Genomic DNA, 116,958 nt, shown 5'->3' with positions numbered 1-116,958 from the left:
ACAAAACACCCCTCTATACTCGACCACACTTAGTACAGTCCGGTTCCCCCTTCTATAAATCTGCTTGGAATCTTCCACTTCCTGTTTGTCAAAGTGGCCTTCTACCTGGACAGGTTTTGTTGGAGCTCATGCAACAAACATTTTGGGTAACTGCACTTTAATATGGATGGATGACACTGAATTAGAGTCTGTTTTAATGAGACTGAGTTAAGATGTGTAGCTCTGTCATTAAATAGGAAATTATTTCTCAAAATTCACAGAGAAAAGTCTGAAATGTTTGCTAGGTTAGCGTCCCACATGTTCTTTGGCTCAGCTAAAGCTAACTCTCTCCAACTTGGATCTCTTGAGTTGCTTGTTAAAATATCTTGCTAGAGGTGCTGAAGCTCAGAAAGTCTGAGATGTTTGTTCAAAATAAGCTCATTCTCAAGTCTTCTCTGAACCGTCCTCTTTTGTTTGAACTTTCCTTAAACTTAGGAGTTAATGACAGAGCAGCACATCCAGACTCAGTCTCATTTATGTAGAGATTAAACTTCAGTGTCATTCATTGATGTTAAAGTGCAGTTTTTCAAATATTTGTTGCACATGCTCCCAACCAAACCAGTCCAGGTGGAAGACGATGTGAAGAGAAAGCTCCAGAGGATGAATATCACACATTTACATTGGAAATTAATGTCCTTTGATTAGACATTGTCATGCAAAAGTTGGATTTCCCTTTAATGATGTTCAAATCTTTGTTGAGTGTTTTGTTGATGTTGGTTTCTAAATGTTTTTTGACACTCGGCCCCAAAGATTAAAACCTTCTGCAGCTCACAAGCTGCAACAATTCACACATTATCAACTATCTTTCTGACTAAACTAAGATAAAAAGTGAAAAACTGTCTGATTCCTGCATCATGAATGGAAATCTTTTTGGTTTTTATGACAGTAAACTGAATATATTTGGGCTTGACATTTTATAAACCAAAACAAGAAATGAATTACTGGAGAAAATGACATATTAATGGACAAAGAAAATGTGTTTTCTAACATATATGGCTGAATTACTCCAACATTACAAGATACATACAGTTTTAATTCAATTTTATTTATATAACGCCAATTACAGGTCAAATTGTCTCAAGACTTTATTTTTATATTTTTTTTGTCATATTTAAAATATGAAAAAGTAAGAAATTTAAACCTCTTGACTAATCCAATTTATTATTTGGTTTTTAAGGGACTAATTGACAATTCAAAATTTCTCCACTAAAACTAATAAACATGAGGTCAAATAGAAGGAACAGTTTTAAATACTGCAGTCCCACGACGACAAGAATAAAGTTTGTCAACAAAAACAAAATCTGCAGGTGGATTCCATTAAAATCCTAATCATAATATGGTGTGATACTAAAGGTTTGTGGTGCTAAAAATGTCAAAGTAAAGATATCAAGTTGAACATCTGGATGGAGGTTGATAAAAGTTGACCTTCCTTCATTTCTCTGGAGCGACTCCATGGATTTTATGGATGGTGGTTAAAGACCTGCTCTTCTAGTGGTCTTCCTTCTAGTCGCTGTAAAAAGTCAGTCCATCCTGGCCGACTTCAACACCTTTTCATGACAACTTGTTCTGCCTCCAACCTGGTGGAAACTCCAGAAACTCGGGAAAACCCGTGGAGACTCGAAGAACTCGTGGAGACTCGAAGAACTCGTGGGGCGGGGGAAGGTGTGGTGGGCGGTGGGGGGAGGTGGGGGAGTAGAGGGGGGAGGCCGCCACCCACCTCCCCGCCTACTCCCCGCCCTGACTCCACCTTGACTCCGCCTTGGCTCCACCCATGTAGTCACTTCAGAAACTACGATGTCAAAGGGACGACGAAATTATTTCATTTTATCTGATCTGTAGCTCAGTGAGTTAAGGATTTGCCTATGGAGCTGCAGGTCGCTGGTTCAAGACCAGACCCTTCTTAAATTTTCTCAAAATTCTGACAAAGACAAACAAAGAAAAGTGCCAGTGGCGGGTCTTGAACCTGCGACCCTCCACTTGGTAGTCTGTCTTCTTTTCCCCTGAGCTATTCGCTCAGATACTAATTCTTCTTTTTTTTGCGCATTTATCATCTATTTTTTGTTGTTTTCAAGTTTTTTTTTTAACTTTCTCTTATCTCGACCGTTTTTCTCAGGAGGTTGGACTTCAGCCTTTGTGCCGGAGGGTTGAACCCTCAGTTCCAAGACTTTCCAAAGCCTCCACACCTCCGAAGTCCTCAGGACCTGAGCTTTCACACAGTCTGAGGGCTGAAATTTTCTAAGTCCCACAGTAGTTCTCTGTTAGTTTGAACCTTCAGACACTCTGAGGACTGATATCTTCTAAGTTCCTGAGTAGTTCTCTGTTAGTTTGAACCTTTCCACAGTCTAAGGACTGAAATTTTCAAACTTTTTGAGTAGTTCTCTGTTAGTTTGAACTTTCAGACAGTCTGAGGACTGAAATCTTAGAAGTTCTTGAGTAGTTCTCTGTTAGTTTGAACCTTCAGACAGTCTGAGGACTGAAGTTTTAAAAGTTTTTCAGTACTTCTCTGTTAGTTTGAACTTTCTGGTTAACAGAAGCCTTAAAACTTGTGACCATGAGTCTTGATTTCACATTTAGGTCATCCATCTGAGTTCTTCTCAGACCTTCACCTGTGGGTTTTTTAGAAATCCTCAACAAACTTTGATTCTCTTCACTGAACAGTAAAGTTTGTGGAGATCAGAAGGTAACATTAGTTTGATCCATGCCTTCAACTACTAGTAGACTTTATCTGGAAAGCAGTTTTCTGAAATGAGTTCTTAGTAAATCTGTCCACAATCAAACCAAGAACATAGAAAGAGGAAATGTTTGAAGAAACAACTTGATGTTTTCGTTTGACCAGGAAACGCTTGAAGACCTTTATCTGTTTTTGCTCTTTTTGATCATTTTATTGTCTCTTCTGTTTAATTTGATCTTCTAAAGTCTAACTGGTGTCTTTTCAAATGTTTTGTCTTTAGTTTGATTCTTCTTCGATGTTTAGTTTTGCTCTTTTCTCACCTTTTATTCTTTTCTAATGTCTGATTTGATTTTGAAATGTTTTGTCTTTTTAATGTTTAATTGTTTTTTCAAATGTTTTATTGGTTTGTTTGAATTTTTTTTTCTTTCCCAATATTTAATTTTTCGATTAGATCTTGAAGGTTTTTCTTTTTAACAGTTTTACCACCTTTTAATGTTTAATTGTCTTTTTAAATGCTTCTTTGTGTTTTCTGTTTAATTCCTATTTGAAGTATTTTAATGTATTTTTTGACTGTTTAATTATTGAAAATATTTTATCAGTAATTTTTAATATTTGTATTTGAAAAATTTTGTTTAATTTCATAATTACATGTATTGTATCTTGTTTAATTATCTAATTCAATATTTTGTCTGTTTAATAGAATTTAATTGTATTTAATGTTTAACTATATTAAACAGACAAAATACTGAATTAGATAATTAAACAAGATTCAATACATGTAATTATGAAATTAAACAAAATTAAATTTTTTTTCTTTCCCAATATTTAATTTTTCGATTAAATCTTGAAGGTTTTTCTTTTTAAATGTTTTTTCACCTTTTAATGTTTAATTTTCTTTTTAAATGCTTCGTTGTGTTTTCTGTTTAATTCCTATTTGAAGTTTTATTGTCTTTAAGATGTAATTTTCTAATTAAGCATTTAATTCTGTAATTAAATGTTTTGTATTTTTAAAGGTTTAGTAATCAAATTAAATGTTTTGTATTTTTTATATGTTTAATATTCTTCTTGTTTAATTGTATTTTTGAATATTTAATTATCGAAAATATTTTATCTGTAATTTGTAGTATTTGTATTTTGTGACATGTACCTTGTTATCTAATTCAATATTTTGTCTGTTTAATAGAGTTAAACATTAAATACAATTACATTTTATTAAACAGACAAAAATACAAAACATTTAATTACAGAATTAAATGTTTAATTAGAAAATTACATCTTAAAGACAATAAAACTTCAAATAGGAATTAAACAGAAAACACAATTTATGACATAATGTATTAATTTTTTTCCCCCTTGATTTAATTAATTTTTGTCATGTAGTTTATTTCTTTATTCTTCTTTTTCTGTCAAGATTTTAACCCCAACCTTAAAAATGAAATAAACCCTTAAATCACAATGAAAATACTTCTGTTGTCACAATCATGAGCTAGTCAATTATTCAGTTTATCCATTCAACTTTATTTGTTTAGCACCTTTCACACAGATGACAAAACTAAACAAGCAAAGAGAAAAACTATGCTAAAACTATGATTAAAACTCAAAAACATATTTTCAAAAAATGATTTAACATGGTAATAAAGTATGTTGTGTCCAGGGGATGGAGGGAGTTTATTGAAGTCTTCTTGGGCTCACATGTTAAATCATTTAAAATATAAACTTGATATTCAGTCTAAAGAAACTGGAAACTACAGAGCGACAGAAGAAGCAACAATATCTCCTGTTTTCTGCTTTAATGAGTCGACTCTTCTTGTGCTTTCAGACCAAAGAACTACAGACTCTTCACAACCTGCTCAAACTCTTGGTACAGGACCTCACCACACGGGTCAGGAAGGTTTCCATCTCATTTCTACTCTGAAGCTTACCTTCTGCTGCTCAAACTGCTGACAAATGTTTCTGCTGCTCTAAAGTCTGGTCTCCAGAACTTCCTAAAAACTCTCAAAGTCTCTTCTGCTGCAGGTTGCTTTGTAGAACTGTTCCAGAAAACCTCACTAAACCACATGGAGGGGCCTCAAGATAGTCGTCCAAATGAAACCATACAAAAACCAAACTAGCACAACCCAAACGCTAAAGTCTCCTGCAGCCTACCAGAGAACCTCTGAGAACAGAGAATCAGGACAGGAACTCTTACCTTCTGGACAACCAACGTTGCTTCACAAACATACAGAATGTGTCTGATCAAAAACCTCTGAAGACTCACTACAGCCAAGATAAAGACACAACTCAGCTGCACCAAATCCACTAATCACTGCAAACATTAGCACCGTGTGCTAACTGTGGCTAAAGAGCTACATTTACCAAGACAACTATCCAGTACAAAGCCCTAAAACACACCAAGAAACACATTAAAGACGATTTTACTGCTGGAAGCTGCAAGCCAACGCCTACAGAACAAACTGAAGCAACGGAGTCAAACCCAGTTCAGTGGTGAAGCAGAGGAAATGTTTGTCTGCAGCTAAATAAAGCAGGAAGACACTGAGCTGCTCAGGTGTTCCTGATAACACCAATCAGCCACCTGGACAGCCAATAGGAACACAGCTTACTGGAAGTCCAGAGGGCTGGGTTAGTGAAGGAAATTTAGTTTAAAGTTGAGGCAGAAAGTTAACAAAGAAAGTTGAAAACCACCTTCTGATACCTGAAATCTCTGAGTTTTCACACAAAGAACACCTGAACATGTCAAACTGGCTTCATAGTAGAACCATCATTGTAAAAACGTCATAGTATGGTGTGTTGCTCAAAAAACATTAGGACCCGGCTGTCAGGGGACAAACATGTAAGAAACATGAGAACAGAGAGAATCCAACCAGTAGGTCACAGTTTATCATCCCCCAGTCATCTCCTGAAGTCCATATGGTGAGAGACATCAGTATCTGGTTGTTAATTTACCAGAGGATGCTTATAATCATGCTGATGTGGTCTGTACTCTACAGTATTTTAGTGACTCAATAAATGCCTAAGTTGTTTTTTTTTAAAATGCTTTTTAGTTTCTAATAAACATTTAATAGCCTATATGTAATCAATAAATGGTCTTTGCCTATCTTAAGAAAAATTCACTCAGAACTCTATGTTAACAGCACTGTTCCCTCTAAGCTGCGCGCGTGCGAAATTGCGCGCTGCTGACACGGTCTCCGCACACACAAAATCTGCGCTGCGCACACAAAAAAAATCCAACCTAAATTGTAAATAAAATAAACACGTAACAATTCATTCTGTGCTATTTTTCAATGTGAGTCAGTGAGTGACCGGTGACTGGCTGCTGCAGCCAATGATGCGATTCACATACGTATTTACCATAGACTGTATATAATGGTATTTACGCAGCTAATCAACGTCAGGCGTCCTTATGTGCAGCCACTGTTGTTCTCATAGATATGAATGAGTAGATAGGACACGCCCCTTTGAGCTGCGTGCTACAGCGAGCAAAGTTTCAGTGCATTCCGTTGATGTCGACAGCGTGAAAACGGAAACAAGTATGCCGGCTCACTGTGCTGCATACAATTACACACTACGTCGTACGATTGAGACAAGGAAACTTGGAATGACTTTTCATAGGTAAGAATAGTTTTTGGCTCTTTTTTCATTATGAAATCTTGTTGAGAGCTTCCAGTCTATGAGAGCTAACTAGTTAGCCACTAGCAAAACACTAAGGCGAGCTAGCAGCTTGACAACCAAATACCAGACAATTAATAGTAGCTGTCGTATAGTTGTACAAGCAGTAGTAGTAATACTAAAAGTACAAGCAGCAGTAGTAGTATAAACAGCTGTTAGAGTCGTAAAAGTAGTATCAGCATTTGTAATAGTATTACAAGTTGTAGTAGCAGTGCCAGCATCAGCAGCAGCAGTTCATGTACTATCACTACTACAAGTAGTAGTCACATTGCTATTACTACCACCAATACTACCAATAGTAGTTATAAAGCCTAACTCATGTATATCCAGATTACCGTCTATGTTCTTCCTCCAAACCCATTTTATGATTGGGATTACAGGCAGTTCTTTAGGACTGCTCTCAAATAATTGAAATGTTACTAAACAAGGTTATACTTATCAAATTAAATAGCTCTGGTCTCCAGTATACTGGCGAATTCGGTTATTTGTACTTAATTTATTAGCATGATTTCTTTTTAATATGTTGTGTACAGACTTAATTACTTCTCTGTCTACTTTTCTTACTCCATGTCGGTTTCCCAGAGACTATGGGTTGAGGAGGAATTGGAAGTTTGTCGGCTTAGACCTGGTGTCATTCCATCAGTGTTAAACTTCCCGGCTCATCTTGGAAGAGTACGTGCCAGAAAGACCACAACCAAGCAGCCTTGAGATCTTAGGCAGCATCTCCTTCAGGTGGGTGTCGACGGTGTTCACGGTCAGGTCTGTAGAGCGGGGAGGCCGCCACCCACCTCCCCGCCTACTCTCTACCCTGACTCCACCCAGACTCCGCCTTGGCTCCACCCATGTGGTCACTTTATTAACTGTGATGCCAAAGGGACGACGAAATTACTTCTTTTCATCTGCTCTGTAGCTCAGTGAGTTAAGGATTTGTCTGTAGAGCTGCAGGTTGCTGGTTCAAGACGAGACCCTTCTTAAATTTTATCAAAATCCTGACAAAGACAAAGAAAGAAAAAGGCCAGTGATGGGTCTTGAACCTGCAACCTTCCACTTGGTAGTCTTTCTTCTTATCCCCTGAGCCATGCACTCAGATACTAATTTTTCTTTTTTTTTTTTGCGCATTTATCATCTATTTTTTTGCCATTTTCAAGTTTTTTTTAACTTGAGTCTCGACTCGACCGTTTTTCTCAGGAGGTTGGACTTCAGCCTTTGTGCTGGAGGGTTGAACCCTGAGTTCCAAGACTTTCAAAGCCTCCACACCTCCCGAGTCCTCAGGACCTGAGCTTTCACACAGTCTGAGGGCTGAAATTTTCTAAGTCCCACAGTAGTTCTCTGTTAGATTTAACTTTGAGACAGTCCAAGGACTGATATCTTCTAAGTTCCTGAGTACTTCTCTGTTAGTTTGAACCTTCAGACAGTCTGAGGACTGAAATCTTAAAAGTTTCTCAGTACTTCTCTGTTAGTTTGAACTTTCTGATTATCAGAAGCCTTAAAACTTGCGACCATGAGTCTTGATTTCACATTAAGACCATCCATCTGGGTTCTTCTCAGACCTTCACCTGTGGGTTTTTTAGAAATCCTCAACAAACTTTGATTCTCTTCACTGAACAGTAAAGTTTGTGGAGATCAGAAGGTAACATTAGTTTGATAAATACCTTCAACTACTAGTAGACTTTATCTGGAAAGCAGTTTTCTGAAATGACTTCTTAATAAATCTATCCACAATCAAACCAAGAACATAGAAAGAGGAAATGTTTGAAGAAACAACTTGATGTTTTCGTTTGAGACTAGAAAACGCTTGAAGACCTTGATCTGTTTTTGCTCTTTTTGATCGTTTTATTGTCTCTTCTGTTTAATTTGATCTTCTAAAGTCTAACTGATGTCTTTTGAAATGTTTCGTCTTTCGTTTGATTCTTCTTAAACGTTTAGTTTTGCTCTTTTCTCACCTTTTATTCTTTTCTAATGTCTGATTTGATTTCCAAATGTTTTGTCTTTTTAATGTTTAATTGTTTTTTCAAATGTTTTATCGGTTTGTTTGAGTTTCTTTTTCTTTCCCAATATTTAATGTTTCGATTAAATCTTGAAGGTTTTTCTTTTTAAATGTTTTACCACCTTTTAATGTTTAATTTTCTTTTTAAATGCTTCATTGTATTTTCTGTGTAATTCCTATTTGAAGTTTTATTGTCTTTAAGATCTAATTTTCTAATTAAACATTTAATTTTTTAATTAAATGTTTTGTCTTGGCCTTTTTCAGATTTTTATTGAATAGGTGTAGTGAAAGACAGACAGGAAACAGGGGAAAAGACAGGCAGCAAAGGGCTGCGAGGGGGAATCGAACCCTGGCCGCTGCATCAGGGACCAGCCCCTATACATGAATCACCCGCTTAACCCGTTGAGCTATACGGGCACCCATGTTTTGTGTTTTGAAAGGTTTAACGATCTAATTAAATGTTTTGCATTTTTTGAACTGTTTAACCTTCTTCTTGTTGAATTGTATTTTTTAAATGTTTAATTGTGGAAAATATTTTAGCTGTAATTTTGAATATTTGTATTTTAAAAATACTGTTTAATTTCATAACAGCATGTATTGTATCTTGTGGAATTATCTCATTCCATATTTTGTCTGTTTAATAGAATGTAATGTAATTTAATGTTTAACTCTATTAAACAGACAAAATATGGAATGAGATAATTCCACAAGATACAATACATGCTGTTATGAAATTAAACAGTATTTTTAAAATACAAATATTCAAAATTACAGCTAAAATATTTTCCACAATTAAACATTTAAAAAATACAATTCAACAAGAAGAAGGTTAAACAGTTCAAAAAATGCAAAACATTTAATTAGATCGTTAAACCTTTCAAAACACAAAACATTTAATTAAAAAATTAAATGTTTAATTAGAAAATTACATCTTAAAGACAATAAAACTTCAAATAGGAATTAAAGAGAAAATACAATGAAGCATTTAAAAAGAAAACTAAACATTAAAAGGTGGTATATGTATATATAATTTAATTATATTTAATGTTTAACTCCATTAAACAGACAAAATATTGAATAAGATAATTCAATAAGATACAATACATGTCATTATGAAATTAAAATTTTTAAAATACAAATATTCAAAATTACAGCTAAAATATTTTCCACAATTAAACATTTAAAACATACAATTCAACAAGAAGAACGTTAAACATTTTTTAAAAAATGCAAAACATTTAATTAGATTATTAAACCTTTAAAGACAAAACATTTAAATTTAAAAATTAAATGTTTAATTAGAAAATTAAATATTAAATTTCTTAAATCTTTTTAATAATAAAACTTTTTAAAAGTTTGATTGTATTAATTTTTTTCCTTTGATTTTAATTGCTTTTTGTTATGTAGTTTATTTCTTTAATCTCATTTTTTCTGTTAAGATTTTAACCTCAGCCTTAAAAATGAAACAAACCCTTAAATCACAACAAAAACACTTCTGTTGTCACAATCATGAGTTAGTCAGTTATTCAGTTTATCAATTCAACTTTATTTGTTTAGCACCTTTTACACAGACGACAAAACTAAACAAGCAAAGAGAAAAAACTGCTAAAACTATGATTAAAACTCAAAAACATTTAAAAAAAAAAAAAAAAAAAAAAAAAAAGATTTAACATGGTAATAAAATATGTTGTGTCCAGGGGATGGAAGGAGTTTATTGAAGTCTTCTTGGGCTCACATGGGAAATCATTCAAAATATAAACTTGATAGTCAGTCTGCAGAAACAGCAGAGTGACAGAAGAAGCAACAATAACTTCTGTTTTCTCCTTTAATGAGTCGACTCTTCTTGTGCTTTTAGACCAAAGAACTACAGACTCTTCACAACCTGCTCAAACTCTTGGTACAGGATCTCACCACACGGGTCAAGAAGGTTTCCGTCTCATTTCTACTCTGAAGCTCACCTTCTGCTGCTCAAACTGCTGCCAAATGTTTCTGCTGCTCTAAAGTCTGGTCTCCAGAACTTCCTAAAAACTCTCAAAGTCTCTTCTGCTGCAGGTTGCTTTGTAGAACTGTTCCAGAAAACCTCACTAAACCACATGGAGGGGCCTCAAGATAGTTGTCCAAATGAAACTGTACAAAAACCAAACTAGCACAACCCAAACGCTAAAGTCTCCTGCAGCCTACCAGAGAACCTCTGAGAACAGAGAATCAGGACAGGAACTCTTACCTTCTGGACAACCAACGTTGCTTCACAAACATACAGAATGTGTCTGACCAAAAACCTCTGAAGACTCACTACAGCCAAGATAAAGACACAACTCAGCTGCAACAAACCCACTAATCACTGCACACATTAGCACCATGTGCTAACTGTGGCTAAAGAACCTCATTTACCAAGACAACTCTCCTGTACAAAGAACTAAAACACACCAAGAAACACATTAAAGACGATTTTACTGCTGGAAGCTGCAAGCCAAGGCCTAAAGAACAAACTGAAGCAACGGAGTCAAACCCAGTTCAGTGGTGAAGCAGAGGAAATGTTTGTCTGCAGCTAAATAAAGCAGGAAGACACTGAGCTGCTCAGGTGTTCCTGATAACACCAAGCAGCCACCTGGACAGCCAATAGGAACACAGCTTACTGGAAGTCCAGAGGGCGGGGTTAGTCAAGGAAATTTAGTTTAAAGTTGAAGCAGAAAGTTAACAAAGAAAGTTGAAAACCACCTTCTGATACCTGAAATCTCTGAGTTTTCACACAAAGAACACCTGAACATGTCAAACTGGTTCCATAGTAGAACCATCATTGTAAAAACGTCATAGTATGGTGTGTTGCTCAAAAAACATTAGGACCTGGCTGTCACGGAACAAACATGTAAGAAACATGAGAACAGAGAGAACCCAACCAGTAGGTCACAGTTTATCATCCCCCAGTCATCTCCTGAAGTCCATATGGTGAGAGACATCAGTATCTGGTTGTTAATTTACCAGAGGATGCTTATAATCATGCTGATGTGGTCTGTACTCTACAGTATTTTAGTGACTCAATAAATGCCTAAGTTGTTTTTTTTTTAAATGCTTTTTAGTTTTTAATAAACATTTAAGAGCCTATATGTAATCAATAAATGGCCTTTGCCTATCTTAAGAAAAATTCACTCAAAACTCTGATATGTTAACAGTACTAAATAAATCAATAAATACATGCATACACACAAAAATAAGTTCATACATTAACTGTGTTAAGATAAGATTTAGATTTTTTAAAAAGTTGTTTATGTTTTTGCAGAATCCAGTGTTGCTCACTGGTTGGTCATTACATTTTGTTAGTTTGATTTCACTGTTTAAAATGATGCCACCTCTTTTCAGACAGAACCTGTGATAATAAAACAATACAAAATTTTTAGTTCTGTGTTAATAAAGCACTTAAAGCTTTAAGTATGGCTAAATACTTTTTTCAAAATTAAATATATCACTCCTTAGGTGGTAGTGGCCCCAAGTTCAGTAAAGTTGGAAAGATATTCACAGATTCGGACTTCCAGCATCAATAACTCATTAGATATAGGTTGTCAAAACATAAACGGTGCCTCTTTCCCATTGTTGCAAGGCAGACAATGTGCTACAAGCCCAGTTTTATCAAAAGTAGCTGTCTTTCAAGCTACAGGAATAACATTGGTGTCTATGGAGTGAACAGGGTCCGTCTGCAATTTGCAAAACCACTGCAAAAGTAAAGAGAGACAAATATTCAATAACTTCACTCTTATACATTGTAGTGTCACTAAAATCACTGCAGCCTTCAACTGGCTCCTGTTGACAAAGTGTTTTAACAGAAATGTAAATGCTGTAATTTGATTCTTTTAATGAACCATGTAACTTGAATGGATGTGATGCTGGTGTGACCACAGTGCACACATCTGATGTTGCTCACAGTGGTCCAAGGGACGCTCAGGGAGTTTGTGTGTTTGCTCAGACTCATGGAAAATTAGAGGGAACATTGGTGGTGGCAGCATCATGATGTGAGAATGCTTCTTGGCAGCAGACTCTGGAAGGTTTGTAAAGGTAGAGGGTAGAATAAATGCAGTAAAGTATAAGGAAATCCTTGATAATAACCTGATGCAGTCTGCAAGAGAGCTTCAACTTGAGAGAAGATTTACTTTCCAACAAAATAATGACCAGAAGCACACAGCCAAGGCTACAGAGAACAGACAGCGGTTTTTGGATGGCCAAGTCAGAACCCAGACCTCAATCTAACTGAGAATATTGTGGCTGAACTTAAAAGGGCTGTTCACTCATGGTCACTATATAGTGTGACAGAGCCTGAGCACTTAAACAACAAAGATTGGGTAAAATTGTAGTGTCCAGATGTGAAAGACAGATTGAGATCATCCACAGAAGCTCAATGTTGTAACTACAGTCAAAGATGCAGGGTGCAATCATCTGTTGTACATTTTACAGTTTTCATTTAATTGACATTACTTTGTAGATATCTGCGAAACTGTATTCACTTTGACATGAACAAGTCTTTTTTTGTCAACTCTTGTCAAAAAAGGAAAATTAAATTGACCATGATTCAATGTTGAAAAACGATAAAAGGGGAACATTTCCAAGAGGGGTATACATTTTATAGGCACCATATTGTCCTATATATGAGTCTGATTTCTATTTTTGAATAGTAGGCAATCATACGGTATTAATTATCCCAAAGAGGAACCATGACAGAGGATTACATAAAGATAAGTACTGAGATACTGCATCAGAAAGAAACACAGCACTTTGTACCAACAGCATCAAACAGCGTCAGTCTTGTCTAAAAGATGAGTGTATAATGGAGGATATGAGGACAAGATGACCATCAGCCATGAGGTCAGAGGTCAGAAGTTAACACATTGATCAGTTTCACAGCAACCAAATCTAATGGTAAATGTGTCACCAGGTTTCTAAGTGTGACAGTTCGGATCATCTGGTCTTGTTCATGGACTGGAGGCTCCTCATGTTTGTCATGTGTTGCTCATGCTCTTCATGGTGGGCTCCCCTCATTACACCACTTTCTTCATGTTTGTGCCCCTCTGTGTACGTGACAGCGGCGCCGATATCACAAGCCGCTGCGAGAATGCTGGCAGTGAGATAACCAGTATGTGTGAATCTGGTCTGAACCAGTAAGGAGGGCAAGAACATGCACACAGATGCATCCACACACTGCCCACCAGGACGAGGAGTGTGTCTTTGTTTGCTGGTGTCACATGTCAGCTCCTCCCAGCTCGGCCTCCTATAAAACACCGGTGGTTGCAGCGGCTCAGTGGGGTTTGCTTACTTCCACCCGAGGGGACTTCACCGTCAGCCCGGGCAAGACCGCCACGCCGGTGCCACACCGCCTCCATCACCACTGGTGTCTGCAAACTGCCCTGAGCAACAAGCAAGCATGGCTCCTTTTGAGAAATCCATGGAGATGATGCCCTTCAAGCAGAGGAAGTGCCTTGGTAAGACAACTCAACTGTTACATCAACTTGTATTGTAAAACTGACCTCACAGTGCATTTTAAAGAGTAAAATGTGTATGAAATTGTGTGTTCCACTTCTCTGTAGCAACAAGAAAAGATGAAGTGTGCAGTATTCGCTCAAAATTCCCCAACAAGTTGCCTGTGAGTGGGTTTAAATTTTGCTATTTTGCCAATGTAATGGTTTTTTATTGTGTGTTGTTTCACTGCTAGTTGATGTGTTTTTGTGTTCAGGTGATTGTTGAACGTTACATCCGTGAGAAGACCCTCCCCCTGCTGGACAAAACTAAGTTTCTGGTTCCCTTTGAGCTCACTTTGGGTCAGTTCCTCTGCCTGCTCAGGTGAATGATCTGCGCTTCACTGCACAGTTGCATCTGAATCTCACCTCATGGCTCATTCTAACTGCTCAAGCAGCTTGTTTTTATCCTCAGTCCAAACCTCCCCTCTCTTCACTTTCTCCCCCGAGCTGTCAAACTGTGCATTGTTCCCTCGAATTCTCCACGCCTCTGCCTCCCTCACATTCCCTCCTGCTTTGTCCTCTACATCTCTGCTCATTTTCAGCCTCAATCCTCCTCACCCACTGTCTTTCCTTTAGGAATAAGATCGCTCTGGACTCCACCCAGGCTCTGTTCCTCCTGGTGGCAGAGAAGAGCATGTCCTGCATGTCCTCCAGCATGGGCGAGGTATATTCCCAACACAGAGATACAGACGGCTTCCTCTACATCACCTACGCCTCGCAGGAGATGTTCGGAGCACCTCATCTGGCAGCGAGGCCGCCCTGCTGAGCCTGACACAGATATATGAACTGACCAACAGTGGAGACACCACATGACCAAGCTGGAGAAAAAGGACCAACTGAGCCAAACTGACGCTGTTGTTTTATTCCAGTTTTGTAGCCCCACAACTGCACATCTGCCTACCTCATCAAACTTCTCTGGACTTATAAACAAATAAAATCAGCTGGTTGGCTCTTCGGCAGGCCAAAACTGCACTGGGGTGGACAAGGCTCATCCTTTGAAGACTTTGGTTTGGACTGATTCTATGATTGGCTTATATAATGATGAGACATTAGGAGAAAGAGTTCTACTCAATACAGAAAGTATTGTTTGAAGTTAAACAGTGTAGAAGTAGCAACACACTGAGTGTAGTGATTGTACTGTTCCAAAAACAAGAAAATATTAAAATCACAATATCAGTATTGTCCCTTCTGTTAGGCTGTAAGCAAAAACTGTTTTCATGTTGCTGTAATGGTAGTACAGCCTGTCTAGTGGAGCTTCACATCCTTCTCCACCCAACAACAACAGGGTAAATATCTTAGCTGGCTATCAGATTCCTTCTTAGCACTTATCTCCCCTTTATCCTCTCCTTTTTTTAAAATTGCTCCTTCGTCCTCCCTCGAGAATGTGAAACTGTCCCACAGATTCATCATTACAGGAATTTCTGAGTCGCTCTTGGATGTCATTTATTGCTGCTCTGATGTGTTCTGTATCAAACTTATCACAGAATAAATTCTCGCTCTTTGAATCCATTGGTTTTGTGTGATATTTACTTGTGTCTCCTGAAGCATTAAATTACACAGGTGAAGATATAATGCAGTTTGAACTGGTGGTGCTTCAAAATATCAGCTTTTTGGGTAATTGGGTGCATTTTTGGTTAGAGATTTGGATGCTTTGAGTAGAACGAGTCACCACAAATGATGCTGAGGTAAAATACAAAACAGACATAATTTCATGTCCTTTCAGGGCTTCATGGGGTGTTTACTGATCTATACTAACCCCAGCTGCAGCAGTGGGTGTGTTACACTTGAAATCCCATAATTTCGCTGCGTACTGACACACACAAGTGCCTCATTCCTCACCTGCCTTTGAGAAGTGGCACTCCCCCACATGAGTGAGTTATATAAACCCGACCCAGTCCACTCCCCACAGGGGTCAGTGTGTCAGAGGGCCGGAGGGCTTATTTTTAGACATGGACGGGACAAATACTGAGAGATGAGGGGAAAGAATGAGTCGGGGGTGTGACAGGAATACAAATTCAAAACAAAGAATGAGATAAACAGTAAAAAAAAAAACTGCCCTCTGGAAACAGTGGGAGAAAAGGAAGGAAGAGGGGAAGAAGAGATGAGGGGAAAATGGTGACGTCTTCACAGAGGAAGACAGGAAAAAGGAAACAATGTAAAGGAGAGATATACAGTGGTGGAGGGAGGCAGCTATCCAAACACACAGTGTACAGAAGCGCAGGGATGTGGAGTCACACTGCCTCCCACTTCACACCACTGTGGACATTCCAGCAGCTTTCTGGCAATACATTATCATAGCTGAACAGGAGGAACCTCAGAGCTGCTGCCAGCTGTAAATGATTCTTTGGACCACAGAGAACTCAGCCTTTTTTAGTTGTTGTTGTTGTTGTGTGTGTGTTTGTTTTTTTAATCTTATTACCACGTTTTACACAAGCTTTCATTCCATTTTCACAGAATTGAAAGTTCTTCTCTGAATTTTAACCACTGCTGCATTTTTAAATACATGAAGTCTTCAGATTTTTATTTTTAGAAGTAGCAAAGAAAAAAAACGCAGAAATCAGTATCTGAAATGATGTAGAATACGATGTTTGGGAGCTTTTACTCCTTCTGTTGAATTATATTGTGAATATAGAACATGTTGTCTACAATATTAACTCATATTCCCACAGGACAAAATGTTCATTTTAACTTCATTAATTCATGAACTTTGTATTTGTTAGTCAGGGCGTTTCATACACTTAACATTATCTTCTAAAAAACAGCATATGAACAGAAGTACAGAGGCTACACCAGAGGATGCAAACCACTCATGAACAAGAAGAATAGGAAGGCCAGGCTGGAATTTGCCAAAAAGTACACAGATGAGCCTCAAAAATTCTGGTACAAAGTTTTATGGACTGATGAGACAAAGACGAACCTTTACCAAACAGATGGAAAGGCTAAAGTTTGGAGAAAGAAAAGATCTGCTCATGATCCCAAACATACAAGCGGATCTGTAAAACACAGTGGAGGTAAGGTCATGGTTTGAGCTTGCATGGCTTCTTCTGGGACGGGCTCACTAATCTTCATTGATGATGTAACATATGATGGCAGCAGCAAAATGAACTCAGGAGTCTACTAAAAACATGTTGACTGCCAATTTAAAGAAAGATGCAATCAAACTGATTGGGAGATCCAAGATAATGACCCACAACGCACTGCCAAAACAGCGAAGGAGTTCATCAGGGGCAAGAAGTGGAAGGTTTTAGACTGGCCAAGTCAATCTACAGAGTTCATCCTTATAGAGCTGCATTTAACCTGCTAAAGAGGAGACTGAAGGGAGTAACCCCCAAAAACAAACAACAACTGAAAGAGGCTGCAGTGAAAGCCTAGAAAAGCATCACAAAAGAAGAAAGCAAAAGTTTGGTGATGTCAGTGAGTCACAGGCTTGATGCATTTATTGCAATTAAATATTAAGTCTTATTCACTTTAATCTATTTTAAGTCTCTCTGTTCCAATACTTTTGCTCACCTAAAAAACAACTGGTGTTCCGTTACAAACAATGCTATCTTCTAAGTTGTGTATTAGATCCAGATGTAAATACCTGGAAGTAAAAGCTGAAATGTTGATCTCTTCTCTCATATTCATGGTTTCATGTCAAACCCAAATGTTTTCAGTCTACAGCAAAAATAATGGATTTGACCTCACTGTTCCAATACTTTTGGATGGGAGTGTATTTCAAATGTATAAAATGTGCATAAAATCTCAGGAACCTCTTCTCTCGGGCTTGGATGTAAGAAGATGCTGAACAGTCAGAAGAGTCAGCACTTAGAAACTAATATTTATGGCAGTTTTATCAGTTATACATTACCTTTCTAATAATCAGTCTTTTTTTTCTCTTAAAATTTTCTAAATATTAGGTCTATCTTATACATTTTTGTAAAATCTGTGATTGCGTATTAGGCCCTATGGCTCACCACTATGTTAACTTCTTTACTGGTTTATAACATTTGTTTTTTTCCTAAGTTTTTTTTCCTGAAAATATTTCAATTACATTGTTATAAAGATAAATTAAAATGACTAATATGAGGCCCAGTAAATGTCAAACACTCAAGAGAAGTAACAACAGAAAAAAGTGGAGAGTCAAAGTTACACTGATGTTATTTACTGATGAAAAGAAAATCTAGAATGATCACCATGTGTGTTTCTGTCAGTGAGTGAAGTTGTAGTTTCCATAGATGTCTGTCCAGATTCACATAATACACTATGCAGACTTTGAAGGTATTTGATAGATGAGCCAAGATTGGAATCATCATTTTAATATCTAATCAATCTGAAATATGTTGACGATTGCCCTCTGCTGTTCCTGAGTTACGGTGCTGAATAACAACCAGAAAAGTGTTTTTGCAGAACATTAAGAAGTCGTAGTGAAGCTGACCTTTGACCTTTTTGGTTTAAAATATCAACACCTTCATCATTTCATCACATCAGGCATTTGTGTGAAATTCTGTTTCATGAATTCTGGATTTACAGCCAAAAACCTGTTTTGTGAGGTCATAGCGGCCTTGACCTTTGACCACCAAATTCTAATCAGTTTATTGCCAAATTTGAGGACAGTTTCTCAAGGAGTTCCTGAGATATCGTGCTCACACAAATGGGATGGCTGGACAGACAAACTGAAAACGTAAAGCCACAGCTTGCACAGAAGCATAAAATGAAGGAAAAGTCCAAATCAAATACAAGTAATCTGTGCAGCTCTTTCTCGTCGATGCACAACGCTAACAGCGAGCAGTAGTGCTGTGCTGATGCTGCAGCAGAGGACAGCTGAAAAAGTCCACAGTCCGTCTAAACACCTGTAATAACTTATAAAGACACAAGAGAGCGCCTCTGGACTTGATCACAAACCAAATGCCATGTGTATCTCATGCTGCCTGGTAATCTAGTGAGTCAGTGTGCAGACTTTCAATGAGCCTCCGTGCAGGCTGAGTGTGCGGATGAGACAGAAATGCATGACTGTGAGTGTGGCGTGAAAATGAAACGCAACATTGTGCGTTTAGGAGGTAAGCTGGTGCTCTCAGCTCTGATTCAGAGGTCACATATATTCCACACAATCAGCTGATGCTTCCAAGTTAAAGCTGATAAATCTGTAGAAATGTTAGCGTACATGACCAGACACGAAGCGTAACCGTGTGAGGTTGTTTACATTATTCTTGGCCTCGCTCCAACCACCTGGCTGCTTTTCCCATTACAAACGCAGTTCACACAGGGAAACACCTGGGGCATACAGGCTGCTGAGGGTGATTTACATTTCAGTTTCTTATATCTGCACCCTATTTTAATCATGCAAAACAGAACACAGATTCAGACCTGCTCAGGTTATATAATAATGCAGGTTCATAAGGTGAATATAAACATCTATATTCAGACTCTCGAGCGAGCTTCCGTCCTTCTGTTTATGATTTGTTCGTCTCCAAGAGTCAGGACTGACATTTTTTGCAAATTGTCTCCATGTGTCCTCTAAAGAATGTCACAACTGTCCGCCTTCACCACTGTTTTAAATTTGCCCTCAAAAATATGCAGTCAGTGGCGACTTATGTCACGAGTAAATTACCTTATATGTCCTCCAGAGACTCGTGGTTTGACTCGTTGCGTCCTACAGAGGGCAGTGGACGACACTAAAACTATTCAAAAGGGTGGATTTCACAGAAATGGTTGACCTCTAAGTGACTCAGTCCTTGACATTACCCTCGGTGACAAATGACTACAAATCAAAACCACAAAACTAATATTCCGTTCAGGTTTATTTTGCAAATATTCATTAAGTCCCCCTCCTCCTGCATTTTAATAAGTGGCACTTTCCACAAGACATTCTTCTGACAACCTCAAACCACTGCTATGTGTCACACAGATTAAATACAGACCCACATGACCACGAATCGGCTGGTACAGTATTCCTTTTTATTTATCTGGCAAAATAATAAAAAGGGAAGCATTTGGAAAGAGTCAAAGTTAACAGTCAGGAAATACAAAAATATAGATAAAGCAATTCTAACAGCTGTTTTGATTAATTTCCTCCTCTCTCCAAATGGGAAAAAACTATACTTCTTTGGATCAACATATAATAATATGGACTGTGTATTTATAAGACATCTTTAACACAGGATGCAGAAATCCATGTTCAGCCCCATCATGCAACCTCCAGCTACCCATCAGTTCATAATCCAGTAATGTCCTTTCATCAGTTTGCAAATCAACCTCCCTCCCCTCATTTTTTTTTTCACATAGACACCTGAATATTATCCCCTAATGCACAAAGATGGACCTGCCCTCCCTCCCTCCCTCCCTCCCCCCCCAGAAACCCTCCAGTCTCTCTCTGGTGTAAAAGATCACAGCAATACCTCCTCTTGGTGTGTCAGGAAGTGTGGGGACTCGCAGCTTAGTGGAGGGTGATGCTATTCAGGCCTGCGGCTGGAGAGTCTTAAACACGCTGCAGCGTGTTGATGTCGCTGATCTCCAGGCTGCTTCCCACCCTCCTCTCTGGACCTCTAGGCCTCCATCACCGTCCCACGCTTGGATGGGGGCACCAGGTGTTCAGGCAGCGACGGCGGCAGCTCATGGCCCTCCAGCTTCACCTTGATCAGGTGGTTGGCCAGGGCGAACTCCTCGTCATCCAGGAGGCCGTCTTTATCCACGTCTGCCAGCTTCCAGATCTTTCCCAGGACTGTGTTGGGCAGCTTGGACTTCAGCATCTCCTTCTTGGCCGCAGCGCCGGACACTTTGCCGTTGATTGGGGAGAGGGTGTAGAAGATCTCGTCGTAAGTGGGCTTGTCGCGACCCACCACCCACTCTAGCTCATCGATGCCTTCACTGGCACCCTCGCCGTAGCCGTGGCCAAAGGGACCAGTCATGGTTCCTTCAAAGGCTCCACCCTTGACGGACTGGCTGGGCATGGCAGCCTCCTCCTGGCGCACCATGGTCATGAGACGGGCGATGTCGTTGGCCAGCATGTCCTCCACCGCCTCCAGCAGTTTGGGCTTCAGCGTTGCAAACTTGGAGAAGTCCTGACCATTCAGCAGCTCCTAAAGAGGGGGGTTGGGAGAAAACAGGAATTGGCGATAGAAATAGATCAGTCTTCAATGGCTACCAATGGGAGTAGCATACAAGAAGCAGGATTTCCTGACAAACCAGGAAAAATAAATCTCATCCCCGTCCTGCCCCATCCTGGAGGGCAAGAGCAGGAAAGAAGGTCAAAGATGTAAAGAGTAAAGGTGGGAAGGTCGTTCTACTCTGAAGGGTTTGTTTCTGACATTTTATGTAACACCCAAAAATAGAGCTGTTATTTGATCAAATCTGTATCTCAGGGTACATCTCAGTCTGTCATGGGGGTGGTGACATTTCTCTCTGCATTAATCTGTTAAAATCTCACCTGCATCTTGGCAAGTTTGGGGAAGTCTCCAGGTGAGATCTGGTGCTCCTTCTCTATCTTGAGGTAGATCTCTCCCAGGTTGGCTATCAGCTCCTTCTTCTTGGAGTCCTTTCCAAACACGCTCGGCATCTCCTTTTTCAGAGAGCTGATAATGTAGGCGTGCACCTGGACGCCATGAAAGGAAGAGGACAGACATTTTCAGAGATTATTGATCTTTTCACTGGGTATCTTAGGTAATTAAAAAAAAAGAAAAATATGGCATAATCAGTCATAGATCCTGGAATTTTTAAGTAGGTCATTTTAAAATGTGCTAACTAGTTAATGAAGAGAAACAGACAAATCATATGAGGCACAAATTACCATTAAAAGCATCAGTTGAATGTTGTAAACACTTTTCTGGAGAGGATTTTAAAAGTTGAGAGACATATTTCTAGACCAATTGCAGAAATAATAAATAATAAATAATCCCCCTCTGTTATTTATTTTTTCCATCATGTTACAAAGTTACTGGTTTCAAAATTGCTAGAATCTTCAGACATACCTACTTCTGCTTGTGGTTAATTTAGAAATAAAAAACCAAACAAGTTGCATTAAACGGGACTTTTTTGTATAACTCTCCCCTTGTTGGCGGAGGAGAGGAGGTAGTGGTAAGAGAATGCGAAATAACAAAAGTGAAAATAGGTCAATGAGGACAAAAAAAAAAAAATTTCTTTATATTTTTAAGTATGATATTGGCAGTGTGTGGGTCAGTCCACCACTTTTGAGATATTCATGGTCCTCTGAGGGTGAATCCTGCTGATTTTGGTCAATTCATGACTTTTCCTGCAACGCCACTACGAGGCTGACGTGTGGCTTTGAGTGACGAAAACTATGTAAGGATTCTGATGAAAATTGGCTTAGGCATTCATTTTCATTGACTTTTCATTAAATACCATCATCAGGTCAGAAATTAGTTCATCACTTACTCTGTTTTTCATAAAACACCTATAAACCGTAAACAGCTCATTAACATTGTCACTGAGAGCATGTTAGCATGTCGGTGTATTTAGCTCAAAGCTCTGTTGTTGCTCACAGAGCAGCTAGCATGGCCGTGGCCTCCTACTCTTGTTAATGCCAACCTTAGCAAGGCGTGCTCGTTTGATGAGGTCGTTAAGTTTGCGTAGAGCTGCATTGCGTGGCAACGACTGGATGTCCAAAAACAGATCCTGCTCCTCTGCTTCAAACAGCTTCCTGTTGTCTGGGACCAACAGGGGCTGAGCCCAGAATGATCCGATGTACACACGCACCACCTGGAATAAAGTTTGCACAGGTTAATCTCCATTCATCTTCATTTCCTTCAGGTTACACTTTACTGCCCACACCCACATAAAGGAAATTCTTTCACAGGTCACATTCATGACACTGCAATCTGGCTTTTGTATAAACAGCCACAAAACATTTATATACTCCAAAAATAGGATGTGTGATGAACACAGCACTGTGAGGTTGTGAATGAAGCTAAAATAAAATAAAATGTGCGTTCTGTGCTTCATGTTCTGTTTAAGGGCGACACATTCCAAGCGAGTCAAAGTCAATTAATAATTATCTACATGATCCAAAGGTTTCTGTTGGATCAGTTTATGAATATGGCTCTTGATCAAACATTAACTACAGTCAGGGAAAAATCATAAGACAGGCTATGTCATGTGATACCAGGTAGGACATGGGATTTGACATAGACGGTATCGTAACCATTTCACTTTCATTACATTCACACATTAAGGAATATTTTCCTTTTGTCTTTCAGTAAAGTGACTACCTGAGAACACTACTTTACCATGACTACTTGTCCAGACTGACTTAAACTGAGCTTAACTGGCTATGACCTCTCCTGATCACCCAACAACTGATTACTACCAGCTTACGAAGACAAGTTCCTGCAGTTAGTGTGTTAAAGAACACACAAGCTTGAATGTATTTACACAGACAGCATTTCTGATCTTCATCCCAGATTAATCCAAACATTATCAATTTAAAAGACATTTCACACATATAAGACACAAAATCAGGAATGGTTTCCTTGTAGTGAATTTATCATGTAACTACCATAACCTTGGTCTCACTACTGTTATAGTCTGGTTTTGACTACACTCTGTATTATTTACATTCCTCTGCAAGGTTTTTTTTTTCACCTCGGGAGTGCCGATGATTTTTCCCAAAGACCACATCAGCGCTCCGTAGACTCTCATCAGCTGCTGCGTGCTGATCTGGTCCGCCTTATTCAGCACAACGCGCATTTTGTCCTCGTGGTTCTTGAGGGCGCGGATCACCTCGGAGAACTCGTCCGAGATATCCAGCTTGTGGGCGTCAAACAGGAGGATGATGCGATCCACGCGCTCGGCAAACCACTCGAGCACCGCGGCAAAGTCGTATCCTGGAGAGAGAGCATGAGAGCAGATTGACTGTTGAAAAATCTGCAAACATTCTTATCTGCAGAGATTATTAGCTTTGTATATAGCTGATTTGATGGGCATTTTCACCACTCTGAATAGACTGACTATCATGAGATAGGAATAATATTGATTTTTTAAAAAGTATTTAGGCTGTAAGCAACTGTCTGACATTAGCTTCCCTACAGGATGCTGCATTACTGCGATAAGCTCTTAGTGTGAAGTGTCTTTTTGTTACATACATAAACTCCTACTATGATGAAATGAGAAACAACACTGACACTTAAATGAAGTATTCAGAGGTTTTAAGTACCGAGGAAGACGCATACTGAGGCAGTCTGCTAGCATGTGTGCCAACTGTATACTACTATCTTCACACTCTTGTTAGTATGAAACCATATTTCACAGCTTACACTTGTACTGTGTTACAAATATAAAGCTTTCAAGTGTGGTGAAATATAAAGTGTAGCCTGACATAGCACTCAATGGCTCTAATTAGACAATAAATTGTGTGTTAAAGGAATTGTAATTGTGGGTTCTACATTCATATTCTGAGTCATGTTGATCTAGTAATGTTTAAATAAGGGCTTTCAAGAGGCACGGCTTTATCCCCTGGTTACCGATTAACTAGCTTTACTGTCACAACAGAGACAGGTGGTGTATAAAGGTGAAGACTAAACTCTGTCCCTCTGCACAGCCCGACTTGCCAATCTACAGACTCAGGAATGAATGACCTCTAGCAGGAACAGAAGCTGCAATGTCCCTTAAAAAAAAGATAAATATAAATTAGGCAAGAGGACAATGGCAAAGACATAAAGTGATAAAATGCTATGTACTGTCAGTAGCAAGGATAATGTTAAACATTGAGTAGCTTAACAAAGGTGTACAGTAAACACATTTTAACTACTGACCACAGATGCTTACTGTACTATTCGCCTCCTTTGAAAATGTAGGAAACAAGGGGCTCACTGAGATTACATAAAAACATGCCTTTCTGAGTTTCATTGCCTTGAGGAGGGAGCAGGGAATTCAGAGTTGTGGTTTTGATTAGTGTCTGTGTGTCATCTGATCAGAAAAGAATGCAGTCACTCCAAAAGCTCATCTCGGCTGCTGCACAATCAACGCCAGATCTGCTGCACATGCATTCCAACATGGCTGGCTTTTGTCTGTGGCCAAACACATGCATACAAAAGAGGGACACAAACAGAGATATAATCGATGGAGAGAATTACACAGTGATACAGAAAGATGAAGAGGGAGGCCTAGAGAAAAGTGAAAAATAAAACGGAGAGGAAGAGAAAAACAGGGGGTGAGTAAAAGTGAAAGTAAGGGGGGGAAAAACACAACTGTCAATTGAAATGAACAGAGGGGATGGACACAGGAACACGCCCTCAGCAGAAAGGAGCATATGACGTGAAAAGGGGAATATTTTAAGTCAGAGATCCCAGTGGGAACCAGCTGAAGACATTTGTTCATTCTCTCTTAAGTCTGTTTTTACCACACGTGTCACGGAATCAGAGAGAGACAGCTGGCCGAGCCCAGACTTACTTATAGCACATAGCATCAACAACTGCTATGTGTGGACCATATGGGCAGACATGCAGGGATGACACATTTGGACAGGCCTTCAAATTATGTGTCAGTCATAGAGAGAGAGCAGAGCAGAGCAGTGGAAAGACCAGGAGACTTGATTACATTCAAATCTTTTGGATAATTGAGGGACAATTTTGGCAGTTTGCTTTCTTTCTGGGAGAAGAAATGAATCTACGGTCAGAAGCTAGTTAGCTTAGCTTAGCACAAGACATATATTCTTATTAATCATTCAGTCAGGAAAAGGTTAACAAAGTAGGAACAAAAAAAAAAAAAAACATTGATGTGGCTTTTTCAGTCTAACAAACAGCCCAAAGTTTAAGCATAATTACTTCACTTTTTTATAGAAAGAAAAGCGAGAGTCTGGAACAATCAGTTTGATATTAGAGTGTTATCAATCTTACTTCCTAACTGTCAGCAAGAAAAAAAAAGTGTATTTCCCAAAATGTGAAAGTAATTCTCAGAACAAGGTCACAGGGTTATTACATGTTGTGGCCGTAAGTTTCACAATTTTCAGCTCAGCTTCTGAGAAATGTGTTTTTATTCTGTCCACTACATTTTGCTGAATGGCTTCAGCATGGCAATATTCACAGTCAAGTCATCAGGAGTGACTATGGGAAAGACATCAAGTAGTTCTGCAAAATTAGTTTTATTCTAGCTTTCATCACTTCAGTTGACTAAGGAACAAACCCTAAGCCACATATGCTGACCTAAACAAAAATGAATACATGTTCAGAGTGTTATGCAACGAATAAGCTCAGTATCTATGAATGGACTTGACAGTTTCTCAATGTTTTCTGAAAACTTATGCAGTTATGAAGTTATGTCAACCCTACCATGTTGCTCTACATTAAAACTACAAAAAAAAAAAGGTTTGGTGATATCTGAGAGGTCACACACAGCCCTTGTTAACTGAGTAACATTGAGGGGAAGTCTGAAATAATACCACAACTTCCTGCAACCCGGTACAAAGTTAATATCTGCCATTATTCTCAGCGCAGACACACACGATGCCCGTCACACCTGAGCTGCACCATCCAATCAGTTGTGTTTATATATGAGACAGTCCGTACAGTATGTCTGTGGAGTACAGTATTGTAGTGATGTTTATACAGAAACACAGTGGGGGATAATGTGTGTGAGCGAATGCAGGTGTGTGTGTGCGCGCTTCAGAAAGGGAAAAAGTGTCTTTGAGAGTAAGAATGTGTAAGTATGTATGTATAGAAACAAAACTGTCTGAGGAGTGAGGCGTCAGATTTTTGTCTGCTCTCTCTCTTTAGACAGGGTCACCTCAGCATGTCCCGGTGTCTTCATTCATTCCTTCATTTACACTCGTATGTTTACAGTCGCTTGTTTGGCCTTTTCAGCTTCTTTGACATCAATCTGTCTTTCCTTCTCTCCTAGCACTACTTATTAGGCTCTGAAGCTATAGATTAGTTTTTCCCTTGGTTTATATTTAAAAAAAACACAACAAAAAATAATACATAAATAATGAATATTTAAACGAATAATTACCAAATTAGTTGCAGATGAATGTTATACTTCATAATGTTTCATATTTCCTGTCTTCCTGTGTCTCATGGGACTAAATAATAAAGAACAGGCTGGAGGATTGTGTAGCAGCGCTGCGCAATACAGGCAGTGGTGGTGGTGATGGGGGGGTAGTCTTGGGAAACTCTGCTATGTTTGCCTTTTTACTCCATTTCCCTTCCCTGGAGTACACAAAAACTCCACTGCGTGTATGTGTACTTCCGCTTAAAACAGGCTCAAATCAGGTAGAAAAAGCAGAAGCTCTGTTCTGCTGCACTGTTATCTTTTGCCTATGTTCTGTAGGATCATCAAAAGTTTGAAGAAATCTGTGTATGTGGCAATTTTGAAGTGACCCTGTAGGTCACAGTATCGTGGAAGCAAATGGATAAAAATATGAATTGATTCATTTCCGCAAAGCACGGGCAAATGACTAAGGTATAAAGTGATAAATAATACAGTGTAAGACATGTGGAAAGGGTATGCATAATTTTGAAAATGTAATAAAGCAAGTTCAAAAATTGCAATAGTGGGGTCAAATTTTCAGGTGTTAGTAGGATTTCAACTTCTTAAACACAAAACCAGCTAAAGGGTGATATTAAAACAGAAAGAAAAAGATACAAGGATGTGAAAAAAACACAGGTACAGAGACAGGAAATGAACATCAAAGCGCTGCATGCCCTCTCCTTCCAACTGTCAAGTTGTGAAAGGCCTCCTTCAGATTTACATGAACAGTTTGGTTGGCTTTGACCTGAGGGTATAAAGGGTTTAAATACAGGTTTGACAGCATTCGAAGCAAAACTGCTACAGTTGACTTTGTGGAGCACTTGCCAAACATAAATAAAAGTGACAGACTTAAGAAGAGCAAGGCCTGTATGTAGGTTGTTTAAGCAAGTTTCGTTTTTAATATCTGAACTTGTGACTTCCTGTGGGTTTATTCTGCATGTGTGTTTCTGGATAATGTATTTCTTGGTTTTTGAGTAGAGGGTGTGGCGTTAAACACTGCTAATGCTAGTGATGTGTGGGTGTATGTACGTGAAGCAAACCTCTGCTTATCCTCTGCTTCTCCCCTGACAGAATTCCAGGAGTATCGATGATACTGATGCTCTCCAGGACGGGGTTAGGCATCTGAGCACACATGAACCTGCAGAGAGAATACAGAGATGAGAGACAAGAACACAGAGGTGAGAAAAAGAAAGTAAAAGAGAGAGCGCAAGGAGAAAGAGTGAGAGTATTGAGAGCATGACACATAGGGGTAGCAAGAGAGAGGAAGAAAGCACAGAAAACCAGTCTGGTGAGAGTGTTTATACATAAGCTTGGCATTAAACAGACACTATTCTGGAGCTTGATACCAACAACCTCCTCACTCTCAGGCAGTAACATTAGTGGAATATCTTTGCTAGAAGAGACACACAACTAAAACATAACTTAGCAGTGAGTGGAAAGGAATATTGGGGTTAAGGTGGCACATACCTTTTTGAAAAACTGTTCTTATTAAATTACTCAATAAAAATAAGTACATTTTTTTTCGGATGCTTGGTCTTTATGTTCACACTACGGCTGCTACTAGCAGTTATTTTCATGACTGATTATTCTGGGCCTTGAGTGTCATCTTTAAAATGTCAGAATGTTGTGAAAAACACACATATGATGAACAAAAAAGGCAAATCATCATATTCAAAAACTGGAACCAGTTAGGGGTATCAACTGTTTATCAAACTAGTCAATTAATCTTTTTGTTCATCCACTAAATGATAAGTTGCAGACTGGCTGAAACTTTGATTGTAGTTTGGATGTTTTTCTTTACAACAGTGAAACTACATAATAATATAGTCAGATTTTCCAAACAGTGCAGAAGCTTTGCTTGTAGGAGGTCAGCATTGATGTAAGAATGTTTAATAAGGGAAACACAGGGACAATACATAAGCTATAAATTGTAGGCCTGAGTCATTCCCACTGCTTCATAATTCACTACACAATGGACTCATTAAAGCTGTTGCACTGAGGTTTAAACTTTAAAGGAAAGTGTCGCTCCCCAACAGAAACCAAGCCAAGACACCCACACACACAGACAGGCAGGCATACGCACTATAAAGCATGAAAGAAGATGACTGGTTTTGCATAAACCCACAGTGTCCCACTCAGGACAAAGGAGGGGATTGTTGAGACACCCCATAGCTCAGAGTACTACTTCTCACTCTGCTGCCCTTGCAGTCAAACTGAACCGATACTCCCAACATGAGCTCAGAGGCACCCGGTCATAAGACTGGGAAAACCGTGCTTTTACATTCCTGCTGCAACCACACTCAGTGCAGACACACATATGCACACCAAAAAACCCTAACAGAGGTCCTATACCACACACAGGGGAGGAAAAGGAAAAATCTACAAAGACCAAGTCAAAGAAATATGAGAAAATGGCTTCATGCATGGAGAGCCTATGCACGATATTACATTACAATAACAATGACTGTCAAAGATAACAAACATGCAGCTTTTTCCCTCCCTTTCATAGCTCATGGTGTATGTTATCACGCTGGAATTTTGGCTCAGGTTTTCCATTTAAGTATCTATCCCAACATTTTTTCCACCCAGAGCTTGTAGGAAAAAAATCTCAGATGAACTCGAGCTGGAATTCTTAGAAACAGAGGAACCTTCCAGGCGTGGGGGCCCCAGATTACATCCTGAAAAAGTGGAAAACTCATCTGTGAGGATGGGTTGGCTTGAATATTCCATATCAGACCTGCCCTGGCTCCAGCTCCTGACAGAAGGTCTTCCTCTCCTGCCCCACCTTCTGACCTATGACCTTCCCTCACATCGTAACTTCAACTTCCCGTAGAGAGGAGGAAACAGGGTGGCTGTCGCTAGCACTGAACATCTGAACAGGGAGGTTAAAACTGTGTCAGTTTTCCACATTTGCTTCCTGTAAAATCCTGCCTTGTGTGGGTGAATAAATGATCTACTGTATCTGTATCTTCATGTATATTTGTTACGCTCTTTATAAAGCTGTACATGTGTCATCCCCTATCTCAGTAAAGTGCAGAGTCAGTGTCCTGGAATAACAGGACTTGAGCAGGACAGGACGGAGCAGGACAGTGTGGGCTGGGGTGGGCCAGTGCGGAACTTAAACTTTGCTGACGCTGGTTTTACTGACTAATGGCTTACAGAGAGCACAGAAATACATAGGGGCCCTCTGACTGCAGTGGCCTTTAAAATAAAAGGGAACAAGAGCTGAAAAATATGCACGCTTATCTGGAGCTTGAAAAGAAGCATTAATTTACTTTTGTGGAAATATTTGGCACAAAATTACTGCACAGGCAACGAGAGGCTGCCAGAAACCAACATGCTACAGAATGGAAATATTAAAAAAAATCTGCAAAAACTGGCAAGCTAGTAGAGTACACTGTCCACTACCTCTTGGAACTGCCAAAACCAAAAGCAAGCCGTGGATGTAAGAATCGCATGACTGATTTGTGTTTACTCTCTTCATAAATAACTGCTTACACTCAGGGTAAGTCCCATCTGAGCCTGGTAGTTAAAGTCTAATCTGCAGGTTAAATGACTATGGTTAAGAGCTACAGAGAGGAGCTGCCATCACAGACTCCTCAAATCAGTTAATTAACAGTCTGAAACTTAATATCTCACATCTACTTTTATGAGTAAAAACACACTGAACCAACCAGCTGAAGGCCAGTTCAAATACTTCTGGCCTCCAGAGAGGAAAATGGAAAATTGGCTTAGCTTGAACCAAAAACAGCCCAGTTCTAAATCTAAATCTGATTCCTGACAGAGAATTTTATCAATTGTAGTCCTGTCCTCTATGGCTATGTGCCATGTGACCTGTTCAAGCAGGTCATGCACCTGTTATTGTCATACTCACATATCCTGTTATGCATGATCATGTGCACTCTAAGCCGACGTATGACCACTGAACCCTGCATATGCCTCCGAGGCAGAGATTCAGACTGAATTCAAAGAGAACCACAAGCCCCATGATACTACAGGATTGTGTCCAACAGCTTGACAAATGATGCTGCGATGGACAATGGCCTTTGTTTATACACAATCTTATCTGGTTTCCCCTTAAGTCTGTAATAAACTTCAAGAAGTGAATCTTGGCGTGTGAAGTCTAGCGCCCCCCTAGAAGAGTTATCTGGAAAGCATTACTTCATTTTTCAGAGTCTGAATGATGGCACTTGGCAGAAGACTGCACTCATGCAAGACAAGGTCCTTTATAATAGAAGGAAGGGATGTCAGTGGATAATGGGAAATAGGTCTAACTGGGGAAGCGTCAGCTCAAGTGTTTGTATTACTACAGCATATGGCAACACAACCCACTTGATAATCTGAAGCTAATAACAGATTAAGCATGCGACTGTCTACAAGTTAGTCATTTGTTAGTGCTTTATTTGACCATCTGTTTAGCTGGTGATTCCTGCACAGGATGACACCACAGTGCAACCCGGCATATAAGGGGACATTTCCCATCCTCTATAGGAAATGACAACATCAACAATAAGATGATTAACATCCGATGTCATCACAAATCCACACACAAAAGGCTGGATTTGGATGTTCTAGGTTTCACCAAGCACTGTCATACCGGCTCTGACTCATAGCACCTTGCACTCTGAGCTGGACTGGGAGGAGCTCCATTCATATTCATGAAACACTTTGAGACTTTCCACTGTCCTTGGCTCTCTTTTTCTTTTTGTAAAAATACACCAAGCCAACCAAGTTGTTTTTCTCTACCATTTGTGTAGGTCACTTTCACTTTTGCTTTTATATTGCCATATTCTAAAATTGCCACATTTTTTCCACTTTTGTGTTGCATTAACTAGTGAAAGCCCCACCTGTCAATTACTTCTGAGTCATAAGAGCTTCTGCCTTGTTGCGTCAGACCTGCACATCAGTCTGAATAGCAGACATAAGTGTAATTCATTATACTTTGGGAAGTGCTCTGGAAATTTCCTAAGAACATCTGTTGTATCTAGATGATCAATCACATGGCTCAAACTCCAGCAAGCTAAAATGTCTAAACACCTTCAGCGAAACACCTGCTGACTCAACAACACTCACTCTGGTGTCACGAAAATGTTACAATACTACAAGAAGATAGATACCAAAACCTTTAACCCTTTGTGATAAGGTTTCATAAAGTACTGAATAAGGGAGTTGGCTCGTCGGTATGTATTGATGAGGTAACAGTTATATGGCCGAGGGATATGGAACTCATGGCACCGACATCCGAGGACAAAACAAGGTCAGCATGTTGCCTGGCAACGCTGCTTACAACTATTTCAATGTTCAAGGGGCCACAGTTTGACATTGGGACAAAATGATCTGTCAAGAGTGACTCTGCCAGGTGCTTTACAGACCTGAGGAGGGGTATGATGGTACATTAACTGGAAAGATTTGATGCAGAGTGAAAGGGAACGGACTTCTTGTTAAAGGGAGAAGATGCTGGAAAGCACCTTTCTGTCCTTTGCTTTGCTATACACAGGCTGGATCTGCCACCTGGCTATTGACACCAAACACCCGCATTCTCTCAGGATGATGAAAGAGGGAAAAGTCTCACACACACTAGGCTCTGCTGGAAAGATTGTGCAACAGCATACTATGAATCTACCTTGAAAAAGTTTGGTACGTGTGAGGACTTGTAGAGAGGGCATTTAAATCCCAGGTGATATGCTGTTATGACACGTTTCAACACACACAGCTGTATTAGCTAATGACAGTTCAAGACAAGCATGACACTGACAGGACATGTAGTCATTTCATTCACAAATTATTAACCAACTCTGGGCTCTAAGTACACATATTCTACAATCCTACTGTACCGCATTTTTCACATTGCTCACTCTAAGCTCTTTAGTAAGGTCTGGGGAATTTAGCTTCGGCTTTACCTGTTGAGAAAAGCGTTCCCGAAGGCGTTGAGTTTGCGGAAGGGCTTCTTGGGGTCGACAACCAGGGCATTACCCGGTATTTGCCCCTCCTGATCACCGTGCATCACCGCGATGAAAGAGTCTGTGGTCGGCTCGGGGCCAATCCGCATACCGGGGAAGTCCTGCTCCATGAGGTGGCGGATGAAAGTGGTCTTTCCGGTGGAGTACTGACCCACCAGGAGGACCATGGGCTTGTTGTCGAAGTCGGCATCTTCGAGTGCAGGGGAGTGGAAGTCGTGGAATCGATACGTGTCCTCCAGCGGGAACAGTTTGGTCCGGTAGAGCCGCCGCAGCCCCTCCGACACGTTCTGGAACAGCTCGGGGTCCTTCCGTGAGGTTTTCTTGAACATGGTGACTGATTTTTGCCCTTAGTTGACACAGCTGTGTCAGTCTCTCCTTGAATAATTATCTGGTTTACTGGTGTGGATCTCACACACCGCCGAGAGAGTAGCTGCCTGCTGGAATGAAGCAACGACTGGGCGAGGTCTTAGAAGTTTTTGTCTCCACCCTCCCCTCCGCTAGCTAACCAGTAGCCGCGCACTACGAGTCATTCAGGGAGGACTCCCTCTTCAGCGGACCCCGGCTAATGTAGGGCAGCCAGCCACACTCCACCACGAAGGCAGAGCTCTGAGCAGATATATATTGTACAATACTAAAGGACTGTAGCTGAAAAACCCAACAACCACAAACAGTCTGTGATCTTAGCGTCTTAACGGTCGGCAGTCACTCAGCAGCCGGCTGTCACTTCTTCTTCTTCTTCTTATTTGGCAAACAAGGAAGTGCTGCGTCACCGCCACCTACTGGTTGGAGTGCGGATCAGCCTGTCTGATAATTACAACATCGGTCTAAAGAAATGAAACAAAAGCACATTAATTTGTCTAAGAAACTGAATGAATATTTTCTAACGCTCACTTATTCAGTATTTTTTTGTAGAATATCTATAAAATCAATGTTTTTTTCAAAAAATATTTCTTAGGTGCCTTCATTCTGCCTCATATTTCTACCAAAAAGGTCACATATTTCACATTAAAGACCTCAGCATTAAAGACCTTAGCCCCGTGCCATAAAGCAGCTGAACCAGTGCAATAAATCCCAGTGCAATAACTCTTGAACCTGTACATTTACCATGGACAGTGCAGTTTTTGGTGGGTTTGTGCAATATTTATTTCTATATTATTTATCTATTTGTTTTCATACATAAACAATAGATATTTTCCATAGTATATTTTTTATTTATATATTTTATCTTTATCTGTTGTTATCATTTTATCCCACGAAGGAGTTGCACTCAAAATTTTGTTGTACAATAAAGGCATTTGATTGATTTGATTGAGTTGTGTTTTCGTGGTTCTTGTATACTTTGAAGTGTAAACTAACAGCTGTTAGGATATGAAAACGTTCCAGTCTGCCATTCCTCAAGTCCTCCCCACATCTAGTTGGCCTCCCAGCTTTACAAGCGAGTAAGAATTTGACCCCAGTGTTACCTCACACCTAACCAACAAATACTTCAAACTTTGTATAATATTGCCCCCTCACTACCTGGTACTTCCACGTTCAAAAAGAGCAGCTGACACGCGGTTCACCGTGTTTATTTACTTTCTAGAGCTGCTCCTCTGACATCTCAGTCACGACCAAGACACATGAAATGTTCTGCTGTTGGCTGCAAAAGTGAACACAAGAGGCTTAATGCACTCCCAGCATATGAGAAACTGTAGACCCAGAAGATTATTTATTTTGATGGTAATGTCACCACAGCAATCATATCCTTAATGTTAATGCTAATGTGGCTAAGCTGACCATTACCTTGCAAACAGGTTAAAGCTACGGTGACACTGTGAAGCTTAGGGATGTTCAGAGATGGTGGAAATTTTAATTAAATTTTAATTTACATCCGTTTACTTCTCCTCTGCTCTAGTTGCTCATGTGTAGTATATTCTAATACTGCCAAATGCCAAATAAATTGATTCTCAATTACATATTTTTCTGCTTTTGTGGTCAGATAACAGAACAAGTATGAAATAGTGACTGAAACTCAGCCCATTAACTCTACACGTTAACCAACAATTGCTTTAGAGACATTTCCAAGGTGCTGCTCTGCACCACTAAACTATTGATTTTAAAACCACAGAGTTGTCTGTCAAACCCACCAAACCCATGAAACGACATCTGTAGATTTTGCACGCAAAATGATTGCTCAGAGAGAAAGTCAGTCACAGACAATGTGTTCTTTCTGAACAGGGCGTGGACAGCAGCAGGTCAATGGTTTTCTGACGTACAGACTTTAAAACAACCTGTTTAGAACAGAGCTAAAAACTAGCCATTATACAGCCATGATGAAATGAACCATCTCAGTATTTTGAGCTAAACAACAACAACAAAAAAAAAAAAAAAAACCTGAAAGACACCAACCTGGCGACATGTGAGATGTCATTAATGGGCTGAAAAGGGTCACAATGTGAGGCCTTAAAATTAAACAATTCATTAATTAATATTTTCTTGATTTGCAAATACCAAAAGCATACATTTATTTGTGGTTTCCTTTCTATTTTACTCAAGGACATTGTGCTATTTATCACATTTTTAACATTTTGAGTGTCTGTTTTGAACCTGTTCTTTTGTTTCGTGGCCTCCAACAGAATAATACACACAAATCAGCTCATTGTTATAGTACCACAAACATTTTGTATGTATGTATCACATATTTTTATGGTGCCATTATGCCACAATGAAAATGTGGTGTCTCAAATTGGTTACATCTGCTTTCATATATACACTCAGAAACATAAAGGTGCTAAAAACTAAAAATAGAGCAAGAAAAAAAAACAGAAGCATTTTCAGCTTCACAAAGAACCTTTCAGCACAAAGAACCCCCAAAGGCACCATAAATGATGCAACAAATAAGCTTAGCAAAAAACAGATAATTTAAGGAGCCACTTTTCAGATGGTTCTTGGTGGACCCAGTTGCTTCTACTTTAAACAGTAGGACTTGATCACCCTTTTTAAAAAAAATTTTCCCCAAAAGGTCAAAAGGAAAGACTTTTGCAGCATTTCTGGGTCCCATACATTATAATACATTTGATATTTTGGGTTCTGTAACATTGGTCAGACAGAACAACATGTCACAAGACGCCAGGATGGGATTCTAGAAATATCACAGGCAATTTTTGACGTTACATACACCAAAAGATCAATTGATAACTGAAAGAATGAATAGTATGTAATGAGCCATCCACTAAATGAAAAGGTTTTTGAGTTGGCGATAGAGCTTTGGAGAAGCAGAAAGCAACTTAAGAGCAATTAAAGAACCAATATTTTATTGAGAGAAGCCACTGGGAAGATCCAATCTCTCTTGTTCGCAAAAATTACCAAAATGAATCCCCCTTGGTGACCTGCCATCCTGTCTGTGTGTGCTGGTTGGTGGAGGAGCATGGAGTTTTCATACTGGGTCATCATTAGGTCATAACAAACATTGTATGAGCCCATATATACTCAAGTGAAAGCAAGCATGCAGTGATTCATTTGTTCGTCATGACCCTAACCTTAACTTTCAATAATATTTACCATTAACAAAAAGGCTAGTTTCAAATTCTCCATGGTTTTGCTTTTCATTTCAAATGGCTCTATCACATTGCAGACAAATGTAGTCACAATAATATATTTATTTTTAGTTTTGGTTTTGCTTTTAATTCAGTTCACCATGTGTCATCTCTAGGCACTTTACATAGTAAGATAAACCCCTTACAAAATCATAGAGGGAAACCTAACAATCTTTTGCATTGTTAATACAGTGTATTTCTAAGACTGAGTTATTTATCTCAGTTTTCAGATTGTGATTAAATTTAAACTTTTAGGCCTCAAAAGATGTTGTGATGTTAGTACTTGCTTGTAAATCAATGTGAGTTGGGTACTTTTGGAGGCATGCACTTGGATGAAATAATAACTCACTGTTTCATTAATGTCAAGGGAAATTCCCAGTCACTTCTTAGCATTTACTGGAAATGCTGCTTTTGCATTCGCATATAGTTTTCATTTCAGTAAGAGTAGAAGTAAGATGTCCTTCAGCTTTATCTGTGGTTTATCTGTACAAACAGTGCGACAAAGAAGCAGACAGACAAATAAACTGGATTTAATAGGTCAGCCTTATTTTTTATTTATTTATTATTCTCATAAACCTGCACAGAAACAAGCAAGAGTATGAAACCGAATGAAAAAAACAACAAATAGAAAGTGTCACTGCACACAAGCTACACAGAGTCCCAGCGGTGTTTCGATGACAAGAGGTGTCCCTCCACAGATAACAGCAGCTCCACTGGAAGCCAGAGTCTTTCCATATGGAGATGCTGTTACAGCTGGTGAGACCCACAGAAACAACACAGCTGACAGCAAGGTCATGAGAGTTTCACCACAGAGCTCATAATACAGTTTTCTGCTGACATCTGCTATTAAATGAAACAAAACTAACGAGTTCAAGTCTGTTTTCTGGTTTAATTACATGCAGATGATAATCTAAACTTACCTTCCCCTGGTCTTCCCTTGTTTGTCAGATGGGGTTTCAACTGTAAACTTACTGTGACAGTCTGCTGCTTATACATACTGTTGAACAATCAGACTGCATCTTGTACTATCACAAGTGACAAAGCACCAGTGTGATAAAAGTTTTCAATCATATGAAATACTGCTGCCCTCTTTTGGCCAGTTGGTGCTGACTACGTGAATCTGAGTCATTTTATTGCATGTTTTATATTTCAGCCCTCATGTGTTAACACCACCCACACTGAATAGAGGGTTAGTAAAATATCAACATCGTGTCTCCTAATCTTGGTTTTTACTGCTTGTAAGATTGCATTTTACCCTTATGACACCAATAAAAAATCAGGGTCATTCAGTCAGTGAATCAGAAGTCAAAGAGTGAGCGTCTTCCCAGCAAATCCCCATTTTACTGTCAAGTCTATTAAAATTAATCTTTTACACCTTGGTGGTGATATGGCTTTGAAGCATGCATCATTTCCTTGTGCACAACTCATGTCCATAGTTTCCAGAATCTCTCTTAACGTATCCGGACTGAGCTTTGACCCTTCACCCTGTCTTTCTGTAAAAAAACAGAGCCATAAAGCAATTTAAGAGAAGGTTAAAGAGAGCTTCACCCCTATTGTCTCCTTCGACTTTGCCCACCCTGCTATAGATGCTTTTTATTTTACCTGATAATTGCACTGTGAAGGGTTATTGGCATCTTCTGAAAATCTACACATGAATCTCAACAGTGAAACTTAGAACAAATGTGATGAAAAGCAGTTGATCTGGTTGGCACTGCAATAAGAAATCAAGAACCACATTCTAAACAAGATTATTACAGTGCAGGATTAGTAAACAATAACTGCAGGAATCTTTACACTCTTTTAACAAAAGGTAGGCTAATGTCAGCATCTGAATCTACAGAAAATGATTTTAAAAAATGTTGTAGTGTGTGGACAGATACAACATTTTCAAGGATTTTAGTAAGAAAAGTGAAACATTTATCTGAACCCCGTTAACAGCTGTGCATATTAAGCACATCATCCAACAGCCTGTTACAGAGATAATCATATTTGCTGCCTGGCAACCAGTAATTCCATCAGGAAGCATGTGGATATTTTTTCAGTTTTCATTCGGTTTATACATGAACTGCCAGTTTTGCCTCCCTTTTAAAAAATGACGTTGCAAATTTGCTTAAAGAACGTGAATGCACTTCCACTGACTAGTTTGTCAAGTTGCCTGCAGAGTGGGTGCACTGTTAATATTTAATCAATACAAAAATACAAAACACATTGTAGGATTATCTTGTGAAACCGTCCTATAGTCTACAAATGAATACATACTATGGGATTGATTGCTTAAGAAAATATCCTTGATTGCTAATCAGTTCATTAGCCTCACTGAAAAGCATTTAAAAAAGTTAATACTCACCACACAAATTCTGCAAGTGAAGCTCATTTCAGTCAGTAATTCTAAGAGAAAAATCAGAAAAGAGGAAAACAGCCAACAACATCAAATGAAAGTGTGACGAAAAGTGAGCCGAACAAATAAAAGGTGAAAAGGAGAGTCAGGGGAGATTTTAAAAGAGGAGACAAGAGTGAGCAGAGAGATTCTGAGGTCTGTCCCTGACTCCTGAATGAGGGCTGCTTAAGACTGTGTGGGGGAGAGAAAAATTAATCATTACACTTACTGTAAATATGTAACAGACCCAACCTGCACATAAAAGTCAGCAGATTGCATTCTGTTTGATCACCACGGACACTTGAGGATGGCATAAAATCATACAAGCAGGAGAACAGCTGATAAGAAACATCATCTGACCTTTAAGCGCTTCAGATCCGCCACCTCAGTCTTAAGCCTGATCATTTAGTGGGTCGGTGCATCATCTGCTTCCAAACTGTAAAGATACATACAGCATTAGGAAGGAGTAATTCAGTGGAGAAAACACTAAAAGATGACGTTAAAGCAATACGTCTGTGTGGACAATGGAATTTAAAAATGTTAATTTACTGCTTGTTCTGGATACCTCTAAAAACAGCATCCAGAAGTAATTTAGTGCACTTTAACTCTCAATACAAGATGGTCTATTAGGATTTCTCTATGATTTGTAGATGAGAGACATTTAGCGTATGTACCTAAGAAAAATAAGTCAGAGAAGAATAAGTCAAACAACATTTCTTTTTTTTTGCTCCAAAGTAAACAGAAAACCTGCTCAGCTAGTTTTACGTTGGTTTTTCATTTACATGTTATTTCTACAAGAGGTCTAAATTTGCATGTTACTTTGACTATAGTTCTAAACAAAAAGTGTTGCATCTGAGCAGCAGCTTACCTACAACATTCATTGCTGTACAACATGTGGGTACAGATGTCGTACTTGCCTCGTCATGATTGTCGTGTGTCTGCTATCTATATTATTTTGACAGACTTGTTCAAAATTATAAATTTCTTCCAAAAACCACAGACAAAGACCAAAGACAGCATTGCTTTCAAATTGTCCAATTCTCAACCACTCCTTCCTCACCGCCTGTTAGTGAGCCCAAGTATTTCTTTACATTTAAAACTGTAGATCTAAAGTTTGTCGAAAAAGAAACTGAAAGTATGTCCAAGTCTTATCTGATAATTTACCCTGGTATGTGTAGGATACATAAACTGTAGCAGATTAAATCGGATTTCATTGAAAACACCTCAAATGGAGGCTGTGAATGCACTCAATCAATCAACACTTTACACAACATGCACATTGTACAGTTCTAAACTAGTTGAACAGTTAGTGGTGCTTTAGGCTTCTCAACATTTTATACATTACTTAGAGACCCATTCTTTGTATGATTATACATTTTTGTAGATTCAGCCAATCAACAAGTCATAAAACAATCATACAATGAGGTCAGTTTTTTGCTGGACTTTCACTTTGATAGGCCTGCAATCTTTACGTAAGGACTGTCTCCTACATTTAAAACATTTCAGCAGAGTAAATACAAGAAACTATTGGTAATAATTGTCACTTTCCATTATTATAGTAATGATATAAGTCAGTTTGCATTCATTATACACACATTATATAATACCTGTTGGTGGTTTGCTAAAATAATTGCAGTTTGTGCCACATTTCATGAGCAGATAAGGTCTGGAGAAACCTGCTAGATCTGGAGCTTGTGGATGTTGTGCTACCAGAGAAGAGATGGGACTATGAAAGCTTACAATTGCCATATAACTAGGTGGAAATTGTAGCTATATGAATGTGACCGTGATGGTACACGGTCAGAAGAAAAAAGGATGTGTATCTGTTCTACCCGTAGACTGTATACATATTTATATACAGTCTATGGTTCTACCTAAGGAGTTGTTGAGTTGGTGAAATACGGATTCGCTTTTTTCGCTTTGCTCTGTTTGACCTGTGCGGGTACCCGTACTTTTGAAGCGGTGTTGACTGATATGTGAGTAGCTAACTAACGCAATCCTCATGAGTATATTAGCTGATATTATGTGTTTCGAAAATAAAATAGCACTTCTGGGTGCCTTTACGTGTAACATACAAACACACGTTATTAGCTAAAGCGACAGAGAGCTTAATATAGATCCGTGTTGTCTTTAAATCTTGCTAGTTAGCGAGGCTTCCCAGCTAGCTTTCGAAATGTGAACGTTAGCCACATTAATGCTAATTTTAGCTCAGCATAATTTCGGCTCTGATATTAGACAAGTAGCAAGCGGAAATAAACAACTAGTTTGTTAAGCTGCTAGTCGAGGAAGAGTTACTGTTTATTCACTAGGTGTTATATTCAGACTGCCGTGGTCGTTTAGCTGCTTTTAACAGGACTGAGATACAGAAAGTCATGAGGTGTTGTATTGACTTCAGATTTAAAGTTGCAAAAGTTGAATTAGAAGAGAACCTGGTTATTTATTGTGACTTACATTCTACTAGCAGCAAATGAACAAGTGTCCATGGTATGTTTGAGGTAAATGTGGTGAATTTCTGATTGACATACCGGTGTTGTTTCAGGTGAAAATGGCAGAGCTGACCACTCTAGAGAGCCTGCTGGAGATGGGCTTTGAGAGAAACAGAGCGTGAGTGACACTAAATCCAAAAAATTTATCCTGGTTAAAATCCACTGAGCACATATCTAAATGCAGCATGCAGATGGCCTTGTTTTCTGACTTAAACAAACATTTAAAATATCAAAATGGTTAAACGTAGCCAGTTGTGCGCAAACAGTTTTTGAGCTGTTCATCTGGTGACAAATTCTGGACCATTCAGTAAATCCTCACCCACAGGTGTCAGGTGAGGCTTTTAAGGACTATGATCAGATAATGTGACCAGCACACAGACATCCCATTGACCAGTTACTGGCTTTATTCAAATGACCTGATGCCACAGATGTGAACAGGTTGTTGACATGCTGGATGCTGACGTGTCAGTTGAGGCTGTAGAGAGAGACGTCAATGCCCAAAACTCAAAACAAAAAAGAAATTGTCTGGATGTTTGTGTCTGAGAACATTATCCTGTCATCCAAAATGTCTGCCGACTCCACTGAGTCTTTCAGGAAGAGTCAGGAAACATTTTACAAGCCAGCAACAATTGTTTAGCTCTGTGCATCACAGGTGTGTTATTCATTACCGACTTGTGATTTCTGGTCTTTGACTCCACCCTCAATCTGCCAATTATTATTCACAGTGTAGTGCCTACTTGTTTTTTGTCATGATGCCCATTCTGTTGTAAAGATATCATGTATTGGAACAACAAATACTTATTTATCAATGTTACAAAGAATAGACAGAATTAGATAAAACATTGGATGCTGCGTTTAGTTTTTTGTTCAGTATACTTCCTGGGTTGAGGAAGTGAAAATTGTTTAACATTAGAGCAAACCTGTGCTTTTTCCAGTGAGAAGGCAGTGGCCAACACAGGGAACCAGGGAATAGAACAAGCAATGGACTGGTGAGTCTGATACGCACAGAATAACAGCATACTAGTGTTAAAGTGCACACATCAACACCATCCTGTGTCATTACAACGACATATTTCTGATTCTGGTAATCAGACAAATAGACTGTCAGCTCTGATCTTTCCTGTGTGATGTGCTTTTCTCAGGTTAATGGAACATGAGAATGACCCAGACATCGATGAGCCCTATGTGCCGCCTGTGGGGAACGTCCTGGGAGGAGAAGCACACAGCCAGCCCAGCACAGAACAGCCGACACTAGCAGACACCGCTGAAGGTCAGGGCTTTAAGGGGGACACACAAATCCATGACCATGTGGTAGTAGCATCACTGTAAATGTCACATAGAGATGTGCAGTGTGATGATAACACACCCTGAGACCATATGAATTTGTCAGATGTTAAGTATTTTGCTAGAAGATTTCTACTGTCAAAGTTCTGTCTCGTATGTCTTGAGTGCATGTTAGAAGATTGTGAACAATGCAGTTATTTGTATGGCATTCGAAATATTTAGAAATACAGAGTTAAAGAAAAGCAAACATTTCCATCTGGTTATCCACCAAGAGTTTCTTGATTGATTTTCTTCCGTAAAGTACCAACATCAGGATATATGTTTATATTGTAAAAAAAAATTGCATTCAAAGTTAAAGAAACATTTGCCCATCAGTACACCTGTTCTATGGCGTGTGTTTTCCATCCATCTATAAATAATATGTTTAAAATAGATATTTAGCCAGGAAAAGTCGTATTGAGATTAAGACTTTATTTTACAAGAGTACTGTGGCCAAGACAAGCAGAAACACAATTTGCCATCATAGTTAGTGATCATACAGTGGCAGTGTAAGTCAGTCATAACTTAGCCCTTGAAGATTCAGGCAATTTTAATTTGTGAACAGATAACCAGCTTAAATTCTGTAGCTTTCTGTACTTTTTGACAGATATAGACCCACAGATATGATAGAAAAACACCAAGATGTAAAGTCTACATTGCCTGTTTGTTTATACTGATCAGATGTGATATTAGTTTGTTTTGTTGCTCTATCCCTTTGTGTATTTTTGCTTTCTTTTCTCATTATCAATACTTCTACCAAAGAGGTTTAATTTGTTTGTTTATCTGTTTGGATTTGCGGTGGAGGTTTAGTGTGTTTCCGCAGAGGTTTTAAGGTTTGTGGTGTTAGGTTTGTAAGTGAGATAAGCCTCTTTTGTTAGTATGTGACTTTTACTATGATTTGCATTTGAAAGTATGTCTTTTCACTAAATACTTGCTTTCCATCTTCCCTGTTTCTTTTATCTTTTTTTTCCCCTCTTTCGCTTTCTCATGTGTATTTGTTTTGGCTGCAGGGGCAGCAGATGGAGAAATTAACTACATTGAGACTGAAGATGGTCTAAAGCGGCCAATGACAGAAGAGGAGAAACGTGAGCAGGTCAAAAGGTGAGAGTGCAGCCAAAGTAGCTTTTACTGATTGTACTGGATTATGATGTTAGCTCTCTAAAAATAAAGCCAGAGGCAGTTAGTTTGTTGAGGAATTAAAATTATGTGGAGATACTCTGCTTTAGAAATACTGAACCGGTCAAAAGTAAGTAAGCTGATGCTAGTGTCTGTTTTTCAGGCTAGAGGAGCTGATGCGGGTGAAGCAGGCGGAGAGAAGAGAGCGAGAGCGAGCAGAGGAGGTGGAGAAGGAGAAGCAGCGGAGGAGGCAGGGCCAAGAGCTGCAGCAGATCCGCCAAAAACTGCAGGATGATGACATGAAAAAACTTGCAGACCAACGCAGAAGAGAGAAGATGGAGGACAAACTAGCTAGGTAAGGTTTGAGTCATGAGTACATGAACCAGTTTATCATGTGTGAGCTGTAATAAGGTCATTAAGTATCTAAACTATCCAAAAATGTTTCTCCGTCGGTCCCTAAACATTTTGCCTCTACTTCATTGTGGAATTTAATTGGAGGACAGCTTCTTTTTGTATTATTACTGAATATTTGTGATGAATTGCTGACAGAAATTAGATTTGTAAACAGCATGTCAGAGACCCAGAATAAGGGCTCCGTTTCATGAGATTCACAACATGTAAGCTGCAATTTGCAAGATGAGATCATCTTCTCTCATGTTCATTTTGACACTTTTATCAAAAGAAAAATGCTTGCAACTCATGTATGGGCATGACAGAGAACTGCAAAACCTACAATTTTGTTTGTAAGTTCAAGCAAATTGCTTCTGTGAAACAGGCCTAGCAAAACACAGGGGGTTTCGCATACAACTTAAATTGAACCTACTCGATTGAGTGGCAACATCTTCAATATAGATAGAAATGTAAAGTCAAAATAATACAATAATTATTATAGAATATGTCATGCATTATTTTTTTAAAATCTACCTTGAAATTTCATACCTAATTCCAGAGGGAGTAGGTGATCTGATTAGATATAGGTGCCTTGCTGCTTACATTTGTTTAATAATTACTTTTGCATTCTTGATGACTAACTACCACTGCTGTCAGCATTTTTGCAGTTTTGTCTTTTTTGGACATAAACCCTTTGTTAATGTCATTGTGTTGCTCATATTCCTGTCAGGCAAAGGGTCAAAGAGAAGATAGCAAGAGACAGAGAGGAGAGAGCGCAAAAGGTAAACCAAGTTCAGTATTCCATTTTTCAGTCAATCCCTTCTGTCTGAACCAGTGACAACTTGAATTATGTTGTTTTTTGTCCTGTTTAGTTTGGAGGTGGTGGACCCCCGAGCACAGCTGCATCGTCTCAGCCGAACCCGCCCAGCCCATCATCACCCACCAGTCAGGGTCCGCCACCCACGAAGAAGGAGTATGATGAGTCCAGGATACAGGTGCGCTCCCAAGTCATACTTGTTTAGCATTTTTTTTGTCTTCTGTCCAACATGTTATCAATGAATAATTAAGATCTCATGATGAAGTCTGGGTCTTTTAAAACCAGGAAAGGGCTTATTTCCCACTACTAGTTTTGATTTATTTCAGAGTGACGCAAATTAACAAACAACAGTGACTTTACTCATCAATTGCCCCTTTTTTATTTTTTGTTTTTACTGCTCCCTGACTTCGACTCTTCACAGGTTCGCCTGCTGGACGGCTCAACCATCACGACAGTCTTCAAGGCCCAGGAGCCGCTGGCGGCAGTGCGTGTCTATGTGCAGGTGAACGGCAACACGCCTGAGGGTCAGGACTTCACGCTGCTGTCACCCTACCCCCGTCACGTCTACACTGAACTGGACATGGAGAAGCCCCTCAAAGAGCTGGGTGAGCTGGGAACAGGATTGAAGAGAGAGTACATGCTGCTTTTTATAACAAGATTAGGATCCAAAAAGCTTGTAGGAATCATCACACAGCATGAAAATGACTGAAGATGTACATATTTATTAAGAGAAAACGCATCAGCTGACATTATTCAGGTTAAATTTTCAGACACAGGTCACATTTCAAGTATAAATGAATCACATTTAATCAGATCTGAGAGTTAAATAACACCCAGACTGTTTCTGACCTTTTTCCCAACTTTCGTCTCTCTCTGTTCAGGTTTGGTGCCTTCAGCTGTGCTGGTTGTTACCAAAAAGTAAGAACAGGAGGATCTGCTCTGTGAGCCTACCTCACCACTTCCACAACATCAACACCTGAGACACCAGAAATAGACTGACCCACAGACAGAGCGGCCATCTTTTAGTATCACTCAACAAGCCAGCTAACTGAACTAAAGCAGAGACATAGCGCAAGGTTGCATTCAGACAAAGTATTAATGCTCTGAAAATTAAGATATGAGGAGGATAGCTCATTTTTTTGAAAGAATGACTGAGTGCAGCCTCTTGCCTTCTGTGCTGATTCCACTGGCTGTAGGTTGGTGTGTGAACTGAGCTCAACACTGACTGTTACTGATCAAAGTGAAGATAGCTGGTTTCTGACTGATACTGTTTCAAGGTACACTACTCATGGTCTCAACACCACATTTATTAAAAGAAGAAAAAATACACAGAACAAAATCGTTAAGTTTTAATCCAGTCCTTTTAAACGAGTACGACACAAGACCTGCTTGAGTGGTTCTGAAAGGGCCTTAAATTTAATCCCCACGATCTTTCTGATTTTATGACATTCTACTTTGCCAGTTTTTTTATAAGTTAAAATATATTGACAGTTATGTCTTCATAATCACCAAAAATGTACTTACAATAAAGCTGACTTGGAAAATGGATATTGTGGGTTGAATTTTCTAAAAGTGACTTTCAGTGACATTTCTTTAGATAAGTCAGAATGAAGTTTTTAGGGGTGACTACACATGACTTTATTTGATGCCATTTCTGTCCATTTGATTAGTAAAATTATCTGTTATGCTTGAGTAAGTGAAATCCCGATTACCAAAACTGGTGGCTTTAGTTGACACAGGTTGAAACTTGTGTTAAGGACAAAAAAATTCCTCCATGCAGGAAAAATCTTGCGCTGTCAGAGCTGATCCAAAATACACAATCATGCTGTCAGCAATAAATAACCACAACAGTAAATCTAAAAGTTAGTTACCGCATGCATACAAGTAGTTAGAGATGCTTGACGATCTATTTTTGCTGATATCTGATATGCAGACAGTTTCCAACTCATTTTGCCAAAACTGATAGTTGCTCATTTCCACCTAACTGCAGAGAACATCTCTTTCATCTCTTGGTGTTAACATACTACACCTACTCTTACCGTGTTGGCCCACCCATTTGAGATGCAGACTAAAATCCAAGCATTCCAAATGTCTAGTTTTCAATAAGAGAACTACATCAACTTACATGTAAAACATTTGTTTTTTATTCTTAAGTATCATTTCAAACAAAACTGTAAATGTTTAACCTGACAGTCCTGATCTACCTGTCTATGTTCATTTTGGAGCGACACTAAAATTTTATCGTAAAGCCTTTATCAGCAGGTACCAATGATGATGCCTCCACCATAGTGTATCCCTACAGATAACTGGTGCACACCTCAGAAGGTTTTGATATTTTTCAGAATGACAGCTCTTTATAGAGATGTTGCTCCACTGTAGAAAGGTCAGACCTCATTAGGCCTTCCCTAAGTTGTGTGACATAATTAACTCAGGATACACTCCTTTAACTTAACATCTGTAAACAAAACAAAAATGTATCAAAGTTTTCTGTTAGAGTTTGTGTTCTTAACTCCAAGATTTTAAATACTTTCATTTACTGCAAATGAATATCTACTCCAAATGTCTCACTAATAATCATTATCAGCCTTAAAAACCCACAAAACACCCCTCTATACTTGACCACACTTAGTACAGTCCAGTTCCCCCTTCTATAAATCTGCTTGGAATCGTCCACTTCCTGTTTGTCAAAGTGGCCTTCTACCTGGACAGGTTTTGTTGGAGCTCATGCAACAAACATTTTGGGTAACTGCAATTTAATATGGATAGATGACACTGAATTAGAGTCTGTTTTAATGAGACTGAGTTAAGATGTGTAGCTCTGTCATTAAATAGTAAATTATTTCTCAGAATTCACAGAGAAAAGTCTGAAATGTTTGCTAGGTTAGCGTCCCACATGTTCTTTGGCTCAGCTAAAGCTAACTCTCTCCAACTTCTGGATCTCTTGAGTTGCTTGTTGTTAAAATATCTTGCTAGAGGTGCTGAAGCTCAGAAAGTCTGAGATGTTTGTTCAAAATAAGCTCATTCTCAAGTCTTATCTGAACTCTTTTGTTTGAACTTTCCCTAAACTTAGGAGTTAATGACAGAGCAGCACATTCAGACTCAGTCTCATTTATGTAGAGATTAAACTTCAGTGTCATTCATTGATGTTAAAGTGCAGTTTTTCAAATGTTTGTTGCACATGCTCCCGACCAAACCAGTCCAGGTGGAAGACGATGTGAAGAAAAAGCTCCAGAGGATGAATATCACACATTTACCTTGGAAATAAATGTCCTTTAATTAGACATTGTCATGCAAAAGTTGGATTTCCCTTTAATGATGTTCAAATCTTTGTTGAGTGTTTTGTTGATGTTGGTTTCTAAATGTTTTTTGACACTCGGCCCCAAAGATTAAAACCTTCTACGGCTCACAAGCTGCAACAATTCACACATTATTAACTATCTTTCTGACTAAACTAAGATAAAAAGTGAAAAACTGTCTGATTCCTGCATCATGAATGTAAATCTTTTTGGTTTTTATGACAGTAAACTGAATATATTTGGGTTTGACATTTTATAAACCAAAACAAGAAATGAATTACTGGAGAAAACAATCAACAGATTAATGGAAAAAGAAAATGTGTTTTCCAACATATATGGCTGAATTACTCCAACATTACAAGATACATGCAGTTTTAATTTAATTTTGTTTATATAACTCCAATTACAGGTCAAATTGTCTCAAGACGCTTTATTTTTATATTTTTTGTCATATTTAAAATATGACAAAGTAAGAAATTTAAACCTCTTGACTAATCCAATTTATTACTTGGTTTTTAAGAGACTAAAATAACTTTCTCCACTAACACTAATAAACATGAGGTCAAATAGAAGGAACAGTTTTAAATACTGCAGTCCCACGACGACAAGAATAAAGTTTGTCAACAAAAAGTAAATCTGCTGGTGGATTCCATTAAAGTCCTAATAAATGATAATAAAGTGTGATACTAAAGGTTTGTGGTGCTAAAAATGTTAAAGATATCAAGTTGAACATCTGGATGGAGGTTGATAAAAGTTGACCTTTCATTTCTCTGGAGCGACTCCATGGATTTTATGGATGGTGTTTAAAGACCTGCTCTTCTAGTGGTCTTCCTTCTAGTTGCTGTAAAAATTCAGTCCATCCTGGCCGACTTCAACACCTCTTCATGACAACTTGTTCTGCCTCCGACCTCGTGGAAACTCCAGAAACTCGGGAAAACCCGTGGAGACTCGAAGAACTCGTCGGGCGGGGGAAGGTGTGGTGGGTGGTGGGGAGAGGTGGGGGAGTAGAGGGGGGAGGCCGCCACCCACCTCCCCGCCTACTCTCCGCCCTGACTCCACCCTGACTCCACCTTGGCTCCACCCATGTGGTCACTTTATTAACTACGATGCCAAAGGGACGACGAATTTATGTCTTTTCATCTGATCTGTAGCTCAGTGAGTTAAGCATTTGCCTGTGGAGCTGCAGGTCGCTGGTTCAAGACCAGACACTTCTTAAATTTTATCAAAATTCTGACAAAGACAAACAAAGAAAAGTGCCAGTGGCGGGTCTTGAACCTGCGACCTTCCACTTGGTAGTCCGTCTTCTTTTCCCCTGAGCTATTCGCTCAGATGCTAATTTTTCTTTTTTTTGCGCATTTATCATCTATTTTTTGTCATTTTCGAGTTTTTTCTTAACTTGAGTCTCGACTCGACCGTTTTTCTCAGGAGGTTGGACTTCAGCCTTTGTGCTGGAGGGTGGAACCCTCAGTTCCAAGACTTTCCAAAGGCTCCACACCTCCCGAGTCCTCAGGACCTGAGCTTTCACACAGTCTGAGGGCTGAAATTTTCGAAGTCCCACAGTAGATCTCTGTTAGATTGCACTTTCAGACAGTCCAAGGACTGATATCTTCTAAGTTCCTGAGTACTTCTCTGTTAGTTTGAACCTTTCCACAGTCTGAGGACTGAAATTTTCTAAGTCCCACAGTAGTTCTCTGTTAGTTTGAACCTTCAGACACTCTGAGGACTGATATCTTCTAAGTTCCTGAGTAGTTCTCTGTTAGTTTGAACCTTCAGACAGTCTGAGGACTGAAATCTTAGAAGTTCTTGAGTAGTTCTCTGTTAGTTTGAACCTTCAGACAGTCTGAGGACTGAAATTTTAAAAGTTTCTCAGTACTTCTCTGTTAGTTTGAACTTTATGGTTAACAGAAGCCTTAAAACTTGTTACCATGAGTCTTGATTTCACATTTAGGTCATCCATCTGAGTTCTTCTCAGACCTTCACCTGTGGGTTTTTTAGAAATCCTGAACAAACTTTGATTCTCTTCACTGAACAGTAAAGTTTGTGGAGATCAGAAGGTAACATTAGTTTGATAAATGCCTTCAACTACTAGTAGACTTTATCTGGAAAGCAGTTTTCTGAAATGAGTTCTTAGTAAATCTGTCCACAATCAAACCAAGAACATGGAAAGAGGAAATGTTTGAAGAAACAACTTGATGTTTTCGTTTCAGACTAAAAAACACTAAGACCTTCATCTGTTTTTGCTCTTTTTGATCGTTTTATTGTCTCTTCTGTTTAATTTGATCTTCTAAAGTTTAACTGGTGTCTTTTAAAATGTTTTGTCTTTAGTTTGATTCTTCTTAAACGTTTAGTTTTGCTCTTTTCTCACCTTTCATTCTTTTCTAATGTCTGATTTGATTTCCAAATGTTTTGTCTTTTTAATATTTAATTGTTTTTTCAAATGTTTTATCGGCTTGTTTGAGTTTTTTTTCCTTTCACAATATTTAATGTTTCGATTAAATCTTAAGATTTTTCTTTTTAAATGTTTTACCACCTTTTAATGTTTAATTTTCTTTTTAAATGCTTCGTTGTATTTTCAGTTTAATTCCTATTTGAAGTTTTATTGTCTTTAAGATGTAATTTTCTAATTAAACATTTAATTTTTTAATTAAATGTTTTGTCTTTTGAAAGGTTTAATAATCTAATTAAATGTTTTGCATTTTTTAAAATGTTTAATATTCTTCTTGTTTAATTGTAATTTTTAAATGTTTAATTATCGAAAATATTTTATCTGTAATTTTGAATATTTGTATTTTAAAAATTTTGTTTAATTTCATAGTGACATGTATTGTATCTTGTTGAATTATCTAATTCAATATTTTGTCTGTTTAATAGAGTTAAACATTAAATACAATTAAATGATATTAAACAGACAAAATATTGAAGGAGATAATTCAATAAGATACAATACATGTCACTATGAAATTAAACAAAATTTTTAAAATACAAATATTCAAAATTACAGATAAAATATCCTCGATAAACATTTAAAAAAAATACAATTAAACAAGAAGTATATTAAACATTTAAAAAAAATGCAAAACATTTAATTAGATTATTAAACCTTTCAAAGGACAAAACATTTAATTAAAAAATTAAATGTTTAATTAGAAAATTACATCTTAAATTTCTTAAATCTTTTTAATAATAAAACTTTTTAAAAGTTTTATTGTATTAAATTTTTTCCCTTTAATTGCTTTTTGCTATGTAGTTTATTTCTTTAATCTTCTTTTTCTGTCAAGATTTTAACCCCAATCTTAAAAATGAAATAAACCTTTAAATCACAATGAAAATACTTCTGTTGTCACAATCATGAGTTAGTCAATTATTCAGTTTATCAATTCAACTTTATTTGTTCAGCACCTTTTACACAGATAACAAAACTAAACCAGCAAAGAGAAAAAAAACTATGCTAAAACTATGATTAAAACTCAAAAACATATTTTTTTTAAAAAAGATTTAACATGGTAATAAAATATGTTGTGTCCAGGGGATGGAGGAAGTTTATTGAAGTCTTCTTGGGCTCACATGGTAAATCATTTAAAACATAAACTTGATAGTCAGTCTAAGGAAACTGCAGACCAACAGAAGAAGCAACAATATCTCCTGTTTTCTCCTTTAATGAGTCGATTCTTCTTGTGCTTTTAGACCAAAGAACTACAGACTCTTCACAACCTGCTCAAACTCTTGGTACAGGACCTCACCACACGGGTCAAGAAGGTTTCTGTCTCATTTCTACTCTGAAGCTCACCTTCTCCTGCTCAAACTGCTGATAAATGTTTCTGCTGCTCTAAAGTCTGGTCTCCAGAACTTCCTAAAAACTCTCACAGTCTCTTCTGCTGCAGGTTGCTTTGTAGAACTGTTCCAGAAAACCTCACTAAACCACATGGAGGGGCCTCAAGATAGTCGTCCAAATGAAACCATACAAAAACCAAACTAGTACAAACCAAACGCTAAAGTCTCCTGCAGCCTACCAGAGAACCTCTGAGAACAGAGAATCAGGACAGGAACTCCTACCTTCTGGACAACCAACGTTGGTTCTCAAACAAGAATACAGAATGTGTCTGACCAAAAACCTCTAAAGACTCACTACAGCCAAGATAAAGACACTACTCAGCTGCACCAAATCCACTAATCACTGCACACATTAGTACCATGTGCTAACTGTGGCTAAAGAACCACATTTACCAAGACAACTATCCAGTACAAAGCCCTAAAACACACCAAGAAACACATTAAAGACGATTTTACTGCTGGAAGCTGCAAGCCAACGCCTAAAGGACAAACTGAAGCAACGGAGTCAAACCCAGTTCAGTGGTGAAGCAGAGGAAATGTTTGTTTGCAGCCAAATAAAGCAGGAAGACACTGAGCTGCTCAGGTGTTCCTGATAACACCAAGCAGCCACCTGGACAGCCAATAGGAACACAGCTTACTGGAAGTCCAGAGGGCTGGGTTAGTCAAGGAAATTTAGTTTAAAGTTGAAGCAGAAAGTTAACAAAGAAAGTTGAAAACCACCTTCTGATCCCTGAAATCTCTGAGTTTTCACACAAAGAACACCTGAACATGTCAAACTGGTTTCATAGTAGAACCATCATTGTAAAAACGTCATAGTATGGTGTGTTGCTCAAAAAACATTAGGACCCAGCTGTCAGGGGACAAACATGTAAGAAACATGAGAACAGAGAGAACCCAACCAGTAGGTCACAGTTTATCATCCCCCAGTCATCTCCTGAAGTCCATATGGTGAGAGACATCAGTGTCTGGTTGTTAATTTACCAGAGGATGCTTATAATCATGCTGATGTGGTCTGTACTCTACAGTATTTTAGTGACTCAATAAATGCCTAAGTTGTTTTTTTTAAAATGCTTTTTAGTTTTTAATAAACATTTAAGAGCCTATATGTAATCAATAAATGGCCTTTGCCTATCTTAAGAAAAATTCACTCAGAACTCTGATATGTTAACAGTATTAAATAAATCAATAAATACATGCATACACACAAAAATAAGTTAATACATTAACTGTGTTAAGATAAGATTTAGATTTTAAAAAAAGTTACTTATGTTTTTGCAGAATCCAGTATTGCTCACTGGTTGGTCATTACATTTTATTAGTTTGATTTCACTGTTTAAAATGATGCCACCTCTTTTCAGACAGAACCTGTGATAATAAAACAATACAAAATTTTTAGTTCTGTGTTAATAAAGCACTTAAAGCTTTAAGTATGGCTAAATACTTTTTTCAAAATTAAATATATCACTCCTTAGGTGGTAGTGGCCCCAAGTTCAGTAAAGTTGGAAAGATATTCACAGATTTGGACTTCCAGCATCAATAACTCATTAGATATAGGTTGTCAAAACATAAACGGTGCCTCTTTCCCATTGTTGCAAGGCAGACAATGTGCTACAAGCCCAGTTTTATCAAAAGTAGCTGTCTTTCAAGCTACAGGAATAACATTGGTGTCTATGGAGTGAACAGGGTCCGTCTGCAATTTGCAAAACCACTGCAACAGTAAAGAGAGACAAATATTCAATAACTTCACTCTTATACATTGTAGTGTCACTAAAATCACTGCAGCCTTCAACTGGCTCCTGTTGACAAAGTGTTTTAACAGAAATGTAAATGCTGTAATTTGATTCTTTTAATGAACCATGTAACTTGAATGGATGTGATGCTGGTGTGACCACAGTGCACACGTCTGATGTTGCTCACAGTGGTCCAAGGGACGCTCAGGGAGTTTGTGTGTTTGCTCAGACTCATGAAAAATTACAGGGAACACTGGTTGTGGGAAACACTGATCAACTAATCCAGAATATGATCATCTACACAATGCCTGTTAGACAAGTATAACTAATACCAAATTTGCCATTTTAGTTTAGATTATACTAATTCGAATGATTATAAGTACTGCTGAAGCTTCTGAGAATAGATTTGCAGATATGGGGTCATAAACCAAAGCGTTGGACAAATTTTAATTCTGACCTGATGATGGCGCTACACACAAAGTTCAAAGAATCACCAGCGTGGTAATAGTTCATCCTGTGACAGTCATCAATGTGTGCAAAGGTCAACACAATCCATCCAGTAGGTGAAAAGTCAGAGGATCACTAATTCACTGTAGGATTTATCTTCTAGTGACATCTGTACCAAAGTTCAGGTCCAATATCTCAGCCTGAGGCAACAACACTGCTGTCCCAGAGCCACGCTGCTTGCTTGGGTTAATGTTTAAAAAAAAAAATCAAAGAAAATGCGAGTGCTTGCCCTGCTTGTTTGTGCCTGTCAAGCTAACACTTTATTTTCTCTTGTGTTGTATTCCTCCCGACCTGACAAGTACAGGAAGTCCCAGACGAGAGCAGGACACAATCCTCCTCCTCCAAACAGATTTTCACAATGAGTGAGTTTAACAGTCGATTTTTTTTTTTTACCTTCATGGAAACACAAGCAAACAAACACACGAGACAAAACAGCTCAGTTGTGACACACTATAAAACACCTTTATGTACATTAGAAAAAACAACATAGCCTACTCTGTGGAATGGTACAAAATGTCATTCATACATCATCTGTCAAGTTGGATACACTGGATGACTTTAAAACACGAGCAAAGGGGTTCGGCTTGCCAACAAATATAAAAATAGTTCTGATTAAAATGCAGAGACACTGTACTGAAAATGGGCGTCACTGTTTTCGTCGTCTCTCCGCCTGCTGAATCAACAATGAAATGACGCGACGTGTTCAATGAGCTCCGCTCCTCGTTTTCACAAATCCATGACACTGAGAGACCTCGAGGACGGACGGAGGGGAGAGAGGGATGCTGGGATATGTTTGAGCAGGTGGACCCGCAGGAGTGGGTGGTTCAGTTTGTTGTTCAGCTGGGTCACATGGATTCCTGTGGTCTCCTGGTGCCACAGCTGCTCTCTTTAGCTGGGTGGATAGTAGCCCTGGTTGTAGTTCCAGGTGTTCTGGTAGCCGTAGCTGCCGTACTGTGGTTGCTGGAACAGAATCAGAACATTACCATATGAACCCACCTTGACCCCACAGTGCTAACAGAAAACCCTTCAGGTAGACAGGCTATGGTTTATCTGCATCTAATTCAAGGCATATTGGTGCATTTGCAGATAAAAACAACCATCTTGTAGTTTTAAAATGATGTCGTCTGTGGTGAAATCTCAATCCCACCTGGTACCAGTTGCTGTATGCTCCGTAGCCGGCCTGTGCGCTCATGTCGGTGCCCATCATGTTTGGAGGAGGCGTGGTGATGGGGACGTGTGGCATAGTGGGAGGTGCAGACACAGCGACAGCAGAACCGTCTTCACTTTTGCTCAGTTTTTCTGGATCGTCTGGTTCGTCCCTTTGAAGACAGATTGTCAAGTAATCTTAGTTTTAAATCTTATTTACACGGCACAATAATCCTATATAATACTGTTTGACTTTAAAAGACATCAGCAATAAGGTAGGTGGGATGAAAATGAATAAAATTACAATTGAATGGCGGCAAGTTGAGAAAAGATCATTTGTCTTTACACTGAGGTGAGTTTTAATTAACTAGTTTTTTTATTCAAGGGCAAAATCTCCTAATATTTCTTTGATTACGCCTTAACTGTACTTTAAATCTTTTGTTTCTGCACAAAATGGTTGTTTAATAAACTGTTTGGTTACAGAACTAACTCATTGATCCAGCACATCATGTGTAGGTCTCCCTGACCTGTTACGACATGGATTCAATGACGCCTCTGAAGAGAGTTGCCCAGATCCTTACATTCACCCATTTTTCTTGATTCCAACTTCAAAAACTGGTGCGTAATAGATCTCAACCCTCACCAGGTATCATTTTAACTGTCAGAGGTTTTTTAAATATTGTGTCTAATCAGCGTACAATATGTTGACGCTCAATTGAGTTTTTAAATCACACATAGGAGTCACAATTGTGTTCTTAAAAATTAGCGAACATTTAAAATACAGTGGCGTGAATTCTTGGTTTTGAAAAAAGAACATGCTCTAAAGTGTTAAACTGAAACTAGGTACTACATTGGGACTCCTTTGACTTCATGACGTTCGAACCATGTGTTATTCTACTAAATAGTGCAGGTGTAAATCCAAGAGAAATGTTTCTTTGATCCATTTAACTTTAGCTATCTAGTTCCTCTGTCTCTCTCACCCGTTCTCTGCTCCTCTCTTGGTTCCTCCCAGCTCGTTCAGCAGCTTCTGGTGCTCCTCATATACCGACAGCACACTGCAGAGGACAAACGCACACAAACAGTGAAGATTAACAGATGATGAATGGTTTGCTGTGCACCATCAGGGTTTAAAACTTGATTTAAAATATTTAGGACTGATGCAGACCTCTGGATAGAGTTGCTGTAGTCTTCTACAAACTGCAGGCCTCTTTGTGAGAACATGATCTTGGTGTGTGGGGCGAGTGGAGCTGCCAGGGCTCGCGTCACACACTCCTGCACCGCCTCCGCTGACGTCCAGGGTTCCCCCGACACCTCCAGCTCCAACAGGTTCATGTGCAGTTTATCGTTATCCTGAGGGAAGGATGGGTAAAGTTAACACCTATAGTTACTGTGTGTCTACAATGTATGAAACCCATCATTTATGGCCAATCAAAGTCTACCTGTGACACTATCACTAAATCACTGTTACAAAGATCTTTTTAGGATGAATGGTTAAAAGAAGATTGATTGAAATCCTTTGATGGTGTTATTGGCTGAGGTCTTTACAGGTGTTACTGCGGATCTTGTGAATTATCTCACCGGACTAATTTCCAGCGCGTCCTGTAAAACCCTGCGGGCTCTGCTGGGGTTTCTGCCCAGTTTCAGCAGCAAACGAGCCAACTTGATGGAGTAGAAAGCGTGTAACGTGGGCTTCTCTTTGGATTCTGCCACCGCCTCCCTCAGCAAGGCCTCTGATTGGTCCAGCTGGCCCGCTCGTCTCTCTAAAGCGGCTCTGCGGAGACGGACAACCGCCAAGCCTGGCAGAGTTTTCTCCAGGGCTTCCAACACTCGCCGAGCCTCAGTTAAGTCACCTGATGGAGAATATGGAGAAGTTCTTATGAATGGAATACAGGCAACACAGGCATCTAATAGTTTGCTTTAAGTAGAATAAAAAGTATCACTTTCACAGCTTTTGGTGATACAAAATAATGGAAATTGCTATTATGACAGCTCCTTTATTTTTCAGTTTTACTTTGACTGACAGGGCTGCACAGTGGCTTGGTGGTTAGCATTTTCGCCTTGCAGCTAGAAGATGCCTGGTTCGCGTCCCCGTCTTCCTGGGGCTTTTCTGCATGGAGTTTGCATGTTCTCTGTGCATGCGTGGGTTTTCTCTGGGTTCTCTGGCTTCCTCCCACAATTCAAAAACATGCTCAGGTTATGTGGTGGTTCTAAATTGTCCTTAGGTGTGAATTCGAGTGAGGAATGAGGATTAAGCGGTGTCTGGATAATGGATGGATGGACTCTGACTGACCGTAAAGATCTTTTTGGGGCGATGTTTGTCAAGTGATGTTAGTCCTGACTGTGATCTTGAACAATTTCATTTTATGTTGTTAACACTGTTTATATTTCAAAGAATAATATGAATGGTGTGTGTTGATGTTTTGTCGTACCGTGCCTCTCTTCGAAGGTGGCCCATTGCATGTGGATGTTGGGTTTGTAAGCCAGGTGGACCTCACAGGCTCGTTTATAAACAGCCCGAGCCTCGTCCACACTCTGCGGCTCCAGATACTGAATGTACTGAACAAAACACACACGCACACAACAAGCAAACGTTACACAGGGAAGGGAAGCACATAAGCTACACATGTATTAATGCTACCATCTAAGATCCCTTTTTCTTACCCTGATCCAGAACTCCTCATACAGCGCACAGGCAATTAGGCAGCGCTCAAAGAGAATGCGAACTCGGTGGTCGTCCTGGGCAACCGCAGGATCTTCTGATGCCTCCTGAGGCTGGGTCGTGACCTCTGACCCCTCTGTGGCTGCTTGGTTTGGATCTAATAGGAGACAGTGATGTCAAAGCTTCAGATTCTTTCACAAATTCATGAAACCACAGAGACTGTTCAACACAGGCGGCAGACCTTGGCTGGGGTCTTTGGTGTCTGCGTTCAGCTGAGCGATCTCCCAGTCCAGGTAGGAGTGCCAGGACCGGAGCTGGAGGCGGTCAAGTGGCTTCACATGGAAGTATGGCCGCTTGATCTGCAAAGAGAGAACAAAAGAGGAAATCAGATGTGACTGAATAGAGTGCATTGTATATATAATTTTATACAGCCATGAAGAATCCTATATTTTGTATTTATAAAGCAGACCTACTTTATTCACCTTTGTTTGAACTATGGCTCCACGCTCAACAGTGCATGTGACCATATCATTTTTAAAAAGCAATGCAATGAGTAAGTTATAGTTCGATTTTCATATCATTGTTACTATCTTTTTTCACTGATCTGGCAAGCCTTGCTGTATATGATGTTTAGAATCACCAGAGAGGGTGTTGAAAAATTTGAAGAACAGTTGCAATGGACACACTTTATGGATTGGTTTGGATACAAATCCCAGACTATGGTTTCCAACAAAAGAAAGGCTGAGAAGATTATATCGTTTCCATTTTTACATTTAAATCTTTCAAATTAACACGAGGATTCGCATTTAAAAACAATTAGGTTTGGCATTAATGTCTTTCTGAAACAAGTCACAATATGCACCATCATCATCATCCATCTGGCTTGTCGCCTTCAGCTCATTAGGCTCATAATTTATTCATTTTATGAACCACTGTTCCCTCCATTCATTCTTCAAACCCTCAAACACATTTGTGCTCTGAAATTTCACGTTTTAAACACTGCTAGAAAGAATATAAACATAAACATAAACATAAAAAGATATTTGCAGGAAAAGATACGGACAAATATGAAAACATTTGAATGTGAAAATAAAAACAAAATTTTGAGAATTCTGGTTTTGGTTTTTAAAAAAAGGATTTTTAGAAATCCACTTAATTTTGTCTGTTGCACAGATAACTGAAAATATGAGACACTGAATGCTGAGATCAAATGTATGTTCTTTATTTATTCTCTGATGTCACAGTTTCAAATTTAGACTGTGTCCAATTTAGTCAAAGCTCTTGTATAGATGCTTGTCTATAGATGACATTTAGCATTTGAGTTTGGATTCTTCTACCAATTAGAAGACAGATTTTTGCATATGAAAGTGTTGTTCCTTCTTAAAGAAAGTAGTTTTTCTACTAGAACCTCCACTCAGGTATTATGTATGTTGACAATTTCAAGTACACAACCTCTAATTCAGAACAACAAGCTGAATTATCAAAAAAATAGAAAGTGAAAGAATAAGAAAGGGAGGAAAAGCAGTGGATGGTAGAAGAAGAAAAACAGCGTTAACTTACAGCGTCTTCAAAGTGCCATCTCTTGCGAACTTCTCCCTCGTTGTCCTGGTAAACTTTGTCCCTGCGAACCAGCACTTGTTCCCTAATCTTCTGCATCAATTCCTCCTGAACACAGAGAGTCCAAATTATTGTTAAAAAATCATCTATTTGAGCCCCTGTTTACTATGCTTTACAAGTATTTTTATAAATGTTGTGAAACCTCCTCCTAGTGTGAGGCGTGTGGGTGTTACTCACACTGTCTGTACCCTCGGGTGTGGCAGGTTCTTCCTCCCCTGGCGGCCTCTCCTCCTCCTCCTCCTGGGCCTGTTCGGCTCGTTCGGCCTTCTGATTCTGACGGCACATCGTCCTCAGCTCCTCGTACTCCTCTGAAGAAAGCACCTCTTTAGGCTCGTGGCCGTTTAGGTGTTCCTTAAACCTGAGAGAGGACGGAACAAGAAGAAACAGATTGATAAAGAGAAGAAGTGTTCAAATAAGAGGTGAATTAAAAAAAAAATAATCACAAAACAATTGATTAAATGTTCCTCTAGAAAGTCTACACACCTGATTGTATTGTCACGAAAGCACACTAGATATTAGATAATGCCTTTCATGTTTCACATTTTTGGGAGAATAACAGACTGAAACAACTGAAAATACTAAATGGTTCACAAAATTCGAAGATAATATTGCTTATTTAAAAAGTAAAACTTCTACTGACAAAAACAGATTTGCATCAATGTTTTTACGACATTTCAGCTGGGTGGTGGTCTTACTTGTCGTAGTGGGTGTTGTAAAGCTGAGTGGGGACTTTGAGGACTCTGTCCAGGACGGCTGCTGCGTTCTTCATGTTGCCCTGCTCCTTCTCCCACTCAACATACAGATCCCAAAGCCGATCAGAGTGAAAGTCCAGACCTGCTGCCGCAATTGCATCCTCAAACACACTGAGGGTTGAGATTGGAAAACAATTAAGACAAGAAACCAGAATTATATTGCTCTGGACTAAATCTTGTTTGAACTTTTTCAGATCGAAAAAGGGTCAAACAATAGAGTCGTGACACTAAATTTACTGATGGTTGAGATAAAATATGAATTAAAAACAAAATATTGGAGTTAATAGTGTAGTCTGTCAGCTAACAACTTCAGCAAAGTAATCCTACTAAAAGTAATCTTGTTAATACTTAGAAGGAAATAGGTTAAAGCTAAATAATTTACTAACAGCACAACAAAACAACTCTGGTTCATGATCAGCAGCTTTTTTGAATTCTCTCCCTCTTTGATGTGGAACTAAAGTTGTTGTCAGAGCAAAAGAACATAATTTATTGTAAATCTAAACAGTGCAGCAGAAAACACAAATTTTGGATGCATAAGGACTCAAAATCTGTGTGAAATCAGGAAAATGATCTGCTTAAATGTGTGTGTGCGGATGTTGGCTTACCTGCGAATCCGCTTTGGCGACTCGGGCAGGTTCATGTCCAGCGTTCCCAACAGCAGATTGATGTAGTGAATCCACAGATCTACACTCAGAGGGATTGACTGAAGACCCTGAATACACACCTAACACAACACAATCATTATGCTATTAAAAAAACTGTGAAAAACACTCCCCTCATAGAAAACCATTCATGTAAATGTGAGGAAGAAGAAGAAAGTCAGAACTGTAAACTCTCTCTTGCTATACCTCCTCTGCTTTGTCGTTGAATCCTGCCCGGCGCTCCAGATCTGCAAATTTCTTCCAGTAGCCATAGCAAAGCGGATAGCGAATGAGGAAGGCCTCTAGCGATCTGCGAGAAGCTGTGACGTGACTCTGAATAAATGAGATAAATATAGTTCAAATGTTGTATGAGGGTACCAAACAATGTTTGTGGCCTCATGGGGACGCTAGAAGCCAATATTTTTAAGTTTTAGATCTAAATGTGTCTTTGCTGAGGAACAATATGACGTTACACTACATTTTCTTTCTCTGTCTAGTCAAAACAACAAACCTCTTGTTCGCAGTATTGCAGCAGATCGGTCCAGCTGGTGAAGTCTTGAGGATTGTCATGAGCAGCTTTCCACAGACGCTCAAAGTCTGCAGGTAGTTCCCCCTCCTCGTCCTCTGCAGCTGGAGGAACGGAGAAGGAAGCAGGGTCGGGGCCTACAGGAACCTCAGGGGCCACAGCAGCGCTGCCGTTCTCCTCCGACATCTCTGACATCTCAGTCGGAGGTGGTGGTGGAACCTCAGAGGCATCCATGGCTGAAAGAGAAGATGAAATATAAAATTTACATTAATAGAAATGACTGTCATTACTGGCTGCTTTTAATGCTGAACATTATAGAGAAACCAAAGCAATTCTTCCGTATCAAATGAACCCTGATTTGGAATTTGACTCACCAGCAATGCTCCTTAACTCACAAGTGATCCATGAAATTGAAATGCATCTTGCACTACCGGAGTGAAGTACTTTGGGTTGACTGAACAGAAGCAACAAATGTATTTACACAACTGCTTAATGTGTCTATTATTTAAAGTTTGTTTGTTGTTGTTTAATTTAGAAAATGTCAGAATACAGTGAGTGAGAACATCAGGAAGTGCCGAAAGCCAGTGTGTGAATTTTTCAGTTATCTCGCCACAAAAAATAAAAATAAAAAAGGCTTAGATTTTTGTATAAAATAAAACAGGGAAGCGAAATATCTCATATTAGAAGCTAAAAACACTTAATGTTCGGCAGGTTTGCTTAATAACATCTTCAGTTTGTATACTTTAGCTCATGAAACTCCTTTGTTGTTAGTACAGATTAATTTTCTGTCAAACGACGAAGTAAAGCAGTCATTTTAGCACTTCTTCTACTGGCTGACAAACACAGACTGCAAGAGAATGTCACAGCCTATGATTTCTAAATACACAGCCACTGAACTGACTTAGAAAATGGAAAGTAAATGTAGAGGAAATTACGGACATGGAGAAATTAGCCTATGAAGTTAGAAAAGAAGAGTATAAAAATGCTGGTTACATGTTTAAGATATGAGACAATAAACTAAATTCGGGAAATTAGCAACACTCAAATAATTTACAGAGGGGTAGAGGTAGATTTTAAGAGAGCAAACAGACATAGAAACATACCCAGTGTGAACCTTTCAGAGGAGATTTAACCAACACCTTTTTCAAAAATGTATACATGTTAGTGTAGGTGTATCCATATGCATGATTAAGGTTTTTCCATCTTTTTTTAAACTTTCATTCTTAATTTTTTTTTACAAACAGTAATGTTGATAGAAAAAACAACAGCAATTACCTGTAATCCTAATGGATTTTTGTGACAAAGAAGTCCTGACACAATAGAGGTTTTTCAAAATGACTTTAAATGTTTAAGAGCAGAGCATTTACCTGAAGTAACTGAGCCTGCTGTTGTCATTTTGTTTTTTCTCACTATATTTTGAAACATGTTTAACCCCAACAATAACACATTTTATAATTCATTTAGTACAGTTATTGTGCATTGTTCGTGAGGTGTGGTGGCAAAGGAAATCGTGAGGTTCGCTGTCATTTTTTGCCATCTTACTTAGCACAATATAAAAACAAGTAAAATATCTATGCACTTCTGATGTAGCACTAGGTATACAATACCTTAGGGATATATTTAAAGGAGGAGAAAGAAAAAAGTGCACTGAACCTTGAAATAGATGTAACATGGATGCTATGGATGTTATGGATGCTCTGTGGACAGTTTCATCGAAAATGCCTTCTGACATTAAAAAAAAACAGTGCCAACTATCATACATTTTTGCAAGTTTACTATAATGCACGGTGCATGAATGAATAAATAAACAGCTGAATGCAATGACGAGGAACTGGTTGTCCAAAATCTGAAACTTCAAGATGACACCCAGCTGTCAAACCGGGACACACACCAATTACTGCCTGCGGCTGGTGTTTAAACCATCACTAAAATACCCAACAAACAATCAAACACTTTGCATTAAGGATTTTACTCTTAAAAAAATAAACACCTGCCTACAGAGGTTTGTTTCATTCATTAAGAGCTCAGTGGACTGAGTTTAGACGTGCAGTCTGCAGCACCTCTGGGCTCTTGTGAGCATTATTCTACTAATTTGTGACTGAAAGTGAGCAGCAACGACCAACCACTTTGTAAAACACTGTAAAATAAGTTAGTTAAAGTTAGTTAACAGGATATTGCGCCGTTTCGTGCTGTGTGTAGTTGAAATCACGTTAGCTTAGCTTAGCTTGTCATGCTTGCTTACAATGGGTCCGTTTGGAGGATTTATTTTTAAAACACTTGCAGGTAACACCGAAACTCAGCAAAATCTGTAAAACGACACCCAACTACGAGCTGCAGGTTCATGGACGTGAATCAAACTACCTGGAGAATCTTCGAGCTCCCCGTTGCCGCTCATCTCCTCACATCCCTCCGCCGCCATGATGGAAACGTCTGGCTGACGTCATCCAGGCGCGACAAGACACCGAAAATAGAACAACATAAAATACTCGCACTGTGAACTTCATTTTATCATCATTTGGACAAGAACACAGCCCTCTTTTCTATGGAGGACTAAAAGTGCCAAAATTAAATAAATAAATACATCATTAAATAATTAATTAAATATGTCATTAATTAATTAAAATTGGAATTAAATATTTCATTAATTAATTAAAATTGGAATTAAATATTTCATTAATTAATTAAAATTGGAATTAAATATGTCATTAATTAATTAAAATTGGAATTAAATACTTAAATGTGTTATTAAATAAATATATCATTAAATAATTAAATATGTCATTAATTAGTTAAAATTGGAATTAAATATGTCATTAATTAATTAAAATTGGAATTAAATACATAAATGTGTTATTAAATATGTCATTAATTTATTAAAATAACAATTATTTTAAGTAAAAAACATATTTCATTATTTCACGATTTAATTAATTATTTCATGGTCCTTGTGTTGCAGTGGATCATGAATTAATTTTATCTGTCAACCTCGCCCGTCAAAGTCGGTGGGCGGATCCTAACACCTGATTGGTTACCCTGCACATCAAGTCAAGGCAAATCGATTCCAGATAATGGATTGACGCAGAGCTTGTGAACACATTCCGATACACTGGGTGGCGCTATTCACCTCTACGTTGGTTTGGATACTCAATAAAACAAAACTTTATTAGCAACCGCTAAAGACTCGGTCCTCTTTCCCAAATGTTGATACATGTGGTGCAAGACAAATTTTCCTTTAGCGTTTCCTTTAGCATCTACTCGGCGCGCCACGGCTCGTCTCGGTTTAGTTGTTTTTCCATTACATTGAGAACCACCTCATCGTGGGTGGAGTCGTCATAGCACGGCGGTCCGAAAGTCCCTTACCGTCATTTCTGTGCGACACAAACGCAATGCAACAATGTACATGGAGGCGATAGTACACCTGCTGCTCGGTCTGTGGCTTTCTGTCAGATTCAGAGTAATAGAAGAGTCGGAGAAAGCTGAGAGCGACGAGTCGAAACACTGAGGAGACACACAGGAGAGTTTGGGAGGCGATGCAGCAGTATCAAGCCGAAGACAAGAGGATATGAACTAGACGACATATGAGGGTAAGCTAATGCTAGTTCGCTAGCTATCGTGTATCAGTCCTGTGAACGACCCTGTAATGGCTGCAGTTTGTCGCTATTAGGTATTAAAATATGTATGCTGTGTATGTGTTTCAGATGCTCTCTGATGAGACTTCATGGGATTTACCTGAAGCAGCAGCACATGAGCCTGCAGTAGCACAAGGTGTAGAGGAGGAGGGCAGAGATGTACAGGATGCACTGATGCACTACGTGTCATGCAGAAGTTAGACATTCTTCTTGTTATACTTCTGTTTTTCGGTCCCCGGACCGCTATTGTTTTCTTTAATGCAATTCTGACAATAAACTTTTGTAGATGTGTCTATACTATTGTTTGTTTGTGAAGGTTAGCAAGATTAAATAAAAAATTAAACGCCAAAACATTAAAACAGCTGTTTTAAGAAAATTCCAGTTTGATAAATCAGTATTGCTTTGGTGTAATTCAGTCACCAGAATTATGAACCATAAAGGAATTTGTGTTAAAACATGTTAAATCCCATTAAACACAAATACATTATTAGGGAATATAGAATTGTTTGGTTCAGACTGTTGACTCTTTTTCTACCAGTGTCTTAACAGACAAAATGAGAAGTTATGATGCAGTCACATAAGTCACAAAATAGTTTATTAGTCAGCAGCAAAATCAAAACTATTTACAATGTGCAAAGTACAAACTGTGGTGGGCCTCTCCTACAGTGGAGGACTAAAAGTAAAACTATATACAACTACAGGTGCTGGTCATATAATTAGAATATCATGAAAAAAGTTGTTCATTATTTCAGTAATTCCATTCAAAAAGTGAAACTTGTATATTATACTCATTCATTACACAGACTGATATATTTCAAATGTTTATTTCTCTTAACTTTGATGATTATACCTGAATACTAACAAAAATCTCAAATTTGGTATCTCTGAAAATTAGAATATTGTAGAAAGGTTCAATATTGAAGACACCTCTAATCAGCTAATTAACTCAAAACACCTGCAAAGGCCTTTATATGGTCTCTCAGCCTAGTTCTGTAGGCTACACAATCATGGGGAAGACTGCTGACCTGACAGTTGTCCAAAAGACGAGCTTTTTCATGATATTCTAATTATATGACCAGCACTTGTAAATCTCAAGTCTATGGGAGGTGGACTCGCTCACACTCGCCGGCTGCCCACTGCCTACCCAGCTACCCCAGCACACCCAGGAATGACTGGTTGAAGGCAGTATTCTGGGCCATCTCCTCCCGCTGCAAGGCCGCTTCATTCTCTCTTGCCTCGCTGAGGAGCAACCAGATGTTCTCATCATGCTGGGCATGACTCCACTCCTCCTCAGCCTGCATCTCCACAAGTACGCTAGGAAGGTCCAGTTTTCTGTGGCCCTCTTTCCTCTTGCCTAGACCAAAGACAGAAAAGTGATCAGAGTCAGCTTTAATGGCCAAGTAAGTACACAATATACACGGAATTTGGTTTCGGCTGTTGGTGTCATCCTAGGAATATGGAAGAGAATAATAAAAAATAAACAATAGAAAGAGGAACAGGGAGGAAAAAGAAATAGTAAAATAGAACACAATATAAACAGAAATGTACAGCTAGACTGGAATGTATGAACACATTAGCAAAATGGTAATTGCTATAAACACAGTAGTGGTGATTTTTGTGTACAGGGCTCTGTAGTCCAAATGTCCAGGGTGAGTGGGGTCTCTGATGATGTTTTCTGCAGTCCGTACTATGGGCTGTAGTCTGTTTCTGTCCTGCTGTGTGGTTGATCCAGAGGTGCACAGGACAGATTGTATGACTGCAGTGTAGAACTGGATCAACAGCTCATGTGGCAGGCCATGTCTCCTCAGCTGTTGTAGGAAATACATCCTCTGCTGAGCCTTTTTCAGGAGGTCCTGAGAGATTGTAGTCCCCAGGAGCTGGAAGGACTCCACAGCTATGATGTGATGTGTTTAGCCACCCGTCCATCCATTTTCAATCATGATCATGTCTTTGATACTTTAATAAACTTCTGGCACTCTTTGCTTTAACCAAAGCACAAGCAGTAACTCCTCCACCACAAACAAAAACGACGTGGTGTGAACTTCATTTCATCCTGTGCACATTTTGGAGTTGCTAAGAAGAGCTGTGTTTTCTCATTTTTATGTATATTTTCATTCAGTTTCACAGCTACCTAGTGACTATAAGAAGAATGGTTGCAATACTACACCGCACCAGAACGTAAATTAATTAGAGTGACTTACTTGTTAAATCAATAGAAAATAAATGCAGCTGCATGTGTTCTGTTTATGTGTCACTGCAGCTACATGTAGCTTTCATCAGGCGTTCCTGAGCTGGCATGCTGCACAGTTTGCATTTACACCTGCCTGAATTCTTGGTCGTTGGTCTCACTGTTCTGATCATGCTTGCAGGCATTTACACCTGTAGTAATAATAATACGAAAATCAACCATGCTCTCTGTTTACCGTGTCTTAACGGTGATAAGACGTTGCTGTGACGTGCTGGTGTCGGTGTCCGAGCTGGTGCTGGAGAGGAGACAGGGCAGCCGGGGGCTCCGCGACGGAGGTGGAGTAGGCTTCGCATGTGGAAAGGGATTCTTGAACAGAAATAAACACTCACTCTAAGTACAAGAAAAACACGGCATGCTGACTGAAGTATTAGCTTCTGAGAGCTAAACGTTAGAAACAGCAGCACGAAATACAAGCAGAGCACGGAGTTAGCGCCGATGGCTAACTAGCTATCTTATTGTCTGCTACAGGAGACAACGACGTTACTTTCTAAAAATACTTGTTTGCTTAAAAGAAGCTTGCCACCAATGGAATAAATGATGTATAAGTTTCTTGAAGTCACAAAACACTCACCGTCCTCGAACGTCTCCAACAATGCAGCGGCTGAGTCTCCCTCCTGTTGCTGGCGGTGCGGTGCCAGTAAATAGCTTCCATGAAACCTCTTCCAACACCTCCTGGTTGACCCACGCCGGCCGTTGTGGTCCTGGGTGGACCGATGGTCACTTTTGAGCTTTTTCAGCTTCTCCCTACACTGCTTCTGTCCTCTTTATATACAGTCTACTGTATATGTGAGCGGCCATCCGCTCAGAGACCTCCTGATAAACTTTCTCCGTCCAGCTCTCTCTGTATTCTTTGGTCCACCACCAAAGACAAAGTCTCGACCTCTTCATTCACCCACGGTACAGGTCTGGCTGTCACATTAAAATTATGAAGAACAGAGAGTTTCGTGAAGAGCAATGCACACCGTCGCTGTTTACAGTCATTTTTTAATGCAGGATTTTGTTTTCGTGCTGAAGTTGCTCTGTGTCGTCACTCCCTGTCCAATCAGTGGCCTGCACTATGTAAACGCCACATTATCGGCTCATCTCAGCTCGCTGGGAACCTCAGCCGAGAAGGTGCTGAAAATTAGTCCGTATGGAAACGCTCGCTAACAAAGATGAGACGAGCCGTACCGTGCCGAGTAGATGCTTGTGGAATCGCGGCTAAACAAAGACGAGCGGAGCCGTGCCGCGCCGAGTAGGTCCTAAAGGAAAAGCGCTCGACACTCCGAGCATCGCTGCAATTTGACAGGCTGGTAATCCACAAAGAACGTGATGTTCCAGAACTTCCCTCGGTATGCCAAACGCCCTGGTCCCTGTGTGTGCTCCTGTTGCACCCTGGTACCAGAAAACCGGCGGAGTACTTCCTCTAAATTTGCAGTCACTCTACGGTCAACATCTTGGTCGGAAAGTGCGGAAATAACTTCAACAACTTCAATAAATTCCTCTGCTTTACACGCTACATGCTCGCGGTCAGCAGGTCCTGCTTCCACATACTCTGCAAGGTCTAAAAGATCTCTCACCAACTCTCTAGAAAGTTCACAGCGACTCTCCCTCTACACTGCCTCCATGTTTAGAAAGACTTCTACTTCCGGTTTCAAGGCAGACAAAAGCAGTGGATTAGACTAGATTCACGTTAGTCCCGCCCATGGACTTTGACGGGCGAGGTTGACAGATAAAATTAATTCATGATCCACTGCAACACAAGGACCATGAAATAATTAATTAAATCGTGAAATAATGAAATATGTTTTTTACTTAAAATAATTGTTATTTTAATAAATTAATGACATATTTAATAACACATTTATGTATTTAATTCCAATTTTAATTAATTAATGACATATTTAATTCCAATTTTAACTAATTAATGACATATTTAATTATTTAATGATATATTTATTTAATAACACATTTAAGTATTTAATTCCAATTTTAATTAATTAATGAAATATTTAATTCCAATTTTAATTAATTAATGAAATATTTAATTCCAATTTTAATTAATTAATGACATATTTAATTAATTATTTAATGATGTATTTATTTATTTAATTTTGGCACTTTTAGTCCTCCATACTTTTCTGCGCAGTAGTAATCTTTTAATTAATTTGGGACATATTTGCTTATATTTAAAGGCTGACTGACGCCCAGACTTTCTTCTTAACTTTACAATCCTGTTGGTTTATATTTATATATATATATATATATATATATATATATATATATATATATATATATATATATATATATATATATATATATATATATATATATATATATATATATATATATATATATATATATACACTACCTTTAACAGTTAAATACCAGTTAAATGTGAGCTGGAAGCAAAGTTTGCATGTTCATGTCCTGGCTGACTGACTTGTACACGAAATATAGGGTGACCATAATTTGATTGCTGAAAACCAGGACACTCGGCCCGGCAATGACATACTCGAAGTTTACTCAAAGATGCCTTATAATTTCAATACATTTAAAGTACGCCTTCTCTGTATGGATAGAAAATTGTTATATTACCAAATACTATCTATAACCAAAGACACAAATTCATATAGGTTTCTCAGAGGTTACTCAACATGTTTTATTATGACAAGTTTCAAAAATAACGACTGAAATAATGATGCAGAGTGCACCAATTAGGTAAAGTTGGCAAGATATTCACAGATTCGGACTTCCGGCATCAATAACTCATGAGATATACATTGTAAAAACATAAACAATGCCTCTTTCAAATCATTGTAAGCTAGACAATGTGCTACAAGGCCAGTTTTATCAAAAGTCGCTGTCTTTCAAGCTACAGAAATAACATTGATGTCTATGAGCAGCCGGCTGTGCGACGAGTGAACAGGGACCGTCTGCAAATAGCAAAACCGCTGCAACAGCGAAGAGACGCACTACACAAATATTCAATAACCTAACTTTTATACACTGTAGTGTCACCAAATTTACTGCAGCCATCAATCGTCTCCTGCTGGTCATACTACAACTCTTGGTTTGACACTAAATGCAAAATCTGAATTTTAAGGAATTTTTATTATTTTATTATTATTTTATTAGTAATAAAATTAAATAACTTAACTTTACTCTTATGTACTGTAGTGTCACCAAAACCATTGGAGCCTTCAGTTGTCTCCTGCTGGTCATACTACAACTCTTGGTTTGACACTAAATAAAAAAATCTGAATTTTAAGGAATTTTTTATTAGTTTATTATTATTTTATTAGTCATAAAATTCAAAAACTTCACTCTTATGTACTGTAGTGTCATCAAATTCACTGGAGCCATGAGTTGGCTCCTGATTGTCATACTACAATGCTTGGTTTGGTATTAAATAAAAAATCTGAATTTTAAGGAATTTTTTTCTTATTTTATTAGTATTTTATTAGTAATAAAATTCAACAACTTCCCTCTTATGTACTGCAGAAAGATTACACTCCAACTATCAGTTGGCTCCTGTTGATCATACTACAACTCTTGGTTTGATATTTAACTATTTTTCATGATTTTAAGGATTTTTTTATTTGTAATGAAATTGCTGTTATATATCTCAAATATTTTTTGTTGTAACAGATAAAAGTGCTCATCCATTTTTTTTGGTAGATTGTGGAACATTAATAACCAAAAGTAACTGAATTTTAGTTTATTTGGGTTATTTATTGCCATGTGAAGTTGTGCACACTATTTAGTGTGCATGCTTGTGTGTGAAGTTTAAGGATTATGAGTAAATTAGCTTTGATGACTCTTCTCTTGATGTATGTGGGGCTATATTTTTAGATCCACAGTGCACCTGTTTGTCCAAATATATGATACTGAATAGTAATGGAACTTGGAATCCTCACCAAAGAGAGGATCAGATACCACCAATATACCAAACTAAACTGTTTAGACTGTCTCTTCAAGTACTGATGATTGGGAAGAAAGACAGTAAGATGCCTTCTTACAAGGCTGCAGCGTTAACTGATTCATTTAAACAATAATGTTAAACAGCTAATAATATTTTCCAAGTTAAGGACTGTACGGACAATACTTGGAAGAAAAAACCTGAAGGTATGATCAGTAGGACCCTTTTGATGGTTGGATAAAGTTTATTTTTTTCTGCAGTGTTTAAGAGTAAAGTGATTGAATTTTATTTACTACAAAAATTCCTTAAAATTCAGATTTTTTATTTAATATCAAACCAAGAGTTGTAATATGACAATCAGGAGCCAACTGATAGTTAGACAGAGTGTAATCTTTCTGCAGTACATAAGAGGGAAGTTATTGAATATTATTACTAATAAAATAATAAGAAAATAAGAAAAAAATTCCTTAAAATTCTGATTTTTTATTTAATATCAAACCAAGCATTGCAGTATGACAATCAGGAGCCAACTGATGGCTCCAGTGAATTTGATGACACTACAGTACATAAGAGTGAAGTTATTGAATTTTATGACTAATAAAATAATAATAAACTAATAAAAAATTCCTTAAAATTCAGATTTTGTATTTAGTATCAAACCAAGAGTTGTAGTATGACCAGCAGGAGACAACTGAAGGCTCCAATGATTTTGGTGACACTACAGTACACAAGAGTGAAGTTATTAAATTTTATGACTAATAAAATAATAATCAGATAATAAAAATTCCTTAAAATTCTGATTTTGCATTTAGTGTCAAACCAAGAGTTGTAGTATGACCAGCAGGAGACGATTGATGGCTGCAGTAAATTTGGTGACGCTACAGTGTATAAAAGTTAAGTTATTGAATATTTGTGTAGTGCCTCTCTTCGCTGTTGCAGCGGTTTTGCTATTTGCAGACGGTCCCTGTTCACTCGTCGCACAGCCGGCTGCTCATAGACATCAATGTTATTTCTGTAGCTTGAAAGACAGCGAGTTTTGATAAAACTGGCCTTGTAGCACATTGTCTAGCTTACAACGATTTGAAAGAGGCATTGTTTATGTTTTTACAATGTATATCTCATGAGTTATTGGTGCCGGAAGTCCGAATCTGTGAATATCTTGCCAACTTTACCTAACTGAGTGCACCGTAGTGCCTGTTCTGATCAATTTAGTGACCCAGTGAAAAATCAGGACATTTTCATCACTTTATAAAAAACAACCAGGACAGGACGTGAAAACAGGACGTTTGATCACCCTACAAAATACCGTCCAACAGCATTGTGAACCTTAACAGTAGGAACTACTGGCTATGTAAATGTATTTTTAATAACTTGTAGGCTATTTTTTATGCATAACTGCAAGTGACATCTGTAATTATTTGCAAACGTGGGACTTGCAGGGTTAAAGCTACAAATCTGCAATGATAAAATGTCATTAAGTTAAAGGCTTGCTGTTAGAGGACAAATGTGTATGCTTCCTAATAGCAGATTAGTGTGTATTTACAGCATGTTGTTTTGCAAGACGTTAAATAAAAACACACATATTTTTGCTTTGATTTCCTTAATATGCTGCATATAACAGTTTAACCAGCTGCTTTAAAGCGATACTCTACCAGTAATATGAAGCTGACCCAAACAGATATGAATGCAACACCATTCTGCAAAAAAATAAAGTCTCAGATTAAGATCCATCTTGACTCAATCAAAACCAGGTATTTCTTTCACAATTGGTCAATTTTATTTTCACTTGGTCTCATCTTTTAAAGTACATCTGAAAATGGTGATTGACAGCTGAAGTCCGATCCTTCACTTCCATTTCCACCAGTTCAAGCCATCACCAACAAAAATTCAGCAACATGTACATTTATGATCATAAAAACAATCATGACAAACTCACAGAACAAAACCCCTAAAAAAGTCAGATGATTAGACTAGTCAGGACATAAGTCTCCAAAAAAATCATTTGAGTGTCAGTGTACATTTAGGACAGATGTTTGTACAGGTTCAAAAGCCTTCTAAGGATATTTGGAAGGAAAACACCTCAAGGATTAGAGATGACCTGTTCATTAAGATGCAAACGACACAGTGGAAATCCTAGATTGTCCTGATACCTAGTAACACATGAAAATCTAAACAACTTTTAAGTTCTTACTCTTCCTCAAGTGCATTAAAAATAGTCTAGTAAACAAAGATGGAAAAATAACTTGATAAAACAAAAAGCACGTCAACAGGATGATCCACAAACTGTCAGTGGTTCAATCCCCTGAAGTGATTCCCATTGCCAAGTTTGTTCAAAACAACAGCTGAAAATCCCCTCTCTGTGCAGCAGTTGAACGACCTGATCACTTCCAATGCGAAGACATGATTATGAATCATTTCAATGCACACAAACTCATTACTGAGGAATTCAGGGAAAGACTGAATAAGAATGAACCGCCCAGGATTGGTAAGATCGAAAGGTTTCTTTACTTTTTGTGGAGTCAAGAAAATTGGGAAGCACTGGGTAAAAAAGTTAGTGCAGAACCAGAGAAGATTGATGGTGAACCCTCCCTAGATATGAAATGTGGCACGACTGAAGGAGGCCAAGCTATGAGTCGATTTAAGTGCTTATAAGAGGGATGGAATGAATTTTTGTGGAGTATCAAGTCAGAAAACAGAAAGAGGGGATCAGCAGCAGGTGGAGTTTTGAATGTGAACCTTCATTTTAAATGACTAACAACCCGCCACAGTGATCTTTCTTCTGAAGCTGACCGGATGGAAAACCAAGTGTGTGTGTGAGTGTGTGTGTGTGTGTGTGTGTGTGTATGAAAACTATGTGTAATTATTGTGTTGTGTGTTTTCGTTATTCTCCATTTTAGCCATCATGGTGTCCTGCTTTAGTTAGTCTCAGGAATTAGCGCCTTGTGTTTGTTCCCTCCTCTCCCCCTCCCCTCCCCTCCCGTTCCGTCATTTCCCCCTCCTGCCCCCTCCTCTCCTGTCTCCGTGGTTACTGAAGCATCACAGTCCAGTCTGCCCCTGCGTTCATGCCGGGCTTGCGCAGCGTCAAAACAGACATGGAGGCATCAAAATCGAATTCTAGTTGGCTGTCTTGTCCATCTGCACAAGGAATACAGGAAAAAAGGTCAGTGAATCTCATCCCAGGAAAAGGTTTGTAGCTTCAGAGGCTCCATAATCATGCATAGCTTAACACAATATCTTTTAAAATGGGATGCTTGCTTATTAAAAAACATAAAAGCAACATTTGAATGGCTGAGAGTTTGAAAACAACCAACTTTAGAAACAGCTTGCAAGTAAATACAATTCTCTGTGGTTCAATACTAGGATAAAGACATATTTCTTGGCCGATATTTGACTTGTTCAAGCAAGAAATGCACAGGTGGAATTAATAACACTGAGGTATTGTGTATGCCCACTCACTGACATGATGAATTTGGACATAATGAAATCATCACTTGCACCTGAATTTTCCTTGCTTTGATGAGGAAAAAAAAAAATCTACCTCCTTAAAGTTTACTCTCCAAATGTGTATTTTCTTCAGAATAATCAGTGGCGCTCCAGTTTATACCTGTATGTCCTGTGTATATCTAAAGTGCAATTCTCTACCATAAAGAAGAACATAAAAACTAACAAAAGGAGGCACATAGACGTATTAGCATCTTTCATTTAAACAAAACATACATAACTGTGTTTGAATAAATTTCACTTTATATTACTGACAATTTTCTCCTACTGTACGTGTATGAAGTGTTTTTACCATGAAATTCTTAAAACGTATTGCTATAAAACTTCTTAAAGTATGTAGTTTGTCAGCATATAGTATGCAAACTCTGATGACTACTTCACATGTAAGGAATGTAAAACACTCACCGGCAGTCTGAAGGGTAACCTTGCTGGGTTTACTGGCTCCCAGTATGACAACGCGTTCAATCCAGGAGCGAGTAGTAAACTGGGCATCAGGAGCGAGGTTACTGTGGACCACACAGAGACAGGGATTAAGTGTTTAACCATGAAAAAAAGTTATAGCAGTCAAAACTCAGTACTTTATCTGTTGCCGTTTTTCTCTGCTTCACTTTAAACGTCTTCAGTTGTTATTTGAGAGCCTAACTGAGGCTTCATTTTGGCACAAAGAGGTGCAGGAAATAATATGAGTCACTCACACAGAAGAGAGGATGTTCTTGGCGAATGACAGTCTCCTGTGGATGAATTCCTTCTTTTCGTAGTTAAAAGTGTGGCCGTCATCTATGTAGAGCTCCCCCTCTGCAGTTCTCTGTCAGACAAAAGGTCCAGACTTGAGCTATGAAAATCCCACTTGCCATTTAACATGCCAGAGCAGCAGTTGATCACAGATATATCATTCAACTGCCAGCAGAGAATGAACAGCTCAGTTACCTGGAGGTTAAGAGCCACATATAGAGTGTAGGGGTCGTGCTCCATGCAGGTGGAGGACCTGCGAACTCGAACCTTCCTGGGAATGATGGATCCACCGCGCTGGAATACAGGAATCTGAATACACAAGGCTCCATATTAAAAAAAAAATAAATGAAATGGTGACAAAGAATGTGGAGAGGTCTGAAATTGTGATCCAGCAAGAGAGAAAATTAACAGCATGTTTGTCTATACATCATTAGCCTCATAATGTCTACATTTTTGTGTGAGTCTTACAGAGCTCATGGTGACAGGGATGTACAGGTTCTGAGCCCCATTGTGCTTCTGGAAGGTGTGGATGTCAAACCAGACCTGAGAACACACAAACAGGTTAAGACAAGACTACCCGAAGACACTGAAAACAAACTTAGCATGAGATAAAGCCTTTCTCTTACCGTGTCTTTACCAGGCAGGTAGGCAGTGACTCCCCTGGCTCCCTCCTCAGTAACTGGGTGCACCAGTAAGTCTCGCCCTGCAGCAGAGTTAAAGAACATCAGGGGAACTGATAATTTCAGAACATGTCTGCCTTTCCGGAACAACTGAATTAAAGGTCTCATTTTAGTCTGTCCTCATGTACTTTGATGCAACGGCAAACAGATTAGAGCCACAGCATTCAGCATTTATCTGATCAACAACTGTCACCATCAGACACTGATCTTTTTAAATGCAATCGCTCATATTTTTGGCCACCTGGTGGCAGCAAAAGTAAGCTGTGTACAAATCAGTAACATATCCCACCCTCTATGTTGGAACAGTAAATATGTCAGTACATGGTTAGTACAATAGCCTGCCTGTCACCAACAGTCACCAGTTTGTCACCATTTCTGTCTGCTAACTGAGGTAAGGAGGTAATGTACAGTGGGTTTTAAGAGCCTCAAGCCACCTGCTGGGGCCAAAAATGAGGCCATGGAAGAGGTGAAAGTCAACCAAAACAGTAAGGTTATGGGGCAGGCAGCGAAAAAAATGACCTGACACTGAGTGTAAAGCTCTGTAAGGCCAAGCGGAGCTACATATTTGGCTGATTCACTACTAATGGTAACATTTCTAACTAAAATCATGAGGAGATCTTTTCACTTTTTAGGTGTTGTCTCACCAATCAAGAACTCGTCATCCACGGCAAAAGTAGCAGGATCCTGAGGATACTCCACCCACAGCGGTCTGCAAAAGAGATGCACATTTCACCACATTATCAAAATCTGCAGTGAACTCAAACTAGCAATACACTGTGTTTTTGTGCACTTGGATGTGATTAATAATTGGACAATAAAAATGTATTTCTCTAATAATACACACATCACAACTTGTTAGCAGATGCTTAATTAAGTCTACAATTTTTGTAACTAGATTGTAGTGAGCCAATCCTGTAGATAGGGATGGATTGGGATCAGGATTTTTGAAGTTATCAGTATTAGCTCTCCCTTAAGTATAAACACTGTCAAAATTTGGACACTCAAGTTGTACCAGGACACATTATTTTAAAGCGTAGTAGCTCTGGCTAAGAACATTAAGCATCACAGAAGTCACGGTCATGGTGCCCATTGCTAGCTAAACGCCTACAATACTCTGTGCGTGCAAACATGGAATTGCTTGAATCCACTACAGTGTTAAACAATAAGAAGTTCCACCTGGTGGCGCCACCAGATACTACGGCATGTGGAGCAGAGCTCTAAATGCATTGTGGAGATATTCAGTTGCATGTACAATAGACTGATTTTAATAACTCCAAGGTACTTACAGTGAGCAGTATCTAGGAAAGTGTTATCACACTGGTATCGGCAGACACAAAATATTAAATGACTCAAAGTGAATTGGGGGCAAAACAAATGTGACATCGGGACATCCCTATTTGTAATTGGTTGTGTTGTGGTACGATAAAATATAAGATAAAAAAACGCCTCCTGCCCCATCCTCACCTCATGATGGGCTCTCCAGTGCGGTGTGCGTGGTAGAACTGCTGGTACCAGTAGGGCAGGAGTGTGTAGCGCTGACGCACAGCTTCACGGATCAGTGCAGTGTTTTCTGGACCAAACAGCCAGGGCTCACGGCGAGGCGTGTCCAGGTGGGCGTGGGCCCTAAAGAATGGCTGGTAAGCCCCCGTCTGGTACCAACGCACCAGCAGCTCAGTGCTTGGAGACTTGAAAAAGCCACCAACGTCAGCTATGAGAGAGAAGGAGGAGAAATGATGTGAAGCCTGTGCTGCTTACAGCCTTTTATAGCCTCTGCACCTCTTGAGGAAACAACACAGCCTGAAACAACAAACCTCTTCAGATTATTCTATTTTTGGAGCTTATGGGTGAAACTGGAACTTTTGTTTTAAAAAAAAGCTGATAAAACTGCAATTACATAAAACACCTGAAGTGCTCATGAACATAAGTGCAATACTCTGAACAGTACGTGAGAAAACATGACTGATAAATTTAACTGCAGCTAATTTAATCATGAAATCTGAACTCACCATGGCAACCTCATGCACATTTCCATGACAACATTACAAAACACCACAGGCAGGAAGATGCTGGTCCAAGTCAAATTATTTTCAGATGACTGATTTCAAAAAAATGTAGATTTTTTGCAAAGGCATTGCAGTATCACAGTCCTGCTTTACTGCCAGATTGAAGTCACATGTAACTTTGTGGCAGCAGATTTTTAGGTTGGTGGCTAATTCACCTTTTAAAGGGCAGCAGAATGTTTTCAAATAAAGACCTGTTATACAACCTGCTGGCACATCCCAGACATGCAGACTGTTGATAACAGTTTACAGATATTTAACTAACTGCCTCTGTTCCACTTGCCTTCCACAGGGTTTTGTTTTTGGGGGTTTATTTGTTCAAATTTTCTGTAAATAACCAAAATTGGGAACTAGCAGATACCAGTATATAAAATAATGATGTTCAATTTGAAAAGATATGATCATGTGGAAATATGGTTTATAAATTGTTCAAATGTTTGTTTTGCTAAATTTGAAGCAAACAAATAGGTGATTTCCACAGTGTTAACAGCATCTGAATTAAATCACCATAAAAGCACTTCAGAATTACAAAACAGCAATTAACAAAACAACGGATTTAAAAACAACCACAAAACATTTTGTAATTCTTTGAATATTAAACAAACTGGTAATTTTCTGCTGACCAGACAGAGTAACTAACTAAAGAGGTACTACTCACCGCCACAGAAAGAGATTCCAACCAGGCCCAGACTCAGACACATGGGGATAGAGATCTTCAGATGGTCCCACTCAGCAGCATTATCTCCTGTCCACACAGCACCTGCAAACACAAAAACATACTTTACCACTCAAGACCCTGTACTACAAAATATTTTAACACAATGCTCAATTCCTTACCTATAGTGCAATGTACTCCAAATAGTAAGCTTTAGTGAAATGTCATTATTGTACTAGTGATGAGCAAATTCTTAACATAAAGTTCGACAAGAAATTGACAATGCTTGGCTTGAAACAGGACAGGACCCTCAACATACAGTATTTCATGCTCTGCAGTCTTGGACAAACAATTATATGAAGCACTTTCACAGTTCAGACTGGACAAAGAAAGTGCAGCTTTGTCTGGCCTCTGAAAGTAAAATCAACTGTAAGCTCTTAAGTAATCATTTATCTATTTTATGCTATCTGAATCATCTATTTATGATAAATTACTTACATGATTATGCATTTTCAGAGCAACAAAATTAAAAATGTATTAGAGTTACAGGTTGCCTGCTGCTTACAGTAACGTGAGACGTATCTGCTGTACAACAAGAGTCACAGAAAGAGATCTCAGGTCTTGTCAGGTTTGGAGTTTCTGTCTGAAGAGGCTTCTTAAAAATTGTGTTCCCAAGTTTTGTCATCTTCTGTATTGCTATGATGGACTGTTATTCTCCATATTGTATACAATATGCCATTAACAACTGCCAAGCAATGTGTTTGTATTCTTATTTAAAGGAGATAGAAGTCATGGCAGTATTTCCATGACAGGAAAACACCAAATGCAAACAGCAAAAGTCATTCAGTGTGTGATGCCATGTCTACATTAGTAGATTTGTGCTCACCGTAGCGCTGTGAGCCAGCAAAGAAAGCCCTGGTCAGGACAAACGGTCGCTCAATGCCCCCAGACCTCTGGATCAAACCCTCCGCTGTGGCCATTTGCTACAGATCATAAAGAGAAAAACACTTTAAAAAGTCATCTATTAAGGGGATTCTACAAAGTAACATATTTTGGTTGATACATTCATTATTTTAACTCTATCACAATAACATTTTGTCAGTTAGTTGTGGTCAAACGATGTGCACTCACCACATAGAAACCATACAGGTTGTGTACGTCACGGTGCTCCCAGGCTCCGTGCACTGTGTCCTTGTGCATGGTGACCTCTGGCCCATTAAAGACCGACGGCTCATTCATGTCGTTCCATGTGTACATGTTCTCCATGGATCCCTGAAAAAATATACAGGCTGGATTTAACCTTAAAGATAAGTCTGACTATAGTTTTTAAAGAGGATCGGGCACAGGAAAGCTGCAGAGCTGACACGCTAAATCTTCAGTATTTCACTTGCATATGGAGATACAAGTAAGTGACCATTTCCTTGAGACTCACCTCATACTGATCGTAGGCGAACATGCTGGCCCACCAGGCCCTCATGTCTGCACGGAAGAAGTCTGGATAGCTGGCACTGCCTAATATTCACCATCCAGCCCAAAGAGGAGGAGGAACGACAGAAGGAGATTGAGATATATTGTTTCTCAGTTATGGTCAAGTTCACAAAGCACATTTTTAAATGCATTTGGTATACATTTTCTGGTCTCTGATGTACAGTTGTCAGTCTCTTACCAGGCCAGCACCAGCCCTCGTAGTCTCCCCCATCTTTATTCTTGATATAGAAACCCTTGGAGCGGATTTCATTATGGATCTTGTAGTTGCTATCTACTTTAATATGAGGGTCCACAATGGCCACCAGCTTTATTAAGAAAAGCAATTAAAGAAGGCAGTTAGTATTAATTTACTAAGACTTTACAGAAAGTGAGATGTGAAACAGCAGAGGAGACACTGGAGAACTTCTGGCAAGATACCACAGAAGCTGAGGAAGCTAACACTGTATGCTGGAACAGTAATTTATGGATTATTTTTCATTGGTACCTTGCGCTTCTTGTCCATGAGACCCTGCAGCATCTCCTTTGGTGTTGCAAACTTGTGAGGATCCCAGGTGAAGTAGCGCTTCCCATCTGTGTGCTCGATATCAAGCCAGATGAAGTCGTAGGGGATGTCGTGCTCATCGAAGCCTGCATCCACTGACTGCACGTCTTCCTGGTCATTGTAGTTCCAGCGGCACTGGTGGTAGCCCAGGGAGGCCAAGGGAGGGAAGGACTGGGTGCCTGATGGACAATACAAGCAGGTCAGTCAAAAGCTGATCGTTTAACTGGTATGAGGCTTTGGATTAATACTAAACCTGACAAAAATAATTCAAGGTCAGGATAGGCTGATGTGGCCTCTAGCTTTGGTAATTCCAAGATGAACTGACAGAGATTTTCCCCAGGCTTAACAGCTCCTGAGTTGAACAACCACAGATCCTATATTAATTAAATTCATAATTACCTTCAAACTCAACGTGAATGAGAAAAATTTTCAAGAAGTTAGGAATTCTCTTTTCATTAAAAGTCATTAAAAATCTCAGTCTGCAGATCAACATAAGTCAGTAACGATCTCTTAAGCACATGAAAGCACCTTCATAAAAAATATGATTTCAGAGCGTGGGCTGCTGTTTAGCCTCAAAGTCATTTAGTAAAATCTGCTTTTGGCAGGCTAGAAGAGTTTGTTGTGGCTCTCCTCCATTTTAACCACACACTTAAAGATCTAAATGTAACCAGTCACAAAATAGACCAAAGCATTTCTGTTTTAAAACTTATACTGCAATTTATGACATCAACCTTTTCTATTCAGAACAGATTAGAAGGAGGTAAGTGGTACTTATGCATCCAACCTAAAGTACGAGAAATTTCAGCGAGTAAGACAGCCAAAGAGGCTCACAGCACTACTCTCTGACTCCTGAGAAAACCTGGAAAATAGGGTTAATCTAAGCGGCCATTCGTCTGCTTCCTACCTGTAAGAGAGGCATACTGAGAGAAGACGTCTTTGGGAGTTGGTCCCAGCATCAGGAAGACATCGATGATGCCGCTCTCAGAGATCCAACGCACATCTGTCTGTGGTGTCTCACTGGAGCCCTGAACATAATCCAGCATTTTCCCAAACACAGTCTGGAGAGAGACACAATAAAAAGGGGTGATTTTGTGCAGCAGATGCTCACCATGGCCCAACAACTAAGACTGGAATTAAATACCTGCAGTCAAAAACCAGGTAAAGAGTCCTGGCTGCTTTGGTGGGACAGAAACAACGTACCTTCCCAGCTGTGTTGGAGCTTATGTCTACCCAGGTTTCTGCAGCATTGAGCCAGAAGATACCTGTGGTCCGCTGTGTGTTGTGGGCCAACATAACTGGGACAGCCCCATACAAGGCCATTGGGTTATATAACTCATACTGGAAGACATCCAGGTTATAGAGCCGATACGGATCTCCATTCCTGGAACACACAAGCACACACATGCAGAACAGGAAAGTTCAGGCCCCATGTGAATTCAGATCCATTTTATGTGTTAAGTGTGACCTGTGGTTGGACTCACTCTGTTGTTTTGAGTCTTAGGGTGTCTGCGTGTTCTGGGATACCATAGACATGCTCCACTCCCGGCAATGAAAAGTCTAAACTAATAGCAGATGGACCTAAGGGGCAAAAACATCCACTGATCAGTTAAAGGGACACAGTATCACCAGTGCACATAAAAACTGGCTAAAATGATCTATAACTAAATATATATAAGCAGGACGTACCATTAGGTTTGCTGTCTGAGTGCGATTTAAACGTTTCCTCCCACATCCCGTCTTCTACTTTCTCTTCCTCTTCCTTGGTTGTCTGACAAGCAAACAGGGAACACAGTCATGTCAAGTAACATACAATAAAAGATCCCGGCTAAGTGTACAAAAGGTGTGTTTCAATACAGACCAAGTATAAAAGTAAGTGTATTTTGTTGTGTAGTACCTCGGCCTGGTTTGCCGGATCAGCCTCCTCTTTCTTCTCAGCCTCTGGGTCTGCCTGACTTCTCAGTGGCACAAACAATGGACAGAGGGGGTGAGGAGGGGATATAGCAAAAAGAAAGATATGTCACTTTGGCAAGCTCATGCTATCATGTGATGAGTGGCAATATATGGGGGGATAATTAAACTATGAACAAAGGAAAAAGGACATACAAACGGGGAGGTTGGTGATCGCTCCCTTGACTCCACACTGACAACTAACCGATGATCTACTGGGTCTTGAATGACTAATGACAAAAGGGACTGAGCAACTCCCTGCCTTGCGGCTATTTCAAGCTAGGCATTATGGGACAGGAGCTCTAGAGGCTGCAGTATGTAGGAACTACAAGGCTCCTTAAAGAACCAAGTTGTACCCAGTGGATCCAACAGATACCAAGGTGCAATCCAGGCCATGGTGTAGCACCAAAAAACCCTTCACATATGCCTTGAACTGCAGTAAAATTGTGGCTGTAGCGCACATGCAGAAGGCAGTGGTGACCAAGTGGCGCTGTACCTTACACAGACAAAATGCAAAACTACAAGTATAACCACAAAGAGAGATGTTGCTGCTGGGTTTGGGAGCTGCCTGAAACCTAAACTGGAGGGAGACAAAATACATTTGTGTATAGGCAAAAGTACAGCGCTCATATTTGCATCTGAAACCAGTGCTAACCAGCATTATTTTTCAACTCCTGCAGTTGGCACTCACCATAAACTAAGCATTTGTTTTTTCATTCAACAGAACTGGTCAAGAAATCCAGTCAATCATGCAGTTGCAGTGTTAGCTCAGTTTATCAGACGAGCTGCTGCTATGACAACTCAGTGCATGATTTAGTCAATCAGGTGCTGATCTGACAAAACATTAGTGGACAGTGAAAATCATTGCTACAGCTACCCTATAGGAAAATCCTCCAGTGTTTTCTGACGATCACAGTTATGTTTTCATTTGTTTAATAAAAATTTTACAAAAGGAAAAATCAATCTATCAAAGAATATTCAGAGCTGGACCGACCCCCTTAGTGCTAGATTGACTCAAACACCACCATGCACACACTCATCCACACCCTCGCTCTCTCAGTCACATTTATTTGAGGGCAAATACAGTACTTGGTGTGATGGGACTCCCTACGTTTTATTTCACTATTGGCAGCATTAGCACAAGGAACAGAATACACACTTACAAATCTTAAGGGTCTTTACCTAGAGAATACCCTCTTGATATTATCCCACACGCTAGCCACTGTGCTAGTTACTTTATAGGAGAAACTAGGATGATAGGGAGAAGAGGACAGAACAACGAGTCAGAGACAATACTCAAAAAACAAACCATATCATGGGAACAAAAATAGAAATCATCCACTGAGTGAGGACGTGAATTAAAAGAGAGGGTTGATATTCATAAACGTGTGTGCATGCGCGGTTTTCTCACGTGTCCTTGCGCATCCTCAGGTGCTCAAAGGTCAGCAGACCACGTGAGTTCAGCGACATCAGCACGTCGCTTCCCTCCATGATGTCCAGTCGGAAGGGCCGGGCGCTGATGATGACCCTCTGGGACTCCGACCCCAGGGACAACACCACCCCGTTCTCATCCTGAGACAGGAGAGACAGGCTGAGGCAGAGAGAGAGGAAGGAGAGACAAACAGAAGTAAAGAGGGTTTAACAGGAGCTCAGGGTTTATTTTTCTGCATACAGGAAATTTTGCTGGCCTCATAAAGACGTTTTCGCCAGCACCAGCGGAAGATCCCCAGCGCTGAAGGAAATGGCATTTTTGTTTATCAAAAGTTTGAAGTAACTGCAAATTGCATCAATTTCTGTCAAATTAGGTAACAGACTGATTGCCTTGATTGTTTGTGGACTGATCATGCTCACTGTGATACATCGTCTTCCTCAAAAGGTCCATACTTTTTTATCCTGTTCCACATTTAGAAATACGGTAGGTTTCCACAACTAAATCCAGACTTCAAGGTTGGAAAGACAGTCAACTATCTATTATTATCTGTTTTTCCAAGTGGGCTCTTTCATTTCACAGGAAAAATGTGTATTCAGAGTTTCAGTTCTCACATTCCTGTTACATTTATAGTGCTGTTACACACTGTGAGTACATATCTCTACCTATAGTGGAATATGTAAATGTTTTTCTTCACTTCAGCATTAATGGCCAAACTACAGATCTGTGCGTGTGTCACTTCTTTACTCAACAGGCCTTTGTCACAGCAGATATTTTGACTTACCTGAGCAACAAAGCTTGATTATTTAAACCTCCTCTTGATGTGACATGAAAATATCTTAGGTAGGTTGATGTTATTAATTACTCTTTTATGCTACTCTGTCTATTTAAACAAAACATGTATTGTAAGGAGTATCTCTACTACCAATGTTTTCCCTTTGTTGCCTTTGCAGTTTGACTCTCAGATCAAAATCTTACCTACCCACAATAGAACAGTCAAAAACTGTCAAGGGACACTCACGGCTCAGTAGGCGGCTCCCTGATGAGCACATCTGGGACCTCGTAGCGAGGTTTCAGGGGCTTCAGCTCGTTAATCTTCACCCTCGTTATGTTTCCCTGGAGACGGTAGAGTTCAAGGAGCAGACGCACCTGAGAGAAAAACACAGAGGGAGAGGAGGAGAGCCAACCTTACTGTATGATTCTTTTCTTTTAACCTCACCGTATTTTCTCAAACACCACAGTAGTCAGTACATGGGTTCAGCCAAGGGCCACATTCTTAAGGATCGCACATAGTTTGCCATATTAGGCGTTTTGATACCAAGATGATCTGGTTGTGATGACAGCATGCAACATTTGAAGCATATGAAGAGTGGCAATTTTTGGAAACGGGCTTAATAAGCATAAAAATATTTAATAGGGAATGTTGACTGTACAGTTAGTACATTGAGGGAGGTTTTAAGGAGGATAATATGCTGGATACCACAGGAAACCAAATTTGCCCCAATGTGAACAGCTTTTTTTGCATGAGCTACCTTGTTGTTGTCATTGATGAGCTGCAGGGTGAGTCTGGTGTTGGTCAGCTCCATGGTCTCCAGCAGGGCTCGATAAGGCGACTCCCCAGGCTTCAATGCTCGCTGACGCCTGTTTAAAATTTAATCCCCAGAGTGGACATAGAGTTACAAATTTGTAACTGTGTGCTTTGCTTGGGAAACATTAACTTTAAATGAGTAAATATGTTCTTTTTCTATCTTGCACTCACTTGCAGAAGGCACTCTGATCACAGGTCTTGAAGTTGCCCCTGTCCACAGCCCATGTCTCAGCGAGACACACAGCCAGCCAGAGCACCAAGACAGGCACCATCCTACAAAGAAAATCAGCGAGAGGACTGCAACTTAAGACATTTTGAGCTACCACCACTTGTCTCTCTAAAATAATGCACTCAGCAACAGTGGTATCGTTAGGCCTGGGCGTCTGAGGCAATTAAATTGTTGGTCAGTAACACAGACAGCAGTTTGCTCTGATTAAGTTATTTTTGTGGGGTACAGCGTTATGGAACAGGTGAACTTTCCCTCTCATCAGCAGCTGCATCTCTTCTCCTGGGCTATTTCTAGAACAACTCACCTAAACTACAGATTATTAATAGTCTAAAAGATACACCAAATTTATTCCAGTTGGTAGCTAAAACTGGTAACCCTGGTGTAACTCAGCAGTTTGCAAAAAATGCCGTCACATGGCAAAATGAAAATCCAAAGAATAAAGCAGACCTTTAATAATCCCAAAGGAAGGTCTTGTGCCAGATATTGCTCAGAAAGAAACACAATAACATGAGAATAAATGCAGTGCCTAATAGAAGAGCAATGAGATTCAAGTATGATATATTAGTAAAAAAAACAAAGATGTACTATTGCTTGCACACTGTGACTAAATGCTTTACAGCTAACTGACGTATACCAGAAGCAATAATGAACATACGACAGAATCGGAATCGCATAATGACACTGACAGGATTGCAATATTACTGCTGTCCTTTCCATGGAAGGGGGAGGAGTTCTACTGTTTGATGGCCACTGGTAGAAAAGACCTCCTGTGGCGGTGGTCTTAGTACAGCTAAAGCTGCTTTGATGTGACACCAGTGGATAAGAGGTATTGTCTATAATACTAACTAGTTTCCTCAACATCCTCCTATTTGACACCTCCAAAGATTATACTTCTGTCCTCCAGCCTCCCTCCCAGAAGAGAAATATAAATCAGAATAATTCTAATGGGCTAAGCATAGAAAGGAAGTGGGATGACCTTTCTTCGCAGTGTGCCGCATTTTAAATTCGTTTTGCATTTGAAAATGGTCCAATTATCAAGTTGAAATCTAAGATAAGATCTATGTTAGACGTCTTGACCCAATATTTGAAGATCTCCAGAACCCCTCTGTAGATCAATAGCTAACTGATTGCCTTGCCAAACAACAGTAGTACACGGGGGTAGGCGTGCTTAACATCACACAGCCGGACATTGATCTCTGTAGTGGTAAAACATGTCTTCAAATGAAAGACAACGCCAGAAAATGTCACACACAGCTCAGCCGTTTCCCGTTTCCACATCCTGCTGCAGCTACAGTGTTCATACTATCATTTAATAGCTAACCCAGGGGCTCGTTTTTCACGCAAAACCCTAAACCTGCATGTAAAGACTAATTTCAAGTCCTCGTCCGCCCGTCAGATCCGGCTGATGTGTTTGGACCGACGCCAGGAGACAGTATTAGCTAACGTATCAGCTAACGCGAGCTAGCTAATGTTGACTCCGGATTAAGAAATACAATAGAAAACAGGCAATATTTATTACTTTGGCGACGCTAAACGGTCATTCTTTTGCACACAGTTTAATGTAAGATAGTCTAGCGTCAGTGTTACCGTTAATTACCTCTCTGGATGGAGATATGAAGCTAACCTTGGTAGCAGCGGCATAGGCAGCCTGTCAAGCCGTTAATTCAATTGTAGAGGGAAGATCTCGACTTTTCCAGTATGATTCTCTCTTGGGGCCGTTAAACCCCGAACCAGTGGGTTTGCTTTCAGATTTACCAAGTTTACACCCACAGTGATAGTCTGAGCCCTCCTGCGCACAGATACAAAATTTAAAACCGATGATAAATTGGCGATGAAACAGCGGAACTGCTTTGTCTTACCTTTCAGTGAAGGAGGCCATCTTGATTATGCTGCCGCTTGGCTCCGCCCCTTTCACTCCGCAACAAAGATCGTTTAAAAGTAAGATCCACAACAACGCACAGAAAAACGTAAGATTATTTTTAAAAAGTGGAGAAAATATTCAGATTTAAACTACCCAGGTGACACCATTTATATTATGTAGTGTTTTTTTTATTTTAATCTAACCGTAATCTTATAATCTGATTAATGATAAGAGGAGGATGTTTGTGAACTTGGCTTGGATATTTCTCTTCTCAGACGTGGACACGTCATCTCCAGGCTCCAGTCAGGGAAGAGCACACATTTGTCCTGGATTTGCTCTGCTGGAACCATTTCCAGCCAATGCCATGCCAAAACGCTGCACCCACGTGTACAGTCAACAAAATCCACAGCAATTAATCATGGCTTACATCCTGTATTTATAGCTGTTTAACACAGACTACACCCCTGTGTAATATTAATAAAATATCAGATGATTCAAATCTGTATTACTTCTCAATAACTACAGTATTTATAATTTGGCATGTAGAGCATGTCCTCCTATGAACAGAAAAAGTGAATACTTTATGAGAACAATACTAAAAATACAGGCCCCAGAGTAGAAACTCAAAGTGATCAACACCTGTGATCACTGACACACAAGTTGGAAAACGTGATCAATGACACAAAATTAAGAACAGCTGTGATTTCCAATCAGCCCAACTGAACCAATGTGGTTGTAAAATGAGCTGTGAACACCAGAAGTTTCTCAGTCTATCTACATCATGGCTCCACATGGCAATAAATTGCCAAAGAAACAGAAAAATCTGACTTAGAATTTACAAAGATGCAAAATTACACAGGAAAAAAAAATGGAAAAACCTTCTAAATAAATCAGTTTTATACATAGAGATGAGATTTAGGGGGTTAATCAACAACTGGCAAGGCAGTGTAGTAGGATGAATACTTTCTGACTGATCAACCACACTACAGATGTGTCTTGTCAAATGAAGTTAGATGTACACAACCATCATTTTAATTTTAAGTCAAAACCAGTCAGGGCCGCTTAAAGAAACAGCTCTAAAGTAATTGTTAAGGCATCTGATTGTGGTGCTGAAGCATCTTGATATAAGCTTTTATAAATACATATAAGGGCTAATGCTTTGTAATGTGCATGAGTTTCCATTTGTCTGTTGTGAAAGTGTTTCTAGATGGTAAAAAGACTACCAAAATAAATAAATTTGCTCTTTTCTTGTGAAATATAGATTAGTACTTATGTCGTCCTTAAAATGCATTCAAATAAAACCATCTCCAACACAGAGGAAACTCTACTGAATAAATCCAAGACAACTGTAAACTCCACTGTGACTGATTCTTTTAATAATAGTCTTTGTTTGTAGCTTATTTTAGCTTTCCTACCTATAACTTGTAATGCTACCGCCCTGGTCCGTGCTCCTTTGAAAAACAGAATGCCAACCTCAGTAGGATTTACCTGCTTACATAAAACTTATATACAAATATACACTACCAGTCAAAAGTTTGGATACACCTTCTCATTCAGTGGTTTTTATTAAATTATTTTTTACATTGTAGATTAATTCTGAAGACATCAAAACTATGAAAAAATACATATGGAATACATATACAATGTAGAAAATAATACAAATAAATAAAAAGCATTGAATGAGAAGGCGTGTCCAAACTGGTTTGACTGGTAATGCACATTTAAAAAAAAAAACTCTCCTGCATCTTGCAGATTCACATCAATAACTCACAAAAATATGGAAACCACTCCATGAGAGGACTTGCTGTGTAATCTGACTTTGTGACGAACACTTTAATGACCTAAAGTGTCCTGTGATGATGCGTTTTAGCATCGACAAGGATGCTAAAATCAAGCTGCTTTCTGGGAACGAATGGAGATTTATCTTATAAAGTGGTTGAAACTGTTTTTTTGAGAGATGCAAAGCATGTTTGTAGCCACAATTTTAGAATCTGAACAATATGAAATTATACAAAACAATCCATAACTGTTCAAAGCAAAGTCAAGTTGTATTTTCCAACCAAAAATGACACATTGAGGCTCTATTTTGTGTAGAGCCAATTCTGTATTAACATATTATACATGTGTGCCCTTCACTTGTCCTTCTCACAGAAACTAGATAGAAACATATCAAGTCTAAAAATACGGTACAAATGTATACACATACACATGCACACAGCTCTACTTGTATGAAACTGAACTATAGCGACAGCCTTTTGCAGTCCACTCTTGAGCGATGTAACACAGCATTCCCTCTGTTTTGCAGTCTGCATTTCATCCTCGTCACCTGCTCTTCACAGTTTGCCTGACACTACTGCTCAGAGCTGGAAGCGCCAGCACAGGTGTCCCAGTCTGTCAATGTTTTTATGGAGGACACTGTGAATCGGTGCCACGTATCTTGCCACGTCACCATCCCGTGAGAAATCCCTGCAGAACAGGCCCTTCTCTGAGCTGAAGACAAACTTCTGGGGCATGGGCCCATTGCCCCTCACGTACTCCCACACAGCCAGGAGCAGCAGCCTCACCTCGAAGGGAGTCAGGTGGGGGAAGGCTTCGTGGACGTTGGCCAGCACAGGGGGTAGGAGTTGACCTTCTCCCATGCAGGACACCAGAAGGCAGGAGGCCTGGAGGTGCCACGGGGAGTCTGTGGATGACACCCCACGGGACGCCTCCCAGTGAGCCAGCAGAGTGGCCAGGAGGCCTCTGAGCACAGCAGAGCAGTAGCAGAGAGCTGGGCGTCCGGCTGCCACCACCTGAAGAAGAGGGAAGAGCACTGGGTGGGCCTCGAAGCAACGTCGAATGTGTATGTCTCGCTCCACTGTGGTGCGGGCGTGTTCTTCTGGGGGCCAGGACAGCTCCCCATTGGCCACATCTGGACAAACATTTTCCACCAGTGTGACTGCAACAACCTTGGCTGCCTCTGCGTTGATGGGCGGCGGCTCGTCAGGGTCAGACGGCGATCGTGAGCCATTGATGGAGCCGTTGAGACCAGAGGAGCTGCAACACTGGACTACAACAGCCAGTAGGGTCTGGATGTTCTACAGAGAAAAGACAATATTGTCAGTCTTTACTGCAGCAGCACACCACCACAGAATACATACAAATACACTTACATTAACGTTTTACACAATTTCTACAGTGTGTGCTCATTTTCAGTTGTTGCTAAATTAACAGAATCAAATTTTCCATTCATAACCTAGACCATTTATAAGCTAATCAGTACACAGCTTTAACTGTGAATTGTGTAATCTGCTCAATAACGTATCTTACCTGAATGACCCCAGATGGATCAGGCAACTGTGTGGCACCACGAACCTTCAGTCCCTTACCAATCACCCCTGCATGAAACACTGACCACACACTACCAGAAAAATTAACAGTGGTTCCAAACCGACAGTTGATATCCAGCAAAGACGCTCCTAAGTCAGGGGCCACAGATGGAGAAAGCACAGGGGCACCAGACATGTCTGCAATCTGCCCTCCAAACAGGTCGGCATTGCCTTTATGTAAAGCTCCCTCAACCAGCTGCTGGAGTACAGCCTTCAGAGTAAGAGGAGAGTACGCTGCAAAACGAGACAGAAGCAGGACTGAGCAGTTCACAGCCTCGCCTGCCTGGCCTCCATCTCTACCCACCTTCCCCGCCTCTCCTCTCCTCCTCAGTGCCAGAAAGAAATAAGTAACAGCAGCACGGGACAGCAGGAGCAGATGTGCTGGGGAGGAGGTGCGAGGCAGCGGGCTGCAGGACAGGAGGCGCACTGCAGCATGAGATACAGCCGGGTCACCATGGAGAAGGAGCGGACCAAAGTCATGGAGGTGTCCTGACACTGCTGAGCCCACCTGGATGGCCATGGAGGACTGAACACCTGCTGCTCCTCTTCTCTCCTCATCCTGACTCTGGATGGCTGCTGCCAGGTTAAGCAGCAGCTGCCTCAGTTGTCGGGGTCCCAGAGTGTGCGTATGGATCTGGGCCACACAGCGGGCTACAGCGGCAGGAATGAGTCCTGCCATGCAGGAGGAGAGAGTAGTGTGGAGCTGCCAGGCCAGAGCCAACTCCTCTGGGTTGCGGGCCTGTGTGAGGAGCTGGCAGAGGGCCTCAGTGGCAATGCTGGGACCTCCATACACTGACAGCAGACACAGCAGCTGGTGCAGCCAGAGGTGACGCTTCCTCTCCAGTCGAAGTGTCTCTGCACACAGCTGAGCTACATGAGACTGCAGCTCCTCCAGGAAGGGGATGACCCTCTGGGGCTGAGAGGGTGCTGAGTGATGGGCGTTCACTTCAGCTCCATCAGAGCGACTGAAAACTAATTTGTGGAGATGCAGGAGCAGCATCTGGAGTAGGCGGTCGCAACCTTCTCTGACTCCTTCGTTAGGTGACGGGGTTGGGCCAGAGATGATGACGGAAGCTGGAGTCGCTGTGTCTGCCAGAAACCTGAGGACCCGGGCCCCTCCTGATGGGCTCTGGCTAATGAGGTGGACAGCTAACCCCAGCATGTTATCCAGTTCCTCTCTGGGGAGGCCCTGCAGCAGAGCCTGCAGCTGGAGCAGGACTGGAGGCCGCAACAGCTCCACCAGCTCTGCAGACACAGCACCAAAGAGGTTTGGGGACATTGCAGCCAGCTGCAGCAGAAATGGTACTGCAGCACGACGAAGCTGAGGTGAACTCTCCCAAGATGTTGAGGATGAAGTGGGAGACATAGGGCTTGACGGGCTCAGACTCTCCTGAAACATTCTGAGCAGCTCCTTCCGGATGCTGTCTGAGTGGTGTACTGCAAGGTGTCCAAGGATTCCCACCACTGAGCCAATCTTGGGCACTCTGTTGCCTTTGTCCACTCCCATTACCAGTAGCCCTTGGTCCTTAGCACCATGAGAGCAGAAGTCCTTTAGTCCACAAGCAAGCACTCTGCTGATGATCGTACCCGGGAAGGCAGACCCAATGTGAGCCACCACCCAGTCAAAATGCGGTGAGTGTTGAACTGAAGTATCCAGCAGCGCATCCACACAGGCATCAGGGCACCAGGCCAGCATTGCTGCCAAACACTGGGAGTAAGCCTCCATGAGGGACCGAGTGGCAGCACAAGACATCCAGAGCTGGAGCAGCTCATTGAGGCTGGAGGAGTGGGGGGCCACCCTGCGGCCGGCATGTTTGCTGCTCAGCTGACCCAGTAAGTCCACAGCCCAGGTGGACACGAGAGGGGCCCAGGCTCTGGGGTTCAGACGGATAAACTCTGACAGCACACCATGAACCTCCTACAGACAAGAGAAATAACAATTTTCCAATTAAATCATTGGCTCTACTTTATAATAACCCACAAGGAATTAATTACAAACCTTTCAGTGTTTTATCATTTGATGATTTTCAAGACAGTGTACTGGGTTTTTATGAAGTCACACCTGGATGATGTCCTCCAGGTTGGAGCTCACTCCAGAGCTGGCACTGCCCTCTGTCTCCAGGTTATGCAAAAAGGCAGATACATGCTCATCGTACACGCCCCTCAGATGCTCCAGCACCGCACCTCGACACGCCGGGACTGAGCGCAGCAGCCGCACAGCGCAGCGGGCGTGTTCTCGAACGCTGAGCTTCCGGCCTTGAACTGTGTCAATGCCGCTGATGAAGGACTTGATCTCCTGAGATAGTTCCTGGGTGCTAAAGGAGGAGGAGGAGAAGTTTAGTATGCACAAGCTGAAAATGGAATAAAAAAAAAACAAAAGCTGTCTGCCTGAATGTGTGTGAGAAGATTCTGTCAGACTACTTATACAGATCTATTTATATGTTGCTACTAACATGAAAGAGAAAAACACATTTTTGGGCTTTGACTAATGATTATTTATGTCGTTAAATAATTAGTGAATTTTTTCTCGATTAATCATTCAGTCTGTGAAATGTGAGAAAAAGCAGTGGAAAAAAAACACCAAGTGACATCCTTAAACTGTGTGGTTGTTCGAGAAAATATTTCACTTTCTAATACAGTCATGTCAAATACATGTGACAAATAAAGCAACAACAAATGAGAACAAAGGACCAGCAAATGTTTGAAATTTTAGGATTAAAATGGCAGAAATTATTAATTGATTAGCAAAATATTTGTGAAATGAGTTTTTACATGTCACCTGATTATTACAGCTGTAAAATATACATATACATGGGGAAAAAATATATAGAATAATGTCAAATATATTTGTGCTACACTAAATACTTTAGGAACAAAATATGAATTCTCAGGAATTAGGTGATCGACTAATTATTTAATAATTTATTAAGTTAAAAAAAACAAATAAAACATTTCCAGCTTGAAAATTGTCACAACAGTTTTTACAATTTTTTTTTGTTTGTTTTGTACATTTAAAAATTTAAAAAGTAACAAAAAATGCTTCAGGTTTTAAGTCAGACAAAGCACACTGTCCACCATCTCATAGGCCATTTTCACTATTCTGACATCTTACATTATAAAAGATAAGAAATTCACTGAAAAATAGCAGAAAAAGGCAGACAACTGTAAATTATTTTCATTATTAAAGCATCATTAATAATAAATTTTTCATTTTAAATAGGTAAGAAAATAGTTAAAACCGAGTCCAAGTAAGCATATTTGCAATCACATTTTAGCTACAATTTGAAGTTGTTTTAAACCAGATAATTACACAAAAATGATGTGTGTTGATCACTCATTTAGTCTATATAATGTAGTGTTTAAGAAAGTTTTTGAAAATTTGACAACACAGTTTTGCAATTTCCTAAACTTTACAACGAGGTTCACCAGTTCAAACCCCACAATATTTTCTGTATGTTGTCATGAAAGACAAAGAAAAAATCAAATCATGAAGACTGACATGATGAAATTTGGGAATGTACAACACTTTCACAGTACTTAATAAAAACGAACAATTACCAAAAAGTTGACAACATTTCTGAACAGTTTTGTTGTAGTCACATAGTAATTTTATCTCAACAAAAAATATTTATTCAGAATGTAATACTTAGCATTAACTGACAGTAAAGTAAAAATGTCCATCGTTAGCTGGATACTGCTTTACAGACTGCTGCTTTGCTCCAACTGATACCATTTTAAAGTGTTTTGGGAGTTGGTCAGGACACATTAGTGTAAAAAGATATTTCAGGTTCTAACTGTCATATGCCTGTAGTGTTTTAACAATGTAAACCGACATTTTGTGGTTAAAGCACTAAGTTCCAACAAGAGCTGTCTGTTTGTAATAACAGTGTAGTAACACACAAAGTTGTGAGCCTTTATTCTCTGTCTAGTTAACTTCAAGACATCGTAGGAAGCCTGTGGTGTCTGAGTTCCCAGTCTAAATGTAGTTTCAGTGTTGCGCTCCGCCACCTCCTCCCGCTGCACTCACCTCAGAGCAGTCTGCGCTGTGTGACTGTGGCTCTGCATCGCTTTCAGCGGACTCCCGTCAAAAACCACAGACATCGCTTGGTCGTTTAACATTAAAGCGTCACATCAAATCCACCCCTCGGCTGTGGAGCTTCGACGTGAGCGATTATTAGAGCTTTTTTGTTATTTTCTCTGTGAAATTTCAGGACAAAATACAATCAAAGGGCGCTCCAAAGGCGGAAGGTGCGACTTCTTCGCCGTTTTAGAAAAGGAAACCCGGCGCACACGGTTGACGTCACTGGCGACATCTAGTGGTGGTTACAACGGACATTTTTTTTTTTTTTTTTTTTTTTTTTTATAATCAGCACTGCTCCCAACAGGCCGCACACATTCACATAATGACAGTTAGCCAACTGTCATGTGCCATAAACCCAAGTGCAATTCATTCATGTAAATGTTCTTAAATTATTTATGATAATAAATAATAATAATAAATAATAATAATAATAATAATAATAATAATAATAATAACAACAACAACAACAACAACAACAACAACTACTACTACTACAACAACAACAACAACAACAACTATTATTATTATTATTATTATTATTATTATTATTATTATTATTATTATTATTATTATTATTATTATTACAATAAGCAGGATAATGTAATTATTATACATCATTGTTGTTGTCATAAATAATAAATGAATAGAATAAGATAATTTTTTTAAAGAATGCATTTTTAAAAAACGAAAAGAAACAGAACCAGTTGGTTGTTGACGCTTTTATTGTGAAGCTCAGCGGCTCCGGTTAAAAGCAGCAACAATCAGCTGATCTCTCACTTACAGTTCTTCTTTCGTATTCTGGTCTTTGGCGACGCCTCCTCTTATAAAACGGCGTGCGAAAATCACTGTCAAAGGTAAGAATTGAACTCAGTTAAACAGTCTGTATAAGGTGAGGCGTGGAGGCGGCTGAGGACTGTTTTATTGACGCCGCAGAGTTTAACGGCTGATGTTAGAAACCGGCGTCGCATCGAGACGTCTGATGTAAACACAGAGCAGCTCGAGCTAAAAGCAGCTAGCTTACTGGGGCTACTTTGATGTGTCGTCGGATGTAGCGGGTTTTTTGTTTGTTTGTTGAAGCTTTAACCGAAAATATCACTAAATTGCTATTTAATTGGCAGGTTTGCGTGTATTCTTCGGATATTTTAACCTTCAGTGCTCCACATAACTACACTTGCCTCAGCTTTTTGAGTACAGTATCGGTCTAGCTTTAAATCCTGCCTTCATGAAGGCTTCAGAGGTGTTCATCGACATTTCAGTGGGTGTGATGCAGTTTGTGGTGCTGTTGAACTGCACTGCATTGTACTGATAAGTGTTTATATTGTGTCCATCCTGTTTATATCGGAAACACACGCACTGTTGGCTGCAGTACAGTTCAGCAGAAACACAAACTGCTTTTTTCCAGAAAAGGCTTTCAAGTTGAAATACAGTTATAACTTTAGACAGATGGAGGATCTCTTTTAGTTTTAAATAATGCAATTTGCACTGTCTGATATATCAGTGCTTAAAGCTAAATTAAAGAAACACTTGTGTGACAGTTCAACGGCACCATAAACCACCTCTTTCAAAAATGACCTTCAAGGTAAATTAACCTGTCTATTCAACAATTTAGAGGAAACGTTATTTATTGTAGGTCTGTTGTGTTAGTTTTTGATGAATGCACCTACAGTATTAAATCAACACTATATAAACATGAGCCGTAAATACGGACAATATGTAATCACACTACATGCATAGAATATCAACAAAAAGAAGTAATGTATTCCTAAAATGGTGTGTTTTAGTAGATTAGTATGGCTTAAATTAACAAATCAATCAGGAGCAAACATTAACTCTGTGTCTCATGTTGTGCACTAAGCTGTGATTATTTGTTCCTACAGGTTTGGAGGTTTGCAGACCAAATAAACACTGACATGGCTCCGACACTGGTTAGAAAAATTACCACCGAGTGATTGTTTTTTGTCAGGTCTATTTGTCATTGTGCGCTACAACATATTTAGTTTAGTGTGTATATGTCATTTCATTTTATTTGCTCAGAATTTAGTGTAAAAGTCTTGTCTCAACCCAGATCAATCTGGTCGGGTTAAATGTGCTGCAGCTGTTTGTGAAACACAGTCTGTTGTGAAATCAAACATTTTTTCTTCTGTCTTGTAATTCAAGTATGATGACAAACCAGAGCCTGGGGACTTGATTGAAATCTTCCGTGGCTCCTATCAGCACTGGGCTGTTTATGTTGGCGACGGCTTCGTTGTTCACTTGGCACCGCCCTGTAAGTGCCCCCACACCACTGTCTGGACGCCTGCACCCAAAGCCTAACAAGTCTGGAACAAAAAGCAGCTTATGTGATTGTGACGTTTAGTCTCTAAGACCAGAATATAAACTAAGATCATCTGTTCAGTTAAAATGATTCACAGATCACTCAAAGACAAATTATTACAATATTCATTTACAAATGATTCCCTTTCTGTCGTGTGTTTTGGCTTTAGCTGAGGTTGCGGGTGCAGGTGCCAGCAGTATGATGTCTGTCCTGGCTGAGAAGGCCCTTGTGAAGAAAGAGGAGCTGTGGGACGTGGTGGGAATGGACAAGTGGATAATCAACAACGGCCTGGACAAGAAGTACACTCCCCGCCCTGCTCGTGCTATTGTGAGGGAGGCCTGTGCGCTGGTGGGCACAGAGCTGCCGTACTGCGTCTTCAGGGGAAACTGTGAACACTTTGTTAACGAGCTGCGCTACGGAAAGGCCGAGTCCCGGCAGGTAGGTCGAACAATGCTAGCCCTTCACATGCATTTTTGGAGTTAAGGTGAAAAACACAAAGAGGTGCCTGATTCAGACAGGGTGGTGGTGCCTGGTTTGTAGAAGAAGAAGAAGCCTTTATTTGTCATGAATACATTTTTACCGCATTGTGAAATGTTCTTTTTTCATATCCCAATTGGGGTCAGAGCGCAGGGTCAGCCATGGTGCATCACCCCTGGAGCAGAAAGGGTTAAGGGCATTGCTTCAGAGCCCAACAATGGCAGCATTGGGGTTTGATCCTCTGATCACCATCTGATCAGTAGCCCAGAGACTTAACTATTACATTACCACTGCATAAGTGTGTTATTGCTGCACTTTTCCCCTCACATATAATACCACTTATGTGCAATAACTGTTTCAACCTCATGTAAATAGTCTTCTTTAAAAAAGAAAAAAATCTTCTGTGTATATGATGTTCTCTGCGTTTTTGCACTGTGTGTTTCTATTTATTCTGTACTGGATTACCACAAAAAAACATATATATCATGATTAGTAGGCAGCAGATTCCTCTGATACGCACACTTAAACACTTAAATGTGAATATATATGAGAAGCATGGATGGATGATGGACTATTTCAGTTGTTTTGTGAATCATTCGTTGAATGTTTTTAAATTACATGTTCAAAATAAATAAATGACAAATGAATATACTATAATATTGAACATAGTTAAAAACAGTGGATCTCAACAGGGATTTTTGACAGAGTAGCAAACATGAATGAAAAATCTAGCTTCAGCTTTCTGCAATAGAAGGATGCTGCAAAAGAGGCAAAGCAGGAGCAAATATCACAACATCATCACATTATTATAGTAAATGCAATACTAAACCCATCCTCCGATGACCTGAAGCCAATATTTAACTGTTTTAGATATGAGGTTAAGGATGGCAGAGAAGTTTTTACAGCTCAGTTAGAACAAAATTGAAGTCTTAGTCTTTGGTACTGAAACTCAGAGAGAGAAACTCATTGTGAAACTGAAAGCACAGACATGGTTCCACAAGTGAAAAACAAGCCATCCATCACTCAGATCTCATACTGGAAACATTCCCAGAGTGCAAAAGTTTCTCTCAGGCCAATGCAGAGACTCTACTGAACGCTTTTATTACCTGCTTTATTGGGATGTTCTCATATCTCCCCAAGTAAGAAATTACCTCAACTACATTTGCTTCACAACTCAGAAGCATGTCTGTTTGCTACAACCAGAAGAAGAGCACACATTACACCAATTTTAAAGTCTTTAGAACTGATTTCAAGCTCCTGTCATTGGTTAATAAAGCTCTTAATGTTCTTGGTCTTTTAACTAAACCGAAAGTCAAAACCCACAGTGAGGTCTTTCATTGTTATGGTTCACATTTCTGGAGGTCAGCAACAAAATGTTGATTTAAAAAAAAAATAAGCAAATTCAACTTGCCTTCTTCAAGCAAGCTATCCTTTTAGTTTGCTTTTCATCTGTTTAATTTTTAAAATCTATTTTATTTGCTCATTTATTTGTACCTTTTAGTCTATTTTAACTGTGCTTTTATACCATTCAGAATTTTTGACTTCCAGTGTTCACTCATTTATTTCTATATTTATGACCCTCAGTTCCTGTATTTATTGAGCCTTTTATTTATAATGTCATTGTTTTTCTTATTTTCTGTTAAGCACATTTTAGTTCTACTAAAATGGGAGGATCATTGTAAGTGAAGCACATTAGAAGAGTTTCTCCACTCAAAATCTTTTAAGACACAGCTGTCACTGACTCACCCACTTCTAAATTTATAAATAGCACATTCAGCTGGGTGTCAAACTGGAGAAGAGTTGTGTAGGACATATTTTAATGTAGAATTTACTGACATTTTAATAGGTTTCCAAATAGGTTAAACAATATCAAATACCTTCAGGAGTGACTAAGTTCTGGATGCAGTTCCATCACTGTAACTGGCAATGTCCTCCAAATATATAACAAGATGGAGACATGGATTGTATGTTTGAATTAAGAAATGTTAGAAATAAGAAACCTAAAATTGAATCATATACATATTCAGGAAACGGACACAGTTAAGCTATGATGTCACAACAGACCCCAATAGTGGCCTCTTTTGTCTGCCCATTACATAATAATAAAAAATAAAGGAATGTTAGTGGTGCACCAACAATAATCTAAAAATGCTCTAAAACATGAGAGTTGTCTATTTGCGGTTATTTTGAATGACATCCCTGCTCACCAACTGACAGCTGTTTGTTGCCCCTGTAGGTGCGAAAGGCGGGAGAAGTGGTCGTGGGCGTCGGCATCGCTGCAGCTGTGGGTCTGGGTGTCCTGGCTCTGGCAGGCACTCTGTTTGGAGGCAGCAAAAAAGAGAACAACAACACTCAGTGATGCTCTCGGTCACACCTCTGTGGTCACATGTATAGTAGGGGGCTTGATTAACAGATCACCAGCGAAGCCTAACTGGTGCTTACCGTAATCCATCACAGATAACACTGCCCAGTTTATATGAAAGTAAATGTTATTTATCAGATTGATTTCTGCCGTATATACTCAACTCAACTGCACCATCTACTTTCTTTGGTTTGAAGAACAATGCAAGCCTGGCTGGTTTGGGATCAAGGCCCTGTATCTTTTCATAGTCTTCAATATTTTATGCTCCAAGCACAATTTCATCTAATAGTGTATTTTAAGTGCCAAATGAAGCATGTTTAAATGTTTTCATATGGATTTCTGATGATTTCTGTAGATATATTTTTGGATTATGGGGGGGGGGGTCTTTTCAGTGTAACTTTACATATGGAAGAATCATTTTAAGATGGTCACTCATAGTTTCCTATAATGAAATATTAGTTACTTTAATTTAATATAATGGGATCTGAGGTTAAAATTAGGTAATGAGCTAATAATTACCTATACCTAAATATGCTCATTTAATGAAGTGTTCCTACATCGGACAGAAAGGTCATGTTATACCATTGTATTTGTAACAATTTTGAATAAAGATTAATCTGTCCGAATTTTGATGGTAATTTTGCTTTTTAACAATCCAACAATATATTTTAAAAAAACTGTTTACTTACCAGTTTACTGTATTTCTATTAAACTACATGGTGACAGGAATACATTAATAAAACTTTCACACTCACATTATGATCATTTTGTTGATTTTACAGTAAATTAAAATTCCTCAGCCCATAAGATAATATCTAAAACACAGAGAGCATTATGTCTTTACGACATAATAAATCAGTTTATGTACTGCTGCTGTATCTGATGGTCACATGATGGCAGCACAGGAGACGTTTACATTACAGCAGTTTCCTTCAGACCTGATTAATCCATCACAGCAGAATTTTGATTGTATATCTTCAATAATATGTTTACATTAGTTGTTGATTAAGTAAAGGCTTTTGTAATAATGTAATTGAGACTCCAGCTTGTTTAATTTAGCTGGAGAACAGTTGCATCCATATTTTAGAAATGTCGAGGCCAGTCTAGATTCCCCCAGACACCTACTACTGTCATCTATCTGTACAATGATATTTTTGTGTAAATAATTCTCCACTGATCAAACCCTGATTTCATGCAGGAATGTACAGCATATGTTTATGAAATGCTTTCACAGAGAGGACATCTTGTGGACTTTTTGTACTTGGCAACTGCATGTATTATACAAAGTTTTTCTTCTATTTCCTCCTGATTTTGCAAAGCCTCTAAGTAAACTATGTTGGTTCCTCAAAGATAAACAGTCTATGCTATCTTATTAGTGCATCTCAAAAATAAAACAAAAGCAAAATACAGACGACCTGAAGGCTCCTATCAAAGCTATCCTATCATTGCTTCCATTCCACACCGCCAGTTGAAGTAAAAGCCCAAATCAAGTATTGAGTGTAGAAATTAACATACTTTTAAGACCTTGGAAATTTCAGTATTATAAATCCTTTTAATCTTTGGAAATGTTTTAATATTTTGAGATACTTGGATTTATGATTTTCACGACCAATAAGCCATATTCATCACAATTTTCAAAAAGGCTTAAAATATTTCACATGTATATGGAGGTTTGTATAAGACAATCATGCTCTAGTCAGACCTCTAATTTTATCTGTGGCACCAAGTTGTTTGGCTCTTTAGCAAAACTGATTCGCTATTAATTACTGAAGGTGTTTTTCACCATTACAAAGATAATCTAGGGGGGATTTCAGCAAAGTTTAAACTACAAAAATAGAGAAATAAAGAAACAGATTTGTAAATCAATTGCACCAATCTCCAGCAAATTCTCTTTTCACAATAGTATCAGTAAACAAAAATCTCAAAAACAAAACCAGCTTTTTTGGTCTGCTTGGTGCTTCTTGCCAGCAGGTTCTACTGAGTGTTACCATGGAAACACAGCTCTGAGTTAGCTCAGCCTGGACGACTAACTTTTTACTCCTGAAATAAATGTAAAGTTTATTATATCCGGTAAACTAACTCTCTAATCTAAGAGCAAATCTTAATGCTGGTGTAGCACTGCAGAGCAGTTTAAAATGTCCTTGTGAAACCACTCAGAGTATCTGGTTAGATGTTGCCTAGCAAAACCAACAGCAGACATTTTGAGACTGGGTACTGAATTATTTAAAGGAAAAGAAAAGCAAGATCAAAATAGGTTATACAAGTAAATAAAAAGTGGTATTTTTGAATTTGATTGAATGGAAGGCTAAGATTCCCTGGCTTTGTTTGTGTTGCAGAGCTGCACTCATGCATTATATCTGTTTTTAACACATGCTTATTCATAAAAAGATGGCAGTCAAGTGTGAAGAAGAAATCCAAGTAATATTTGTTGTTTTTTTATTTCAGAAAAGCTCACATGCTACATGATTTGGACTCTCTGTAATGCATTGCATCCAGCCTGGTTCTGACTAATGCAGCATAATTCCTTCCATGACCCGACAACCCAATACCAGACATTAGCTCTAGAGGTGATGGCTGTGTGTGATTGTGTCAGCTGGCTCGTCTATAAAGCTTTTTGCATGGCTAGTTACACCAAACCTAGCAGTGCCACGTCCAGCACAGACAGGCGATATGGGGGTCATGCTGAAAGGTTTGATCAAAACACAGAATCTGATGCTTTTACACAGTTCAGGTCCACTTTTAAGATTTTCCTCTTGTAATTTGCAGCTGGGGTGTGATTTTACAGAGCTGACCTGTAATTAAATAAAGGCACAAATAAAAGAGTACAAGAAGCTTCTCCTTTACCCATACTGACTAAAATGATTAATAGCTATATGTTAACTCACTCACATGACCCTAAAGGGCTTTAATGACCTCTGCAGGATGATCCAGACACAAACACATGACAAGTCCTTCCAGAGACCAGCATAAAATTGCGTTGATTTCCTAAACCCTTCACCACAGTACAACCAACAATAGATAGGGAAATGTCATGTAAACACACAAATTGAGTCCCATCTTCAATTTAACTTCTCTACGTGGCCCAGCTGCTGTAAAATATGTCTGAAGTGCATGTTTCTCATTTACTGATCTGAGACCATTCAAATGTGCATCCTGTCAGGCCAGTTCAGTAGAATACAGTGTTGTATGTGCAAAGTAAAGTCAACACATTTGGAATTTCTTGCCACGAAGCCTTTTGTTGGGCCACAAAAATACACAGATGCATGCATGGACTGATTTTACATCTTAAATCTGCAAGTGACAGCTGAACTAAAACATTCGTATCCACTGTGAGTTTGTGCATACAGTATGTACTGAAAAAACATTCAGTATAATAATACATGTTTGATTCAGAACTTATAATATATAGATTTCTCCCTTTTAAAAAAAAGTGTCATTTCTTTTAAGACAAGATGCACCAGTTATATACATTTACTTTACAACGACAACTTTATGAGTTATGAATAAAAAAAAAACTAAAAAAAAAAACTGGGGCATTTTGTCAAATCACTCAGGCCTCTGCTGCTCTGTGGTGCTTCATGTCTCTCTGAATTTTCTCCTGACTGTCTGTTCTTTAATGAAGAAAGAGAAAATCCCAAACCCAAGAGTCATCTACTGACCAACAGTAACATTTTCTACCGCTCAGCCACAGAGCTTCCTCCATTACAGGGACTCTTCATGTTTTCTTCACTGCTTTTCTTCCTGGTCCTTTACTAGGGGAATGTCAAACCTCCATCCACCACTATGTTCAGTCACAGTGGTCCATATTCCTCCCTCTGTAGCTCCACCCTCATCAGTCCAACTTGCGCGCACCCAGTTTCAGGGGACCTTTCGCAGCTTTACGCTCAGCCCGTTTTGCTTCCAGCTCTTTCCGTCTCTCCTCGCGTTTCTTTTTGGACAGCTCTGCCTTGCTGAGACCTAGGCGAGAACAAACAGGTGGTTCAGTGAATGAGTATTACATTTCTATACATTTATGGGCCTCAGAAGAGACATGTAAAAAAACAGTTGAAGTTAAACAACGTCAGAGAGAGATCATTTAAATTGTGTCCATCTAACATTATGTCAGTGTGGATTAAGAAGATGAAAAAAAAAGATTTTGATGCAGAGAAATGAAAATAAGTGATGCGTAATGTCCTGAAATCACAGAAGAACACACACAGAATGTTGGATTTGTTGCCATGCACGCTGAACAAATGAAGAATTTAGTTTCTGATGAAACAACCCAGCCAAAGGACTTACTCTGGCTTCCATCTACTGACTCCCAGCTCTCTTCTGTGCCCCAGTCTCCTGTTGCTTCCACACCCCAGCCATCTCCAGCCTGTCAGGGAGAAAATGCAAAACAAACATCACTGAACGGGCCTCTGTACTTCAAAACTGGCTTGGCAAATTTATGCCAGTGTGTGGTTATTAAGTTAGCATAATTTTGTTTAATACTATAAAGCTAACTTGGTTCTTAAAAAGCAGTTTGAGAATGGATTTCACTATTCAGGCTGATCATGTGAATGTAGCTACATGACGTTGTTGCGTTGAGAAGCTGAAGACACTGAATTGTTTCATGGATTCCACCACTGTTCATTTTTTGCTGCACTGCAGTCCACAATATGTCCACTGTTTAAGAGTCAGACATTACACAGAGGTTCGACTACAAGTGATATCAGTGTATGAATGGTGTAGTTCTCTCCAATGGACATGTTCAGCCTCTTATCTTTTTTCCTGATATTTCATCAAAATCACGTTATTTTACACGTCTAATTAAAAATCCTTGAAAAAAATAAACTATTTACTCTAACAACATTCTGTTAAAAACTAATTCTTTGCTCCGCGACAACATTTTAATTGTGTGATTCTTCACAAAAGATATTTTTTAATTCTCTCTACTTCTAGCCATGGTTATGCTGTTTACATAGAAGGACTTCTTACTGTAAATTAAAACAAACAAAAACAAAGTGAGGAAAAATGTGACAGGAGCACAGAAAATGTCCAAATGCTTGAAGTTTAGAGGGTTAATCATACACCTGCTGTGAAAAGGACAGCTTACTTACATTTCATTGAAAAAAATTGTGTAATTTCAAGCAAAACAAGGTTTAGTGGTCAAATGACAAATGGTCTTTTAAATATCAAAATAAATACCATATGTTCAGATTCAATTTAAATTTAAAAGTCTAAGTCTCAGTTGAGTTTGCAGGATCTCCAGATTTAGATCGGATGTTGTTTAGCTTTTAACTTTTATTTTGTTGTATTATATTTGATCATGGCTGCACAGTGGCCTGAAATTTTTCTGCATGGAGTTTGCATGTTCTCCATGTGCACATGTGGGTTTTCCCCAGGTTCTCCAGCTTCCTCCCACAGTTCAAAGACATGCTGAGGTTAATTGGTGAATCTAAATTGTCTGTAGGTTTGAGTGTGATTGTTTGTCTCTATAATGTAGCCCTGTGACAGACTGGTGACCTGACCAGGGTGTCCCCTGACTTCACCCTAAGTCAGCTGGGATAGACTCCACCCCCCCACGACCCTAATGAGGATTAAGCGGTGTGTAGATAATGGGCAGATATATGATCCTGTCTGAGGATAGCAATGACATGATGATAAATTAATCAAAATGATTTCTTTGTGATAATAGTGCTTTATCAAATCTAAGGCAGGAAGTCATGTATCTGAAAATTAATTTATGGATTGGATTCACCCAAAACCCAATCTGTCATGATTGTCAACATGCATGTCATTTGCATGTTTACAATTAAGGAATTGCTGGTCTAACAGCAGCTCCAGGTAATACTTTAAAACAACGTAGAAGAACCAAAAAGTCCAGATTAAAAATTTATAAGAAAACATCAACAGAGTGAAAAAGGTCAGTATCCCCCCTCCTTTACTCCTTAATTTTGTGAATGTGATAACCTGATGATTAAGGATGCCACATGTTAACCTAATAAAAGAAAAGTTTTTTCTGTGATGCCTTTCAGCATTTTTAAGATTCCTGATGTTCTTTTTGTTTCAAATCTGATCAACGCTAACTGAATCCATCTATCTCTGGCTCCTCTGTATGTTTTGTCTCCTTGCTCTCTCACCGTGGTGGCAGCAGTGCTGGCTGTGTTTCTCTGGGACACGCTGGCAAACAGATCATTCTGACCGGTCCCCTTCGCTGCGTTGCTGCTGTCCCAGTTGTACTCGCTGGCTAATCGCACGCCCTCGGGCAGGGGGAGTGTGTTACTGGCCGAGGTTGTGTCCGTCTCCTCCTCCCCCCAGTCATTGCCCCAGCCTTCCTCGCCTGCAGAGCTCTGACCCTGGCCTTCCTTGTCGTTGGACCAGCTGTCATCAGCATCCCAGCCTGAGCTGCTCCAATCAGAGCTCTGCGCCTTCATCGCCATGGAGGTGGACGACTGACCAACCTACATATTGAAGATGAAAAACTGAAATTAGGACTGGCTGCTTTTTTCATTTGCTTTTAATACTGTAGACGAGTCTTAGTATATGAGGAAAATTTTAAGCCAAGTCAATAGAGTTTTACCATTATTCCTCAAAGTAGTATCAATTAAGTTAGTATCATTGGCACAAGAAACAGCATTGCATAATGCATGCATAACAAAGGGATCATACTCCTCTGTCGCTGGCCTTCTTTTTAGATGATGCCATTCCTGACCAGTCAGTGTTCCAGTCGTCTGGCTCAGTCTGAGCTTTCTCTGGCTCCTTTCAGGAAGAGAGGCGAGAGTTTATGAGATCTAAAATTACAATTAAGTAAAAACATAATCTCACATTCATGTAAATAATAATTCTACCTCCAAACTTCCCCAGTCCTCCTCATCATCCCAGCGTTCTCCTGTTGGCTCATCATCATTGTCTGTTACTCCAAGAGTCTGTGATTGGTTGGCACGACTAGAGGCAGCATGGTGAGGCAGAGAGGCTTGTGGAGCTTTATCTTCAGATCCTGAAATTGAAGAAAATAAGAGATAAAGTTTAAAACAGCCCATCTAGAACTTTACCAGGGTCTTGTTTAATGAAAATTAATATGAATTTCAGACCAAAATAAGGATACTCTAAGTACAAACAGCATTTCATACATGTCTCCTTAAATATGATAACCCTACCAGGTGCAGGTGCTCCATCAGTGGCACTAGTGGGGCTGGTGGTGTTGGCCGGCCCGCTGCCCTCAGCTGCTGCACCTCCCTCTGTTCCTGGAGCATTGCGGATCAGCTTAGAAGTAAGTGAGGACATGCCAGTCACAGCCCAACCGGCCCAACTTGAAGAGGCACCTGCAGGCTGAGCGCACGACGCTACATCCTTTTCTGCAGGACAGACAGGAAAGTGTTGTTTTAGTTCTGGGTTTTCAGAAAATTTTCAGAAATATAACCTAAAGAAATGTGTAAATTTGTTACAATACAAATATCTGATTCAATTGCAGAACTATTTGTTTCTTTTCCATAGAATTTCAAAACATTATGTAAACGAACATGTAACATGCAGTCACACTGCTACGTTTCTCACTGAGTTAGGGCCAAGTCATATTTTCTGCAGCTCTGTTCATACTACAATCAGGCCGCACTGGTTTCCGCAGGTGGTCACATTGCTCCTCATGTCAAACAGTGAAAAAAACATTGGGACAATTTTTACAGGATATGGCCGCTACTTCATGGTGTCAATGAATAGTCCTGAGGTGTGCTGAGCACAGTGGATGGACGGTCCACAGGATTTGTGGTGAATGTAGAACTTCCCACTATGATTGGGCTCTGTTCTTGAGAAGCATGTACAAATTAAAGCACCTCCAAAGTCCTGCAGTGACCATTTTTCAATTCAATTCAATTCAATTCAATTTTATTTATATAGCGCCAATTACAGGTCAAATCGTCTCAAGACACCCATATGCCTGAACTCCCAGAGCAAGCCCTAAGGCAACAGTGACAAGAAAAAACTCCCGGGAAGAACCTTGAGCATAACTCTGTTACTGAAGAATTCTACAGTTTTGAAGGCCAGAAAATCTCCTCCTATTTTCTCTGCTCATACCAAGCACCACATATGCAGAAAGCATGAACTAGCCTTAAGGTATAAATGTAGAGAAGAGACAGCAGCTCAGTGCAGTTTGTTACACACCTAACTCAGTCAGCTTGGTTGGGTCTTCTGACACAGTCTCCAGCTTGGAAAGGAAACTCTTGATGGCTTTGAATGCCTGAAAAACAGGAAAAGGAAAAAGAGTACATTCTGATCAGAACAGCAACTTCAAGTGACCCCAAAATGTGGCAAAATTTTGCCAAGCAACCAGGGTCTCAAGTCAATAATGGCTTACTTCCTTTGTTACAACAGCAAACTTTTGGTTTTCCCTCCACCCTTTGTACTCTGAAACTCAACAGATAAGGTGGCAGCTGTGTCTCATATAACATTCACAACTCATGTTACTGCAAGAAAGCAGTCATATCACATGACCATATGACCTACTGCTATGCTGTTACATGTAATCCACCATTTGTAATTAGCCATCATACCACCTTTAATCTGTGTGTCTTCATTACCTTTACAAAGAATGACCACAATGACTGTCTCTCCTTGTCTCCAACAATGATTTAGCAGTTCGGAGTAAAGTTCATAAGAAATGCCATATAGCCATAAATCTCCAGTCGTCATGTACCTGGTCCCTGACGCTCTTATCAGGGTCAACAGTGATGGCACAGAGGGTGGGCAGGATTCGGGCGGCAATCTCTGTTAAGCTGTAGTAGTTATGTGTAGCGGCAAAGCCCAGCACACCAGCAGAGCGTGAGGCGGGAAAGGGGTCTTTTGTGGCTCGTGAGAAGGCAGAAATCAGAACACGCTGTCGAGTCTGTGAAGAGAGGGATGATCAAATTGTTTACTGATATTAGGTGTCAGAGGTTTTTACATTAAAGTAGTGCACAGTGGTGTGGGTGTGCTTACCCCGGCATTGAGGTAGGAGGCAATTTTTCCCAGGCAGACGGTGGTGTTGCACCGGATTGGGCCTTGTTCGTCTCTGGCCTGCAGCCGGGCAAAGTGACGCATCAGTTCCTGGTTCAGGTTGGCTTCATTCAGCTTGGGAGCCAGCAGCAACATAGACTGGAGGTGGAAGGGAGAGATAGATGATTGTTTTAGGTCTACAGCAAGCAGACGACAACCAGTACACAAGCCATATATAAAAACATCTTCTGATGCGTGGTTGTGTTTAAGCGCACAAACTACCTTCACAGTCTGCTCTCTGATGGCAGGGTTGGTGTCTGTGAAGCCGTGAACAACGTGAGGGAAAATCTGGGAATTGACTGCGGCCTCATTCAGATACTGAATGAACTGCTCCATCTGAGAAAGAGAGATATGGCCAAGGAGAAAAACATCATACAAGTCAATAAATGTTTATATCGTTTACTGCAGACTAAAGAATAGTTGTCAGGGATATGAACAAATGATTATCGATTTTGTTTTATTCTATTTCTAGGATGAAACTGACTATACAACAGGTGCTTGGACGTTTTAAAAATCATTCTGAAAGAATTCTTGTATAACATTCACAAAACTGAAAGCACAATGTCTGGGACATTTGGTAAATGAGCGAGGCAAAACTTTAAAAGACCTGAAACACAACATACAGTACACATTTAGCCATATCTGTGCCATCTGTTCTCCAGATCTTATTCTTTGTAATGCAAAACTTTGCATCCAGGTGTTTCTGAAATCTAATTCAAGTCCAGCATGTGAGGGAAAGGCTACCTCCAAAAGGACAGATGAAATACATCTGAAATAACACAGACCTGCTGCAGAAGTCGTATCCTCATGGCTCGATCTGTGGAGGAAAACATCTTCACGATGACAGGGATGATCTTCTGTTGGTATTCTTCTGCTGACAGGAATTTTCCCACCTTGAAAGACAGACAGAGATCAGAAAGGTCAACATGGGTGATGAAATACACACTAAGACGTTTACACCAGTATGACTCTGCCTTACTTTCAGCTTGTCTGGAAAGGAGGAGTTTGAAGGATGTTCACACATGAAATTTATCAGACCGATCTGTAGACTCTCTCAGTATGATCTCTGATATTTAATAAGGTCTGAGAGTTTCCCATTGAGGTAAGGATTTACCTTGAAAAGCGGTGTGAGGACAACAGCGCCTGCATTGCCAAATTCAAAGGCAGTGAGCAGTTGAGGGAGGACCTTGTGTTTGCAGAAGTCTTCGGGGAAAGAGTCCAGATGGTCACTCAGATCCTGGAAGAATTGCTGTTTCTCTGCTGGCTCCTTGATCTAAAAGGGGAGTTTTATGGGGGATACATAAATTTCTATGGTAATTATATCATCTGTTGTACGTTATAATCATTTATTCTATTGTAACATTAAGACTTGATTTTCAGAAAAGTGCAAATTGAATAAATGTTAGGGTTGAAGTACAGCGCCGCTTCCCTTGCTGTGTGACCGCAAAAGCTACTTCTTGCTTAACCATATTAAACCAAATTCACCCAGGAGAGCTGTACAATATTTTTTTTTAAGTTCTATCTTGTTACTTAGTACTTTAAGTTGTGATGTCGTTAGTGGGGTGTCATTGTAGAACTACTACAAACAAGACTCTGTCTGAGTCTGCGAACCTGGATCTCTTCCAGGAAAAGGTTGCTCTCCACAAAGCTGTTACTGAGGAATCCCCCAGTGGCTCTACAGTTCTGGAGAAAGCGGGCTGGGTTTGGTCGAGCCCGGGGGTTGGCTCCAACCAGCTCACAGTAATGAGGGACCAGAGCCTTGGGAATCTGTGGGCACCCAAAGGACAAAGGAGAGAACAACTCTGAATAACAGTTTTATATGATAATCAAAGATTACTTTAAGCTGTAATGAACACACAAACAAACTATAGATCAAAGTCTTCCCTTTCAGGAACTTAGCAATGCATCATTTGGCTTTGCTCGTCCTTCCCAACTTCAATTTGACTATGCTTCTTCTTACATAATGCAATGGCAATTTAGAACAGTATAACAAAAAATTTCTCATTTCGAGTATTCCTCACTTTAAGTAAATGCTGAACTCTAAACATGATACAGCACCATAGATAATGGTTTGGTAATTACTCAATGGAACTGCCTAGGAGACGTACCTTTCCTAATGAACGGAGGGAAGAAGCGCGAGGTAGTGGCCCATTAAACACCTCCCAAATCAAACAGCCTAGTCGCCACACCTCCCCTGCCCTGTAACAAGAATACATGCAGTTCAAGGCAAAAGCTTTCACAGAAAACTGCACAGTGTTTTTAAACATCCCTCTCTCACCATTTCTCTCCACTACTATTGGGCATCTCAGGTGGGTCATATTTCTCCATATCTGGGTAAACAGTCTTAGGGGGAGGGAGTGGGACCCCACTGGGGTCACCCTGCTCAGGGGCCACATGGTCGAGGGCCCCTAGCTTCCACTCCCCAGCTCGATCCACAAATACAGCCCACACGCCAAAGTTGTTATGAAGCAGGTGACAGTCGTTGACAAGAAAACTCAGAGCTTTCTGTAGGAAGAGGCAAACGGCATGAATAAAGACAGGGAGAAAGTGCTCACAGAGGATTACTGACAGAAATGGTCGAATTATGCTCCCTTTAAAATATCAGACGATGCACTGTCTTGTCTTTACCACTATCTGGTGCAGCCCCCAAGAGACCTCCAGTTCTCCAGCACCGCCCTTCTCTGCCTGGGCCTTAAGGTGGACTGCCAGGGGTGTCACCTGCTCGGTGACCAGGTACAGGCTCTTGTCTGTCTGTAACAGACACATGAAAGACAAACAATTTTAATAAAGAAAAAATTATAATTCAGACTGTACAGTTCAGAACTATAAAATTATTAAGCACAGTGCCTTGTTACACAGTAAAATAGATTTTTGATAATTAGCTTCAGTTCATTTTTATTTATAAAACATAAACAAAATGCGTTTATTTTTTCAGCCCTACAGATTTCTATTAAAATTTAAAACTGATTTACTACTCAAACCTACTCAACTATAGCAAGCAAAACACAATGCAGCCTCGCACATACATGAGCATTTTAAAGACTAAATGGTAGGAATCATTCTAATTAAAGGAGCTGAAAGATTTTGTAATAAAACAGCATCTTCAGAATTAGGAATATGCAACCAACAAACACAAAGGTGGAAGACAGTTAATGCATTACGCTTTTCTGGTAATCAACTATCATATTTCACTTCACGTGAGGTTTAATCTTAAAATAATTCAAATTAATTTTAAACCTCATTCTTCTATCATCCTATGTGATAGAAGCTCTAGTTAGAAGGAATATAATGGTATTGTCATAGAACAGCCAAACTGGACAAACACCTGAGGTATTACAATTGATAACAGAAAACAATCCGTGATCTAAGTATACTCTTCCTAAGCACAAAAAGCTGAGAAAAAGGTGTAAGATTCTGCGACAGCTACTTCACTGACAAGGCAGTTATGTAAATATTAATAGTCTACAACAGCCCATTCACACTCACCTCTATCTGAGCATGAACATGCAGAGAAAAGCAAATGGTGGAGATGAGACACAGCTAATTATATGATAGTTACAAGAACTTGATTGCAACATTATCCTAAACAAGTTCAACAACATCTTCTAAATATTAAGGACAATAGCACTGTGGGGATCAAATTTACTCACATAAAACACTTACCTCCAATCCATCAACGTAGGCCAGGATGTTAGGGTGACGCAGCGTCTTCATGCGCTTGAAGGCAGCCTTGGCTAGCTGGGTCTGCTGCTCTGTTCCCTGAGCCACCTCGTACACAAACACAGACACTGGCTCTCCGTTGGTCTGAAAATACAGATTAGGGCGAATTGAATCACTCACATCCAATCAAATCAATTTAAGTGTATTTGTGTAGCTTGTTTTAAAACAACCTGACGTGACCATAGTGTTGTAGGTGTTATCAGACAGTAAACAACAAAAATGTTTGCAAAACAGAGAAGTACTTTTTAGGATTTTTCTTAAAATTGTCAATAAATCAGGCACATTTCATTAAAACAGAAATGATAATCCAAAGTTTGGAGCTGTTACTGAAAAGACACAATCTGCCTTACTCACCAGCCTCGATCATGGAACACTGAACAGCAGCTGTTGTGAGGATCTGGTGTTATGAACAAATTAAAGCACCTTAAAAGCAATTCTGTATTTAACAGAGTCAGTTTAAGGATGCTAGTACAGGTGTAATGCTTTCCATATATTTATATACATATGTATCGGTTAAGAATCTTACAGCAGCGGCAGACGAAACCAACTGGCCACTACCCAGGCACTACAAGTTACAGTAACTTAGCCTTGAGGAAATAAATGCAGTGGTCACAGTCTTCATGTCATTTACACAGAGGATAGATTTCAGTTTGGCAATGTTCCCCAGTTCTAAGAAGCATCCTTTTCCTGAGGAGTTAATCTGTTTGACAATATAAGTGCTGAGTGAAAGGTGATGCTAAGATCTCTGTAATGTGCATCAAGGTTTGCTGTCTGTCGCTGGGGATGGTTGGTATTTTGTTGGGGAGGGATCAAAAACCATGACTTCTATCTCATTGTCTTTTAACTGAAGACAGTTTTTGGATATCCAGCACTTCACCCCCCTGGAGGTAGTTCGGGATGAATGTGACAGAGTCATCTGGGGTCACAGAGACATTATGTTTGAGCAACATAGAGTCTAAGGGTAGCACAAACAAATAAAATAAAATACCTCTTTGAGGTACTTCACAAGTGATGGAGGTAGAAGAGGAGAAGCAACTTTCAATCTTATCTGAAAAGGATCTCTCTGCTAAGTAGGAGGCAAACTACTGTAGCACAGTGTAAACCTGGTCCTTAGGACATAATTGTCATGCATTTTTAAAACCTTACTGCACATTTATCTGGAGTTTAAAAACTAAAGATTACTGCATTAGAATTGACATGACTCAGGACGATGAAAGTAGGGAGTTAGTGCTAGGCTGTCATCTGATCCTGCGGTCAATATGATGACACTCAGCTTCTCTGTGATAATAATGGAGGCAGGGGGGTTTGTTAGGTGCCGTCAGCAATGAGGAGCGAAATCTTTATTAACACGATAAAACATCAGCTTGGTAACGTGTCAAGTAAGAGTTGTTAACTCGGCTAAAAGAAGGTGACGTGGCGAGAAATACGTGAAGTAAACACAAAGCCTGAGCTCACTCCGTCAGCGAAAACTGACGACACACAGAGTAAAAAATATTTATATTTCCACTGACACTGAAACACCAGAAAGACAGTAAAACACCTGCCACGTAGCCCAAATGCTAAATTTAAGCAGGGAATAAACTCGTTAGCTCGTCGGCTAAGACGCAGGCCTCCATAACCCACCGAGCTAACGCTAAACGTTAGCGCAGGATCTGTAGCCGTCCGCTGCTTTTACCTTTCGCTTCCCCCGATGGAGAGTCCATATTCCAGACGTCTCCTGGCTGTCTGGGAGGATTTCATAAGCGAAGTCTTTGACAGGATCCCTGGCAAAAAAGGACCACATCTCTCCTCACCTCCACACCTCATTAAACACACACACACAGACCCAGCGACAGCAGAACTACACAGACTGCTGGAAGATGATGCTAGCTATCAAATGGCACGGATGTAAAATGGCTCCGCGGGAACTTTGTTTCTGCATATTGGTTCCACTACTGTGGAGCTCAAAATAAACAAAAACGAGATCTCGGTTCAGATCAGTTTTAATCGAGATAAAATCCTCTTAGTTTCTACGTAAAGCCACAATTGCATCCAAACCTCTTTTGGTGAGTTAGAACATAATCTTAATGAGAAAGCCTCATCGTTCCTCGACATAACTGTTATTTGCAGCGACAGACAACAGAATTTATTATGCACCTCATTGAAGTTCAAGTCAATATCAGACAATAATGGAGGGTCAGTGGGCAACGATTGGATTATCAACAGGCCCCAAAGGCATTTTAGTGTGACAATGGTTAATGCTGATTTCATGTATTTAAAATTTTCTGTAGAGTGAGCACCTGTAGCACAACCTGAACTCAAAGGGCTTTAGGACAGTTTCTGCATTAGTCTAGTGCAATAGTCCAATAGAAAAAGAGTAATTCCAAGTTCGTCACGAATTACTTTTAAAAGTCCTTCCAGTCAATAATTAAAACCTCTAAAAACTCATCTTTGTGTATCAGAATTACATATATAGAAGTTGTCATAAAATAACACCCCTCTGTCTTAAAATGGTTCAGATGTACCTCTGCATCATTGCTTCCATTTTCCCTTTCTACTCGCTGCAGCTTGGCACACCAGCTCACCTGTGACCTTGCTTTTAAAAAATGGAAAATTGCTCTACGCTACACAATGGCAAGTTTTAATATTCTGATTCTGAAGAAAAATTATGACCAAAAAAAGTCCCATCCTGCAAAATACCACAGGAGTCTATATTCTTGTTTCTGAGACATGGCTGTTGACTGCTTATTTCATAGATGATGTGTCTTCTAAGCTACAAAAAGCACCATACAGACATGTAAACAAGGTAAAATAAGTTCATTCTCATCAAAGAGGGTCTTGGTGAGAATGAATTTATTTGATACATTACCAAAAACATATGTCATTTAGGAAAGATATTTGTTCTCTTCAGTGGGCGTACAAATACTAAAAGCCTCTTTTTCTGCTTTGCTGTATCCAGATCATACGGGCCTAATGAATAAGGAAAAGATGTATTGTCAGTAGGGAATTTCACATGCAGGATTTATCATAAAGAAATGTTGTCAAAAGTTGTGTGATCTAACAGACAACCTAAAATGTCAGCTGTATGTATGAGGATATAGAGGGAACTTCCATTTACCGCCACTAATTACTTCTTAAATAAATTAAGACTATTTTCTAGCATCTTTCCTATTCTCGGTTAGTGTAGCAGGGATTGATGGGAAATGTAGAATGGATGGAAGTTGAAACGGAGATCTATAAAAATGTGGAGCGCAACACCACCACCAAACAGGACAAATACATTAATCTTTCACCCTAATAGCTTTGGACGCATTTATCATACCAGTGATCAGTGAGTGAATTCTTTGGGTATGGACTGACTGAAAAATAGGCGACCTCAGCTCAAAGCTCCAGTAGAAATAGCCTGTTTTGAAATTGAGGTCTTGTTTTAGAGACATACCTGCATATTTAAGTGGGAGCATTGCTTTCTTCAACATCTGTTCCCTTTCTATCATACAGTGGTCCACAATAGCTTTACCGTTATTTTCCTGGCTCCATGCAGTTCATCACAACAGACGGCAAACTGCAACTTTCTATTGTTTACATACCAGACTATGATGCAACAGAT

At 39.5% G+C, this 116,958-nt stretch overlaps 8 protein-coding genes and 1 long non-coding RNA gene across 13 annotated transcripts; 4 read left to right on the top strand and 5 right to left on the bottom strand.

The window, feature by feature from the left end:
* Positions 1-13,643: 13,643 nt before the first annotated feature.
* map1lc3cl (microtubule-associated protein 1 light chain 3 gamma, like) lies at positions 13,644-15,369 on the top strand. Its single transcript, XM_023296873.3, has 4 exons — positions 13,644-13,828; positions 13,934-13,989; positions 14,080-14,186; positions 14,441-15,369. Exons 1-4 carry the CDS (start codon positions 13,771-13,773, stop codon positions 14,628-14,630), a joined length of 411 nt encoding a protein of 136 aa, XP_023152641.2. The 5' UTR covers positions 13,644-13,770; the 3' UTR covers positions 14,631-15,369.
* A 4,410-nt stretch (positions 15,370-19,779) lies between these two features.
* ehd1a (EH-domain containing 1a) lies at positions 19,780-33,474 on the bottom strand. The gene is made up of 6 exons (XM_023282007.3): positions 32,722-33,474; positions 27,862-27,959; positions 23,441-23,682; positions 22,388-22,558; positions 21,270-21,434; positions 19,780-20,922 (listed from the first exon to the last, which is right to left on the bottom strand). The coding sequence occupies exons 1-6, from the start codon at positions 33,108-33,110 to the stop codon at positions 20,389-20,391; spliced, it is 1,599 nt and encodes a 532-aa protein (XP_023137775.1). The 5' UTR covers positions 33,111-33,474; the 3' UTR covers positions 19,780-20,388.
* A 7,206-nt stretch (positions 33,475-40,680) lies between these two features.
* Positions 40,681-46,413, top strand: ubxn1 (UBX domain protein 1). 2 transcript variants are annotated; one of them, XM_023282021.3, is made up of 10 exons: positions 40,681-40,709; positions 41,273-41,337; positions 42,155-42,208; positions 42,362-42,489; positions 43,553-43,643; positions 43,822-44,013; positions 44,779-44,830; positions 44,921-45,043; positions 45,287-45,470; positions 45,747-46,413. In XM_023282021.3, exons 2-10 carry the CDS (start codon positions 41,279-41,281, stop codon positions 45,785-45,787), a joined length of 924 nt encoding a protein of 307 aa, XP_023137789.1. In that variant the 5' UTR covers positions 40,681-40,709; positions 41,273-41,278; the 3' UTR covers positions 45,788-46,413. The 2 variants fall into 2 exon arrangements, with proteins under 2 accessions (XP_023137789.1, XP_054872276.1); XM_055016301.1 differs by lacking the exon at positions 40,681-40,709 and adding an exon at positions 41,097-41,110.
* An 8,050-nt stretch (positions 46,414-54,463) lies between these two features.
* On the bottom strand, positions 54,464-64,019 carry si:ch211-114c17.1 (pre-mRNA-processing factor 39). Its single transcript, XM_023282008.3, has 15 exons — positions 63,932-64,019; positions 61,556-61,806; positions 61,252-61,377; positions 61,009-61,127; positions 60,347-60,514; positions 59,829-60,009; positions 59,595-59,699; positions 58,276-58,393; positions 58,037-58,191; positions 57,805-57,931; positions 56,954-57,225; positions 56,541-56,725; positions 56,356-56,430; positions 55,377-55,548; positions 54,464-55,189 (listed from the first exon to the last, which is right to left on the bottom strand). The coding sequence occupies exons 1-15, from the start codon at positions 63,987-63,989 to the stop codon at positions 55,118-55,120; spliced, it is 2,184 nt and encodes a 727-aa protein (XP_023137776.2). The 5' UTR covers positions 63,990-64,019; the 3' UTR covers positions 54,464-55,117.
* Positions 64,020-64,123: 104 nt separating this feature from the next.
* Positions 64,124-65,496, top strand: LOC129350291 (uncharacterized). The gene is made up of 2 exons (XR_008603638.1): positions 64,124-65,154; positions 65,269-65,496. It is a non-coding gene; the product is annotated as an uncharacterized LOC129350291 (long non-coding RNA).
* Positions 65,497-73,102: 7,606 nt separating this feature from the next.
* Positions 73,103-88,109, bottom strand: ganabb (glucosidase II alpha subunit b). 4 transcript variants are annotated; one of them, XM_023281991.3, is made up of 25 exons: positions 88,058-88,109; positions 86,141-86,242; positions 85,914-86,022; positions 85,403-85,530; positions 84,364-84,543; positions 84,135-84,200; positions 82,900-82,957; positions 82,692-82,773; positions 82,487-82,583; positions 82,206-82,386; positions 81,910-82,063; positions 80,949-81,184; positions 80,643-80,769; positions 80,409-80,488; positions 80,108-80,248; positions 79,863-79,959; positions 78,980-79,081; positions 77,726-77,969; positions 76,906-76,970; positions 76,208-76,284; positions 76,050-76,124; positions 75,777-75,890; positions 75,545-75,654; positions 75,255-75,355; positions 73,103-74,483 (listed from the first exon to the last, which is right to left on the bottom strand). In XM_023281991.3, exons 1-25 carry the CDS (start codon positions 88,075-88,077, stop codon positions 74,374-74,376), a joined length of 2,856 nt encoding a protein of 951 aa, XP_023137759.2. In that variant the 5' UTR covers positions 88,078-88,109; the 3' UTR covers positions 73,103-74,373. The 4 variants fall into 4 exon arrangements, with proteins under 4 accessions (XP_023137759.2, XP_023137758.2, XP_023137760.2 ...); XM_023281990.3 differs by lacking the exon at positions 88,058-88,109 and adding an exon at positions 87,796-87,854; XM_023281992.3 differs by lacking the exon at positions 88,058-88,109 and adding an exon at positions 87,823-87,854.
* Positions 88,110-90,082: 1,973 nt separating this feature from the next.
* Positions 90,083-95,709, bottom strand: ints5 (integrator complex subunit 5). The gene is made up of 4 exons (XM_023281974.3): positions 95,455-95,709; positions 93,490-93,742; positions 91,369-93,345; positions 90,083-91,136 (listed from the first exon to the last, which is right to left on the bottom strand). Exons 1-4 carry the CDS (start codon positions 95,544-95,546, stop codon positions 90,417-90,419), a joined length of 3,042 nt encoding a protein of 1,013 aa, XP_023137742.1. The 5' UTR covers positions 95,547-95,709; the 3' UTR covers positions 90,083-90,416.
* Positions 95,710-96,253: 544 nt separating this feature from the next.
* Positions 96,254-101,287, top strand: LOC111576369 (phospholipase A and acyltransferase 3-like). The gene is made up of 5 exons (XM_023282005.3): positions 96,254-96,362; positions 97,386-97,433; positions 97,666-97,774; positions 97,992-98,260; positions 100,536-101,287. The coding sequence occupies exons 2-5, from the start codon at positions 97,419-97,421 to the stop codon at positions 100,656-100,658; spliced, it is 516 nt and encodes a 171-aa protein (XP_023137773.1). The 5' UTR covers positions 96,254-96,362; positions 97,386-97,418; the 3' UTR covers positions 100,659-101,287.
* A 1,787-nt stretch (positions 101,288-103,074) lies between these two features.
* scyl1 (SCY1-like, kinase-like 1) lies at positions 103,075-115,250 on the bottom strand. The gene is made up of 18 exons (XM_023281995.3): positions 115,048-115,250; positions 113,316-113,456; positions 112,281-112,403; positions 111,931-112,157; positions 111,761-111,851; positions 111,264-111,419; positions 110,767-110,925; positions 110,438-110,545; positions 109,875-109,988; positions 109,596-109,751; positions 109,315-109,503; positions 108,783-108,858; positions 107,783-107,980; positions 107,474-107,622; positions 107,295-107,384; positions 106,766-107,086; positions 104,940-105,018; positions 103,075-104,618 (listed from the first exon to the last, which is right to left on the bottom strand). Exons 1-18 carry the CDS (start codon positions 115,153-115,155, stop codon positions 104,494-104,496), a joined length of 2,610 nt encoding a protein of 869 aa, XP_023137763.1. The 5' UTR covers positions 115,156-115,250; the 3' UTR covers positions 103,075-104,493.
* Positions 115,251-116,958: the final 1,708 nt, after the last annotated feature.

Source organism: Amphiprion ocellaris, chromosome 13 (genome assembly GCF_022539595.1).
Source record: "Amphiprion ocellaris isolate individual 3 ecotype Okinawa chromosome 13, ASM2253959v1, whole genome shotgun sequence".
Classification (NCBI taxonomy): Eukaryota; Metazoa; Chordata; class Actinopteri; family Pomacentridae; genus Amphiprion; species Amphiprion ocellaris.
This window is presented reverse-complemented; position numbering and strand designations above follow the sequence as displayed.

What these genes read in the sequence shown, in the direction of transcription:
- si:ch211-114c17.1 (XM_023282008.3), bottom strand. Translation starts at nt 63,989, where the DNA reads ATGGCGGCGGAGGGATGTGAGGAGATGAGCGGCAACGGGGAGCTCGAA. An exon ending in TGCAATACTGCGAACAAGAG is followed by an intron (nt 61,378 to 61,555) that starts GTTTGTTGTTTT and finishes TCATTTATTCAG; the next exon opens with AGTCACGTCACAGCTTCTCG. An exon ending in ATGAGGAGTTCTGGATCAGG is followed by an intron (nt 57,932 to 58,036) that starts GTAAGAAAAAGG and finishes TGTTTTGTTCAG; the next exon opens with TACATTCAGTATCTGGAGCC.
- ehd1a (XM_023282007.3), bottom strand. Translation starts at nt 33,110, where the DNA reads ATGTTCAAGAAAACCTCACGGAAGGACCCCGAGCTGTTCCAGAACGTG. An exon ending in GGGAACGCTTTTCTCAACAG is followed by an intron (nt 27,960 to 32,721) that starts GTAAAGCCGAAG and finishes TTCTCTCTGCAG; the next exon opens with GTTCATGTGTGCTCAGATGC. An exon ending in GAAGCAGAGGATAAGCAGAG is followed by an intron (nt 23,683 to 27,861) that starts GTTTGCTTCACG and finishes CTCTCTCTCCAG; the next exon opens with GATACGACTTTGCCGCGGTG.
- ubxn1 (XM_023282021.3), top strand. Translation starts at nt 41,279, where the DNA reads ATGGCAGAGCTGACCACTCTAGAGAGCCTGCTGGAGATGGGCTTTGAG. An exon ending in ATAGAACAAGCAATGGACTG is followed by an intron (nt 42,209 to 42,361) that starts GTGAGTCTGATA and finishes TGCTTTTCTCAG; the next exon opens with GTTAATGGAACATGAGAATG. An exon ending in GAGAGGAGAGAGCGCAAAAG is followed by an intron (nt 44,831 to 44,920) that starts GTAAACCAAGTT and finishes TGTCCTGTTTAG; the next exon opens with TTTGGAGGTGGTGGACCCCC.
- map1lc3cl (XM_023296873.3), top strand. Translation starts at nt 13,771, where the DNA reads ATGGCTCCTTTTGAGAAATCCATGGAGATGATGCCCTTCAAGCAGAGG. An exon ending in CAAGCAGAGGAAGTGCCTTG is followed by an intron (nt 13,829 to 13,933) that starts GTAAGACAACTC and finishes ACTTCTCTGTAG; the next exon opens with CAACAAGAAAAGATGAAGTG. An exon ending in CAGTTCCTCTGCCTGCTCAG is followed by an intron (nt 14,187 to 14,440) that starts GTGAATGATCTG and finishes TCTTTCCTTTAG; the next exon opens with GAATAAGATCGCTCTGGACT.
- ganabb (XM_023281990.3), bottom strand. Translation starts at nt 87,839, where the DNA reads ATGCCGCTGCTACCAAGGTTAGCTTCATATCTCCATCCAGAGAG. An exon ending in TCATCAATGACAACAACAAG is followed by an intron (nt 85,531 to 85,913) that starts GTAGCTCATGCA and finishes TTTTTCTCTCAG; the next exon opens with GTGCGTCTGCTCCTTGAACT. An exon ending in TGCTGGCTCACAGCGCTACG is followed by an intron (nt 79,082 to 79,862) that starts GTGAGCACAAAT and finishes TTGTGTTTGCAG; the next exon opens with GTGCTGTGTGGACAGGAGAT.
- LOC111576369 (XM_023282005.3), top strand. An exon ending in TGTTCACTTGGCACCGCCCT is followed by an intron (nt 97,775 to 97,991) that starts GTAAGTGCCCCC and finishes TTTTGGCTTTAG; the next exon opens with CTGAGGTTGCGGGTGCAGGT. An exon ending in GAAAGGCCGAGTCCCGGCAG is followed by an intron (nt 98,261 to 100,535) that starts GTAGGTCGAACA and finishes TTGCCCCTGTAG; the next exon opens with GTGCGAAAGGCGGGAGAAGT.
- scyl1 (XM_023281995.3), bottom strand. Translation starts at nt 115,155, where the DNA reads ATGTGGTCCTTTTTTGCCAGGGATCCTGTCAAAGACTTCGCTTATGAA. An exon ending in CCTACGTTGATGGATTGGAG is followed by an intron (nt 112,404 to 113,315) that starts GTAAGTGTTTTA and finishes TGTCTGTTACAG; the next exon opens with ACAGACAAGAGCCTGTACCT. An exon ending in TTTTCCTGGAAGAGATCCAG is followed by an intron (nt 110,926 to 111,263) that starts GTTCGCAGACTC and finishes CTCCCCTTTTAG; the next exon opens with ATCAAGGAGCCAGCAGAGAA.
- ints5 (XM_023281974.3), bottom strand. Translation starts at nt 95,546, where the DNA reads ATGTTAAACGACCAAGCGATGTCTGTGGTTTTTGACGGGAGTCCGCTG. An exon ending in ACCTGGAGGACATCATCCAG is followed by an intron (nt 93,346 to 93,489) that starts GTGTGACTTCAT and finishes TCTTGTCTGTAG; the next exon opens with GAGGTTCATGGTGTGCTGTC. An exon ending in ATCCATCTGGGGTCATTCAG is followed by an intron (nt 91,137 to 91,368) that starts GTAAGATACGTT and finishes TTTTCTCTGTAG; the next exon opens with AACATCCAGACCCTACTGGC.